At 36.7% G+C, this 144,179-nt stretch overlaps 1 protein-coding gene across 2 annotated transcripts; it reads left to right on the plus strand.

Annotated features, from left to right (window-relative positions):
- Positions 1–1,491: 1,491 nt before the first annotated feature.
- Positions 1,492–83,371, plus strand: C3H8orf34 (chromosome 3 C8orf34 homolog). Of its 2 annotated transcripts, none has more exons than XM_034429933.3 (14): positions 1,492–2,202; positions 20,240–20,387; positions 21,235–21,366; positions 23,973–24,101; positions 28,402–28,430; positions 29,922–30,091; positions 32,779–32,945; positions 48,388–48,523; positions 55,207–55,292; positions 56,021–56,094; positions 65,958–66,078; positions 70,792–71,285; positions 75,844–75,937; positions 82,282–83,371. In XM_034429933.3, the coding sequence occupies exons 1-14, from the start codon at positions 2,134–2,136 to the stop codon at positions 82,287–82,289; spliced, it is 1,857 nt and encodes a 618-aa protein (XP_034285824.1). In that variant the 5' UTR covers positions 1,492–2,133; the 3' UTR covers positions 82,290–83,371. The 2 variants fall into 2 exon arrangements, with proteins under 2 accessions (XP_034285824.1, XP_034285825.1); XM_034429934.3 differs by having other exon boundaries at positions 48,391–48,523.
- The last annotated feature ends 60,808 nt before the right edge of the window (positions 83,372–144,179 follow it).

Consider the following 144,179-nt stretch of genomic DNA (forward strand, 5'->3'; position numbering starts at 1 on the left):
TTTACTGGCATTCTCGCAGGAAGCTGTTTGTGGCTGCACATAAAAATCAATCTGGAAAACCAATCAAAGTAGCTTTGCTAAGCCTTCCAAAGGTTGAGTCTGTGTCAGTGCTCTGAGGAATCAATGCTGTGCATAACTCTAGTATTTTCTAACTAGCTATATATCCCTCAGGGCAGCTGTACTATAAATAAAGGAACGTTTATCCAAAGAGCCCATGATACACTCTCAACATTTCATATATATCTATCAATCCCAAAGTGTTTGGGATTGCTTTCACCTAATTGACAAAAACAACTTATATGACTGTTAAATGATAACACTTTTGGATATTGTCACACCAGAATATGAAACATTTTGAAAAAAAGAAAATGGTAAAAAGATAATTGTATCACAATACCCATTTCCCCCACAGAGTTGGAATTCATGAAGAACAAAATATAGGAATCTCACAGCTTGTATGTCCCAATAAATGGATGTATAAATAACAGCTTCCAAACACCTACAGCAGAACAGATCCATTATTTTCCCTACAGACTAAAAGTAAACATTTTCACCACCACAGGACAAAGTACAAGTAATTGATCTCACATTGTGCTAAGTTTGTGGTTTCTTTAACTATATTTTGTTAAAGAAACACTAAGCCATAAAATGTGCTTGATATACTTTAATGGCTAGATTCCCACAACATTCTAAACTAAAACCGAATGAACCATGTTATGGCTTACCTCGATATATAAACCTAGCCAGTGATACTGACCACACTGAACCAAAATGTAGTTTTATTGTTTTAGCTTTGGAAAATCCATCAATATTACTTAAGTATCATATTCAAACCAGGCCATTAAAGCTTGTCCAACAATTAAAAAAAAAACTGGTTCACACATTATATTAATGGTTGTACAATCTTGGCTTTACAGTATTTATTTTGCGTCAGTATTGATATACTGATATAAGGATTCTTTTGATGCGATTTTTGAATTCTGCTGATAAATTACTTGTTTTCTCCTTATTCAACCTCTGTGTTACTTGTGTATTAATTTCCTTGGAAGCCTGGGCTGGGCAGTCGTATAAATTTTCAAATAAATGAAGTTATCCTTGTATAGGGGAAAAAAAAAAGGCATACAATTCTTATTCCTAAACAAAGCTAGAGACGTCAGTGGGGTTTAATCTCAAAATAATCGAAGGTTTCACTACAGTAACAGTTACGGGACAGTTCTGAGGTGCCACTTGGACGGGAGGTGCGTATTTACCACCGATACTAGCACCCGAGGAAAAAAGAAACGTTAACTCCAAATGGGGTTAACGGATCCCATCCTTCCCTTAATAAAACCCTCTTTGCTATTCGAAAGGGTGATTCTCCCCCTCCTCCGTCACGGTTGCCTCTCAAGTATAGAGCAGCAGCTGGGCGAGAGCTGAAAGAAATAAGGGAAAGAATTACAAACCACGTGAGAGAGGCCGTGTATTCGCCGAAGCTGGGCGGGAACGGGCGCTGTTTCCAGCCTCTGCCAAGTCCTTAGCGCACCCGCCGCTTCAGCGCGCATTTCAAGCTCAGCCGGCAACGACTTCGGCCACTGCGGTGCGCTCCCGAGGCTTCCTCCAGCCCGCTCCCTTGACCCGAGAGAGGACCGCGGGGCGTCGTCGCAGTCCGAGAGCGAAGCAGCTCCCCCTCCTGGCTCCGCTCGGGAAGAGCAGCGCCGTTGCTATTGGCTTTGCGAGAGGCGCTGTCGCTAGGGCGGCAGCTTGGCGAGGTGGCTTCAAGCGGAGCCGGGGCTGCGCGCCCTGTAACCAAGGAACCGGCCGCCTGCATAGGCGACGCACGGCTCTTCCCGCCGCGTCCTCCTCCCTGCGCACCAGCCCGCGCCTTTCCCAGCTCCAACCTTCACCGAGGAGGGAGAGAGATGGCAGGGTTTCCTTGCCTCCTGGCTCGAGCTCGGCTCTAACAGGGGACCGGGCGTCCAGGTAGTTCAGGACCGGTGCCGCTGGTCGGACCTCGGGCTTTTTCTTACCACAGTCCCCGCCCTGCCCTGCTGCTCCTAGCCTGCTCGTTCTGTGGAGCGAGCTGGGAAAAGGATAGTAGCAGGAGTCGCCGGAGAAGCAGCACGCGAACACCAGCCTCCGTTCCTCGGCGAGCTGATGGCGTCTCGTCAGCAAAACAGAATTCAAGCCTACCTGGAAAGGAACAAGATCGGGCCCCTGTTCGAGGTAAGAGCCCCTCCGAGCCACCGGCTTGCTGGGTTTTGGTACCGAGGTGGCAGCGCTCGGATCTTCCTGGCGCGAGCGGCTGGCCGGCCAAGTGCGCGCCGGGTCATACCAAGTTACTTCGAGTTTGCTTTAATTGAAATTGCAATTGCTGCTGGAAGCAAGCGGTGCGGGAGTGTTTACCTACTGTTGAGTGATTCAAGTCCTTGGTCGGCTATTAACGATCAGGTAGATAATTTTTTCTCCCTGACGGTCGGACCCTCACCTGGTCTTCCAAAGGTGCCCCCATTGCCAGCGCAACTGAATCCCTCCTCCACATTGCTGCTGCTCGTTCTTCTGTGCCGATTGCGGGCCAGCGTGCTTTACCTAAAGAATTGGCGAGGCATATGCGCGCACACGCCTCCTTTTTTTCCTCTCTCTCTCTCTCCCTCTGACACACATTCTTTTTCTGTGTGCTGCTTCTTTCCCTTTCCACTCGAATCGGTTCTGTGACATGGTCTCGCAGTTAAAAACAGTACAGAAGGGAGGTAGTAATATTTCTACCACCTACCGATAATTCGGTTTTCCCTGTCATACGGAGTTCCTAGGGAAGGCGGTACAGCTTCTGATCTTTTCACTTTTATGACTCTTTTGGTGAGAGAATCTTGGTATCTCCAGACAAAGAAGCTTCTCCCACAAGGAATCCAGCAATAGTATTGCAAGCTTCCTCTGGCGGAGAGACACATAAGTCTAACTTAACTTTTAGTGTTATTCTTTATTTAAATGTCTTTTGTATATCCTACCCCCTTTTCTTTGATGCATGTGCTTTGTGATTCCAGTTTCTGGAGTGGCAGATGCCTTTTTCCCAGTGCACAGACATTATTAAATAGCTCAGATTGGTCAAATTATTTGGGCAGTTTAGGCAGAAAATCTCCAAAGTGCAGTTCTGTACAATTGATAATAATGAATAACATTACTAACAATCTGCCCAGGCATTTTAGGAATGCCTGAAGCAGCAGTGGTAAGGCTGATTTTCTAGTTTTGTATTTATTTTTTATGGTTTATTGATTTTTATAGTAATATTTTTTATTCTTGTGAGCTGTCCACAGTCACCGAGAGGCAGAATACAAATTTAATAAAGTATTAGTATGATAGTTTATTCCACAGTCAGCCAGATAGTTAGAATGGACTTGGCATTTTTATCCACCTATCAAGCCCTTCCCAGGTATAGGGATAGCCAGATGTTTTTTGGGGGCGTTAAAGGTATCTTCACAGGATATGTCTGATGGTGATTTTTGCCAATACCAGGGGTGTTCAGGTATGCACCAGATGTTTCGGGATTATGCCCAAGGTACTTAACACAGTTGGTACTCTCTGGCTTCTTTCCCTGCAGTTTTTCTACTTCTATTTGAAGGTCTATGTATTTTGTGATTTTTCTCCAGTACTTTCTCTTCTGCTGTCTCCAGGTACTGTCATGTCCCACTATTCAGACTTTTTTTGGCTTTCTTGTTGACAGTTGTTAAGTCTGGAGTGTTACGTAGTAGGTGCTTGCCTGCTTTGAATAGTAAAGTCCCAGAACACTTTAGCTCCTTCTTTTTATATTACTTTGTCTATTTCTATTACTTTGTCTTGGTCTCACCAGTTCTTCCTTGCAGGTAAGAGTATTTCTTGAACTTCTTCCAATGCCCCATTGTTGCTACTTTGTCATGCCGTTGCTTGTAGTCAATCTGTGAACCTTTTGCAGCAGCTAAATAGATGCTGTTTCTTTAGCTACTTTGCAGAGACAGCATTTGTTGTTACTATCATCTCAATTCTGGCTTTGTATGCAGTTGTTCTTAAAGCTTGGTCTTGTGCAGTCAGAATTGGCCCCTCTGTCTCTTTCTTCAACTTTCCTGCTCTTAGCCATTGCCAGGTCTTCTGGTCTTTTGCTTTGCCTGCTTTTTTGTGTGTGTGGACGTATCAGCCATGTAATACTTTGCCTTGCTATGTCTCATTTCTGTTCTTCATTTGGTCTTTCTTATAGGTCAGTTTGGTCTCATCCATATTCAGCAAACGTTCATGGTGTACTAATTTCATTGCATCTTTTTCACTGTCCTTCAGATATTCTTCCAATGCCCTTGTTTCTTCTTCAGCTATCTGGTGTATTTGTAACATTTCATGACCACCTATGTTCCCTGGTAAGTATCATTACATAGAAAACAATATGAAGTCATAGCTGCCAGTTCTTCAGCTGGTGTTTGCATTGAATTCTTCCCAAGAACCCAGGATATTGCAATGTATCGGTGTACTATATGTGCAAATCCAAGGCCTTCTGTAAATGACAGATGGAAATTTTGTCAATGTTGCAGATGTTATAAGTATTGCCAAAGGCTTTTTGGTATGGCACCCAGTGTGCCAATAAGTACTGGGATCAGCCGGCTGGTTTATGTCATAATCTTTCACTTTTGAGTTTCAGATCTTGATACTTTGTGATTTGTTTGTTTGTTTGTTTCCCATCTCACCACAGGATAACTCTGTGGCCCTCTCCAATTCTTTGACTTCTATTCTGCTTTCCACTAGTATTGCCACATCAAATATCCACATTTTCTTCTTTTCATCAGTTTAATCTGATGTTTATGGGCCAAGACATTTATCAATTTGTATCAAGAAATCCAACAATATTTGAATATGTTCATTTTCAACTACTTTTCAACTATATATTCCCACCAGTTTCTCATTACTGGCACATTATAATTTTTACAAATGTTCCAGTGAATCATTTTGATGACTTTTATGTTACTGTTGATAGCTGTTGGTTCAGTCTACTTGCATGAGTTGAGTGTGTGATCTACCATTTCTTCTGCCTCTTCTTACAGTTTGCATTTTTAATCAGTTGATTATTTTTTTTAGTTCTGACTTTGGTTGTATTTGTTTGAATAGCTTCCTCTTAAGCGGCCAAATTCTTTGGTTTCTTTAGTTAATGTTCCAGTTGTAAGCCATTGTCAGGTTTTTTTTAAATCCACTTTTACTTTGATCTTTTGTAGAAATTGACCATGCAATCCTTGCCAGCGTTCTGTTCCTGTTTTTACTACATTATTTCAATATTTATGTTTTGTTCCCTGTACATTAAGTTCCAATTTTTAATTTGCATCAATCTTTGGCTGTCTTTTACATAATTAGCTAATGCTTGCTTTTCTTCTTTGACAGTTTATTTGACTTGAAGTAAACCTTTGCTTCTATTGCTGTTGAGCAGGTATAATCTATAATATCAGTACAAGAATGTAATGGCTGTCACCTATTAACCTGTACATTCCTTCTTTACTGTATGCTCTGTAATTTTTCTTTTTTCCAACTCTTACTCTCTCATTCACAGTATACACAATATATGCTTTGAAGTTCTTTTTATCCACCTCCTTTGCCTAAAGATACCATCCTGGACATACTTGTCTATTGCTTCATCTATCTGACATTCGAAAAAATATAGTTGAGCTGTCACTTGTGAAAATATTTACACATATCTGGTTCTGCTGCCATCAAAATTCTCTTTTGATTAACTTCTGTTTTCTGTTGGCCTGCCTGCAAAGAATCAGAAAAAACTGTGTGGAGTGTATGTCAACTTCAGGCTCCAAATAACTTAAACCCATTGTATGGGCCCATTGTCTATGTCAGTGGTCCTCAACCTGTGGTCCGCGGACCCCTGGGGGATCATAACATTGAAGAAATGTTATGATTGAGTTAAGACATGGGGTCTGAGGCCATGGTCCACAAAAAGTATTTAAAGAGGGTGAAGAAAAGGTTGAGAACCACTGGTCTATGTGGTTCTATGAGAAAATACTGAAAATAAAGTATCCTATTAGTTGCCAGTTTGGGCAAGCAGGGGAATATAAAGGAAAAAGTAACATCATGTGTGTCATTACATCATTCCACAAATGAAATGAGTACCAGGGCAACCTAAAGCCTTCTGCTTCTTTCTGAATTGATAACCAAAAACTAGTACAGTAGAGTGCAAAAGCCCTGCCCATTGGCACTAACAACCCATGAGCACCACATTTTGCGTGTGTTGCCCACCCCCGCACTACTAGGGCCAGCGTTTTGGGGAACACTGCTCTAAAACATGTTCCAGCTTGATTGATCTATTCCAAAAAGGATTTAAGTAGCTGTTTTTCACCCCCACTGCTTATTTCTGCTACAGATGCTTAATTGCAAAAAACCTTTCATCAAACACTTTGATGAGAAAAGAATAATGAATGCATTCTTTTTAATTCTCTTTTTATTTATTGCATTGAAGAAAACGTATAGTTGAAATCTAATTTTTGTATAGTTGAAATCCGACTCGTCTAGCTAGCACAATAATGTGATAAAAGTTCTTCATAGTTTCTGATTGTGGTTCATGGATTAAACAGAAAATTGACAATTCCACTCACGAAATAATCAACCAAAAAAGTATCCTCAACTATTCTATGAAAGAGCAAAACAGCTACTAGCATTATATACTGCTCAAAAAAATAAAGGGAACACAAAAATAAGACATCCTAGATCTGAATGAATGAAATATTCTTAGTAAATACACTTTGTTCATTACATAACTGAATGTGCTGACAACAAAATCACACAAAAATTATCAATGGAAATCAAATTTATCAACCCATGGAGGTCTGGATGTGGAGTTACACTCAAAATTAAAGTGGAAAAAAACACTACAGGCTGATTCAACTTTGATGTAATGTCCTTAAAACAAGTCAAAATGAGGCTAAGTAGTGGTGTGGCCTCCACATGCCTGTATGACCTCCCTACAACGCCTGGGCATGCTCCTGATGAGGTGGCAGATGGTCTCCTGAGGGATCTCCTCCCACACCTGGACTAAAGCATCCCCCAACTCCTGGACAGTCTGTAGTGCAATGTGGCATTGGTGGATGGAGTGAGACATGGATTCAGGTCTGGGGAACGGGCAGGCCAGTCCATAGCATTAATGCCTTCGTCTTGCAGGAACTGCTGACACACTCCAGCCACATGAGGTCTAGCATTGTCATGCATTAGGAGGAACCCAGGGCCAACCGCACCAGCATATGGTTTCACAAGGGGTCTGAGGATCTCATCTTGGTACCTAATGGCAGTCAGGCTACCTCTGGCGACCACATGGAGGGCTGTGCGGCCCCCCAAAGAAATGCCACCCCACACCATTACTGACCCACTGCCAAACCGGTCATGCTGGAGGATGTTGCAGGCACGTCTGTCACATGTGCTCAGTGTGTCACGTCTGTCACATGTGCTCAGTGTGAACCTGCTTTCCTCTGTGAAGAGCACAGGGCACCAGTGGTGAAATTGCCAATCTTGGTCTTCTCTGGCAAATGCCAAATGAGGGCTGTAAGCACAACCTTCACCTGTGGATGTCGGGCCCTCATACCACCCTCATGGAGTCTGTTTCTGACCGTTTGAGCAGCCACATGCACATTTGTGGCCCGCTGGAGGTCATTTTGCAGGGCTCTGGTAGTGCTCCTCCAGTCCCTCCTTGCACAAGGTGGAGTTAGCGGTCCTGATGCTGGGTTGTTGCCCTCCTACAGCCTCCTCCACGTCTCCTGATGTACTGGCCTGTCTCCTGGTAGCGCCTCCATGCTCTGGACACTACTCTGATAGACGCCGCAAACCTTCTTGCCACAGCTCGCATTGATGTGCCATCCTGGATGAGTTGTACTACCTGAGCCACTTGTGTGGGTTTTAGACTCCGTCTCATGCTACCAGTAGAGTGACAGCACTGCCAGCATTCAAAAGTGACCAAACCATCAGCCAGAAAGCATAGGAACTGAGAAGTGGTCTGTGGTCACCACCTGCAGAACCACTCCTTTATTGGGAATGTCTTGCTAACTGTCTATGCTTTCCACCTGTTGTCTATTCCATTTGCACAACAGCATGTGAAATTGATTGTCAATCAGTGTTGCTACCTAAGTGGACAGTTTGATTTCACAGAAGTTTGATTGACTTGGAGTTATATTGTATTGTTTAAGCGTTCCCTTTATTTTTTTGAACAGTGTATATTGCTTCACAGTGCTTTACAGCCCTCTCTAAGCGGTTTACAGAGTCAGCATATTGCCCCCAACAATCTGGGTTTTACTGACCTCAGAAGGATAGAAGGCTGAGTCAACTTTGATCTGGTGAGACCCGAACTGACAAATTGCTGGCAGCCAGTGATCAGCAGAAGTAGCCTGCAGTACTGCATTCTAACCACTGCACCACCGCGGCTCTTACTAAGACTACAGTAACATTGAAGGAAAGATGACAATTTCATATAGATCTATGTTTTAAGGCTGTGATGGCGAACCTATGGCACGCGTGCCGCAGGTGGCATGCAGAGCCATATCGGTGGGCACACGAGCTCAGCCAGCTGATTTTCAGATCTACTGGGCCCACTGGAAGCAGGGAAACAGACAGTTTCCAGCCTCCGGAGGGCCTCGGGCAGTGGGAAAGTCTGTTTTTCACCTTCCCCAGGCTCCTAGAAAGCCTCTGGAGCCTGAGGAGGGCGAAAAATGGGCCTACCGGGCCCACTGGAAGTCGGCAAACGGGTTGTTTCTGGCCTCTAGAGGGCCTCCGGGGGGGAATGACATTTTCACCCTCCCAGGCTCCTAGAAAGCCTCTGGAGCCTGGGGAGGGCAAAAAACAGGCTTACCGGGTCCACCTTGCCATCATGTGCCAAAAGCGGGGGAGCGCGGGGGAGTCGTGCACATGCACGGGGGGCAGGGCACATGGAATTATGGGTGTGGGTATGCTCACGTGGGACACCCCTGCACTTCTCCCGCTTTCGGCACGCGATGGCAAAAAGGTTACCATCACTGTTTTAAGGGCTTGGAATAATGAGCAGAAGCAGCAGTGAAATCCAGCCAGATCTATCTGGCTTGCACGAACCGGTAGTGCCGGCAGCGGGAGGCTCCGCCCACCCCCTCACCCACTGGGACATCATTATGTTCCGTTTTTGGCCCTCTGTGCATGCGCAAAAGAGGCATGCACGTTCACACTCCCTAACCGGTAGCGAAGGTAAATGCATTTCACCGCTGAGCAGAAGTCTCTCTGAAAAATAAATAATGATGCTAAATAGATGCTAAGAAAGTAATTTGAGGCTTTGAGGAATTGTCAGTGACTAATATAAATACTGGTTGTTAGGGGAGGAAAATTTGGGCTGAAGAATTATAGTAACTACGGCTATATAGTGTTTCAGAAAATTGAAAGCATCTATTCTAAAAATGTGCTTTCATGTTGTGTGTGAGTGGGATGGAAACTGGTTGCACTCTTTAAAGCAGCTGCATCTTTTCTGACCATTGGCATCAGCTGCTGGAGCACCTGAGAAAGTACCTTTTAGAATCCAACCTGAAGTATCCTAATGGAGCCTGGATGATATACATGACTGTACAGGCAAAATACATGTGTCTTGATTGCTTTAGATGACATACTATGAATCTAGTTCCCTCATCCAAGACTTGATTAATGATTAAACTTAGGCAGGCTGCTTGTTCATCAGTTTTAATGTTTATGTAGGTTTAATTAAGTTATATAACTGTTCGATGCTTTTTCTCAGAGCCATAATTCTTTCCTTGAGTGGTTCTTTTGCTGCAGGTGCATTTGGGATTACTACTGAAGGAATAAATACTAAAAATGACCAGAAGAGTTTATTGTCCCTTACTTTAAAAGTCTTTTGCATTTATAGGCTTGAAGAAATGGTTTGAAAATTATTCTTTCTACTCTCTTTTGTTTGTTTGTTTAAATCAGTTGGGGTTCTTTCATCTACGTTCAAGTCAACCTGAGCCTAGAAACTCACTGGACTTTGGGCCAATGATTTCTTTCAGCTCACCTCATGAATGATGATTGTGCGAAAAATTAGAGGAGTGTTATCCTTGCTTCTTGAGCTCCTAGATGACTCTAGGACAGTGGTTCTCAACCTTCCTAATGCCACGACCCTTTAATACAGTTCCTCATGTTGTGGTGACCCCCAACCATAAAATTATTCCTAAAACCATTGAAAATATATGTTTTCCGATGGTCTTAGGCGACCCCTGTGAAAGGGTCGTTTGACTCCCAAAGGGGTCATGACCCACAGGTTGAGAACCACTGCTCTAGGACCATGATGGCAAACCTATGGCACATGTACCACAGGTGGTACGCAGAGCCCTTTCTGCGGGCACTCCAGCCGTTGCCCAGCCCAGCTCCACCGCACATGCATGTATGCCTCTTGCCAGCCAGCTGGTCTTTCGGTCTCTGCCACGCATGCATGGGGGGGTCGGGCCTTCCCCAATCTCTGCAACTTCTCCCCAGTGCACCCTACCTTTCTCCTCTATTTCTGCCTCCCGTACCTTCCCTGATCTCTGCAGGTTCCCCTCCAGTGCACCTTACCTTTCTACTCCATTTCTGCCACCTGCACCAACCTGGAAGCCGAAATGGGGTGTGGGGGTATCGCGCGAGCCCTCCCTGTGCTCCAATTTGGGCCTGGAAAACCTCCTGTTCCAACCTGGAAACAAAATCAGGGTGTGGGGGGTCTGGGGCACATGCGCTGGGGTCTGTGGCACATGTGCGGGAGGCGCATGTGCAGGGGGCACTCGCAATGCATTTCGGGGGTTCGGGCATGCGCGTGTGCTTTGGGCACTCAGCACCAAAAAGGTTAATCATCACGGTTCTAGGATATAGCTCTACAAAGAAATATATTCTTATACCTGTGTTTACCAAGCTTGATCTATTTCAAACAAACTATTTAGGTTTAAGTAATGTATTTTGCAACAATAGGTTAAGAACAGCAATTATAGTATTAAGAAACAAAGAACATACAGAAGAGTTGAAAAATTGAATGTTTTAGGAATGAAACACAGACAGAAATAAGAATTCTTAGATAAGGAATATATTAAAGGAAAATAATATCCAGGAAGAGTAACCTCAGGTCCCTTCTTCTGACTGGAAACCACTTATCTTACTTCGAAAAAAGCAGGTACCCTCCTTAAAGCTGGCTGGTATGCAGCACTTAACCAGGCTTTGACTTGCATTGAGGTTCTGACTGAGAATGTTCTCACACTCTATTCATAATTCTAATTAGATATGTTTCCTTCTTATACTTGCTCATTGGCTGCTATAGATACTTTTAGAACAACCCAGTTCATCAATTCCATCCCTTTCTCCTTTGTTCAGGTGGCTGGTCTTGAAGTCTGACTCTAGATCTTAGACCTGAACATGGGCTGGGAAATATGAAGTAACTTGATGGCCAGCTTACATGAAAAATGGAAAACATGGAGTTAGAAAATCAGAGACCTAAAGAAATAAAGAAAAACGATGCATATCTATAAACTTCTTCAGTCTGAGAAACATCTTTTGTAATGATGCTTTAGAATATTATCCATATCGCACTGTAGATGTTCAATGTGACTCTGTGAAGGGACAGAGATATGAATGCTAGAAGGTAATTGGCACATTGTAATGAAGCCTGGCATGAATATGCATATAAGGTTTTTTTTCTGTTGAAATGCAAAAATATTCTATATTAATGATGAACAATGGTCATAATTTAGACTTGGTGAATTATTAAAGGAGCATAGCTTGTGTGTATGTCATCCTTAAGGTGGTAAGTCTAGCCTTATACAAAATGTAGTAAACTCTGTGATTCTGAAAAAAAAAGATTTTGCTGTTTTGAAGGAGTCAACTATACTACTTCATCACGGCAAGTGTGTGTGTGTGTGTGTGTATTTGTGTGTGTATGTTGTACATTCCTGGAAAGGATGAGTGATGAATGCTAGGCAATGGTGATACAGAAAGGCATTGGAGGAATATGATCATGTAGGCAAAGGTATCATTTTATTCTATGCAGGAAAAGGCAATGGTAAACCACTCCTATATTTTAGGAAGAAAACCACACAGGTGGACAATATAAAATGATTGATGATATAGTGCTGGATGATAGGTCAATCAGGTCAGATGGCACTCAACATGCTAATGAGGAATAGCTGAAGATCTTTCAGAATAATAATGGAATTTATGATGTGTTTTGATTAAAGCCTTCAGGATTTCGAGTTGCTGATGTTGCCATGCTAAAAAAAAAAAATGAAGCTAAAAATAGAATTAATGGGGGAACATGGAACGTAAGATTGAAAAAAGGGAAAACTCAGCATAGTAAAATATGAAATAAATAGATAACAGGTTAAATCTTAGACATTACTGAATTAAAGTAATTGGACATTGGACATTTTCAATCAAAACATTTTGTCTACTACCCAGAGCACAAAAAACAAGAAGGAACAGCATTGCTTTCATGGTCAAGAAGAATGCAACAAGGATAACGCACGGGTACGATGCAATGAATAATATCAATTAGACTTCATGAAAAACCCTTTAATATCATGATTATCCTGGTTTATACTTCAACCACTAGGACAGAAGAGGAGGTTGATGGCTTTTTATAGTCAAATTCAGTCTGAAATTGAAAGAACAACATTATATTGCTTGCAGTTGGAGACTGGAATGCCAAAGTTGGAAATAATGAGAAGAATGAGAAGAATAGAGGATTATATGGTCTAGGAAAAAAGAAATAAAGCAGGGCAGTGGTTTATCTATTTCTGCAATCCAATCCCTGATTTATTACTAATACAGTCCTGCAACAATCAGAACAATGTTTATTTGGCAACATCACCAGATGGAGTACACAGATATTAAATTAATTTAGTAATGGTACAAGAGGGTGGAAGAATTCAGTGATACTTGCAAAAACATTGCCAGCTAAGTTACAAAACTCTTTTTACGTCATTATTCTCTGTACATTTAAAAAAATTTACTCATCATTTCATAATCTCATCTTGGGTCTCTACCAGTTGATAGGACCTACATCAGCATTCCCAATATATCTGTAAATTGCATGCCCTCACAATGAACTCGCCATAAGACAACAACATTATTTTGGATTATAAGAATATATGGTGGAATTATGTCAATTAATACTAACTGAATAGTGGAATTCTGGATTCCAGATCTATATTCTAACAAGGTTATATTAACATGAAATTACAGATAGGCAAAAGCTATATAGTATATGTAGCTACCAAATATGTATAGTCAGTATATGATTCCAGATAGGAAAGACTTTTTTCAAAAAAAATTTAATTTAATTTAATTTAATTTAATTTAATTTAATTTAATTTAATTTAATTTAATTTAATTTAATTTAATTTAATTTAATTTAATTTAATTTAATTTAATTTAATTTAATTTAATTTAATTTAATTTAATTTAATTTAATTTAATTGTTTATATGCCGCCCCTCTCCGAAGACTCAGAGCTGCTCACAATACATTTTAAAAAATCATTACAAAAAACATTTAAAAATTAAAAACATTAAAAACTCATTCACATCATTCATGGCCGGATCTCGCCAGATCACAAGAGCAAGATCAACAGCCCCAGGCCTGCCGGAAAAGCTAGGTCTTCACCGCTTTTCGGAAGGCCAATAGGGTGAGTATAGTCCCGACCTCAGGAAGTAATTGGTTCCAGAGAGCTGGGGCAGCCAAAGAGAAGCCCCTCCCCCATGGGGCCACCAGCCGGCATTGTTTAGGTTTAGGTCTCCTGGAGGAGACCAACTCTGTGGGATCTTACCAGTCACTGGGAGCTATGCGGCAGAAGGCGGTCTCGAAGATAACCTGGCCCTAAGCCATGTAGGGCTTTAAAGGTAATAACCAACATCTTGAATTGTAACCGGAGACCAATAGGGAGCCAGTGCAGCTCGCGGAGAATTGGTGTAATGTACCTAGGTGCACCCACGACAGCTCGCGTGGCTGCATTCGGGACCAACTGTAGTCTTCGAACACTTTTCAAGGGTAGCCCCATGTAGAGCGTGTTGCAATAATCTAACTGTGAGGTGACAAGGGCATGAGTGACTGTGAGGAGAGCCTCCTGATCCAAGTAGGGTCGCAATTGGTGCACCAGGCGAACCTGTGCAAAGGTCCCCTAGCCACAGCTGTCAGATGTTGCTCTAATCTTAGCTGTGAGCCTAGGAGGACACCCAAATTGCGAATCCGTTCTGAGGGGAACAATTTCTCCACCCCCCCCCAGAACCAAAGATGGACAATCAACATAGTCTTTAGGAGGCAATACTCACAGCCACTCGGTCTTGTCTGGGTTAAGTCTGAGCCTGTTGACTCCCATCCAGACCCTCACAGCCTCCAGGCACCGGCACATCACATCCACTGCCTCACTGAATTGACGCAGGGTAGAGATATACAGCTGGGTATCATCCGCATATTGCTGATATCTCACCCCATGTCATCGGATGATCTCACCCAGTGGCTTCATGTAGATGTTAAATAGGAGGGAGAGAAGACCGAGCCATGAGGCACCCCACAAACAAGGGGCCTAGGGCTTGACCTCTGTCCTCCTACCAACACCGACTGTGACTGACCAGAGAGATAGGAGGAGAACCACCATAACATGGTGCCTCCCACTCCCAGCTCCCTTAGTCGTCCCAGAAGGATGCCATGGTCAATGGTATCGAAAGCCGCTGAGAGGTCAAGTAGCACCAAGATGGAGGAATGACCCCCATCTTGGGCTCGCCAGAGATCATCCATCAGTGTGACCAAAGCAATTTCTGTGCTGTAGCCAGGCCTGAAGCCAGACTGAAAGGGTCTAGATAATCCGTTTCCTCCAATGACCGCAGGAGCTGAAGTGCCACCACTTTCTTTACAACATTTCCCACAAAGGGTAGGTTGGAGATTGGATGAAAGTTCTTTAATTCTGCTGGATCCAGGGAAGGCTTCTTGAGGAGGGGCCTTACAACCGCTTCCTTTAATGGCTGCGGGAAGGTCCCTTCCTTCAAGGACGTGTTAACTAAAGCCTGGAGCCAACCTCGTGTCACCTCCCTGCTGGCCAAAACCAGCCAGGAGGGGCACGGGTCCAACAAACAAGTGGAGGAACTCATTGTTCCTACAGCCTTGTCCACTTCCTCAGGAGTCACCGGCTCAAACTCATCCCACACAATAGGACTAAGACCTGCCCCCATCATCTTGGTTGGAATTGCACAATCAGAGTCCAAGTCCATCCGAATCTGAGCGACTTTATCCGACAGAAACTGCACAAACTCCTCAGCTCTACCCTGCAAGGGCTCCTCAACTCCCCCTACATTAAGGTGGGAGCGAGTCACCCTAAATAGGGTGGCTGGGCGCGAATCAGCGGATGCAATAAGTGTAGAAAAATGCGAAAATTTTGCCACCCGTATCGCCACTAAATAAGTCCTAATAAAGGCTCTTAAGAGTGTTCGGTCAGATTTGGAGTTACTGGTCCTCCAGCGTTGCTCTAGACGTCTCTTCTGGCGCTTCATCTCCCGGAGTTCCTTGGTAAACCAGGGAGCTTTCCTGGATCCACTGCCATGGAGAGGTCGCAAAGGTGCAATCCGGTCCAGTGCCCCAGATGCTGCCCTATTCCAGGCAGCCACCAGGGACTCAGCCGGACTGTGGACAAGGGAGTCAGGTATCTCCCCAAGCTCCTTCTGGAACCCTTCAGGGTCCATTAGGAGCCTGGGGCAGAACCACTTAATCGGTTCCGCCTCCCTGCGATGGAGGAGTAGCGTCCTCAAGTCTAACCTCAGCAGGAAATGATCTGACCACGACAAGGGAGAAGCATCTATACCCCTTAATTCCAGATCATATCTCCACTGCCCCGAGAGAAACACCAGGTCAAGTGTGTGTCCCCCCCTATGAGTCAGACCCTGAACTACTTGGGTTAGGTCCACAGTTGTCATGGAAGCCATGAACTCCTGAGCCACATCTGAGGATTCGCCAAGTGAGGGCAAATTGAAGTCCCCCAATACCATAAGCCTGGGGAACTCTACCACCAGCCTGGCTACCGCCTCTAGCAGCACAGGCAGGGCTGTTGTAATGCAGCTGGGAGACAGGTACGTCAGCAACAAGCCCAGCTGAACCCCTGAGTCCAACCTCAAGAGGAGAAACTCACACCCAACAATCTCAGGGGCAGGGATCCTGCGAGAGCAAAGACTCTTCTGGACAATAGCTGCCACTCCTTCACCCCTTCCCTGGAGTTGTGGCTGATGCAATATCTGGAACCCGTCTGGGCACATCTCTGAGAGGGGCACACCCCCCTCCTGGTCCAGCCAGGTCTCAGTTATGCATGCCAGGTCAGTCCCCTCCTCCAGGATTAAGTCCCGAATGAGGGGGGCCTTGTTAACAACAGATCTGGCATTAAACAGCAGCAGCCTGAGGCCAGGGCCCTGACATCCCAAGTCACCAGGTATACGAGACGAGCCCGGTGAACCAGAACCATAGGGGCCGGAACAAGTAATCGCTTTGAGACAGTGAGTCATAGTTCCCCGAGAGCAGCCTACCCCTCGGCTCCTGCCATTTCTACCTCTCCCAGTCACAACCACAATACTCCGGCTCTCCAACACCCCAGAGATCCCCTCTGCTATGCAAAAAGCTATGCAAGTAAATGTAGACCAGAAGTTAGGAACTTGGTTACCCCAAATGTTTTAGATTTTAATTCTCATTGGTCTTCTTTAACATAATTTAGTACAAAGAATTGTGAAATTTGTAATTTAGCCGTGGTGGCAGAGTGGTTAGAAGGCACATATTGCAGGCTACTTCTGTCCACAGACCATTCCTGACTGGCTCAAGCTTTCCATCCTTCTGAGGTTGGTAAAATGAGGACCCAGGTTGTTGGGAGCCATATCCTGACTTTGTAAACCGCTGAGACATTGCTGTAAAACACCATGAAGTGATATATAAGTGCTATTGCTAGTGCAAGTGCTATCAAAGAAAACTAGATGCTACCAAGTTACTTATCCCAGTATTGGTAATCTGATAAAGAGTGATCGGTATTCTAATTCATTGTGAAATAGCTCCCTATATTTTTATCTCATCACTGAAATTACCAGTTGATATAGAAATAATGAAATGTTATGATATATAAACTATACATATATCGTATATAAAATTTTAGGCATCACTGTTGACATTAAATGTTTCAGTGATACATTAGAACATTCAATTTGACCAGGAATGTTTAAACATTTTTATCCAAGTTTAGTTTGACAAACATTTAGGAGTAGAAGGTATGAAATTAACAGATAAAATGTATAACATTTTATGTAGTCTTATAGTGTCTCTTTTTGTCCCTATCTATTACTTACTGAATTGTTAAGGGGTCTGTTTCATTTTTTTAACCTTAGGAAAATGGAACTGAAGGATATGCTTAATGGGAAGACTGCAGTTTTTTCCTGAATTGATAATGGTTTTCTTATTGTAGAATTAATGAGGTTTTATTTCTATGTGAAATTCAATTCTGAACCATTTGCATTTTAATTTTTCTTTCATTTAGCACTTTGAAAACATCTGAAATATATTTTAGAGCAAAACTCTGTGCCTGCAGGATGCTGAAGTAATGGCTTTTAGAAATACATTGAAGCCAGAATCTTCACATTTCTCCTTTAGTCTAAAAATACCATTTTAGATGATCAGAAAAAAATTGCAACCAATGTACCTGAGGCTGATAGTGGCGATATTACTGGGATGTTTTAGGTCAGGGGTGTCAAACTCATGGCCCACGGACCAGATGTGTTACATGCTGGTCCCACCCGATTTAGCGAAGGGAGAAAAAGTCCCAATACATCACATGACACCATCATGATGCTGCGAGTTTGACACTCCTGTTTTAGGGGCTAAGAGAGAAAGCAACTTCTTAACATGTTTTAGATTGATTTTATTAGAGATATGCAACTTTCTGAAATGCTTTGAATATCTGGTTGCTCTCCTAAGCAATCACAAAATACAAAGACTTCCAAATAGAGATAGAATGATCGTGACAAAAGAAAGCAAAGGTGGTAACAACAGTAATAGGCGCCTTAGATGAACTCCCCAAAGAGTTAGATCACCACTTGAAAACTATCAGCATTGACAAAATCACCATCCGTCAGCTGCAAAAGCAGCTTTTCTTGATGCAACAGCTTATATCCTGCGACAATACCTTTAACACCATTGAAGATAGCATCTGCCTATCCCAGGTCTTTGGGAAGGACTCAATAGGTATTCAAAAATGCCAAATCTTGTCCAAACATTTGGCTGACTGTGTGACAAACCAGTAATAATATATTTATATAAAATGCTTGGCCACCCAACGTGACATGGACAGCCTGTCTGGCATATTGGTTTACAAGGTCAGATAAGAAATACTTAAGGCTAGCAAAACTTTCTGTACAGACATTTGTTTTCTCTGTACAATTTGAGAAGTTGGATGTTTAGAAATCTGTTTCAAGATCCTGTTAAAAGGAAGTTACCGGTCAATCTAATTATGGGGGAAATGTGATATTAGGAGAAAGGCAAATTGAAGAAAAGCTGCATGTCTGAAACAGTTGAATCACTTTTCTTTTCAATCAATTGGATGAATAGTGTAGATGAAATACCATGTTTCTAGGCTGGGTGTTTACTTCTAGGAATCACTGCAAGCGTTACAATGGTATGCATATTATAACTGCCCTGGATGTTGCTCATATATTCATCTCAGTTCATCCAGCACTATTGTCCTACTCTTTTCACTATCTTATCCATCCATTCCTTTGTCTATTCTTGCTGTTCAAAGCTGATGGTTAGTCCCAAGGCTAGTTTCTGTATATGTTGCAGGGTTCTCTTGGGGCTTTCAGGAAGGCAGAACTACTCCACGCTTTAAAAATATACTATAGTTGTCTTAAGCCAAGAGAAGAAATATGGATGCTGTTCCTCCTGTTTTCATAAAGGACAGAAAGACAGGTAGAAGAGAGTAATAATCAAAATACAACATTATGCTTTATAGACAAAATATCTGCAGTGTTGGCCCAGTATAGAGAAGGAAAATTGGTGGGTGGGTGTTTGCACAAACATCTACACCTACATGCTTACTCCCATAGATATGTGAACGTTTGAACAAATGAGCAAGCTACTGCAACATTCTTCTTCCAAGAATGAAAAGAATTCATTGGGGTACCATGTGTTCACTAAGAATAATTGTGTAGGCACGGAATGTATTTCATTACTTATGAAATAATAAAAACCATAAATAAATCAGAGTAAACTATTCTATCATTTTTAAAAAGAGAAAAGGTAATATTTTAAATTAAATGTGCTTGACACAGGATTCTATATGTAGAAAATATCATAACTAGTTGAACTAAGTCAGTTTGAGGGATTTGATAGTCCTGTGAGCTGGATTTTCTTGATGATTTACAGGTTGTTGGTGTTGAAAGATAATGAAATGCAAAAAGGAAAAGATTACTAAAAGAGAGCAGTAAAGCACTTTAACTGAGAAACACATTTGCAAAAATCCTTTCAAAGCATTAGGTTTTTTTTAAAGCATGTAGATAGTGGTTTCAACAAGGTGAAATCCAGGGAACAAAATGTTGCAATAAAAGAGAAGGTTACATAATTATCTGGAATAATGAATTTGCATGCAAAGAATTAAGTCCTTTCTATGCTGGGAGCTGGAAGTTGTCAGGTACTTATTAAAGAATAAATTATTTCCTTGAACATTTTATAGACTGATTTTGAAAAATATACAAATGAAGAAAAGCATATGATCATTTTAATAAAAATAATTTTTACATAAACCAAACGAGTTGAATTATTAACTGGATTTACAGCAAGCAATGCTTGATTCTAATCAAAGTGGGCTTTAAACCATGGTTTATGATTTTCTGCTCTTTGAAACTTACTCCACAAACCATATTCAAACAAAGAATGTACTGAATCCAGCTAGCCCTTTCTGCCAATTAAATAACTTCTGGACTTTTCATATGGTTAAAGGAGAAGAATTCATAGGTTTTTTGCTTTTATTTAAAGTAAAAAATAAATTATGTGGCTCAGAATTCTGCACTTCTGATTCAGTTTTTCTTTGGCAGCTTTGCTCTCTTTGAGGCTGGTTTCAATAATACATAGTTTTGTCATAATCTTTCAGGCATTCAAATATTTTACCTTTTTTGTAAAAAAAAAAAGGCTAAAGGAGGGTTTGATTAATGAGAAAATTAATTATCGAACTTCCACTGAAACAAGATGAACTTCTTATATGATTTGACACATCTTCACTTGATGTTTTTAAGGAACTGATGACCAAGCTAATAACAGAGACTCCTGATCATCCAATTCCATTTCTCATTGACTATCTTCAGTCCAAACAAGGGAATCACGGCCACATTCAGAGAACTTTGTCTGGATCTGCTGCTCTTTGGGCAGAGAGTGAAGCTTCAGGTATGTAGAACAAAAATTATTCATTGGGGAATCTAAGTGAACACTTTTTGTAATCACTGTTTATCAAAATTGTTATGTTTTTATTAAATCTTACCTGCCTAGAGATCATATGTTTTGTATATCCAAAATACTTACGTCTGTCCACATTTAATTTATTAAATTACTTATCCCTAAGTTTACCTGGGATTATAAATCAAGTACTCTTTATTTCAGCCTAATATCTTCACATTAATTCATCAGTTATTAAGTGACAATGAAACCATACAATCTGGATGTCCCTCAGTTGGAAATCCAAGTCAGAAGAAGTCATCACATATTAATAGGTATACTTAAAGAAATTCCTCTTTGAATATCCCTCCTAACGTCCAGATGTAAATTTACAGTCCGTCCTGGCCATCTGATAATGGTGATAAACTAAAGACATAGATCAGTATTTCATTCTACCTGTGGATCTTTTTAACAGAGTTATACCGGTAAATGCCAAGAGTTTTTTAAAAAAAACAAAAACATTAAAGAAGTAGCGACCTACATGGTTATTTGGTTACATGGTTATGTTCAAAAAGAGTCCTTCATGTCTCTTTACTATACTTGAATATATTTTGTATTATGAAAAAGCTATTATGCAAATGCAGTTTTGAACTACGTGGTTTATTTTTTTTCATGAACATCTATGAAAGGCATACATAAATGAAAATCAAAAGAGTGTCATAATTTTGTAGAATGAAAATATTTGTTCATAGCAATGTTATGACATTAAAACAGTGCTATATAATTATTATTATTTTATTTGTGGAGTTATGATTTCTTTATGTTTGGAAAAATTTAAGCAAATATATTTTTCCATCAGAACATAAGGGAGCCAGAAGGGATTTCAGAAGTTATGATAAACCCTGGAAGACAAATGCAAAGAAGCCTAAAAAATCAAAAAGTGACCTTGCAGTATCCAGCATTTCTCCTCCATCACCAGATTCTAAATCATGTAAGGAAGTATTAAATATAGTTTGTGATTTTTTTCCCCCAGCTTCTATACTGATATTTTGATTTTCATGTTTCTGTGGGGGTGTCTATAAACTTAATTTTTAAATTTATTTAATAAATGTATGCCTGCTCTATCTTGTGATTTTCAGCGGCCTGAATCATGTAGAATAATAATACAATGGTATTGCTTATGACGAAGTGCGGTTCAAATATTATTGCCTGCCTAATCAATATTCAGACTGCAGGATTCATGTTATACATATTCATTTGGATATGTATGAGATAATGCATTTGTGTAGACGTACTGTACTCTTTCAAGTATCAAATGCTCCAACTGAGGTCAGCCTCTACTTTCCCTTTATAGAACATGGATACATTTGTTTGGCCTATGGTTAAATTGGAATTAGAATGTCAGTGTAGATTCTTGAAAACATGGTTTTTGTTTAACTCCATTATGTACCTAAATTTTAATCTGATGTTTTTACATATCGAAAACCACATAGCAGAATTTTTTTTAGAAATAAAGAAACCTAACCTAAGTACATGCATAGAAAAAATGTAAAAAGAATAAAGTAGTTCATTACAATAAGAAACAAGAAAAGCCCTAAAATTCCTTCTTGATATTAATATATTATGTTTCTTATATTACTTGGGAGGCATTGCATCTGATGTAAAAGATAATAATTCAAGAATTATAGCAGGAGAATTAGCCAACTTCAGGGCTGGCTATAATAAATGCTGAATAATAGGATTCAGGAAAAGTTTTGAAAATATTAGTAATGAGTAATGAGTAAACCTAGAACAGGGGTGTCAAACTGGCGGCTCGTGGGCCAGATGCGTCACACGCAGGCTAAGCCCACTACAGCTCCGCGAGGAGGAAAAACATCATGAGACGGCAACATGATACCACGAGTTTGACACCTGTGCCCTAAACATTCAGTAAAAAATACTATAGTAATCATTGCAATTCTTAATGAGCTGGTGCTACTTTTGTTGAAGGCATTTTACTTTATGCAGTTGAAACTGGAATTGGAATTAATTTAAAATTGTGAATTGAAGAAAAAAAAATCTCCTGTTACCTTGTCAGTAAAAGATTTGCAGATTCATGGTTATTTTTACTTGTGGGAGTAATTTAAAAAGCCTCAAGTCATGTGAAAGGAGCTTTTTATTCCTTCTACTTAAATTTGTGGGTACTGTAATGCTCACAATATGAAAATACCTGTACATATTACTGTAATACATTTTACTGAGTCTTCGGAGAGGGTGGCATACAAATTGAATCAATCAATCAATCAATCAATCAATAAATAAATAAATAATACCTATGATATGAAAAATGTGGATAGAGTCCCGTCCCCCACCATTTACAAATGTATGAAAGATTTAGGAGAAATATTTCTTGAACTGTTGAATATTCTGCCATCAGAGAAGGGGATGTAAATGAAAAAATTCACGGCAGATCAAGCTGTCAATGGCTATTTTACTGTCTCTATAATCTCAGGCATCATAATTTGAATACTAGCAGACAGAAAGCAACAGTAGATATGATCTATTGTCATCTTGTCCATATTTATGAGCTTGTCTAGAAATGCTTGGCTATTATAAATCAGAAGAATACTAGACTTGATGGGCTCTTGTCTCATCATTCAGGATCTTCTAAAGTTTATATTATTGTCATCCCAGTTCTTTGAAGTTAAGCATTAAAGGGAGAAGATCTATTCCATGGGTTTATATCACATGGTTATAGGACTTTTATTTTGCTGAGTTAATGGAAAGGAAGAAGAAAGCCAAAGTAATTTCCAATCAGAAAAGTGGGTTATTATTCTGGAAATAAAAAAAGACTCTACTATTGTCCCTGTAATCCCACATCATTTATTTCATCACATTTTAATGATGAAAACTCCTATGAACTGTTACATACAAAACCAAGGTGATGAAATAAGCAAATAATCCTAATTTTATTTATTTGCATGCTTACTTTAATACAAACAAACAAACAAACATACATACATACATACATACATACATACATACATACATACACTTAACAATTCCCAAACAAACCAATGAGGATTGAGCATACTCAGTAACTACAGAATGCTATTGGTCTGGGGGGAAAAACCCAATAGTGAATTGGGGAAGGAAAGAATGTATTGGAGAATCTTGAAATGACATCTAACTAGCAAGAGCATTTCAATATTTCACTTCAGATCTTAGTAGTAAAAATAAATATTATGGTTAAAATTTTGCTTCTTAATATATGTAAACTTCTTGTTTCTTAAAAAAATGAATCCTCTTGTAGTGTTTTTTCTGCCAGAATACTTTGCAGAAGACTTTCTGAAAAGAAGACTTACTTCAATTTTCACTGTAACATAATTAGAAAGATTGAGTTTTAATTATTTAAATTCAGCATGTTTAGAAATGATTGCATGCTCATAAAGATGTGAAAACCAGTTTCTATAGAAACAAAGCTACAAAGCTAGTTTCAGTTTTAAGATATTGACTAAGCAACATGTAAGTGAGCATTGGTAAGATAGTTTAGCACATGTGGAAGCCAGATTTTTTCCCAGGTATTTATAACCTGAAATTGTGCTTTATTTTATTTAGTGCCACGATCAGTAGGACACCTGAAATGGGACTTTAAGTCAAAGTCAGAGCATCATGATTTTGATGAATTAAATCATATCCTTCAAGAAAGTAAGAAACTTGGCAAAGCTCTCGAAAATCTTTCTCAAAGTAAGTTGATCAACACGTCAGGCATGTACTGAAGAAGCATAATCCTATGACACAAAGATTAGAAATAATTTTAGTGAAGGCAATACACATTTTACAAGTGTTTCATTAAAATAAACTTAAAGATAGTACCAACAGTTTGTGATAAACATAGTAACAGAATTAAGTCTGAATATTTCTCTGCACAGTTTAAAGGACATTAGATGACACTCAAAAGATGGTTTGCACTTCATTTTTTAAAAAAAATCAACATTTTTAAGATTTATGAAAAACTTCCAGCTGTTTAAGAGTTTTGAAAAACTAGTCCAAAAAATAGAGAAATGGATCAAATTTAATTGTAAAGTTAAAAAGCATCCATCTGAGCCAGTGGTGAAATTCAGTTTTTTTTACTACTGGGTCTGTGGGCGTGGCTTGGTGGCTTGGTGGGCGTCACAGGGGAAGGATACTGCTAAACTCCCATTCCCTCCCCACTCCTGGGGGAAGGATATTGTGAAATCTCCATTCCCACCCAACTCTGGGGCCAGCCAGAGGTGGTATTTGCCGGTTCTCTGAACTACTCAAAATTTCTGCTACCGGTTCTCCAGAACCTGTCAGAACCTGCTGAATTTTACCCCTGTTCTGAGCCTTTCAGTCCCTTCCTCCTCTATTCACTTTTAAAAGAATTTTATGTCTTTATGTAATTTCTCGAAAAGCAGTAGCTGATTAAGATGACATTGAATGATACTTTGCAATGACAGATTGGTGTATTGTACTTGAGTTCTAGTATGCCAGCAAAATCTCTAGATATATTCTTTTTTATATTTGTCGTCCTATCAGTTTTGTGCTATTATAAATGTTTTTATGGCTGAAATTTGCTACAATGCATTTTATAGTAAACTAAATTTAATTTTATGTTGCAGTTACTGAAGTGTAGTATCTTTTTTTACTGCAATACTTCATTCCATTTTTATTTCTAATATGCATTGGATATGTTTCGTGTTTATAAAATCCCTATGGTTTATTCAGGCTGATTGACCAGTTTTAGGACAGAGATCAAGTTACATGTGCCAAAGAATATTGTAGGTAATAAACTTGTTGTCTCATTAGAGAAGTGATGGCAGAATAATATTCTGATTTAATACTGCCCATGTTGGAACTCAGTATTGAAAAGGCAACTAAATCCTAATATTTCTTTGAACTTCTCCAGAGCACTATGCCAGCTTAATGTTACAAGAATTTTTGCAATAAGGAATCAAAATAATACCATTTTTCAAATATCTTCAACTTTTCATATTAAGTTATTACTTTACAGTAGCAATTATATCTTCCACATGTTTTGATTGCCACAAGTGTACAGTGTAAAAGTGTAAAAGTGTACTTTTTCATATGAATGTGTACCGAGAGAGCCATATTCCATAATGATATATAGAGCCATAGGTTTGTATTAATTAGTGTCACCAGTGCAGTCCTTTTCCATATCTATATATTGCACCAAAATAGGGGGCAAATTCTATATAGCTTATTTTGGCTTTGCTAGAATCCCATTTGAGCCTTTACTGATACAGGATTCCTTTTTCATTCACTATAGGCATACAAATTATAAATAAATCAATAGCTCTGCTATTTTTCATTCAGAGGTACTTTGAGTATAGACACAAAGCAAGGGAAGAAGCACACTGGAAACACATAGAAATTGGTACATTGTTGCAATTGAGCTAACATGATTATTCACACTCTTGTCCTTGTGCAAAATGCTGGCATATTTTTTAAATGCTTGAAGAAGACTTAAATCTTTATTTATCATGAGACATGAAAGACACATGAAGTTTCAATTAAATTGATTCATTGCTACTCATGCCTATGCATAGGAATCTACTGAACTAACAGCACTATTTTGACTCTAGATAAGGGTCTGTGGGATTCAAGAAGTGTGAACCATTGTGGACCATTTATGGCTAGGTAAAGACTCGGCGCTGATTCTTCTTTTGACTCCTCCCAGGGTCTGCCACTCCTCCTGCATTTCTGTTATAGATATCCTATACAGTTGTACTCAAATAAATTCTCTAAGAATATAATGCTGTTGATTTTTTTTTTTTTGCTGAATTACAGGTTTTTGGATGTAGACTAAAGCATTCTTAAAATGAATGCATCAGAAGTACAGTCAAATTCTGATGATCCATTTTACTTTCATCAACTGTAATCAGTTTGAAAGAGAAAAGAGAAAAATGATCCTAACTGTACCGTTAAACCAGAATGTTTAATTCAACAGATTTAAGAACACCCAGTCTTTAATAAGGCCATCTGCTGGCATTTCAGAAAAGTACATTATTATCAGCCTTTTGTTCTCAGTAAAACAGATACCATCTGAGGAACATACATTTTGAAATATCATGGCAGAAGGGAATCTAGTAAGCCCCTTATGTCTTTTCTGCTTTTGTGATAAAAATCACCTGAGTTACATTAAACTCACCAGCATTTAGTTGAAAGTAAGTCCCTTGGGAATGAATCTCAAATGGCTTCTAGAAGTAAAGCTTCTTTCATTTTAAGAGACACATTATGTGAATCTTGCAAATAAAGTTGAAGAAGCATAAAAATGGAAATTAACTGTTAGTAGGAAAATGTTCCAGTAAATACAGTTATCAAAGCAGGGAGTGTACATTAATAGGAGAATGTTTTAAAGATAGGCACAATTGTTAAGTGTTCTGTATAGAACTCTGTAGCACTTATGGTCTCCTCTTCCTTTTTCCCTCTAGAAAAATATGCTGTAATGTATTTCAGAGAAGTGCCATCTGAATAGGCTTTCTATTGTACATCAGGGAATAATACCGTACCGACACAAAGAGTTTAATTGACTGCGCACGTTATTTCCTTACTGTATTAAAGCTATCATATCAGTTATTTGAACTGTGGATCAATGGAAATACCACTCTGAACTCATATGTTTCGAAATAAATATTTAATTTAAATAATTAAATGAACATTTATTTTAAATAAAAACAAACTAAACACAATTATAAGGGTCTATGTTTCATGGTTGCTAATACATACATTCAGTGTATTTGTTCAATGAATTAGAATAAGGATATGGTATGTTATTAACAAGCAGGCTGATTTGGTGGATATGCCTGAGAGAGGAACCAGCAGAAGCAAACCAGCATGTCTTTGGTAGTCAGAACCTAAAACTGGTCTATGAAACCAAAGTGCTTGATCCTAGAAATCAGAGTCAGAACAAACACTGCAAACAAATAAACGCAGAGTGACTTGATAATTGAGAAATAAGGAATAATAGATATCTTTTAAAGGACAAATAACAGAGATTTAAAACTTGGGGGGGAGGGGAATCATATGTGGGAATGACCAAAAATGGGTTACTGTGGTGTGTTTACAAGCTTTATTTGGTTTTCTGAACCAAATAAAGCCTGTAAAAGTTGATTATACTTTCTACCTCTTGCAAGCCCCCACATTGTGAGAGATTGAAGAATTGAAGTGTATTCTCATTGCTAAATTAACCCTTCCAGGATTAAAAATTGATTAACAACTGGAAGCAAAGTGTTTTTATTCAATATATGTCCTTTGTAAATGTATGTACTTTTTCATATTGAATTGGCATAAAACACTAACCCCCAGTAACAGAAGGCATTCTTAGATAATAACAATGGTAAATGGTTTTAGGGGTGGGTGGGGGCATGTGTCTATTAAGTCACATTGCAGATGAAGAATCTCTCTGAATAATTAAAGTACCCTTCTCTTATTTGAGCCTTGCATGAAGCCTTGCATAAAATGTTCCTGGCAGTATTTCTTTGCAGATACAGGCAGTTTGCTGAACCTTTTTCCAAGGATTGCAAATCATCTCCTTTGAACAATCTGCAATCCTACTGTCTACCCACTCATAAAAAAAAAAGAAAGAAAGAAACAGGATGGTAGAAAACCCTCTAGAATGATAGAAGGGACACATGAAGCAACATAATTGAATTGCTTTCTAATAAATCAGTATGCTATAACTAGTTATGCTTATGATGGCAGCTATCTCATAAATAGATAAGCCACCCATTGGCAGCCACTTTGTGAGAGCATCAATTATATGCTTTAAAAATTCCAAATATTGCAATCAACTCAGAACATTAGGTATTCCCACAAGGAGATAGAGGCTGTGGGAGTAATGTGAGAGTAATCAGGCATTATATGCCAGCATATTTTCTCAGACATAATTTGAAAGAATTTCATTATTACATTTCAACCAGGCCTTGACTAGACATTAGATTACAAGCAATTATGCTTTATTTATTTATCTTTATAATTAAGTATAATATTGTTCTATTTATAGGCATTGCAATTTCTGATGGGCTCAATAAGGTAAGAATTATGTTTAGCAAATTACATCAAACTTGTATTTCACAAAATAAGCATGCAAAAATAATTTGGGAAGTTTGCTACATTGGCAATATCCTTACCAGAATTTAATTTAGGTAGATTAAATTCTTAATTGAAAATATATTTCATTCATTTCATGATTACAAATTTTGGAATCACCAGGTCTGAGAAGAATCATCTATGTAATTTTTTGAAAGTTGAAGGGCCTATCACATCTAGGAGATATTGGAGAAATCGGTTGAAATTCAAAGTGCTATTCTAAAATTTGCTGTCAGCAACATATAACCATGATCACTCAGATAATGGTTGTGAAAAGCAATATGACAGGTTCATTGCAGATTGCACAAGATAGCATTCTTTATGTATTTTATATATACTATGTGATGGATCATCTTTAGTAAAATAATTGTGTCAGGTTATCTACCTACTCAAGGTCCTACCTCCTTGGTAAGTGGGACCTGGACCAGTAGACAGGCCCCACGCTTGGGAGCAGCACACTGGCCCAAAATGTTATTACTGACATTTTGCAAGGCCATAAAAACAATTTTATTCAGTCTGACTTTCCAAGCTTAATAGTAATTGGATTTCAGCCGTTTCTTATTTGATATCCGTTTATGATTTGGAGAAATTATTGTACTTTATGTTCAATATGGTTTTATGATACTTTATTGTAGGCAATGTTTTTATGTTTTTCTATAGCAACCAGAGTCTAGTGATATATGCATTAGTGGTGAGTATAGTATTTGGGTCCACAGCAGAGAAGAATGTGTCAGATCCAGTATGGGTATTCTTACTCTACTTTGCTCATTAAAGAAATGGCACACAATAGTGGTGTTCAGACTGAGGAAAATAAGTACAAATACAGGCACATCTTTAATAAGGAGCAGCTAGTATCTAAAAGGAAAAGGAAGGAAGGAAGGAAGGAAGGAAGGAAGGAAGGAAGGATAGAAGGATAGAGAATTGAACAATCTCTGCTTGATTTTCTAAGGGAAATGTACAAGTCCCAATGCAAAGCACAATCTTGGAGCTTTAGGGATAGATGTTTCTTTGAACTGGTCTAGAAATGCAGTTTTAATGTGTTGTAAGACTATAACGCTGGTAAAGGTGCCAAGAAAGAGAAGAAGATGATTAGCAACAAAGTGGATGAGCTCAATTACAATGGGCAACCTGTTAAAAAACCTAAAGGATCAGGTCGAGCTAGATCTACTTAGACTAAATTTATTTTATGTGATTGCTAAGAGTTAACACCAACTTAATGGCACATAATGACAGAATAATTTTAACTATCTAGAAATGCTGTTAACTTTTTCTTGGAGTGTTAAACTGCAGTCTTACCTGCTCCAGTGTTTTCCAGATGCCTTTATGTATGTTGTACCTTTCTATGAAATACAATTGTGTTTGAATTGCTTGAACTTATTATGTTTATCCATATTGTTGCCAATAAGTAATGATAAATCGTTTTCTCTCTAATAGGAAACAGCAGCTTTTAATACTTCACTTCTTCGGCCTCGGGTAGTTGGAGAATGGATAGGACGTGAAGAAAATGATGCAGATCCACTGGCTGATGAAATGTTGCAGCCTCCAGTACCAAGAAGCAAAATGGAACAGTGGGACAGTGAAGATAGTAGCAGTCCTGGAGGAAGGTACATTTTCCAATTGTGGTGAATAATTGGGAGATAGCTGTCTCCCATGTCATATCCATTTACAACAGGTTAATTTTATTTGATTTTGCTGTAAAAGAAGCTTTCCTACTTTGTCTAAGACAGATACAGAATGAGAACATAGCAGACATTTGCATGGACCTTCTATTCATTTCTTGAGTATATTCTCAGATACCTTTATAAGAACATATGCAGATAATAGAAAAATAAGACCTTATTAAAATAAGAAAACTAGTGTGTTATCTATGCCATATCTGGAGCATCCACACACATCATAGGCCACTTGTGGCTTTCAAGTCTCCACTGTTCAGCTTTAGGTACCTTAACTACTTCTTTGCCAATAGCATTAACACTGATAAGCTAAATGGTGGGGAAGAAGTTGCCTTTTCTTATGATGATAATTTATCAGTCTTGATAAGAATGATGGCAGGAATACATGTAAAAATAAACATTTGTCAAGTGTTCCTCATCAGAATTACTATTATTTGATCCTATCTTAATCATTAGGAGAAAAAGAAATAAAAGAAGTTTGGTCCTCTTCACACTAGCGAAAAGGGCAGTGCTGGTGAACCTTTTTGGCACTGTGCCAAAACGGGAGTTCGCACGTGGGTGGGTGCAGGAGCCCCAGAAACCGGAAGAACAGTTCCCCAGCACACATGTGTGCGCCGGGAAGCTGGTCTTCCAGTTTCCAGTGTGCGCATGTGCACTGGTCACCTGGTCTTCCGGTTTCCGACATGCGCATAAATGTGCGAAGACCACCATGCACGAAGGAAACTGGAAGCTCACTTTCCTGGCATGTACATGCGCATCAGGCAGTTGCTCTTCCAGTTTCTGGCACTCTCACACGTGGAAAGACCAGCTGGCCGGTATGCCGGAACCCGGAAGAGCAATGGGCAATAACTGGCGTGCCTGGAGAGATGGCTCTGCATGCCACTTCCGGCATGCATACAATAAGTTTGCCATCATGGGACTAGGGTCTTGAAAGCCAGGATCATGTGTCTGATCTTGACAAGTTCCATTTGCAAAGATTCCTCTCTCTCTGCTAGGATGAAAAGCATCCTCCCATTTATAGCTGAATATCCATTTGTACATTCATATGCATTTGTATGTACTATAAAATACTACTGCACTATTTGTTGCATTTGAAGGTTCAAATCCAGTAAGCCAAACCTAGGGAAATGAGCTGTGTTTCAAAGTAGGCATGAAACAAAAATTAAAGGCCCAGGGAATCAGAAAGGAGGTGCATAGTTATGGCATGGGCTGACCAAGAATGAGAATGAAAAGAGATATCATGATTTAGACTTTGTCCATCAATGATAGGGAAACATTGGTTTTTGCTGTAATTCTAGTTCAAAATTTAAAATACTTTAAAATAAAAAATAAAGTTTAAAAATTTCTAGAATGTACTCATAGATTTTATTTTTGACTTAGGATGTCTATTCAGATATTTACTGTATCAGTTCCAAAGATATCAGTCTTACAAAATCAACTAGTTACGGAAGAATATTATTGATTAAACATTTCCAATCTAATTCCTTGAAGTGTTACTATATTAAATGATCTAAAGATACATGCGGTTATATGAAGAGACCTAATAACAATTGTTATTACTTGAAAATAATTGAGAATATATCAAACCATAGGATTTTTAAAGTAATGTGGTTATATATTTTAATTCAAGGCATTTAAATACTGTATATACAGGGTATACCAAAACATTGTTGCAGTAGACAATTTATTATATAAGTTACATTAAATATTCATATTGCTTGCCATTTTCTTCTAAACACCTTCTTAGACATTTGAACATTCCTAAGTACAGTAATATTGTCTCAGAAAAAGTATTAATTAATAAAACATATTGTGATTGGCTTAAGGGGCCTGAATGTTAATATACCCTGTATACTTGCAGGTCTTTTCTCGCTCTTTTTCCCTTTGTCTGTCTTTTTCTTTTTCTTGGGAAATTTCTTTGTTAGACTTAGGGCTGCCAGTTATGTCAACTGCGGTGATCAAACTTCATAATATAGGGTTTCAGAACTGATAAGTGGTAAAGGCAATTTTAGTCTTCCTACTTCAAATTCCTCTGTTTATCCAGAAGTTCTTTAAATCTTTACTCAGCTGAATTCTACACAGTTGGGGAACTTGGCTTAGCATGCTTCTGATTAATGTGAATATATTTTACTATATTCACCTGAACACAATTACTATTTTACTATCCACCTTGTAAATAAATAATGGTAGGCCAAAAGATGGGACTAACATTTGTCTGCCATGATGATTGGATTGGCATCTCTGATGAAGACATCTTCCTATCCCCTAAAATTTTTCTTCTGAATTGACTTGTGTTTTCCACTGATAGTCTTCTTCTGTATGATGGCAACTGTATAGATAACCAAGTTACAGATATAATGTATATACCGTATGTGTGTTATCTTACACAGTCCAGGATGACTTGTTTTACTCTAATTTATATTATTATTATATTAATATATTATTATTATATAATTTATATTATCTTTCTCCTGTTTACAGAAATTGCTTTAACAAAATCAAAAGGACTTAATTATGTGATGATTGACTTATTTAATCTCCCTCTCTATCAAATATATAGGTCCTCTTGGTCAAACAGTCGCTATTAATGAGACTAATAGATTAACTATTATTTCTAGTTTAAAGATGAAACCGAAGACTAAAGGACTGAAACATCAGCAGCAGCAACATAAAAAATTGCTGGCTGCGATGCTTTCACAAGATTCGTTTGATTCTCTACCCAGCACAACTCCTTCAGTAACAGAAGAAGATATTGACAATGAAGATGATGCCATGGAACTGCTGGGTAAATACAAAACTTAATTCATTTAATGTGTCCTCAGTTGATTATAGCATTAGTACTTAGGCTTATATACTGCTCTATAGTGCTTTGTAAACCACTCTCTGCATATTGCCCCAACAATCTGGCTCCTCATTTTACCAACTTTGGAAGGATGGAAGGCTGAGTCAACTTTGACCTGGTTGAGATCGAACTCCTGGTAACCCACAATACTGCATTCTAACCACTGTGCCACTTATCCTTATGAGACTCAATTTGGAATCTGAAGTCAGGTTCCCAAATGTCTGCTTAGGTATTATATGCTTAGTTTAAAAGTCTAGAGCTGGGATGTCAAATCTAAGGTCTGAGTGCCAGATCCAGCCCCGGGGTGCTTAGATCTGGCCCGTGGGGCCACCTGGGAAACAGTGAAGGACTGGGCCACAGTGCCTCTGCCAGCAGAAACAGAGCTCAGGAGGGTTGCAGGAGGAGAGCCCGTTTTCTCTGACAAAGTGCTTGGGCCACCACAGGCACCCCCTGACGTTGAGCTGGCCATGTCCACTCTGGCCCCCTGAGGTCAAACACAACCGTGATGCAGCCCTCAATGAAATTGAGTTTGACACCCTGGTCTAGAGAGATATAAATTGCTACAGTCAAGTTTTTTTTTAAAAAAAAAAAGTATGTAAATTTTATATAAATTAACCTTTATGTGTGTGTGTGTGTGTGTGTGTGTGTGTGTGTGTGTGTGTGTGTGTAGGAGAAAGAGAGAGAACGTTGTTTTTATATATAGTTAGTATCTAGAAGTATTGTTTATTGGAACTGAGTTGCAATAATAATAATAATAATAATAATAATAATAATAATAATAATAATAATAATTTTATTTCTATACCGCCCTTCTCCCGAAGCCTCAGGGCGGTGTACAGCCTATTTAAAAACACAAGACAAAACAGCAATTAAAATTTAAAATGATTAAATAAATTTGGCTCAATTAAAACCCCAGAAATTTAAAATACCCCAATTTAAAACTATTATGTTGATAGCCCGGCCTGGCGGAACAACAGGGTCTTCAGTGCGCAGCGAAACACCCGGAGGTCGGAGATCTTATGTATTTCCGGGGGCAGTTCATTCCACAGGGCTGGGGCTCCCACAGAGAAGGCCCTCCCCCTGGGTGTCGCCAGCCGACATAACTTGGCCGATGGCACCCTGAGGAGACCCTCTCTGTGGAGCGGACTGGTCGGTGGGAGGCTATTGGTGGCAGAAGATGCAATGACCATTAATCTATCACTGGGCATCATTTCTTTGTCATTTGAAATTACAAGCAAGTTTGGTTGTGTTCTGGAATTATTCTTAAATTAGGCACAACATGAATTTAAAAATATACCCTGAAACACTAGAATTAGATAAGACTAATTATCTAAGATAATATCAAATGTTATTTTTTCATCTGTGTCTCTTGATTCTTCAATAGTGATAAATGTCTAGTACATTGCATTGATTCACTGTTTCTTTCTTAGAACAATTTGGTATGTAAGAATAATGCTTTAGGAGTGTTTTGGATCTCAGAATGAAAAAGGAATGGAGTTCTAATTTTCTAAAATATGGAAGACTATTTCAGATTAATGTGTAAGTTTGAATGGTTAACCTTAATGGACAAACACTTAAAATGTCAGTATGTCAATGTGGAATTTTTCTTTCTTTCTTTCACGATAAATGGTTAGGATATTATCCATTTTTGCACAGTTTCATCATTTTTGTAGTTTCATGTACTTAACATGCATATTTATTCAAATTATTTTTTTCCACACTGTTGGCCATTCTCCTACCCTTGGCTGCTATTCAAAGACCACAGTCCTCTGGCAGCTTTTTAAAAGTCATACTCTATTAACACGTGTATCTTTTCTCCTTTTCTTATGATTATGTGCACTTTTTTATGAATTTAACTAACATGTCTTACCCAGTTATTAAAGACATTAAATATCTTAATACAAATTGAATATAATTCTCATATCAAAAGTTGAGAAAGCCTTAGCTGTCTTATTCCAAATCAGATTTGCCCTCCTAATTGTTGTCTTAACTTTGGTACATTTACATTATCTTAAGTAATTTGTGAGCCAATAGCAACTACTAGATGATTCAGGAAATCATGGTTCTTTGTTCTCTTTTCTTTATAATATTGTCTATCATGCTGTCATTATTTCAGAAACCCTTTACTGTAGCCTTTGGAACAAACTGCTGTTGTTCTATGACATGGTTTTGTTTTGTTTTTTGCCAAGTTTTAGTCTAAACCCGAAACGCTAAACTAGACTTAGAGTTTGATTATATAGATAAAGCAAGGAGATGACAGAAAATTCTAGCCTCACCTGTGTTTAAATATTTATTTATTTCCTGAGGTATAGATGTTGAAATCAACAGATTTATGAGCAGCTTGTTAACTATGCTCTCCCAGCCACACAATTTCTTACTCAATGATGTGCAAAAGGAATATTTAAAAGAATTTTAAAAAATATAGAACTGCTGACTCAATTAATTGCATACTAATGAGTAGATATTATTATGTAAAATGCTACTAGCAAAGTAGTATTGAGCTGAAATATTGGTGAAAACAATTCCATTTTTTTTCCATTCTTTATTGGTGGACCAAGATTTGATTGCATCCAATAAATTGAAAATAGAGTTATGAGTCTGGATTTTCAGAATACAGGGAGTAACAGGATTCAGTCTGCTACAAATTTCTGTTTTAATTTTATGATATCTAGGCTGCTGCTAAGATTTCACGTAAAATGTAGAACTTTCGTTAAGTTGTCTAAATATTGTCTTCATGATATTCTAGCTTCAGTGCATCTTCTTCACTGTCCTTCAGATATTCTTCCAATGTCCTTTTTTCTTCTTCTGGTGTACTCACAACATTCCACCTATGTTCCTTGGTGAGTAGAGTATGTCAACATTGCTGCATGGATGAAGGAGATGATTCTCTGTCATTATTTTTCCATCCAGGGTTTTTAATTCTGCTTGACTCCAATCCACTTGCTGTGTATCTAATGATTGGAATTGTCCAGGTGTGGTAGACTTGATAATGTGTCTATCATTAAGATTGGCTTTAAGATCTTTATTATTATGGTATGTTCAATTCTAAACTTCATCTTGACTTTAGCCTGAAGGATGCCAAGATATTTGTATTGATCTTCTTCATCCAGACTCTTGATGTTATTTCCAAAGGGCAGCTTGATTCCTTCAGTTTTCACTATATTTCCTCTAATATAATGAGGATGGCACCTTTGCACCACGTTGGTGTATACAGTACTGCAGGCTACTTCTGCTGACTGCCGGCTGCCAGCACTTTGGCAGTTCGAGTCCCACAGGTTCAAGGTTGACTCAACCTTCCATCCTTCCAAGGTCGGTAAACTGAGGACACAGATGATTTGGGGCAATTGCGTATTCTGTAAACTGCTAAGAGAGAGCTGCAAAGTACTATGAAGTGGTATACAACTCTAAGTGCTATTGCTATTGCTATTTGTCTAGTCCAAACCCCATTGCAATATCTTGGCTGTATATACAGACAGTATTGAGCAATGATTCTATTTCAGATGGTGCTTTTCCATATAGCTTCAGATTGTTAACCAATTTTCAATTTCACTTCCTTGCAGTATGTTATTAAACTGCTGGCAATGAGACCAGTCATATGTTTTATTACTATTTATATATTTCTCCTCAATTTATTTTTGTCATTATTTTAAGTGTTTTGGTATACTCTGCTTTCTCTAGTATATGAACTTGCTTGTACACTTGAAAACATCCCTCAGAAAGGGATGCTTTGGTGTGTGCTTAAAAGATTAGCAGCAGAGTTGATACAACATATATTTTCATGAAGGTGCCAATATTCGTAATTTCGGGACTTGTTCGTAAACGCTAAGGGCCACTTATCACATAACTCAATCACTAGCTAAGGGAACACTCGTAACCCGGGGATGACCTGTACTCTGCTTTCTCTAGTATGTGAAGTTGCTTGTACACTTGTCATCATATGTACTTTTAAAAAAAAATGTTACAAAAAATACAGGTAAGTAGTCCTCAGTTTAAAATCACAGTGAAACCCAAAATTTTCATTACTAAGCAAGACAGTTGTTAGGTGACTTATCCCTCATTTTATGACCTTTTTGCCATAGTTTTTATGTGAATCACTGGAGTTGTTAAGTAAGTCATGCAGTTGTTAAGTGACTCTTGCTTTCTCCGTTGATTTTGCTTGTCAGAAGCCAGCTGGAAAAATTAAAACTAGTGATCACATGCCTCCGGCCTTCACAAGTAAATACATCTAGAATCTGCTTATAGTTGTCATATATTATGACATTAATTAGTGTTTTATAATTAGTTTAGCAATTGGAGAATTTCTGGCATATTCCAATGTTAGATTTACCATGACATATTTATTCTGCTTTTCTTTGCACAATGTAGAAACACTTACTGAAGGAAAGAAACTATAATCCATGTAAAAAAATAAAACTTTCTTCATGTATCTTTAATAGAGTAACAGGGGCATAATAGTTAAAATATTGAACTAAAATTGGAGAGATCAAGCTTAGTTTCAAATCCTCAGTAACCTGTCAGGTACAGGTAGTCCTTGCTTAATGACTTATTGTTTTACAACTGTTTGAAGTTATGACGGATACCCTGCCACTACCAACCCCTTCCATCATAATCACATAACCACGTCAGACAGGTCAACTTTATGACTGGTTATGGTGCTTTATATACCTGTGACTGAAATTCGGGATGTTTTTGGCCTGCTTCCAGGATTTTTTGCTGGTTTCTGGCAAGAAATACCCATTCAAATCAGTGGGTTTGCTTAACAACTGAGGCGTTCACTTAATGACTGCCATGAAAAAGGCCAGAATGTCATTTCTAGTCATATGGGTGCCTTGAATTACAATGACTTATGACTATAGTTCTAGATTCAATTATAGTCATAATTCAAGAAGTACTTGGATTCGTAATTGTTTTTGAAATAACTGTATTTTAGAAAATTAATGTGAAAATAAAGATTAGTGAGGAGAAAAAAGTAGTGGTGATAGAGGATTTGAATCAGTAGAACTGATAGTGATGTAAGATTTTAATTATCCCAACATCTGTTGCAAGACAAACTCTGTCTAGCATAATTTTTCCAAAAATTCATAATGTATTTGTTAACATATTTCTCCTTGGAGACTAAGACATAACATGACCAGTCATTCTTCATGCAAACTGATAAGGAATATTTAGTTGAGGGAAAGGGGAAAATTAGTGGAAAATGAATATAAAAACCTAATATTATTAGTTAAGGCAAACTCCTATTTTAGCTCAGTCTTCTATGAAAAGCTGGATATTTATTCTACCAAGAAATTATTAAGGAGCAAGAATAAATCTGGAGATTGATGGTTACATACTATAATCAGGGAATATCCATTTACTTTGAATAAGTTTACATCTCCAGAGTCAGATGAATTACATTTAAGATAATGAAGAAATCTGGAAATGGTCTAATTGAATCTTTATATGTTATATATTTAAAGGTCTAGATAAAGGGTGAAGTGTCAGATAATAGGAGGAGGACAATAATGTTCTTTTCATCAAAAAAGGAACAAAGGAGGATCTAAGGAACTGCAAACTGGTCAGTCTATTATTAATATTTGTGAAGATTATAAACTTTAAGACAATTTATTTTTAAGGATTATTAAAACAATATGATGATAACTATAAGTCAGCAAGAATTTGTTAAGAAAATAAAATGGACTTGGAAAAAAAAGAACAATATGGCAGAAGCTGGAATAACAAGATATGTTGAAAGTGATTAATTTGTGATAAAGAATTATATAAAAGAGATGAATATGGAAAAAATGGGAAGATTGGAATAGATGATAAAGATTAATATATAAAAGATGTATAAGATGTATAAGTTTCCGGAGAAGGGGCGACATATAAATCGAACCAATAAGTAAGTAAGTAAGTAAGTAAGATGTGACCCGGTCAACACTCTGTTCATAAAATATGTATGATGAAAGAAAAATTCTAATAAAACTTAACAAAAAAAAAAAAAAAAGGAGAAGAAGAATTTGTTAAGAAACATTTTAATGAGATTAATCTTATTTTTTGATTAGGCAATTTCCTTATTTTAGATTATAGAAGTACATTAGATGCAATATATTTTTACTTAAATTATTTGATTAAGCAGTATATGGCTGATTAGAAAATTAATTAACTCTGGGTAGAAGGACATAAATCACTTGCTTGAAAGTTGTGCTCAATGATGTTATTGGTAGTTTCTCATCAGTAGAGTAGAATATTAAGTGAAGTACCTCAGAGGTTCCTCTACTCATCAACATTTTCTAGTATAACTTGGTTGAAGAGATGGAGGGAATGCTTCTCAAACTTGCAGATGATATAAGATTAGATGGGATAAATAATATCTTACATGATAGAAGTACATTTCAAAACAATCTTGATAATACAAGCAGTTAAATATGGAAATGTGACTCAAGTGTAATGTAAATATAAAAAAGCAAACACAGTTATAGGCAACATTATTCAAACTATTATTTCCAAGTCATGAGAAGTAATTTTTCCACTTTATTCTGGGTTTGGCCTTACACTTTAAGAAGTATTCAGACAACATGGAAAATGTTCAAACAATAGCAGTGGTCAGAGAACTAAATACTGTGATAAGAAGTTGAAGGAGTTAGAAAGAGAAGAAAAGGTTGAAAGGCAGATAGTCTTCAGGATATGGACTAATGTTACTTAGAAGGTCAACACTTGTTCTCAGTTATTCCAGTATGCAAGACAGAGAATAATGGAGTCACAATACAGGAAGACAAATTCTGATAGATTTATGGGGGGAAAAACTTCCCACAGATAGTTGAACTAACCACCCAACTGTTCTCTTTCATCTTCTGATTGCCAGCATTTGTGCAAGCCCAACTTTAGTTGGAGAAAGAGTCATTACAAAATAGCTATTTTATGTGGTTTATCAAAGTGCATATTTTAAAATACAGGAAAAAGTAATTTATATAGGAAATACTCCTACAGTTAGCACTTCCTACATTAAGTGATTTATTAAAGTGCATATTTTAATGTTATTCTTGGGGAAAAAAAGTCCCAATGAAATAACAGTACATTACAAGATCATATCACAAAAGCAGCAGTTTAAATAATTTAACAACTCTAACTCTACAAATGATAGGTAGCTTGTCCTTTTAGGATCAACCATCAACAATAAAGAAACAAGGAGATAAGAAATACTTGCAGATTAGCATTTGATAGATTAGCGATGAAGCAGGCGCTGGAAAACATGTGATGTGATGTGTCTAAATCAACAAAGATCACAATCGTGCAAGCAATAGTGTTCCCTGTGATAATTTGTGGAGGTGAAAATTGGATTTTGAAGAGGCAGGATAGAAAAAATTGATGCTTCAGTTGCAGCCTAGAACAGGGAGCACTGAAGAAGTCACTTATGCCCTTGCTTCTCCTGTGGGAATTATTGTGATTTGCTTTATATGACTCTGTCTTGAAGGCCACCCAGAAACTAATATACCACCTGTGAAGAGCTACTATAAGAAAACAGTCCAAAGGAGGTCTCCACCTCAGGAACAACTTGCTTCTTGAGATGATAGCTTCTACTCTCATGGCCTTCCTGGAGCATTGCATTGCATTGAGAGCAGCTATTGCTTTTGTACACACTTAGAGTCACCTTGATTCAAGTAATTTATTTTTTTCTTCTGTTTAATTGTGTCTGATTCTATATAAAGTAATTTATACATTCATACCGAATATAAATAGCATGGCATAGTTATAATAAACCCCCAGAATTCTGAGTTAGGATAGCCAATATGCATAAGCGCTATAGTCCAAATATAATTGAAGGTCATAGGTTAGGAACTGCTGCCTAAATATTCCTTTTCAATATCTTTGTTATCTACAAGTCCTTTGCTAGAATATTTTCACTGCTCTCATTCTGAGATTTTCGCTCTTTTTAGCTCCCATCATCTTAAACTATCTTTTGCCATTCTTCCATCAAACACACTGCAGACTTTTGCTCAATATGCAGACAGTTTCTATATAATGAATATTATAAGGAGGAGGATTTACATTGAATGAAATGTGATTTCATTCAACAGGTTGAACAGAATGCAGAATCCAGAGATAACATAACCTTTTATTATATGGATTCCAATCAGGTTGTCCTCTCCAATGAAGAATGACAACAAAGGGTAAATTTTCCCCAAGCAGACAGAGAGAGAGAGAGAAAATATGCTTATTCCTCCCTCAAGCCCAGCACTTCTCAGATGTTTCTCTAATTCCACAGTGAATATATAAGATCTGGCACTTATTAATCATCAGGCAATCTGCTGCTACTTCTGAAAAATCCTTCTGAAGCAGAACTTTTTCAAAATGAATGGGGCTTGTGCCAATGCAGCACTTTGAAGATCAGGGCTTTAATAAGACAGATTCTGTAATAGCACTGGAAAGATAGTTTCCCATTACCTTAATGGGGCTTTTGGCTGTAGTTGGTTCAGATATGTTTACATTTCCAAACAAGCCCTATTTTAAAAAGCTTATGTTGGCTCTGTTTGGGACCGCTCCTTCCAAATAAATGGAGTCCATTTTCTATAATACCACAGTGATTTATCTTGGATAAAAATGTCTAAATAATGTTCTTGACTTAAACTGAATTTCCAGTAGTCCAGCTCTATAAATGAGGTTTTATTGAGATAATTCTCATTATTCCTACTGTTGTGGCATAATGCTGAGATTGTTAAACAACAGTAAGATTCACTAGGATGCACTTAAGTATTTTTTCTGAGATAAGCATTTTCTGTCTTTAAACTATAAGCATTAGCTACTTGGGGAGGTTTCCTCTCATCCCTTAATATTTTCAGAAAAATGGTGTTTGTTTTGTGGCATATGTCCATTCTTTATAGGGACATCTATATAATAGGATGAAAAGGCTGTAATTGCTTTGGAGATTTAATTTCATTTTCCTCTCTAAACATGGCAAGATCTAATTGGCTTCAGTTCAGAACATACATCATTCATAAATGCACAAGCCACTTTGGAGAAAGGAAGAGTCTAGACGAGTTGCGGGGCAATTAATACAGGAATTCTGCTTCCATGCTTATTTCAGATAGAAGAAAAATAGCAAATTTCTTCCTAATTGGTGCTAGAAGTTTACATTCAGCAGCCCTTGTTACAGAAGATGCTTCTGGACATATTCAGAGAACTAAAATGAAGTAAAAGAAACTGTCTTTAAAGAGAAAAGAAAATATTCATAATATTACTTTCATGCAGATTATAGGTTTAATCCAACAAACAGATATTCATTATATTTGAGGAAAACATTGAATTTATTAAGATAGAAAGCCTCACTTTTAGCTAAACTACATATTTAGAGCAGGGGTGGGTTCTATTTACCTTTACTACCGGTTCGCAACGGGACCACACGCACTCGATTCGCTCATGCAGGCATGCATGCTTCTGCATATGTGCAGAAACTTCTGCGCATGCGCAGAAACTTCCTGATGATATCTTGGTTAGTGGGCAGAGCCTCCCACCAGATTTACTACCGGTTCTTACGAACCGGTCCGAACCAGGGGCAACCCACCACTGATTTAGAGAGAGAAAAACAAGAACTCCTATTTATATCCTAAAAGTAGACTCTTTCAACTAAGAATAGGCCAGAAGAGAAACAGGCCCGGGAGATTACGTAAAAGCCTTCACATCTACTTTTTGACATTTTTACCAGTAATCAAAAACCAGTAGATGCAAGGAGAGGCTGCAATCTCCAACAGATGGCTTCGGCATTCTTATTTCTGCCAGGGAAAATGATTGGTTTCTGGTGAAAATTGGGCCTTGGAGCTGTGATTTATGAAGAAATGTACACAGTATAGAACAAGCACTAGAGAAAAGTTAAGTCCATCATCTGTGGAACTGAAGATCCTTAGACTATTCATTTTGTTTTATTGACTGTACATAAATGTGGTTATATTGAATTAAATTTATTAACCTTACCGAGATACTCCACACCAAGTACATATAACAGGTTGATGCAGATCTACATCAATTACTCCTTAATAGAGGAAATTAGCTGAGCGTCATATCTCCTTACATCGTCCAGCTTCAATCCAAAATTTATCACGTAATCCACCCTTAAGCCTACAATATAACAATATCTATTCAGATCTGAGACACACACATGAAAATTTAAATCAGGCATTTATCTAACTTTAATATCTACCCAATAAACTAAATGAATAACTAAAATATAAAGTAAAATAAAGTAAAGCTACGTAAATCCACATAAATATTGTACAAGACAGACTGAGAAAAAAACAGAAGTCTGCTTGTTCTTACTATAGCTGTTTATTCCCAGCTAATATCACTCAAATGCTCCTCTTTCATTTTCTGGCATGCTGAGCCACCTAACTAAAAACTGTATTGATAACAGATTGTGCAGGCATGACACAAATACAGAAAGCAGTTCTGCCCCCATATTCTCAACAATATTAGGGGACTACAATTTTGTTTCTCCTCCAATATAAAGTATGCCATCTTCAATCAGCATTGTTGCATTATACTTTACATTAGATATATTGGCAAAAATACAAAATAACACAATATGACATTGGAAATGGCTGTATCCATTATTTGTTAATATGACTTATAGGCTTAGGGATTTTCTTTTCTTCACTGTGAGTTGTATTGTGTTGGGGGGGTACACTGAGGGAGCTCCACCAATCTCATTGTACATATGTTGTGCAGTGACAATAAAGGTTATTATTATTTTCCTGAAAGCAGTAGATGATTTTTTAAAGACAGTCACTAAAAGAACAAATACTTGAGAAGAGGAATTAAAATAATTGACTGAATATTGAAATGGAAGAAAAGAAATTAATCAGAAGGTTCAGTACATTTTTCATGATTCAGATGTAGACTAAGATACTCTGAAATATTACAGTCTTTAGTTATTTAAGGCTGAGAGCTTCTTGTCAAGTATTACAATTGTTTCGTGTTTGATCATCTCTAAAGTAACCATTTTTCCTCATTCCCATTTCCTTTGCTTTCAGACCATGAGATAAATTTAAGCTATCTAAGTACTATAAATCTTGTGAGATAAGAAAGTTGCTAAGCATTGTGGACTACAGAATTCTTTATTGATTTTGCTGCATCAGACTGATAAGAACACATACCATTACTTTATTTACGATCACTTTGTAAGCTATTTTGCTTCTCTTTGACCTGACCTCACAACAATTCTATTTTCACCACTTTCCTCAACAGCATGTACTTATAAAATCTCTGTCTTCAGAATTTTTTTCCGTGACACATGGATAAGAAGTTTTTGATATAGTAAAACTGATTGACATTAAATTTACTACCAGTTTTCCTCTCTCACACATTGCCTGCCTTCCTTCCTTCCTTCCTTCCTTCCTTCCTTCCTTCCTTCCTTCCTTCCTTCCTTCCTCCCTCCCTTCCTCCCTCCCAATGTTAGCATAACAATGTCTTTGATACAGAAATACTATTTCTGTCTAGTTGTTGCCACTTGAGGGCACTAATGTGTTTTCTTATGTATTCAGATAGTATCAAAAAGAAAATGTAAAAAGCTTTCATATAAAATGTTTGTATGCAGGAGATAAAAACTGACTTATAGTCTGTGGATACAAAGATGAATTCAATTTTATTAAAAAAATACTTTCCAATTCAGAAAATAACCAGAGTGGATTATTTCATATTTTACCAGAGATTAATATAACTAATTATGTATAATTGATTGCAATTGACATATTAAAAAGTGTTTTTTTCTTAAAAGAAAAGTTGACTGCACTAAAAAACCCTATAGGAATTCAAAATGATTTAATAATTGAAATGAAATGTGTTGAAAGATACCAAGACAAGAATTTTCATTCCATTAAAACCAAATAACAGTGAAAAAACTCACAAATGATAAATGTTTTTAGTTGCAGATTTTATTAAGATAATTGGTGAAAGCATAAAAAAAGATTATGTAGACACTGCTTGATATTAAGAAATAGCTCTTTGTTGTAGGTCCAAATTAGTAGTGGAATTCAATTTTTTTTTACTACCAGTTCTGTGGGTGTGGCTTGGTGGGCATGGCAGGGGAAGGATACTGCAAAATCTCCATTTACACCCCACTCTAGGGCCAGCCAGAGGTGGTATTTGCCAGTTCTCTGAACTACTCAAAAATTCCGCTACCGGTTCTCCAGAACCTGTCAGAACCTGCTGAATAGCACCCCTGGACTCCAAATAGATTCCCGTAACATTTTAATCTTGATTCTTCTATTGTATTTGAATTCTGTATCTGATAATATAGCAAAACTCATCCTGGTTTCTAAATTATGTTTTATTAATTACTTGGAAACATCCACAACTATGTTGACATATTTGTTTGTATTTTTGTCTTTTATATTTATTACATTATATACTGGCCAACTCCCATCAACTCTGGTATTCATTTGCATATTTCCAGTTAATTTATCTTTTGCACTAGGTAAATTTCTTCAGTATCACTTACGTATTTTTTCTATCTTTGATGAGGGGAAAAAGTATAAAATATTGACATTAAATTAAAATTTAGGTTCCAGATTTGTGAAATAGTCAAAGTGAGAGTTGCCACTCTTTATGCTTCCATGGGACTTTGCAATACTTAGAATGTTCAGTATGTTAATTTATAGTTTAATAGTCAGAATTTTAAAGTAGATTCTGAATTATTCTTGCACATCCACCAATAGGTTTAGAACTATTTTTTCTTGATAATAAGCTCTGGGTTCATTATAAAATTGTTTTGAATCTGGACCCTTAAAGGCTGTTCAAGATTCAGGTAGTCCTTGATTTATAACCATTCACTAGCAATCATTCAAAGTTACAACAACACTGAAGAAAGTGACCTATTATTGGTCCTCACACTTACAACTGTTACAATATCCCCTCAGTCATGGGGCCTAACTCACTTAACAACCAGCTTGCTTAGCAATGAAAATTCTCTCTTAAAACATGTCCATATAAATTTGATGTTATACATGTTGACGGGAGCAAGACTACTCTATGCACAGAAATGGAAGGTCAGCTCAAACCCCACAACGGACAAATGGCTGCAAAGCTTGATGAAGTTAGCAGAAATGGCTAAATTGACTGCTTTGATCAAAGAAAAAAATACAAATATTTTTATTTCTACTTGTAAACTGCTTCCAGACTTTGTGCTTGAGGTGGGAAAAAAATGAAACTTTGATTTTGGATTTTACCAATTAGATAGATTTGTTGTTATAGAAATGGCTAGTTTAAACTATTATGTAAAAGTAAAAGGTTTGATGTTAATATCTTTTTCTACAGCACCAAAGGAGTCAGAAGTCAATGTCTTTTCTTTCTTTTACCCCTTTTCTTTCCTCCACTTTTCTCTTCCCTTTTTCCTTCCCTATTTTTCCTATTATTTACTTTTGCATTTTCTTTGTATGTATTTTCCTTGTGTTATAAATGAATAAAATTATTATAAAAAAAACATGTCCATATAATCTAGCATTTGGTTTTCATACAAAAATATTGTCGCGTTCCTTTTAGTCAGTCTCCAGTCATTTTATTTTATTTTATGTATTTTACTGTATTTATTTCCTGCCTTTATTATTTTTATAAATAACTCAAGGTAGCGAACATATCCAACATACCTTCCTCTCCTATTTTCCCCACAACAACAATTCTGTGTGGTGAGTTGGACTGTGATATGAATTATTAATCTTTCAGTTGAAAATATTAAAGCCTTTTAGAATTGATCTAAATGGGGCGCCATTATATTTACAAATCATAATTGATTTGCCATATTTTAACATTTTAAGTAGAAAATTATATATATTTCCAGCAGATTACGTGGCAAATTGGCAAAGCCTGACTCTACATGAACCACTTTATTTAAATTATGAGGACATAAAAAAATTTATGATGGCAAATTTGATTTACACTGTAAATATTTCCAGTTTACTTAGAGATATTTTAAAAAAATACAATGAAAGAAATGAATTCAGTAATTTAGAGTTTGAGTGCATCGGCAACAATTTCTTAAAGTATATTACATATGGATATATGTTATGAAGGAAATGTTTTGAAGAAAAATATTTTGAGCAATACGCTGCAGACTTAAGCCTATCAACTGTATATTGGTTTTCAAAAGCAGAATAATTCAGAGAAAAGATTTTATAACCTGACATGATAGTAGTCTTTGTGTTTCTAAAAATATACTGTATTTTTAAGTGTTTTTTGCCTCCTATAATCTTTTGTTGAAAGATGTGATGCAGTTTAGACTTTTCTCATGAAAATTAAATCTTACTGGAATATGTTTGAGATTGCTATCCCAAGATTTGCTGAGTGAAGATAATATATTCTCCAAATAACGCTTCTATATCAGAAATAGTCTCTTATTCTATGTTTTGAAGAATTGGCAAAGGAAAGGAAAGAGTGTAGAATTTTATGTTTTAAATCTGAGCCTACATTGTAAGAATATAAAAATGTATAGAGCATTTTAAATTGAAACTCATAAAAAATTCATAAAGACATATTACCAAAGCCTATTTTAAGAGAGCTGATCAAACTGCTAATTTCTTAATCAAGCATCAGCCTCCAAATACTTAAATGGAATTTCTTATTAGCCTATGCATCTCTGATTATTTGCTGTAATTGTGAATTTCATTTGAGTATATGCAGAGTTCTTTTTATCCAATTAAAGAGAATCACAGCAGGAATTACTATTTTGATATTATTCACATTCTATTTATCATTCTATAAGCAGAAAAAAACCTGGGTTTTTTTACTTTTTGAAAAGTTTCTAGTAGTTTTTTGTCCCAAGACTCAAAAATCAATCTCTTGTTGCTTGTTGTTTAATCTCAAGTGGTTAAAATATAGATTGGAACTTTGGAAGTTTATTATCTCAATTGATCTTGATGTTTATTTTGTCTACACACACACACACACACACACACACACACACACACACACACACACACACACACACCAATCTGGGCTAGTTGAAGGATGGGAATTCCTTGGTTGTCTTTAGTCCTGATCCCACATTACCTTTGCAATCCTAAAAAGAATGGGAAGGTAACCTAAGTGAAGGATCTTCAAATGCTCCTCCCTGCCAAACTACACTGTTTGCTTGCTCAAAGGAATCTGGCTTTCTTACATTCTTCCTTGTTCACCAAGGTCAATGGAAGCAACTGTCTGATCACACTCAGTGGGCAACCAGTGTCACTTGGCTGCATAGTGTGTGATCTGCGGCGCTCAGAAAACAGACAGCAGCACCCAACAGCAATTGTTTCCCTTCTCTCTTTTGTCCAGATTCCACATTTGTTTTACCATGAAAATTTCTATAAGGATTTTTATAATGAATATATTACATTATATTATTTAACTGTACTTTTATTTAAAAAGATCATTTCCTTTACAGAAGATCTTGATGATTTAAGAATGGAAGGGGTAACCAGTGTGGTTTCTACTGGAAGCAAATTTAACCAAACTCGAAATTCACATACAGCTGAACCACAAGCCAAAGTCACCCTGAACATCTGTGCAAGATGTGCCAGGTAAATATTAGATAGGCCTTTAGTGGAATTTACAGCACCACCTGTTGGGTCTGGAAAAGAGAAAGATTCACTTTTATCTGAACTATTTTTCTTATTTATTAAATTTATATGCCGCTCACCTCACACAGGTACAGAAACTATCCATTTTAACTTTTATTTCAGATTTGCATTGTTTTTCATCTAAAATGTGGCAGTGTGTTTCTTATTTGAGACTTTCTTTGGATCTGAGGATACAAAAGGTTAGAAGGAAGAGCTTTAATCTGAATGGGATGAAGTCATTTGGAACGATGTATTTTACTTTCCCTACTATTGCTACTGTTTTCCTACTATTGCTGTTGAATGCATTGGTAGTCCTCACTTAGTGACTGTCTTGACAGCAACCGTTTGCAGTCACTATGGTAGTTTTGCAAAAGTAGTTTTGCAACCCGCATTTACAACCTTTACAGCATCTCTCTCTCTCAGTTAGTTGTTTGTCATTGCGGTCACACGGTATGCTTTGTCCTGCGTAAAATCGTGAGCAACGTCACTTAGCAACCACTTTGCTTAACCTCTGAATTGTTAGTTGTGGTTGCTAAATGAGGACTACCTCATTTAAGATGGAGATAGAATTGGTGGCCTTGTTTTTACACTTTACAACATTCACAGTAAAAGCATGCCAAATTATTACAAGGCAATCTTACATCATAAACTGGGATTATTTTAATTTTTCTGCCTTTAACTTTGATTAACTTGCATTCCATGGCTCTTTGAGGATGATTTAAAGTATATGCAGGCTCAGAAATACACCTGTGTAAATGAAGATTTGGTTGCTTAAATATCTTCTGGGAGTTCATGAAGTTGCCTTATAAATACTGCATAATCCTAAATCTTTGGAAAGATCAAATCAGAATGAAGCTTTTCTGGCTTGGGCAGCTGGAACTTATTTTTTCCATATGTAGTGTGACAGCCAAAATTTGAAGCAGCGAAATCAACTGAAAAGGTAACATTACACATCCTTTGATTTCTTTGTCAAAACTTCATTTTCGAGCAGGGCTTTTCAGCTGCAGTATTAGCCAACTCTGTTGGTAAATGGTGGAAATGAGTAAAAACATTAATGGTAAGTAGTCTTTACCATCTTCTTGTTATTTCCTGCCAATTTGCATTTTATGTGATACAAATATTACACAGTAATCGTTAAAGAGATTAGTGTACACTTCTTTGACAACTTGGTTCTCTCCTATATCATTTGCATTTCACAAACAATGCTAAATCATCACTTCCAATTAGTGACAACAGAAAGACTATTCTAGTTGTGTTTGAAAAAATATAATCAACAATACCAGTGAACTTAGAGGTACTGTAAGATATATTACCATTTGGCTAACGTATGGCATGCGTGCTGGAAGTGGCATGCAGAGCCATCTCTCTGGGCACGTGAGCTGTCGCCTGTTGTTCTTCCAGGTTCCGGCCTGGCGGCCAGCTGGTCTTCACATAGTTGGGAGCGCCAGAAACTGGAAGAGCAGCCATCTGATATGCATGTGCATGCCGGGAAGATGATCTTCTAGTTTCCGGAACACATATGTGCAGCAGCCACCTAGTCTTCCGGTTTCTGGCATGCATGTGCCCACGAAGACCACCTGACTGGTGCGCATGCACGCACCAGAAACCAGAAGATCATCTTCCTGGTGTGTGCATGCGCACCGGGCAGCTGCTCTTCTGGTTTCTGGCACCCATGTATGCGCGTGCATGTGCACCCTCCCGTTTTGGCACTTGGTGCCGAAAAGTTTCGCCAACACTAATATATGACCTCAGATTTATAATCAGTGTTAAATTTGTGCATATTTACTTCTTTGGGAAAAAGTACTTCTATCTATTAACATATTAGGCAAGTAGCAAAGTTTAACATACATTTAGATATGAATTACATGAAGTGATGTGCAAGATACTTACAAATTTTCTCTGTAAATCTTTTTTCATGTTCCTCTGTTGCCTAATTTCTAAGACAAATAGTTTGAAGGTAGGAAGAAGTGGATGCTGTTTCTGGAAATGGTTGTCAAAGCAGACTCACGCTAGCACTAGTTCTTACTGGTCATGATAACTCTGGACTGTAAGAGAGCAATGGTTCAATACAGTTTTCTCAGCTCTCTAATGATCCAACCCCTGCAGTTGGGTCTCTGGGCAATATTGGGTTTCAAAGAAATGATTTCTATTGCCAGAAGATGTTTCTGTTTCATATTTTCAATAGATTAAATATATAAAAGAGAATGGTTGACAGACAGTTTATAAGCATTGCATGCTGATTAGCTCTAGAAATATTTGGTCTATAGAGAAATACAGAACATTATTACTAAAACATATTATAGAAATATGATATACCCAATTCCATAATTTTTGTGATAACAGTATTTTTTCCTTTGAAATGTTTGTAATATAGCTTTAATTGCCTCTTCCCTTGATGTCATTTATATTTGCCTTCATAATATTAAATATCACATCAACCATTATTGGATTTGGGGAAAAAAATCTCATAAAAAGTGGAAGCATTTTTGAGTGTGAATTATGAAGCACAAAGTAGAAATCACTTCTCTTATAGGTCCCAATAAATTCAGAAGGGCATTTGTCTGTATAAATAAGCACAGGACTAGCTTTCTTGGTCTGTTTGGTATCTTTGAATTTAGTGAACATTTTTCTCAAACATTTGGTTAGGGCAAGTAAAAGATAAAGTAATTGTGTAGTATAAACTATTTGTTTACATGCATTTAAGTCTTTTTAATCTCAGTACTTTTGCTTAAATTGTGGCTAAATAGCAAATGTGTATAGTGAACTAAAAACATTAATTTTGAATCCAATGCTGCTCAACCAGTTTCATGGTGAACACCCTGTGAATTTCTCTTGTGAAAGAAATGTCTAAAAATCTGAGCTTTATCTTGGAGAAATAGGAGAGAAGATTTATGTTGCAGCTTAATCAAAATCTCATGGGAGATGGAATTTCCCTAGTTGACCACATTTTCCCACTGAATAAATCCAAAAATAACACATTAAAATGTTAATGTGATAATCAAAACATTCCCAGTTTTAAAACGTTCTAGAGATTGTCATAAAGAATTGCTTTCAGTGTAAGGGAAAAGAAAAATAACTGTCCATCACTTTTATAATGTATATTATATATCTATCTCCTTGCGGGTTTTGTTTTAAACTTTTAGAAGACAAATTTACAAGAATGTTTTCTATCTGTTTTGACAAATTATATTTCAGAGGTAAATCTAAAAATCCAGTTTGTCTTTTTTTTCTGTAAAAAAAAAAAATTACTGAGATTTTAAATAGTAACCTTTCAATAGATAGATCTGCCAGATCGGTTTCTTCACCATTACACCAAACTGGCACTCTTATCACATTTGACCTTGATGTACTCTTTGCAATTTCACAATAATACAAACATTACATCACCCAGGATGCAATACAGTAAAACACACAAACCCCAAATCCGAAAAACAACCCAGCCAAGCCAAGCAAAAAACAAGCATAAAGCTCCAAACACCCACCCGTTGGAAGAGCTCTGACTTCAATTGCTACTGGAAGACGATTCAAGTAAGGGCTTGTCTAACTTCCAATGCAAAGTCATATGAAAGGGCCAGCATGGCTACCAAAAAAGCAGTGCCTCCATCCCTTGACCCTACATACCTTCCAAGAGATGTAAACCAAGTTCAAATAGGCCAGGCTGATTCAAGCAGCTTAATGATAAGGAATTTATTTATCACGTTACTACCATGACACGAAATTTCCTTGGCTGACACGGCAAGAAGAGCCACTGGTTTTTCTTTCTGTGGCACATCCTGGGACATGCATAAGCATGTCCCACAACAGAACTGGTAAAACTGGCAGCCAAACTACTACTCTGCAGTAGCATTGTGGTCTCCTGGCTAATATAACAATGACATACCCTAACAACAACAACAACAACTATTGTGTATTTACATAAGTTGTTATCCAAACCCTATAACTTGGGTATATATTTTCTTATGATAAACAATATTGTGAAAAGAGTTATAATTATTTAATGCTTCTACAAAACCTGAGCGTATAATTTGACAGCAATATTTTATATGTTGTTGTTTTTTTCTATCAAAAAAATAGCTTCAAAAATAGCTTCTTGTTTAATGGCATCAATTTCACCATTGGGGGAAAAAAACCTCAAGAATACAAGAGAAATCTTGATTATCTTGTGAAGGGCATAAGTAAACTCAGTAGTCTATAGTAGTCTATAACACATATATCAAGTTTTCAGTTTTCAGGTAGTCCTCAACTTACAACAGTTTATTGAGTGACAGTTTGAAGTTACAACGGCATTGAAAAAAGTGACTTATGACCATTTTTCACACTTACAACCATTGTGGCATCCTCATGGTTTATGTGATCAAAATTCATATGCTGGGCAACTGACTCATATTTATAACAGCTGCAGTGTCCTGGGATCATGTACCTTTTGCGACCTTCTCCCCAGCAAAGTCAAGGGGGAAGCCAGATTCACTTAGCAACCATGTTACTAACAACAACCGCAGTGTTATGAATACATATTATAAATCTCATGATATACATTCATAATTTTAATGTTTCTTATTTTTCTACAGATAAATGGTACTTTTAATTATCAGAGAAATTGTACCTTAAATTGCACATCAGTGGTGGCTGGGCTCAAGATATAGGGTGTCCCAGGCCCTATTGATTGATGACACTTTCTGCTGATTTGAAGTTTTGTATTATTAGGATTACTGATTTAACATTTTATGAATAAAAAAATGTTTATATTTTATGTGTTAGTGCTGTAAATTTGAAAATGAACCACTTTTATTATGGCCTTTGTTGTCAGAAGGAGAGTCATCAAGCTTTGGCACCATAGGCTGTAGCCTAAAGCTGATTCTGCACATTAGAGATTGGCATATATAAAATTTTAAAATGCATATAATAACCTATGTAAGGGAGAATTTTATTGAACATGTAACTCTGACTTTTCAAGATTAAGAGACCCAAAAGTTGTCAATTCTAAAATGTTACAAGGTTTGATGTATGATTGAAATCAGATTTGAAAAAAGAGAAAATTACTAGAATCAAATTTTAATGAAATTAGACCTAATGATGAATCAGAATGGCAAAAAGCTGGATTTTTCAAAAGTAAAACATTCACTTTTCTTTCTGAATATTTTGTTTTGTAGTGCAAGTAGTGCACTACGAGTCTGCATGATTTCTGAGATACAACTAACCTTCAGTTTTATGAAATGTTTTAAAATTGTTCAAGGAAGTTTATGATTTATGTTAAGATCAGTGTAAAATTTTTTTGATCTTAAGCTTAATTATTATGTTTATTGGCTATAAAAATTAGAGGGGTCAACTTTTGTGTAGAGTTGGATAGTCATGTGTCCAATGACACTGTTGGCTCTTCTGATCTGCGGCTGAGCGGCTCTTCAGATGAATCACCAAATGGAAAAACAGAGTTTAGCCAAACAATCTTTAATCCGCAACGGTCGGGTATCAAGGAAAAGCTACGTACGGATGTAACAAAGTCAGCGCTGAATGTTAGGTTTCGTCAGCGCTTTTTAAAGCAGCGCACTGACCACGCCCATGCCCACGCCCCACCCACATACATTTACCTTTCACAGCTGCTCCTCATTTCCTCCTTTCCGAGCCGATAGTACTTCCGCATTTTGAGAGTTGCAGACGGCGTTGCAGATGACGGTTTTGTACAGGCAACCCTGACACACAGCCTATGCACAAGTATTAGCAATCACCACCACCAGAACCCATCGAACCTGTCACTACTCCTAACCCGAATGTCTAACAACAATCCCCACTGCCTTTCTGTGGATTCGCCAGCCGGCCTTAGATGCCTCTTCCGCTGACAAACGTGTCGAGCTGATGTTGGGCTTGACAGACACATTGATAGAAATGTTTGACTTTTGTTCTTTTGAGGAAAAAGGAAGGGGCAGAGGAAAAAAAAACTGTAAAACAGATGTTATGCTTTATATAGTCCCAAAGAGTCAGACAGCCCAAAAGGGGATGGGGATTCTAGGCAGGCATTGGATCTTCTCCCTTAGAATTTCTGATATGAAGTGTTGATGTGAGAAAGCCTAAAGTTCAAGCAGGAATAATGGAGACAGTGGGTTTGGGTGCTAGAGTGAAGGAAAAGTTTAAAAGGAGTATAATTCCTTGGAGCATTAAAGTAGTCATGAACTCTGTGGAATATGTCCATCTGCTTTAATGACACATTTCATGAATATGTACACAATTTCAGATGCATTTGTTTGACCTGGCCAATGAGGCATGCTAAAAATAGCAGCTAGCTCTTATCCCTTTTCTCCTTATTCTTCCCTTCCTGAGTTTAATTTTTATAAAGAGCAAGAATATTTTTTCCCCCTAAAAGGTCACTTCGCAGGCAGGTTTATCCTAAGAGAAATTCAAAGGTACACAAGGGAATAATAACGAAGTGTAGGGCACTTTGATTTCATGAGTTTGCTAGTGATGTACTGTATGCTCCACAATTACATAGCATTTTCTCTGGAACCTGAAAAAGCCAATTAAATGGCTCAATGTACAAAAGACCTGTAGAATCGGGAATAGATAAAGGCATCATTAAACCCAAACTTGCATGATATTTGCATATAGAAAGTCTTTCTAATAGCAGCATCATGTTTCTGTTTTTAATCATCTAGATTGCAAGGAGATACTTTGACAGAAAGTGCAGAGGATCCGTCTGTTGTCTGTCATACATTTGAGCAAGAAGGACCAGAATCTGTTGGTAATTTTTGGATTGCTTCATTTATTTAGTTGTTACCTTTGTATCCCTCTTTTACCTCAGGAGTTCAAGAAAAATGTTATGAATCAATGCTTGGAAATAATTAAATTCTAAGCACTGAGAATAAACGGAAAATGCAAATCATGTAGAGTGGATAAAACTGGCAAGGATGACAATATGAGTTTTAATTTCAAATAAATGGATTTTATTTAAAAAAGGTTATGACTTCCCTAGTTCTTTTTTACACAATGAAGTCATCTTCCATTTTCAATTTGAAAGCTGAAGTTGAGTTGGATTTGTCTCAGTTGGAATCTTGTTTTTCTTTGGTTAAAGCAAAAACAGCACTCCACATAATAGCTATAACAATAGTACTTAGACTTATTTATTGGCCCATAGTGTTTTACAGCACTCTCGGATGGTTTACAGTGGAATCATATTTCTCCCAACAATCTGGGTCCTCATTTTACCAACCTCAGAAGATGAAAAGAGAGTCAACCTTGAGCCCCCACAGGATTGAACTTCAGGCTGTGGGCAGAGTTTGCCTGCAATACTACATTATAACCACTGCACCACCAGGACTCTAATAATCTCTCCCCCCCCCCCCCAAAGTCCTACTTCTATGAATTAACAGCTGACATTATCCATAGTAACTTTTTAAAAAACTAACAGATTACTGGATTGATGTTACTTGTTCTCCTAGTCTGATATTCTTGTTTCTCTGTTTTAAACAGTATCAGAGCCTGGAACAGAAATATCAATGGAGAGTATTGATGAATTGGAGAATGTATCCCAAGCAACTGAGCTGGTAAGAAGAACACTTTATAGGTACTGTCTTGAATATTACATAATACATTCTAGTTTGTTTCAGTTCAACTAGATGTAAGAGTAAATAGAAAAATTGGAAGACCTCAATTAATATTTAATAATATTTAAATAATTAATATTTTATTCTAAAGCTCATAGTACAAGCCCATTATGGATTAAATTCAAACTTTTAACTAATCAGTATACATACTGATTACGGAACCAGTCCGTTCCCACAGAGAGGGTCTCCTCAGGGTGCCATCAGCCAAGTTATGTCGTCTGGCGACACCCAGGGGGAGGGCCTTCTCTGTGGGAGCCCCAGCCCTGTGGAATGAACTGCCCCCGGAAATATGTAAGATCTCCGACCTCCGGGTGTTTCGCTGCGCACTGAAGACCCTGTTGTTCCGCCAGGCAGGGCTATCAACATAATAATTTTAAATTGGGGTATTTTAAATTTTTGGGGTTTTAAATTGGCCAAATCTATTTAATTATTTTAATTTTTAATTATTGTTGTGTCCTGTGTTTTTAAATTGGCTGTACACCGCCCTGAGTCCTTCGGGAGAAGGGCAGTATAGAAATATTATTATTATTATTATTATTATTATTATTATTATTGTTATTGTTATTGTTATTGTTATTGTTATTGTTATTGTTATTGTTATTATTATAAAAAAACAAATATTTTACCTGTGCAGCTATCTGGATTCCAAAAGGGAAAAAGTAATTCAGTGCTCACAAGAATATGCACATTATATCTGCCAGCATTTTCTTAAATGAAATATTTTTCTGGGATTGTATGTAAATAATTTAAGGAGCTGCCACCAGTTTGGATATGTGAACTCTGAACTATTTTTTCTTTGAATCCAAATATTTGTGTGTATGTATATATGCATATATATACACATACACATAGACATAGACATGTATACAAAATACAAAAAAACAGCTATATTACCTGGAAAGTGTCAGACACCAACTTACCAGAAATTATAGTGACATTCATTTCTCAAATGCATTAACTATGCTTTTTAACAATGGAGATAAGCTTAAACAGAGTGACTTGTTTGTGAGCTGAATCAGTGCAATCACATTTTAATTTTGGATAATGTTTTGCAATGTGATGCAAAATTTCATATAAGTTTACGGTTTGAACAGGATAGGAACAAAATGAAAAATCAGACACTTGGAAAATAGGCCAAATTCACATTATTGTTAGTAAGGCACATTAATATCTTCATTTCTGTCTTTTCATATTTTATTTTTATTCAATAAACCTTATAATTTTTAACATTATATATGGGATACAGTCTAATACAGGTAAAACAAACCCAATTGAAGAATAAAGAACTGCTGTTCATTAAATCTAGGAGTGATAATATTTACCTTTAAAACTAAATTTAAATGGTGTCTTAAATTTTAGCCTACAGCTTTTCCTTCCTTCCTTCCTTCCTTCCTTCCTTCCTTCCTTCCTGCCTGCCTGCCTGCCTGCCTGCCTGCCTGCCTGCCAAGTTAAAGATGGGCTGTGAATCAAAAGAAACATTTTTTTTCTTTTTAAATAATGTATAACATTTAAATAATGTATAATATATAACAGTTTTATATTTTGACAATGAAAAAATCATATCTGGAGATAAAGGATATAGCTTCAACCAAGTAAGGATTCCAGCTGTGAAATTATCTTTTAAACTCTGGAGATCAGAATTGATAAGGTCATTCTGGTTTCTCCAATATTATAGTGCAGTCAAAAAGACAACATACACTGTGTTTTCTGGCAACTGCAAAATTATTTATGTAACTACAACTAGTCTGCTTTTCCCTCTTCTTCCTAAAGTTTCATTTTTTTAATAAGAAAATAAAAGTTATGTTGGTCTCTTTGGAAGTTGTGATGTCACTGTGGCCTTGGGAAGAGCAGGACAATGGGATAAAACCATTTGGTCTAATGGTGAAGACACCAGGCTAGAAAGTGAGAGAATATGAGTTCAAGTCCTGCCTTAGCCATGAAAGCCAACTGGGTGATTTTTGGCCACTCAGTTTCTCTCAGCCCAGTCCACCTCACAAGGTTGTTATTGTGAAGAAAATTGGAAGAGGAAAATGGGTTGGACATGTCCGCTGCCTTGAGTTATTTGTAAAAATAATAAAGATGGGATACAAATAAATAAATAAAATTAAGTGTGGTAAAAATTTCATGATATACAGCATATAAAGGTAAGAATAGAAGCATACAGAATCCATAAACTGAAGCACCCCAATTCCTTGTCTTAATGCTCCCCAAGTCTGCCAAATCAAAAGAAAAATTGCCCAAAAATATTTGGTCCTGCTCTGTTTGGTAATGTCTTTTCATTGGAAAGCCTTCTGGGTCATATCAGCACTACTGAAGGTGAAGAGTCTTTCCAATTGATCTAATCTGCCAACATTTTTTTCTGTCTTGTCCCTATAATGTTGCTGTCATCTTGTCCCCAGTCCATGAGTGACAACATTTAAATCAGATCCATTAATCTTTGCATTAATTAATTGGAATTCTACTTTATTGCTATAGGGCTGTGATGGCGAACCTATGGCACGGGTGCCACAGGTAGCACATGGAGCCATATCAATGGGCACACGAGCGTTGCCATAGCTCAGCTCCAGCGTGCATGCATGCGCAGGCCAGCTGATATTTGGGCCTTCCGATCCCACCAGAAGTTGGGAAATGGGCTGTTTCCGACCTCCCGAAGGCCTCCGGGGGGTGGAGAAGGCCGTTTTCACTCTCCCCAGGCTCCTAGAAAGCCTCTGGGGTCAGTGAAAAATGGGCCTACCAGGCCCACCGTGCCATCACGTGCTAAAAGCAGGGGGGCGCATGCATAGGGGCGGGGCGCAATGAGTTATGGGTGTGGGCACACATGTGGGTGACCTCTCCATGCTCCCTCGGCTTTTGTACACGACGGCAAAAAGGTTAGGGTATAATAACAGAGTCTTGAAAGCCTGCTTATGTTTTCTTTTTCCTCAGTCTTACACACCAATGAACTACTTCAGATTATTAAATTACCTGGCTCCTTTATATGTCACTTTCTTGTATTTGATTAGCTTGAGAAGAACCATCTCAATATGTTACTGATATTAACAATGTGCTGACAGGTTGCTTTTGACATGCAGGATAGAACTTATAATTTCAGTTAGATATCATTTGTTGTAAAACAAATTCTAATTTTAGATTTAAGGATTACAAATAATTGCAACACTAAACAAAGCTCTGGGGAGGATCCTTATTTTTAGATAACCATGACCTGGATGACTGAGAATCTCCATAGACTTCTTTGCAAGAAGCAACAGGATCTGGACTGTTTCAATAAAAGTGACAAGTCTATTGTTTCAACCAGAGGATTAATGAAGTTCTCCAGATAGAAAATTCCTTTTCATGAGTAGGAAACTGAATGGGCAAAAATTCTAAAATATTCAATCAAGCTTAGAAGTAATATAGAAGGGCCCAGTTTCTTACATTCTGAACAATTATTTGACTTTCAAATTAAGCAGTAATGATTTAATTTGGTTTCCCAAGACAGGGAGCAAAACTAAGAGCATCTTATATGTTGATCTTGTACAGCTGTTGTAGCTTATCCTGTTTCCATATTCATATTGGCTCATTCTATCTGAGTATAACATTTTGTCCCCAATCATGTACTTTCTCTCTATATATATATCATTCTCACTTTGGCACCTTTCAAGTGTGTTGGGAATACATTTTCTAGAAATCTATAAAATGTATTTCTAGCTTAATTAGAAGCTACCAGAGATGCTATTAGAACAGGCATTTCATCTGCCATAACTGCCCTTAAAATAAATTAAAATGTATTAATTAAAGGTTGGGCTTCTTGATTGAATTGAAGTGTATTAAACAATTTGCTTTTAGCCTACCATTTCTATTTAAAGTTCAATTTTTTACACGTTCAAGTACAATTTTGTGTTCCTATGATCCTCCATATTTTAACCTCAAAATTATTGCTTTTGTTTCTTTTAATAAATTTATTTGTTGCAGAAAAAGAGCTCAATAAGTAAGCTAATCATCACCCATGGAAAATTTTTAGATTTCATCAATAGCTTCCAGTCCAGCAGCCTCACAGAATTCTTGTTCTAGGGAAAAAAAGAAGAGCGTGCAGTAGGCACTGTCCAGACTATTTGAAAGGAGGATAATATACATCTAAAATGAGAGAGAGAGAGAGAGAGAGAAAGAGAGAGAATGAGAGAGAGAGAGAGAGAGAGAGAGAGAGGGGGGGGGGGAGAAGGAGAGAATATTAGATATTAGTGATAGTTGATTTTGTCCTTCTATAGGTTGTTATTAAGAATATTTCTATAAGCCCTTTTCCAATTGTCCAAAATATAAGGAACTACCAGAAAGAATTTGCTTGTAGTAACCTGAGTAAAAAAAAAAAAAAGTGTTATGTAAGTGAAGAAAATATTGAAGAATCTGGAAAAGGCTTTTTAAACATTGACATATGGCTGACTTTAGTTGCTGGCAAATACATCTTAAATCTATTAGAGTAACAGCTTTCTACTGTTGTAATAGCTGGGGTCTTGCCTTAGTTCAAAGTCAGCTAGGAGAGTGGTCAAAAGCCATTTCCAAAAGTAACATTGACAAGGACATTTTGGTCATTTCCTTTGCTGGAAAAATTGAAAACGCCCATTAAGAAATATTTTTCATATATTTTAAACAGTCACAATAAATGTCACAATAACATCAAAGAGAATATTAGCATTATTTGGAACCAGTGTCTCTCTTCCTCTATCACCAGAAAGAGAACGAGAAAGAGAAAGGTGTGGGAAAGTGGAATACAATAGCCTTTTCAATAACATTTGCATATTCTAGCTTTTCCTTTGGATTTTCTCTAATTATCTTAAAAGGTATAGCCTTTGGTTGATTTCCATTTATTTTAATTGTATCAAAAAGACTTGAGCATTGCCGGTTGCCTTTTATCTTTCATTGCTTTTCATGAACTTTGGCAATTTCAAGTAACAAAGCAAGAATTAGAAAATTGAAAAATAACTTTCTTTTCCCCAGCAAAAAATAGACTTATTTTGTCTTAAATTTTATCACTTCTGCCAAAGCCTTTCATCAGTTATAGCATTACATACTAGTACACCTTAAATCTTAGCTAAGAACTTGCATTTGTGATAAGGCTGTGTTTTCATGTCAATATAAATGTTTTCAGGCATCAACCTACCGAGCTTTTAAATACATGCAATTAAATATATGAGATTTTCTATTGCAGTCTTTCATCAGCTGTCTCCCAGCCAAGTATTTCATTTGTCTGGCCACTTCCCAAGAAATGTAAATAGTTGACATATTGATATGTTTATCTTTGGCCAAAATGGACATCTGTTATGTGAAAGGGACTTAACTGACCTCCATAAATAAAATTTGATTTGTTTTTATTATATTACTGATTTTTGATATTAACAGCAGCATCTAATGAAAGTCTCCTTTGGGCCACTAGATATCACTGTGGAGTCAAATTTTAAATGACTTGTTATCTATTAGTTTTCTTTGCTTTTCTCTTTCTATATGCTGCAGATTCAGCTTTGGGGAAAACAGTTATAGTAACAAAGAATGAAAGTTAAATGTAGGTCTTAGGTATGCAATTAATGTTTCTGTATTGATACTAGAAAAGGACTGTTAAATCTGCAGTTGTGTATAGTTAGGTTTAAAAGTTACAAAATAGTTCTTGTAAATTTTCAGGCGTCTATATTTCTTTGTATAGCAAGTCTCTAGAAAATGATGTTAGTAGTTTTGATGATATTGCAGATCAAGGGAGATAGCAATTGAACTGTGCATTGGTATAATACGAACACACAGACACACACACACATACATAGGCACATACACACACACAAAAAATATGTATATCAGAGCAAGTATGGTTATAAATCTAGTTGCCTCAGTCCTGGGATAGTGTGCAAATTCTATCTCCAATATCATAACAGGGAGAAATAGAACCAATTTATGTAGCAGGACCAATGTTGCTGAACATACAATCTTTAACAAGGAAGGAAGGAAGGAAGGAAGGAAGGAAGGAAGGAAGGAAGGAAGGAAGGAAGGAAGGATGGATATTCATAAATCTTGTTGATTTGAACATGTAGGTTCAATCTAAGAATAGCAATTTCTCCTCATACATAATGTTAATTGTATAGCTATAAAAAATACCTATTTTTCATAAATTTGGCAAGTCTCTCTCTCTCTCTCATTCTCTTGCTCACATTCATGCATATTTTAAAGCAATATATGTTTAAAGATTTCATCCATTAATGGATGTGGAGTTCATTTATTCCATACGATAATTTGGTAAGTTGGGGATAGAAGGTTAGATGTGGAAACAAACTCTATGCATTGGATCATTTTTGTAAGAAAATCTTGCAAAGTCAGTTTCTTCCTGAGTAAGAAAATATGTCAGAATCTTTTAACAGGTTTTACAGAATTGATTGGTGTGATACTTAAATGCAGGCAGTGTTTCTTTTCTGTACTAATGTAGAACTTCAAGGTTTAGATATCAGTAGATTATATAGTTATGGCTAACATTCCTTATCCTACATTTTAAAAATATAATAGCTGTGGTTTAGGAAAATATGATTACATGTCTTTTATCAGTAAATGTTTAAATGAAAAACAGAATATCTTTTAACAATTTTGTTTCATATCTGTCAAGATATTTGTGAAGCTCAGACTGATAAATATTTATTTAGGAGCATTTCCAAGACAAACTTATATAGCTTTCTCCCATGGTCTTGCATAGTAACATAGTATTTAATTTGAATGTTTTGGTATTTATCATCAAATGTTGTTTAGAAATTTGGAAGAGTAGTTATATTTTAAAGTATAGATAATTAATATTTAAAAAACTCTTTGTTTTCATGAATTACATGCTTATAATTTTGTTGTCTGCAAAAAAAAAAAAAAACCCACCAAATTTACTTGAAGTTTCTTATTTTAAAGATAACTTCTAAAGTCAGTAGATGATTTCTAGTAAACTGTACTTTTAGATATCACATTTGTGATCTTATTACATTACACTATATTAATTTGATTCTTTTTATTAGTTTTATTGTTTTAAATGTGGTTTTATATTCTGTAAGCTGCTTTGAGTTGCCATGGGCGAATAGGTGGAAATAAAAATTCAATAAATAAATAAATAAAAATAAAATAAAATATATAAGTCTAACTATTACTGCTATTGCTATTGTCATGAGTTGTTGCAATTATATAGTGGTATTGGAAATGCTCTTTGTCTCTAAAGGAGTAGATTATATTCATATTGAGAATATATACGTCAATATGATATTGACCTAAACTGAATGTCTTTCAGTAAAATAAATGGGTTCACACAAACTAAATCATATCTGGATTTGACCTTAACACATTGACCTTAACTTGTGGAAATGTTAAAGATGGTTACCTGATACTACTGATACTAGCTTAATTATGTGGTTAAAAGAATCGGCCATTTGAGTTGATATATGTTAGATCAGCGGTTCTCAACCTGGGGGTCGCGATCCCTTTGGGGGGTCGAACGGCCATTTCACAGGGGTCACCAAAGCCCTCTCTCGCCCCCCCACGCCTTCACTCACCCTCACCCTCTGCCTCTGTTGGATCGCCCAGTCGCCGTTCGCTTACCCCGCCCACTCCCAATCTATTGCTGCCTCCAGAGTCCCAGCTGATGGCTAAAGGGGAAAAAAAACTGTTTAAATTCTTGCCGCCAGGCTTCAAAGGGCCGCCCTACAACAGATCAGTGTTAAAAGAAAACAAATGAGAAGATGGTGCCTGCAAAAATAGAAAAAACAGCCTCTTTCAGCTTCAGCAGAGGTTAATTAGCATAAATTGATTAGCTTGCCCCCCCCACTCTCAGCTGATTTGCTCTCAGCTGTTTTGTGCAGGCTCCTTTGCAAGCTCTTGTTTTCCAAGCTGCAAAAGAGTGCTGGAGCAATTTTTTTCCCCCTAGCTAAAATGAAACTGAAAGGGTCTTTGCTGCAGCGTGACAAAATGAGGCAGGGACAGAGATTTCTTTTTCTTTTTGCTCACTAAAAAAGGTAGGTGCAAACAATGGGAAATTGAGAGAGGAGAGTTCAAGATTTTAAAACACAAAAGAAAAAAAGCTCTATTTAACTAGGAAATTGTAATAATTGAGATACTATTAATTGTATATTGTGTTGAAAGCAGAAATGGTTAAATTGTGGTTTGGAGGAATATATGGGGGAAATTATTTGGTTTATTATTATTGGTAAATATAATTAATGGATTTGTAAGAAATTGGATTGCATGGAAATAATTGGAATATTCATGTTCATATTGATTAATATACAAAAAAGATAGTTATATAACTAATTGATTTATATTAAAATGTTGAATTTGTATTAAACAACTGTATTACATAATTAACCAATGTGAGGATGGATATAAAAATAGATGACAATGCGAAGGGGTATAATATAGAATAGAAGGGAAAAATTGAATTTGATTAAGATTAGAGATAAGAATGAAGGGTAATATTGGTTTTTTTAAAAATTAGGTGAGGAATAAATATGGTAAAAAGGAAATATAGAAATTGTAAATTTAATTGAAATGACTAAATACTGTGTTGGAAGAAATATCCTTCTGGGTTCTGCTCCAAGTGGGGAAAAAGACACTGGAAACATGGAGACTGCTTGGAAAGATGGTTTAATGGTGGACAGGATCACATGGCTTGATGGGGCCCATTGTGTTAGTTTCTGTTGCTATTGTGTTGCAAATGTCCTTTGACAAAGGATTGACTTTCTGCCTCTGACCCATTAACAAAGGGTGGGGGGCAGGAAGGTGCGAGCTGCTTTGTCTGTAAAATATGCTTCTCCATTTCTCATCCAGGGAAATATAATATTCTGCCTTTTTAATATTTCCCAAAATATTTCATTCTTCTAGGAAAGAGGTGGGTGCTAACCTCCTACAACTGTTTAAATTTGTGAACGGGCCAAATACTCTGTTCAAAGAAAATACGTTGTATGTTTGTATGTGTGTTTCTAATTATTGCTATTTATTCCTATTTGTTCTCTTTTATTCTTTAAAGTTTAACAATTCATTCTTTATCTTAATATCTTAATATTTGTTTGGGGTTGACTTTCTTCCCTTTCATCTTTTTTATTGTACAGCAATCTTTCTCCTCAAACCTACCACCTCTGTCTTTTCTTTCTTTCTTACTTTCTCTTCCCCCCTCTTCTTCTTCTCCCTACTTTCTCTTTCTTTTTCCTTCTCCTCCTCTCTTCCTCCCTGTCTTACCTTCACTCCTACTCTAATTTCCATTCCCTTCCTTCATCCCTCTCTATTGCTGTATCCTTTTATGCATATGGACTACTCAGAGGGCTGAAAAAGTTATTTTTGACTGGTCCTCGCACTTTTGACCAGTCCTCGAACTTACAACTGTCCTCACAATTTACATTTTTGCCCTATCTTGTCACCATGGTGAAGAGAAGCGAGTGAAATGAGTGACATGGTTGTTAAGAATGCTGCACAGGCATAAATGTGAGGATGGTCATAAGTGTGAGGACCAGAAAAGTGCGAGGACCTGTCAGAAATGACTTTTTTCAGCCCTCTGAGTAGTCCCTATACACATAGCCATGGCCACCCGGTCACATGACCAGCTAGCCATGCCCACCCAGTCACATGACCTCCAAGCCACACCCACAAAATAAGCCACGCCCACAGAACCGGTAGTAAAAAAAATTAGAACCCACCCCTGGTTGGGGGTCACCACAACATGAGGAACTGTATTAAAGGGTCGCGGCATTAGGAAGGTTGAGAACCACTGTGTTAGATGAATCCACAGTTCACAAAATTGTCATTGTGTTCTTCCTTGTTTTTAATTATTCTAGAATCAGCCAGCCTGGACTCTAGACATTATGGATTCAAGAAGTAGAGACTCTTCAAGTCAGAAAGTATTAGAAGGTTCACTGGCTGCAAAAGAACTACAAACTATGGAAAAACACCTTTCTGGTAAATGTTATGCGCAAGACTTTAAGGCTTTTCATTTAGAAACCATGTCATACATGTTTTGGGTGAATATTATAACAAAAGATTACCTGAAGGACTGTGCTACTCTGTTGTTTTAAACACAGGCAGTGACAGAAGGTTGTATCAATCAAAGGAGATAACTGCCTCACACAATAATATGCCAGTGAAGTCTTATTATTGCTGTTAGGCAATACTGTATACATTTTCTCAAATAACTTTAGAAAATCCAGTTTTTGAAGGAGAGAATTTTTCCTCAACTCATTTGATTTTTGTCCAGGGTATGAAAAATAATTTATAAGTTCTTAATTTTGCTATATTTACGAGACTGAAATTGTCATGAGAAAAGATGACAGATGTAGTAAGAACATAAAGGAATGGAGCACTAATTGTCATGGAAGTAGGACATTCTCCTATTTTAAGCTTCACAGAATGTTTTTTTATTAAGCTCTTGTTGTTCCCATTTGTAGAAAACAAATTATTCCAATTGCTTATCCTTTGTTTTCCTAATTTAAAAGGCATAAAAATGAAACTACTGGATGAATGCTTCTTGAAAAAAAGAGAAAAACTAGGAAACACACTAATAGTTAATATCTAATACTAACATCTATAACCAAAAATCATTATACCTGATTTTTACCAGGTACTTAAGGCTGATTATTATCATCATCAGACCGTAAACTTTTTAGCATCATTATTGGAGGCAGAAGGCAGATATAAATTCTGCTAGCAAATTTATATATTTGATTATTATGAGGGTACCTTCTTTGAAGCTGTTATTAGTTAAAATAAACAGAAAAACCTGTTAATCTGATTCTCTTCTTACGGTATCTTCAATACATTTGCATCAATTTAGGAAAAACATTCTCTGATTAAAATCTATATATTTTATTAGGCTCTTCTTGGGAGGCAGACAATAAAAATTATTTTTAAAACATGAGAAGTTTTAAGGTACTTCCATTAATTATTGAATTTCTCACCTTGCCTATTTGACTTCTTATTTCTAGTTATTCTTTCTACAGCCCATAGAGACGTTCAGGCTCTGATATTTAAATATAACCTTGGCATTCACATTGAACATTGGAAAACATGAGAAACAGCATTTTTTGTTATTTCCAATATTCGAAGAATGCAAAAATGTGTTTGGTTTTCAGCAAATAATGAAACACATAAGTTTCCTTTTCAAGTATCCAGCAATTAGTTGGGTTCTCTTGTTATCCACACAGCCTGTTTATAGTTAAAAAGGTTGCTATATAATATTCTCTTATATGTACAGTACTTCCTCCCATTCAGTGTCATTGACATGAGCTTTTTAAAAACAATGAATGGGCCAAATACATGCTTTGATAAATTATTTACTGGCACTGTTCTTTTGGAAATACTTCCTTTTTCATTTGTGAAAGTTGATGTTCAAAATCACAATACATTCAGTGCTAAATAAATGCAAACAGTTTTGTACTAAAATTGTTAAATTAACTGTGGAGAAATGATTTAAATACTTTACTTATCAGCAGAACCAATCAGTTTTTGCAAATAACTGAAGCTGAGCCAAAATTATAATGGTTATTGAAATGAACTGAAACATAAATACTGCATTTTTCCAACATACCATCTCTCCTTCACTGCAGATAAGTCATGAACCAAGCCATTTGCAAAAACACAGGTTAATTTAATTGAAAGAGGATACATTGCACATTTGGTTTAACTTATAACATCCATGTTATTATCTCTTAAACCAAAATTTTAATAGGTATTTTATAAATTTCAAGCAATGTATGTTTAAAAGGGGTTTGCACATATATTTTAAAACTTAATTCAAGGGAAATTATTAAAACTGTTAACATAAAAAGAACTCATTTGAAAATAACTTGAATGAAGTCTTCAGATTATATCATTTCAAGATTAAAGACATACTATAATACGAATTCCATCTTCTTATTGAAAAAGGGCATTCTAATGGCGTCTTCCTATATAAGAGAATATAATGAGATCATATATATATTCATCACAATGGAATCATTCAAGAATGATTCAGACTAATTGTTTTGGACTTCACATGAGCACAGAATCTTTCTGTTCAACAAAGCAGTTCTATTTTTCATGTTTCAATATGGAAGAAAAAAGGCACAACTGCTTTAAGAATCACTTTACCCTTGAGATGCTAAACACTTCTAAATCATTTTGAAATCATTATCGCCCTAATGTACAGTAATTTTGTTAACGAGACCTTATTATTATTTATATAACCAAACATTGACTTGATCAGAGACCCTTTGGGATCTTATTAATAATGCTGTTCAACTGTAATTTCCAAAATCTTGTTTTAATATAATAGGCTTTAACCAGAGAGAACCAGTGGTTAAGATACTAGACTAGAAAGCAGGAGATCGTGAATTCTAGTCCCACTTTAGCCTGAAAGTCATCTGGTGACAGCCAAGCCACTCTTTCTCAGCCCAGCTGACCTTACAGGGTTGTTGTGAGGAAAATAGGAAGAGGAAGGTGTGTTGGATATGTTTGCTGCCTTGAGTTATTTTTTAAAATAATAAAGGTAGGATGTAAATAAGTAAATAAAAATAAATAACAGACAATGCAGTATTGTTTATTGCAAAAACCATACTTAAGGTTGCCTCTAATTTCTGACTATTTCTATAATTATGGAATTGGAAAAAGCTTGAAAATCATTGAGCTCAACTTTCTGGCCAGAGTATGACCTATTCACCAACCTGCCCTGCAAAACAGGCTTTGATTTTTCCAGTACTACCTCTAAAATCAGAATTCTCTCTGTAATGATGCATGGTCACTTCAAGCTGAGAGGTTACATTGGAAGAGAGAATTGTGAAAAATTACATTGCCAAACTGGAAGGGTATTTCTGCTTGTATAAACCACATTTGAGAACAAGACATTAAATGGATAAATGGAGGACAGGGTGAATCAAGCTGAGCTATTGTCACCTCTGTATGTTGAACCAAGATGTCCATATGTAACCAGTTCTATGGAATGTTATTTGCCCTGGTCATGATAATTGTTTGTATGAAAATATAAAGAAAGGCTATTTGGTCAAGTAGTGGAAATTAGAGTCTGGCTAGCTGGCAATAACTTTCATTATATCTACATTAAGTGTGAAATTAAATCTGAGGATTCAGTACTCCTAGAATTACTTTGGATGCCATAAAGATAAAAAGAAGTAATACAAAGTGAAACATTAAATAAAATATAAGGGAGAGGATTGTAGCTGAAATATCAAATAGCATATCAATGATATGGCAACAACTGTTTCATAAATCTGCTTGTGATTAAAGGACAGAAAGGAGCATAAATGGATTTGACATAGCAAGTAAAGAAAGTCTGAATGTTGACCAGGTAATAATATCCCAACCTGTGATACTAAGAACCAGCTGTTCTGCCAAGATCCTTTATCTGTAGCTTGTGGTTTGGTAGGATGCATTCAAAGCAGGCAAGTCCTGAATAATCAACTACCTGGGGCAAATATTTGAAAATATACAGTAATTGAAAATGAAAGACCCATTTAATAACATTATTCTAGTTTAAGAGCAGAATAAGAGTTAATTTCTATACAAATAATTTATATTTTATTCTTTGTGTGCATGTTTATTCCAGAAGTTTCCTTAGTAGTCTAAAGATGCAAACTGATTATCAGGATACAGCAATTCATATTGTTTGAGGCAGTGTCTATGACATTATGATCTTATTACTTACCAGATTATCAGATAGCCATTAAAATATGAAAAGTCCAATTTTCTGTTTTACAAATGATTTTGGGTAGAAGTATGAACCAGTGCAAGTTTTTGTTAAGAACCAGACAGGGCAAAACGTACAGAAGGGAATGGAATCATAAAGAGAAATAAATGCAGAGCTTTTGGTGCTGTAACTAATTTTGATTCTTAAAAAGAGGAGCAATAATATGTTTATGTATGGCTATATACATGCACATATATCTTTATTTAGATGATGATGACAGATATATTTGCCCTATATATTTGAACAGTTTATGAGTTTGTCATTAGGGCTATTTTCACTTCTGGAAAGAAAGTCTGAAAAAATGCTATGAATAATAATAGATGTACTTTGGGGAAATAATAAAGAGGTCAGGCATTCCAAAAGTGGCTGATTTTGTATATGTATGAAGTTCATGGACTCACTTTGAATCTGTAATATACCTCTTCCTGGCACCTCTTCAAAAAGCACAATAATTTATTGGAATGGGCTGATTGATTAGAGAGAATGATAAATCAAAAGATATGTAAATCTCTTTTCTCACATTGAGTATATCAAAGACCTCCAAATGTTCATTCTTAGGAGAGTGCAATAAACATGTGAGATCCAACAGTACTAAGAATGGGAAACTTTCTGTCTCATACTCTAATGTATTTCATGTATTGAAAACCAAGCAGATACTTTTTGCCCTTTGACTTTCTGAGGATTTCCAAAACACCAAATAGTTCAGTTCACTTTAGTGGGAATCTTATTATAGATTCTGCCAGAAGAAGTCCAATGTGACTGGTTTTATTAGAGTGATGCTTCAAAAGGCAGTCAAGTCTCCTCAGTTGAAAACAGTAGTAGTAGAGCCTAATAACAGTTTGCTTGGGTTAGAATGAAGCTGATTATATTATATTAATTATATGGTTTTCTCTTATTTTCCTTCTTCCATTATAATGCATAATTTTTGCAATATGCAGACATTGCAAAGGACCTAGCGTTGTGGGAAGAAGGAAGATTATCAAGAAATACCACTGGACAATCAACTCATATAATTCCGCTAGATCACCAAGGAAATTTTAAAATTACCCTTAGCCAGGATTCAGGACCAGTTCAGAGTGGGAAAGATATTCAGCTCCAGCTTCAAAGAAACAAATCACCACCATTATCCAGCAACAATAGCTTGCTAGTCTCCAGTGTTACAAACAGTGGACCTCAGTCTTCCAATACTCAGACCAACAGATCTTCTGGGCTGCCAACTCCCCTAAACAGATCTGCAACCCCAAATACTTTGTTACAAAGACTTGTTTCCCCTAACAACCAAGAAAACAAAGAAGGAACCATTAGTATGCAAAGAAGCCAGTCTTTAATATCAAAGAATCAACTGGGAAGGACCATCACCAATCCTGCAGGACATCTTGAAACAACTGGAGTTGCTCTAGGAAATATCACTCAAAGAAGCAGTATGTCCGAAGTAAGTTTTTTTAAAAAAGGAATTACAATACTATAACACAGTGTCACTTTATTTCTGTATTAGCCTTATAATTATTCTCTAATGCACTTATTAAGCTTTAAGATTAATTAAAAGCAAAAAATATCAGATTAGAAGGAATTCATTATTTATATTTATTATTTAATGCTACTTGCTGATAAACACTTAATTGTTTAATCCCAAAATTCTATATGCAGATGTATGTACACAAACACACATGCATACATGCTATTCATTCATGCGTATCCATGTATACATTTATGGAATTACTCTATTTTCCTTTTCAGTGTTTGGCTTGAAAATCAAACATATTGGCTAAATGCTTTGTTTTTTTAAAAAAATATTGGCCTTTGGTCATCTAAAGAAATTCATATGGCTGCATACAAGCAGGTTAGATCTCATGAAGGGAAAATATCCTAAGCAGGCTTTAATTCTTTCATGCTTTAATTAGCAATTTAGTCTCCAATTCTGTATTTTACCACTCATGCTAAGCTGTGATATAAAAAGTATACAGAACAATACAGTTCAGAACAGTTATATCACTTAGTTCCCTTGTTTTCCAGATTAGAGGCCTCTAGTGCAGTTTTCCATGCCCCATTTCCAATAGATGAAATGCTTTAAAACTCTTCTTTTCTTTATGGAAGAAACCACATTATAAACATTTTTAAGGCAGGGATACATGAAGAATTTGGCAAAGACTTGCATGTCAGCTCTGAAGTTCTTTTTGTAAAAAGTCCAAGGTTTTAGTTTTGCTATCCTGTCTGAAAGAATTATAAGTTGCCTGATGATCTGAACACTTGTACACATACCCTCAGCTCTGTTGGCATGGAAAATGCTATAGCAAACTTGCAGGTGTGTTACATTACTAGCTTAGTTCAAATTCAAACCAAGCAGTATAATATAGATAAATGTTTTTGTTATTGCTCCATTCTGTGTAAACTAATGCTTTGAATTCCTTTGTACATACATTTTTCTACATTTAGTTTTTAGCGTTCAAATATTTCTGTAATTGCAAGTGAGACAGATACATCTATACATCATATCATTACTGTTTCCTTCATTCTTTTATGAAGTATAGATTCTTTGGACCATTATTCTTTAGCGTCTGTGATAGGTCTTAGCACCTGTATATAGGTAGTCCTCAATTTACAACCATTCATTTAGCAACTATTTGAAGTTACTATGGCACTGGAAAAAGTGACAGTCATAAGTCATTTTTTCCAGTGCCATTGTAACTTCAAATAGTTGCTTGTGACTGGTACAGATACAATTATTGCACTATCCCCATGTTCACATGATCAAAATTAGAGTGTTTGGCAACTGTCATTACGTAGAACAGTTGCAGTATCCCAGCATCAAATGATTGCTATTTGCAACCTTCCCAGTCAGCTTCCAATGACAAAATCAACGGGGTGAATTAGGATTTGCTTAATGACCATGTGATTCACTTAAAATCAAGGTCGCCTTGGAGAGGCTGTGACTGGCATCTTCCGTCATATTTGCAAGCTGATGAAGATCTGCATGAACAAAGACCCTGCCAAGTGTCCCAAATTTGACATGATTGTCCCTATTCTTGAAAAGATGCAGGAGCAGTGAGGGGCCAATCCCACTGGCTGGCTCTAAGTGCCTTCAGGAAGAGCCAAGTGCTGGAGCTAGGGCTCCCTGCGCACGGTACGGATAGGGGGCCAAAGGCAGGCTTTGGAAGGGGGCTGCTCGGCCTTGCACTCTCCCTGCTGCCTTCACATCCAGTATCTCCGGTCATCTCTTGTGCCAAGACCACCCTGCACTCCACCTGGCTGTGCTACAATTTTTATCTTTTCTACACAGGCCCAGGACAAAGCCCCCTGTGCCCCAAATAAACAGCTCTCACTGGGGGGGAAATTAAAATTTGCAGTGGTTCACTTAAAAACTGGCAAACAAGTTCATGAAATCAAGTGTGAGTCTCTTAACAATCACCTTGCTTAATAATGGAAACTTAGCCCCAATTGTGGTTGTAAGTTGAGGACTTATACAGTATGTATTGCGATGACAAGAAAAGAAAACATCTGGATAACATGCTTTCATTTTCTAGTTTGCTAGTAGTAGTTCTACTATTAACATTGAAAGAGATTCTATATTTTTTTGTTTGAATATTGGTTTATTTATTTTATCCCTCTTTCTTCCTCATGGGCATAGGGAAAATTAAAGCAAACTTGTAAGAAAAAAAACATCATGATTATGTCTCAGGACATTGCAAATACTTTTCAGTCAAGAGGTTGCATAAAATTGTATACTGGCTTGGAAGTTACTCTCTAACCATTCTGAGCGTAACTGCCTTTTTCAGTGAGTTTGATTGGTATAATTTGTTTGTTTGTCACTTTTGCTGTCAAAAGAATATGCAGGCCTGCCTTCTCCTGTACCATTCAAACAAGTTTTTTTCTGTCTAGTTTTTTCATAGTCCAGGTTTAAGTATAGCACAATTCATAAATTCAAAAGAATCAATAGAAATCTAAAAGTATGATTGATTTGATTTTTTAAAGATGAAAAATGGAGGGTACTCGTGGAGGACAGATAGATAATGAGAGTTTCTGAATGAAAGACATTTCTCAGTAATGTCAAAAGTGATTTTTGAGGAAAAATAAACAGGGAGAAAAGGAAAGAAATGTAAGAAACTACCATGAAAAGGAATGACAGCAAAATGACAACTACAACACTTGTATGCAGAAGTATTAAGAGAACAGGTTTACTTCCAACAAGGTGAATGGTGAGTAGATATAAAGAAAAAGAATATAGAAGCTACTTGGAACTGAGTGAAAAGAATTATGTGTAGAATATCACAATGTATATTTATACTGATAATAAGTATGAAATAGTATGTTTGATGGAATGATCAAATGAAAAAAGACTAGGGATGAGAACACACATGTACAAATGCTGTGAAAATGAAAATGAGAAACATATATTGTGTGTTTCTCACACAATGAACTTAATCTAGATTTGTTTTATTTCTCTGAAATTGCTGCTCCTTCTCTGAAACGTCAAGTCTTTGCTTTGTTGGTTACCCAAAAAGTGCTTTATAATCTAAGATAATCATTTTTTATTGTCATAGACAAAAGTCTGTTTAATAAAAAGAAACATATTTGCTTGTTTGTCACTTGTTTCTCTTACAGCACTACAAACAATATAGAACTAGTGGCTAGGAGGTCATCCTCTTATGAATTCTGAATTGCCTTTGCAGCAGGGCCCCATAGTGTGAAATCATGTCCTTCCTGGTAGTTTTAAAATGTGAGCTATTGGCCTGAAAGAAATCTGGATTCTATTATAACTTACAGCTGTTCAGTGTATATCAACATTCATTTGTTTGCTACTTTTCTACACAGAGTTGACCTGTCAATGTGTCAGCTTTGTTAGGGATGTCATAAAGATTAAAGAAAGAGTAGAAGGTTAACCATATGAGTTTTACTTGATTAATTAAATTTGCATAAATTTACATATCCTGCATTGCTTCCAGTATATAGAATGCATGCCCTTGGGAGTGTGTTTGGCTCCATTCAATGTTTAGGAAATTTGTAGTGATCCAACTCCTTTGCCAAGGTTTTAATTGTTAGGTGATCTTGATATTGTATAGCATTTTTAAATTTCTGTATTCTGTTTTTGGTTTGAAATTTTATTAGCTGCCCTCAAGTTTCTGCCTGAATTGAAAGGTAGAATAACTTAAAGAAATAATAATATGATTAAACCCAAAAAGTCCTAGATATTCAAAAATTAGTTCAAGAATTTCCATGAGGTCTTTTGCTAAGTCTTCTTACAGAATCGCAGTTCTCTACTTTCTCTGAGGTGATGATAGAAGATCTTGCTTTTGAACTCCTATTTTGTTCTGAAGGGGAGTCTTTCAAGACCTGAGGTTTGGATCAGCACTCAGCTTCCACACAAGTACATATCTAGTCTGATTTTGAGCAGATTCATTCAGCAAGAATAAAAAGCAGCATTTTACCCATTCACTCAGTTAAAAATTGCTGTCACTCTTGGTGTAATTTGGGATAAATATATTAAGTTAAGGCACCCCAGGACCAGGAAGGAGAGGCACAATTACTGATTTTACTGTCATGTTTCATAATTTGCTCCTTGCTGCATGCTGTTTTGAGAGCTTATATAACCAGAAAGATTTATAAGTTGAAAAATAAAGTAATAAATATTTTTTTAAAAATAGCATAATTACTTGCATTAGTTATACAGCCCAGGGTCTTTCTGTAGCATTTCAATTTGATTTCCATTGCTGTGTTTCATATATAATCTTGTAGATTAGGTAGCTTTTATATGCAGTCAGTTCAACATCTGTTTTGTGAGACTAGAAATAGTTCTTAGACAATTTTACTGATTAATATACATTTTAAACATCCACAGAATTTCCCTTGCCTCCTCCTGAAAAATCCTTGAAATAGAGGAAGAAAATTGCCTGATTAATCAGGAGTACTTGTAATTGTTTTTAATTAAAGAATCAATTCGATTAATTGCAGACCTAATTTTTTGTCTTGACTGAATTGATTATTTTTTGTGGCAGGATGACTTCCTACAACAACTTCAGCTTGCTCACCAGCCATGGATTTTGCCAACTGATACTGAAAGTGAAGAAGCAGAAGCAAATCGAGATAAATGTGAGTGATTAATACCAGATTCATTGCTGGAGATAGAGACCTTGTTTTAATGAAATAATTTTAGTTGTGTACATTTTCTGGCTTCTAACTTGTAATAGAATTTTTGTCTTTGTTTTTTATTTATGGAAATAAATGTCTAGTTTTCTGGTAAGCCTGTAAGGTTGAGAATAATCCAAAAATAATAATAACTGCATCATTTGTTCTCTGTGCCACAAAATCAGACTTACCTCTTTTTAATGAAAGTGTCACATATTCACAGAACAAGGATTAAAAACTACATTGTGATAAAAACTTTTGATGAACACATTTGATAAAACATACTAGATGATTTAAACAATATTTGAAAAATATGAGTTCAGTTTAGAATTAGCAGATTTAGTTCTAACTGATAAATATTTCACTACCTCCTGTAACAAAACAGTAATACCTTTTTATTTGTCTGAACAGTTTTTGTTAGTGCAGAGATATAATTTATAAACTTGGGTGTATGGTTCTGCTGCTGATAAACACAATATAGAAAACATATTACATAACGTAGAGAATATATTACATACATTTATGTACTACAGTTTAGACAAGCAGCACGTGCTAGTTATCTTACTGTAGAAGGCTCAATAAGGTATACATGATGATATAGTAAACCTAAATAAGGTAGGTGGAAATAGGAATTATTCTGACAATAGCATTTGTTTAAAAGTCATAATAGCTTGTGATCGAAGAGGAGAAAACTGTGATTTTCTTAGCTATTTTTGATGTTATGGCTATGAAAGAACATGTTGCTTAACAGGTACTCATTAGCACCTTGTCAATAGAATTGGAACCATCTAAACATGGCATGTTGAATACAAAAACCCTGTCAGTTCTGTGGAAAAATATTAATGCTGGATAGAATTTAACATAATAGTCAGGTGGTAGGAGAAACTGGAAAAACTAAGCAAAGATTGAATCTGACCAGTTTCAGATTCCTCCAGAGAATAGCAGAACTGTAAGCAAAACTGGAAAGTGCCTCCCCCCCCCCTTTTATTTTTAATTCTACAATGGCAAATTCCTTTTTTACTGTGCTAAGACATTGTAATTGCATGAAGTTGTGGGTTATTTTGGAAATACATATGGAATGGAAAAATATTTTAACCACATTGGGAAATTATACAGATATCATATAAATAGCCATTTAAATATTTTAAAGTATCCTGTCTATTTGAAACATTACAATGTAAATAGCTGATTGCTCCTCCCTTTGGGGTAAGCAGATAAAACTAAATGTTAGTAAGAGTGTCCACAAGGTATGGTTAAAAAGTCAAGATGGTGGCCATGTCAGTAAGATCAAAGCTACAATTGTTTGTTAGGGGTGTCATATTTTCCTTAGCTTATTGTGGCATCAGAAACTAGTTCTTAGTTTATTATTTCCAACTCTGGGTACTGCTCAAAGTAAATGTATCCTTGCTGATTTTAACAACTTTCAAATTAGGAAGAACATAAGAAAAAATAAGCTGTATTTGTCAGCATTGTTCACATTCACTAGGAACAGTCAACAATTTGTCTTAGTTAGTAATAACCAAAATGGCCATTAGTTTGATTTTAAATCATTTTGTTCTCGAGTATTATGATTTTATTTAATTATTTCTTTTCCCCTGCTTTTGTAATGAGATACTGGTTTTATTTTATTTTATTATTTTATTTTATTAGGTGTTGAGGGAGTTGATATAAATAAATATATTTACAGAATATGCTTTGCAGAAATAGCAATAGCAATAGCACTTAAACTTATGTACCGCTTTGCAGTGCTTTATAGCCCTCTCTAAGTGGTTTACAGAGTCAACCTATTGCCCCCAACAATCTGGGGCCTCCTTTTACTGACCTTAGAAGGATGGAAGGCTGAGTCAACCTTGAGCCACTCAGTATTAAACTCCTGGAATGACCAATGACTTAGCCTGCTGTACTGCATTCTAACTACTGTGACACCACAGCTCAGGAAAGACATTACTACTTCCTTCCTCAATATATACAATCTACTATCATAGAATTCCTTTTAGGTTCAAGAGAACATATCAAATAGATTTTTATGTTTTTATTACAATTACAAATTTATGCTGATATATGTGTTTAGCATTTATTTAAAAAATGTATTGCTTTATCAGAAATGCTTGAATAAAATGTAGGCAATAAAAATAAGAATATACAGTAAGGAAAGTAGAGTTTTACAGTAAATATTTGCATTTTAGAAATGCTTAATTTTGTTCCCATTGCTATTTCAGACCAACCCACTGAATTATAAATAAAAAATCTGTTTCTTGCTGTCATGAACAAAAAAATCTGTTTATTCTAGCTTGAACAAAAGGCAGAGAGTGGTAAAACCTCCTTAACTGAAATAACAGCTACGTTCTTACAAAACTTTTAAGGCTGCAGTAGTTTGAAATCTTGATTTTAGCCAATATATCAATTTTCATAGTAGACTTTTATTTATTTAATTGGAGGTCACTCAAAATAGGTGGTTCATTGAAAGAGAACAAACATTGTTTGATCTGAGCAATATTGTACTGTGTGTGACATCTGAGCATGGCAAATTGGGTAAAAGAATAAGCCTTTTAAAAATAATTATATGGCTAATAGCAGCCATCTGCTTTTGGAATGCAGTCATTGTGGCCAAACTTACAAGTGAAGGGCAAGTCATGGAAAATGCAAGCTGCCAACATCCAGGTGTTGAAATGTTTGCAATGCAGAGAGCCAGGGAAACTCCTGGCAAAGTTTCTAATGCAAATTCCCTGTAAACACTGCAAGTGAAGGTCTTATCCATATAGCAAAAAAATGTTAGAAAAGTTAATAAAAGTTAATAACAAATCTGCATGGGCACTATATATGTGATTTAGTGTTGAGAGGGTTTTAAATTTCATAATTTATGATTGAGAACAGAAGAGCAGTAGACTTAATCTTCTCAATAACAGGTGTTTTTTTTTTTACTCAGTTTTTAATCAATTGAAATCAGCATTCTTCAATTTCAGGATATTACAACAGAAGTATAAAGCTATTTTGGACATGGAAAAGATGATAGCAAATAAAACAGGTTTTTTTCCAATAAAAAGGATGCTATAGTAGTCTCAAAACTCTAGATTCTATTTAAATTATTTGTCTGCCCACATTAAATATTTAATTTTGTTAGAAAACTTTAATTGATTAACATTTTAAATTGTTTTTAAGTTTTGCATTTAAAATTTTGTGAAAAAGTTATCAATAGAATAATTTCTAAATGAAGGATGATGAAAACAATGTTGCTTCCTAAGCTCTACCCCTTTTGGCTGTATGTGCAATGTTGCTACGCCTGAAGAAATGACGTGGTGCCAGCATTCCAATGTTGCAGCACAAATTTTTATCACACAGACTATCCTTACCATCCCCATAGAGGATGCTGAAGAATTTTTCATTTCTGAATGGACACTGAATGGCACTGATTGTTGTAGATTCTGCTTTTCCCTTAAGGCGGAATGTCCTCCCCCTAAGAAATTACATCAGTTTGTTTATGCTGTTAATTACACTGTAAATCAGCAGAATTGAGCTGATTGCAGTAGGTATGAATTTAATAATAATAAATTGAAGCAGAATCAAAAGCACAAAATATACATAGTGTTTTATTAGGACCAAAACCAATCACAAGTTTCCCAACTCATGTGTAAGCTACTCAGTTTGATTTTGGACTGATTTCTAAATCAGTATTCAACTAGAGGGACAACATATGTATTATGTATATAAATGTGTGTTTTTGTCTTTTGGAATGCACATTTTTAAATATTTTGTCTAATTTTGTTTTCTTGTAATTTTTTTTCTTTTTTGGAAGCTTGTATTTTAACTTTCTGAATAAAACAAAAAAATTATTGTGACAAAAATTACATTGGTTTGTTTATGCTGTTAATTACACAGTTAATCAGCAAAATCCAGCTGACTGCTGTAGGTATGAATTTAATAAATGAATAAATATGCTAGAACAAAAGAAGTAGAATCAAAAGCACAAAATATACAAAATAGTGTTGTATTAGGACCAAGGCCAACCATAAAGTATTTAATTCATCTGAATCCAATTTGATTCAGGACTAAATCAAAATCAGGAACTGTATGTCTTCTATTGCAATGAAAATCTTCCAATGACTATATGCATTTCCCAACTGAATTGGGTAAAATGTGCAGACATCATAATCATTTTTAGGGACATGTATCAAGCAATGGGCTTCTTTTCTAAAAAGCCTGCATTTGTGATTGAGATTCACATTGATTCCTAATGCTGTAGTTTCTCCATCCTGAGACTGTTGCTGGAAGGCAATCCACAAACAATCTTATGCAGCTTATGCCAGGCTAGCAAAATCTGAATTGTCATTTTACTTTTTTTTTTTTTGAATGAAATTCTAAAATAAAATTGTCATTGTGATGCCCTGAAAATTGTTTTAAGTTTCAATTAACAGGATTGAACTGGGTAAATGGGACTTCTTCCTATAACTTTCTATGCCTAAATGAGTTGGATGGCTTCAGATGGTTACACTGACTTCAGTGCAAGAAGAAGGAGGGGCAAATGAAGATGTGATATTATCAGAAAAGCATCAAGCAGTTGTTTCAAAGATATTTTCACTGATTGATTGACTAAGTGCCATCAAGTCATTTTCAACCATCAACTAGTGTCCACATCCTCTATTTTGATTTACCTTTGAAAAACGTGACCAATCCTAGCTCAATTTTAACTGAAATATCAACTGTTAATGGGACAGGTCACAACAGCAGACTTCCCGATATAACATATTTCTTATAAGAAATATTTCTGATAAGATTATTTTTACTAGCATGAGAACACTGACCACAATCCAAGTCTCCAGTGCTGGTAATTATAAAGTATCAGTTATGAGATAGTGTTTCTCCATTATGCTTCAATTCTGTGCTTCAGTAATTAAATGGTCTAGACATTGGTATTTGAACATAGATCTTTTTAACATTTATATTGTGTTTTCTAATCTAGATGAAATGTTAATATATATTGCTAGTCCATATATGTTATGCAATACACTAGATAAATAAATAATAAATCTCCATTCTGAAATGAAACTATAAGCATTTTAAGCTATTTTATCTGAATGTGTAGTGAAACTCTGAATGCAAGGAAGATTTTCCATTTTAAAGTTCTGTTAGAAGGATTCCTAATTCATCTTGATTTCAGCACTGATATCCTTCATAGGAAATGCCAAGATAAACCATACTAGAAATATAAATGTTTAACTTGTCATTTGGTTTAAAAGAGCTTACTTACATTCAAATAAACATTCCCAATGCATTGTAAGCTTTCAGGAAAGATTTCCATTTCCTATACTCTATGAAATTTTTACTTCATTTGTGACCTTCCTTTTTAAACTCAGCAAAGCTGGAATGTGTAAAGAAAGATAAGTCTAAAACCTAATTTATTCTATCATTTATTTTGTATTTCTTTCCTTAGACATAATAAAAATGATACAGTGGGAAATGAATGCAAAGCCATAAACTTTCACTAAAGCTGGCTCATTCATTCTCTTTTGCTTTAGTTTTTTTTCCTACAGATTTAATGAACTGTATTAGGCAAATACTGGTGTTAAGCTGGCAATCATCATGTGAATGTCACACCCTGAGTCTTTTCTTTTTCCTTCCTTTCATTACCTCCCAAAGATGCTGTGACTACTCATATGCACATATATGTATCTTGAATTTGGATCTCTATATTTTAAAGCTCCATTATTCAACATACATAAGATTCTTGCTGCACCACATACCAAAGATTACTGCTTTGATAATTTGACTCAATTGTATTCTGTCAGCCCAAACCATCTCACAGGATGGTTGTTGTAGAGAAAATAGGTGGAACATTATGTATAACACCTTGAGTTATTAAAAATAAAGGTGCAATCAAAATCAAGTAAATAAATAAAATTGCCAAGCAGAAGAAGATGGGAAAAGGCACAGTTACTGGTATCTTCTAAATGTTTTTATGTAACATCATATTAACTTAATACTGTTGTGTGTAATGTTATTTAAATTTCATACAACACCTTGAGTTATTAAAAATAGAGGTGCAGCAAAAATCAAGTAAATAAATAAAATTGCAAAGCAGAAGATGGGAAAAGGCACAGTTACTTATATCTTCTAAATGTTTTTCTGTAACATCATATTAACTTCATACTGATGTGTGTAATGTTAAATTTCATGCTCTTGTTGTTTTCACTGTTCATATCATTATGCATATATTATGAAACAAAATTAAATATTCATATGAAGAATATGTATTCTAATTCTTTTATGGTTCTTTAATATTTAATAGTGCTTCATCCTTTTTTATTTTTCAGGCTTGTGAAAGAAATTGTGGATGCAATGAAGAACAATTTATCCCAAGTATAAAACATGCAGATAACTAGCTATTTTCATTTATTGTGCAATAAAGCTTAGTTTTATAAATGCAACATGTAATAGAATTATTGTAAAGTGTGGATGCTACAATGTACCAAACTCCAGATATTATCACAGTAATAGCGGCCATAGGTAAAGATTATTAAGAGTCATTTTTTAATGCATAGGTCTAATCAAATTCATTTTGTTTAATTTATATCTCTTGTTTTAGATTGACATTTGATATATTCAGCTTTGCCTGATGAAAATCACACCTCCTTAAAGATTTTCTGCATTTCAGATTTTTTATTCCTCATATTTTTATAACCTTGTCTTGTTTTTAATTCAATGAAATGTTATTTCATTTGACCACATTGTATGTGTGTAAGTGAGTGAGTGAATGTGTGTAGCCCAGCCAATAGGATTACTGTTGTTGGAAGGAATGGAAAATGAGTTATATATACTACTAAGAACCTCTATAGATAGAGCTCAGGGTAAATGGGCAGCTGTTCAGTGTAATACATTTAGAAATGAATGAACAATTAATGCGTGGAGGGTGTTTATATGCATGTGTGTATTTATTCAAGCATAATTTACTGAAATTAGTTTCACATTGTTACATGAAAGCTTTTACTTAGTGAATTATGTGGAATAATTTATGCATGCATAAATAAAATATTTTAATTTCAAATATGATATTATTTACTCAAATCTTTACTGCTTTAAGTATTTGATAACATAGGTTTGTGTTTTATATGTTTGAAACAAACATTTGAAGCAGATTGCTTTGGGCTGACTATGAAATTTGTCCCAGGAGTTATGAATGTTGACGTCTGCAGTATTCATTTACTTATTTCAACTGCGAGTGGAGATATGTTGCACTTAATTCAATGGCTTTTAGTAGGTATGCATAAGATTGTGTTGTTCAGTTAGACATGAGTTTGCCTTCTTTTCTTTTTGATTTCAGTTTCTGAATCACAGACTTACTACCGTTATAATAGTTATAAGTATCAAAATAATAATAAATAAAACCAAATTTCCTATCACAAATATTAAGATTGTGGCCTTTATTTTTTGTTATTCCAATGTTATCAATGATGAATAAGCATGTGAAGAAAATATATTTACTAGCTGGGTACCCCTTCTCTCCCTCAGGGGAAAGGCTGATGGAGAGAAGGGGATAGGATAGGGAGGCTTCTGTGGGGCAAGGCTAAGGGAGAGAAGAGGAGAGGAGAGGCCGATCGTAACTACTTATTAATTTTCAAGCTGTGTTGATTTATCAAGCCCCATCACATAGTTTCGTAGCAAAGCATGGGTACCCAGCTAGTATTTTATAATAGCACAATATAAACTCACTACACAATACAGTCCAAAATAACTTTAATGTACTAATAGCAGATAACTGAATTTTAAATGTTGGAAGTTAAAATACGGAAACTGATGACTCAATGGACCAACAGAGCATTTAATGACAGGCAGCATTTCCTGCCTTACTGCAAAAAATTAAGAAGATATAAATTTATTTTAGCAACATGATTTTAATATACTGAGTTCATCCATATGCCTACACTATAAATATTATTTGCCACTTTGAAGGATTCCCCCCCCAACACTACTTGGATGTATCTTCGGGGAGTGGGGTGGCTATTTCAATGATAAAGATTCATAATCTTACATAAGGACAGTAGGGGCCCAAAAGCTGCCCATCAGTAGTTTTCTCCTAGATTGCAGATAAAGTACCATAGCAACATTGGCCACTTAGTCATGTTATTCCCCAATATGGAAAAATATGCTCACATTTAAATTATAGTAATCTATTTGCTATTCCTAAAACTCTTGTGTCTATAACCTTTAACTGGGCAAAACATTTTTTTGAACCAAGGTACCTCAATGGGCTAAATTTGCAGAATGCATCCAAAATCCAGGACACATGACTCTCATGGGATTGAAATTTGGCAAACTTGTGGGCAGTTCAGTGCTGCCATGCTACTGCCCAGAGGTTCATAAAGTAGTCCCGCCCTAGCCTTTGGAGGCCAGGTAGATCAGTTCCATTATTGGTTGCTTGAGGGTAGTCAGCAATGGACAAACTCACGGTTGATAATTGTTTTATTTGTTCATGATCCAAAGCTCTTCCAAATAATTTTCAGCTCTAGCTAACATTGTACAGATCTGGTATCCACTCTCCTCTGAACAGCAATAAATAATAATTTTCAGCAATTTTCAGCAATTTATGAAAAGGAAAAATAAGTGGAAGAAGCAATGAAGAGCTGCAAAGCTGTCTGGATTTCCTTTAATAAAATATGGTGAGCGGAACAGTTGATGGTACATCAAAGTCTTGCCTTGCAATTTACTTTGTCTGAAAAGACCTTCATGCTTCTATTTACCTGGGAGTATTTCAAGGATTTAAAAACCAAATTCAAATTCTGTAGATATTTTATTTATTTATTTATTTTATTATTCATATTTCTATGCCGCCCACTCTCCGAGGACTCTGGGCGGCTTACACCAAAGACAGTATACTAAATAGCATATTGGCCCCCAACAATCTGGGTCCTCATTTTACCCACCTTGGAAGGATGGAAGGCTGAGTTAATCTTGAGCCGGTGAGATTTGATCTGCTGATCTGCTGAACTAGCAATCAGCTGAAGTAGCTGCAGTACTGCACCCTAACCACTGTACCACCTCGGCTTTTAAAAAGATATAACAATTTATGTCGTTAGTAAGCATAGCAGAATATTGTTCTTCTTTATTGTTGTACATTTCTTATTGGTGCCTCAGCAAGTCACAATTTCTTTTATCTTTCACTGGAAAAGTAGTTTTTTTTTATTTAACAGAAACCCTCATTTTTACACCTCCTGCTATGTACCAAACCGCTGCCTAATCTGTCCAAATAAAAATCAGAATGAATGAAGTAGATAAAAAGATTTAAGGTTTACAGGGATCAGGAGAAAAGCCTAAATCTGAGCACCCTACTATATACACATCAAGAGTTTTAAGCATATTAAGAACTAAAGGTACATTTATTTGCTTCTTGGGTGGCTAAAGTTTGTCTTTTCTCCTTTGGTGCCAGAAGGAATGGCAGAACCATAGCAGATTTGAACAGAAACAGCTTTACTGTTGAAAACAATAATTGAAAACAATTAGGAGTTCTCAATCTAAAATTTGTTTTTGATCATATTTAAATTCAGAAAAGGAGATGATTGCACTTGGGTTATATAGATATATGTCTATCTGTCTGGCTGGCTAGCTAGCTAAATAAATAAACTATGTGTGTGCCTTTCTTGTGAGACCACCCCAGCAAAATGAAAAGGCATTAACACATGCTATGTCACAACCAGACATTTCTTCTTAATTCTTTGCAGTTGATGATTTTGTTTATGGTAATTAAAATGATACCAACATTATACTTAGTCACTTCAGCAAACAGATTATAAAGTCTGGCTCCTTGGGTTTAAGGACTGGAAATAGAACAAGTAAAGTCAGGCAGCGTTAATTATTTCAAATTATTTCTGTGCAACCCTGCAAACCTTCAACACTGATCTGACTTTTCTCAAAACGAGTACAGTCAAATGATACCATTTGAGTACCATTCCTTAATCTTGCACAATTTTTTGCATAAATAAAAAGGAATAAATTCAATAGCTTTGTGTTAGTTCTTCCATTTTTTTAAGTGAACACACTTTAAATACATTCTGGAGAACATAATGGATTAGAATTTCTGTTACAAAAGTTTGGGTGAAAAAACAAGACTCATATTTGTGTTAGCATTTCAAAGTGCTTGCAAAGGCCCAAGCCTTGAGAGATTCTTTGTTAAGAAAGGTTTGTTTCTCCTCATCTCCTTTACCATCATTTCCACAATCTGCAAGGTTGCAAAACTTTGTCATTTTCAAAATAATGAATCAGAATATCTTCATTTGACATTTATGTTTTAGCATTCACTTCGACTGAGAAACTATCTTCCAGAAAAAAGAATGGTACATGTGAAAAAATAAACAGATGCATGCATACACAAATAGCTTCATCACTTGAGACTTTCAAGAAAAGATTGGACTGCCATTTGTCAGAAATGATGTAGGGTCTCGTGCTTGAGCGGGGGGTTGGACTAGATGACCTATAAAGTCCCTTCCAACTCTGTTAATCTGTTATATCTGTTATATCTGTTACATGTATACATAGATACATATTATTTCTGATATTAATGGGCTATATGTGACATACATTAAAACTTCAGGATACATATCTACAACCTTTTATAGACATCAAAGTAAGTTTAGACCAACAGAAGATGCAAGAACAATTCATTTTCAAGGAATTCCTGTTCTAAAGAATAATCACAATTTTATGTGATTATCTGCAGTAAATGATAAAACCAAGTTGCGTATGCTGCTCCAAAAAACAGTTTTATCTTATTTGTTGGTAAAATGATTAAACTCCACTGAACGAATGCTATAGCAAATTCTGTAACTAATACTCAGAAATCTGTCCATTAAATTTTGTGGTGTTACATATTTCCAAATGCAAAGTTAGATTCTAGTCACTGAGTTGGAGGATAGTTGCACTGAAAAGGGATGGCTAATTAGTCACAATGTGGAAAGCATTCAGAAGTACTAATTCCTAAATGGAAATGAAGGTGGAGACTGGGAAGAAGATTTTTATATGCATATATTTTTGTCCAATATAATTAGTATCTCTCTCAATAGAATTTTATGAGGTAATCAAACCATTCATGCAGTGTAATTCTGGAAAAGCAAGGGAAGGCGACAGACCTGGGAAAAAAACAGGTCAATTCCAATGTACTATATATAGAGCGGTATACTCTATACTATACTACTATTTATATACTGAGCAGTGGCTCAGTGGCTAAGAGCTTGTCGATTGAAAGGTAGGCAGTTCAGTGGTTCGAATAACGGTAACGGGGTGAGCTCCCATTACTTGTCCCAGCTTCTGCCAACCTACAGTTCGAAAGCACGTAAAAAATGCAAATAGAAAAATAGGGACCATCTTTGGTGGGAAGGTAACAGTGTTCCGTGCGCCTTTGGCATTTAGTCATGCCGGCCACATGACCACAGAGACGTCTTTGGACAGCGCTGGCTCTTCGGCTTTGAAATGGAGATAAGCTCCATCCCCTAGAGTCAGAAACAACTAGCACATATGTGCAAGGGGAACCTTTACCTTTACCTTTATATATAGAGCCTGCATATTTATTGTATATGAAATCTTATGTTCAGGCTTGTTAGAGAGTTCTAAAGAATTTGGTTCATGAACCTATTTACCAACGGCAATGAAACTGTTCAACAGACAGTGCAACCTTAGTGATTCAATTCTGTTGTATTTACATTTAAACTTTTATTTGTAAAAGATAACTTGTATCCTAAGTTTCTAATAATCCATGTGTAGCTTTAAAAAGAATAACACTGCTATAACTGAATAGACGAATAGAAAAAATGAAACATTTCTTATTACCTGTATTTTTACAGTAACTTTATCTTTTATTTTCATAAAATCTGTTTGGGTTATTGATCTATAAAGGCTAGGACCTCTTGGAATATGAAGTTCACAAATTGGGGATAACATAGCATTATCAGCTTCCTTTCTTAGGTACATAATATATCTAGACCTGAGTTCCCAGAGTTGCCGTACTGCATGAAGTTCTGGTTTTCATACATGGAGTCCACAATCCTCCGTGTGATTTTAGACTAACAATTGTTGGTCTACTATGTCCTGTTTTAATCCACATGCACAATGGTTTTAAAAGCTTTATTGAAAGTTCAAGCCCCAAATGGGAATCCCCAAGACCCCACTTGCACCCGCTTGCAAAGTCCTAGGAAGTCCAACACTGGTCCACCAGGGTACAAGGCTACCAAGTCCATGGGCAAAGGCAAATGCAAAGTCCAAAGAGTCCACCGTCCAGGTCAAGTCCAAAGTCCAAGGCAAAAGTCCAAAATCCATGAACAATCAATTGTACCACAATCCGAGGTCAAGAAAAGCAAGAGCATGAGGAAGAAATATGCATATGGCAAGGAAATGGGCAGTTGTTTCCAACAACCCCCAAACTCCACTCATTCAATTAAGTAGGCACTTGCTGGTGCAGCTCATCAGAAAGGGCAAGGCTGCCACCTCACGAGTAGCCTCGCTAACCTTTATTGTGTCTGTCTACTCTCAACCCTGCACGTCCATATATCAGGTGGGGAAGGCAATTCCTCCTGATTCCCATTGCCAGCTACAGCTGTGCATCTTATTCACCCTGTATGTGCTCCAGCAGGGCCTCTGAGATTTCCAGCTGCAGTTGCAGCTGTTCTTCTCCTTTTCCTTCTTCTCCCCTCCAACAACCTCTCCGCTGTGCCTGGCCTCTCCACTCCTGGCTCAGAAACCTCAGCAACTGTCCAATGCTCCTCTGCACCTCCCTCCAAAGTCCCCAAAGCTAGCTCTTCCTTGTCATCCAAGCTGGTGTCTGGGTAAGCCATCACACTCTTGTCATATGTGTTCTGAACAATTTTCTGAAAAGGGCATTCTTCGTATGGAAAAAATGTACTTTCCTTTTATTTATGCTGCCCATCACACTATCTAAAGTGGCTCTTACTAGTTTTATGGTGTACATATTCACATGGGGAGATTGAACCCATAACCTATTCACCCTTTGAGTTCAACGAAAGGGAAATGTTTTAACTGAATCTGAAGATAATATAAAGTTGTGGCTTGAGATGGGCCTGACTTTTAATTAAACAGGTGTAGAATGTGGCCAGGAGTATCCATAGGCAGAGAAAAAGTAAAAATTGCAGCTAAGGCCACGTGATTGATTTCCACATGCTATTTTTACATGTGTCACATGCACAAAGATATTAAAGGAGCTGTTCTGTCCCTGTCTCACACACGCACCCCCACAGACAGGCAACAGTTAAAGTACTCAGCCGACAACAGTTTATCCGGTATCAGAATTGGCAGCAACCCAAAGGCTGGCTGCCAGGTATTCTTTACTCACGAGGAGGGAGTTTCTCCCTTCGTCCAGGAACAAAGCCAATACACAATAATCAACAAAGTCCAGTAAATACAAAGAAGGTTGTCCGATATCTGTTTTTTGCTTGTCACAGAGCTGAACCGGCCACCACACCCTCTTTTATACCCTGTGGGGTGTGGTCCAGTGACTCAGCCTAATCCCTGGCACACCTCTTCCTCTGCTGCGCACGCTTATCTCTGCGATGCTGCCGAGGGTCCAGCCAAGACTCATCTTCCTCCTTACTGTCCACCTGTGGCTGCGTGGACGCGCTTGGCCCCGGGCCTATCTCTTGACGTTCGGAGGACACCGAAGACATTGCCAGAGAGGAGGGTCCTGGAGAGGGAGGCCTTGCCAACTCCTCTCCTTCACTCTCGGAGTCCTCTCCTGCCGATAACACAGGCTCAGGTAACGGAGCCACAACAGGAGCAAAGCTTCAATTTACATGAATGACGCCCCCATCTTGACTTTTTTGAACCAGCTTCCTCCTATGAATAGCCCTGATGTCGGTAAAGCATGTTTTCTCTCTTAATTTTCCACCAATACATCCTGTTTTAGTCATTTTGCCGGCATAATTCTTTGCTACCTAACTATGCTGCAGGATTTCCGTGGTGTTTGTATGGCGGCAGAGGATCCAGGAATCTGCGACTACAACAAAGTTTCCATAAAGTCTTCTAGTTCACTAACCACTAATCTCCACTACAGGATTGAGCTCATCCCTTTATATATATATGCCTTTATCTGCTAGAAGAAAGCATTACTGAAATTAATGGAACATATTTTCAAGGAAGCAAGATGGAAAATGTGTTTTTATTTTCCATCTTTTGCTGCTGTGTTCGCATTTTGTCTTTACCCGCCAATAAGCTCCTATGTTACTTTCAAAGCAGAGGCAGACACATTGAAGTTATACTTTAAAACCACAATAGTTGAAATATTTTATATTATACTGTACTTGAAAGCATTTAAAAGGCTGATCTCATCAGCTTTAGTTTTATCCCTTTTTCCCTCCTTTACAATGGTGGATTGAAACCAGGCTTTGGGGCTGTAACCCTTTGGTGATCTGAATTTCATCAGTGGTGTAGAACTGGAATGCTTGATTTGAACGATTGAAGATTGATGGCCTTCGGTGTTCACACATGCAAAGTCATGCCATTCTAACTATGAAACCGTCTGCATCTTCAAATCCGCCAACAGCCTGCCTTACTTGCTTATTTCCCTAAAGAAATAATTATGGTACATTCAAAGATGTAATAATTATGATCAAAGCATATTTTATAAATTAGTATTAATCACATTTTTAGTGCTGGCCCATGAACAATAAACTTGTACTTGTAGAGAGCAACATTACAGATTAGTGAAAGTTCAGAACTTAATTTTTCTCCAGAACATATTTTAGCAGGAGTAATAAATGATTTCATACAGACTTTCTGGCTCTGTATGAATTTCTTTTTGGCACAAGTTTACTAAATATATATATATATAGAACAGACAGTAGCTGCATTTCACAAACCATCCTCTCTCTGTCTCTCTCTCTTTTTTCTATTTGTGTGTGTGTGTGTGTGTGTATCTCCTCATTTTATTGTGTGTAAACTACAGAAGTGGGTGTTGGGGGAAGAAACTTGGCAGGAGTGCTAAGTAACTAAGCTCTGATATTAAGTAAGGAAACTTGTTACCACTCGGCATCTTTAAGCAACATGTTAGTCCTTTTGGATTTGGGAATGCAATTTTTATGGGGTGCCCAAGAACTGGATGAAAAAAAAAAGAACATTAAAAATTCAACTGTTTAGAATTCTAAATATCTACCATTGTTATTTCTTAAATAACCCTTGAAAACCATAAGTAATAAGACTCTTTAATTCTGCTATACAGTAATTGGTTAAGAAAAAACAAATTTTCTCAAGGACAATTATGGAAATATTTATTTCAATTACCGGTAGTTCCAATAAAACAATACAATTCTAAAATGCTTTTAAAAAAGTGATCAGTGCCTATTGAATAGGCCTATATATGGCTATTCACAGGTAACTTCTATTGATACCAGTGTGATTTAACCTAAGTAAATACAACCAACAAACATCTCCCCAAAGAGAGTGCTATCAGTGCTAGTTAGGAGTGGGGTTTATTTTCAGTTTATAGTGCAGTGATGGCTAACCATTTTGCCGTTGCATGCCAAAAGTGGGGGTTGTTGGGGGGGGGTCGCGTGCATGCATGCCCACACCTAAAATTCAATGTGCCCTGCCCCCCGTACAAGGACCCCCCATGCTCCCCCACTTTTGGCATGTGATGGCACGGTGGGCCTGGTAGGCTTGTTTTTCAAAATTCAATACGCCCTCCCAAGGCTTCAGAGGCTTTTTTGGAGCCTGGGGAGGCACAAACGGCCTTCCCACCCCCCGACAGCCCATTTCCTGACTTCCGGCAGGCCTGGAAGGCCTAAAAATCAGGTGGCCGATGAATGCATGCCCGCTGGAGCTGAGCTAGGGCAATGCTTGTGTGCCCACAGATATGGCTCCACGTGCCACCTGTTGGACGCATGCCATAGGTTCACCATCACGGGTCTAGTGGCTTGCCCTGTCAGTGTTGAATGGGTGGTCTTAGAATAATTTTACTAAGGTAATGAAACATCTGAAAAAAAACAACCAAGTTCAGAGAAGAGTACTCCACTCCTCTGCTCACAATAGAATCCCTTATGCCACCAGGCTTGAAATTTTGGGCCTGGACAACCTGGAACTATACCGCCTATGGTCTGACCAAAGCATAGTACAGAAAATTGTCTGCTACAACATCCTACCTGGCAACGACTACTTCAGCTTCAACCTTAATAATACTCAGGCAAACAATAAATACAAACTCAAGGTAAACTGCTCCAAACTCGATTACAGAAAATACGACTTCAGCAACAAAGTGGTCTAGGCCTGGAATGCTCTACCTGACTCCATTGTTACATCCTGAAACCCCAAAGCTTCAACCTTAAACTGTCTACCGTGGACTCACTCCATTTCCTAAGAGATCCGTAAAGGGGGCGTGCATAAGCACACCAGCATGTCTACTGTCCCTGACCTACTGTCCCCATTTATTTGTACTCACTTCTTATGTTAATGTCCATGTTGATACTTATACCTGTTATCTTGCACATGTTTGACTAACTAACTAACTAACTAACTAACCAACTAACGAACTAACCAACTAAATAAATAAATAAAAGACTAAGAACCCTTCATAGTCTTTACTTCATGTCTTGCACTCTGGAATGACAGAATGACAGAAAATAGGTCTTGTCATATTTCTGCACGATACCCTTTCAGATACTATAAAAATGTTATTAATTACTTTCTTTGTGATTTAATCCCAGGGTTACAGTAATTCTGTCTATTTCAATATAATTATTTTGATCTAAATAAGCTTGAATTACCTTTATGTCTCTGTTATTTCTGTACCTTTCCACCTTCTTTGAATTTTTCCCAGAATTTGCAAACTTGATGCAATATTTGTGCAGACTCTTACTGGTACATAATAAAGTGGAAATATTACTTTGAATTAAAGAATTACAGGGGTTGTAAAAAGGGAGTTGTTATTACTCCTTGTGGTTTGACAACAGTTGTTCTATGATATAAAAAAAATTTGCATTTGCCTGTTAGTAGGGAAAACATATTCATATTCAGTTTGTTCTCAAGGATATATTCTAAGAATATATGTATGATTTTTATTAAAGAATTTCTAACAAATAAGATAAAAATAGATAAAAAATAATACAAATTAATATAAAGTAAGAAAGAGAAAAGAAAAAGAAAGAAATCAAAGAGAAAGCAAAAATTAAAAGAAAAGAAAAAAGAAAAGAAAGAAAAGAAAGAAAAAAGATACAAAGTAGCTTCCAATCTTCATTACAGCAGTTATATGTATACTTACAAATTTATCTCTTGCCCTATGGTTATAACATAATTCTTCTCTCTTTATAATGTATCCTGCCGAATCATCAAAATCATAAATCACAAGTACATTTTTTTCTATTGCATGCAAAAAGTCAATAAGGGGTTTTCAGTCAGCAATAAACTTAGACATTGTCTTTTCTCTGATCAAAGCAGTCGATTTAACCATCTCAGCAAGTTCCATCTCCACCAATCATTCCTCTATCGTGGATAGTGCTGAATATTTATATATTGAGCCGAGGTGGCGCAGTGGTTAGCGTGCAGTACTGCAGCTACTTCAGCTGACTGCTAGTTCAGCAGATCAGCGGATCAAATCTCACCGGCTCAAGGTTGACTCAGCCTTCCATCCTTCCGAGGTGGGTAAAATGAGGACCCAGATTGCTGGGGGCAATATGCTATTTAGTATACTGTCTTTGGTGTAAGCCGCCCAGAGTCCTTGGAGAGTGGGCAACATAGAAATATGAATAATAAAAATAAAATAAATAAAATATTTCCATCTTTCTGCATACAATAACCTCACTGCAGTTATCAGGTAAAAAAAATTCCCATGATTTCCCCTCCCCTCCCCCACTGTTTGTTCATCAATCCCAAAAGAAAAACCTCTGGTCTAAATTGTTTATTAACCTTAAACATTCCTTGAATCCAAAATTGTCTAGCTTTTTAACATGTATACCAAACAGGGTAAAATTTGCCTTCTGGCTGTTAAAATTGCCAGTGTAAATTTGAAAGGCCTTTATACAGTATAGACAATTTCTTTGGTGACATAAACTAATGGTGTTTTATTTTATAAACATTCTCTCAGTGGTGGGTTTCAAATTTTTTTACTACCGGTTCTGTGGGTGTGGCTTGGTGGGCGTGGCGTGGCTTGGTGGGCGTGGCAGGGGAAGGATACTGTAAAATCTCCATTCCCACCCCACTCCAGGGGAAGGATACTATAAAATCTCCATTCCCACCCACTCCAGGGGAAAGATACTATAAAATCTCCATTACCACCCCACTCCAGGGAAGGATACTGTAAAATCTCCATTCCCACCCCAATCCAGGGGAAGGTTACTGCAAAATCCCCATTTTCTCCCAATCAGCTGGGACTTGGGAGACAGAGAATAAATGGGGGCAGGGCCAGTCAGAATTTTTACTATCGGTTCTCTGAACTACTCAAAATTTCTGCTACCGGTTCTTCAGAACTGGTCAGAACCTACTGAAACCCACCTCTGCATTCTCTTTAAGATTGTAACATAGTGTAAATTTCATATTTTTCCATTATTCCATACGGTATAGTATGCATTCAGGACTGTTCAATTTATGGCCATTCATTCAGTGACCACTGAATGGTCACTTAACTTCAGGAACAATCCTGTGAATTAGACTGTGTTGGTAAAGAATGACTTGGTCAAAATTATCCAGTAAATTCCATAATCAAATGGGAATTTCAACCCAAGTCTTCCTATTTAAAGTTCAACAACCACTAAATTATGCCCTTGAAACAAGGTTAATCTAACAATAATTGTTTTTGATAAGTGCATTCTTATCTTGGAAATTAATATATTGTTTTCACAATGAGGAGGGTTAATTAATTTCTTTAAAATCTTCCCAAGATAACGATGACAAACTGACCATTAGTTAGAATTACATTGCAGAGATTTATAAATTGCACTGTCTTCAGGAGCACAGTGTAATGAAGCAATATATCAGAAAAAATGGAGTTTGGGGGATAATCGTTTGAGTTGTTAAACTGATAGTGAAGAAGCCTTTCTTGTCATGATATCTTTCTAGTAAGCCAGCAAACAAATCAAGAAATCTTTTTTACCAGGAGAAACAGTGATTAGCTGCTGTGGAACAAGTCAATATTGACCTGTTTCACATGCATTGCTAAAAGGAGATGGAGGGGTAGGGGATGAAATATATGTTTTCCTCTAATTCTGGAATCGTATACCATATTTTCTAGAGGTGGATCACAATTAATGGAGCACTTCTGGTCTTTATAGCAGTTTACGCATTAACTGATATCTGAATTGTACCTTTTATCTCTCTTATTTTACAAATAAAGCCAGTGGTTTATTAATTGCTGATTTGGAAGCTTAACATCAATGTAAACGAATAGTTATCCGACAAAAATGTCTATGGAGATTCTCAATAAGCCAGGTCATAGTTGTCCCAAAGATGCTTTTCAAAAGGCAACTGGATTTTCTTGACTTTTTCCTTGAAAATGTTTCACTTCTCATCCGCGAAGCTTCCTCAGTTCTTAGATGAGAAGTGAAACATTTTCAAGGAAAAAGCCAAGAAAGTCCAGTTGCCTTTTGAAAAGCACTTCTGGGATATCTTAGAAAAAATTATCAGATGCTGCTTTAAAATAGGTTTTTTAACAAACCCTATTAATAACTTATTTTTATTTCTGAATAAAATATTTTGTGTTCAATAAATGTTTTAAATTTCTTTCAAAAAAAGCACAATCATACAAAGTATGGAAATGATATTATTACTCTTCACCTGGTAAAATATTTTTCCATAACTCAACCTCAAATTTAGTACTTCATTAGATTTTTTCTTGGAAATGTTAATTTAATTTGAGTAAAATAACTGAACTTATTGCCAAGAAATATGGCTAGACATGTAATGTTTAATATTCGTAAATAAAAATGAACTGTACATGAATCTAGAAGCTACAAAAACAGAAGCTCTGTCTTCCATTCCTTTTGATTTGGTGCTATTAATTTATTATCATGATGTCATATTTGCCTACTTGTCTGTATATACTTTATAGCTGGCAATTTGTGGCTTGCATAACATCACTGACTAATATGATTAAAGATGTCAAGTATAACTACATTGCCCCTGGAAAAATGGGATATGGAGCCTTCTTTAAAACAATATAGATTTGAGAGTATAAATTGTTCTGTAGAATTCCTTGGACACAAATGGTCCATCCTCAATTATATTTTAAAGTAGTTTTCTTGGTCCTGATGTACTGTAAATGTGTTGAGAATTCCCATATAGCACAACAAATTTATGACCAAGTTAAAGAAGACTATGTAATAATAAGGGTCAACATAATATATTCAATTATGGACAATGTTTTTCTGAAACATAATTATCATGGATGCTCAAACTCTTCATATCTGCTAGTCACTGAATAATCTTCATAAGTAAGAAATTATCATATCTGCTAAATCCAACTTTTATAAAGTAATACATGAATCTGTACTTCATTAACATTATATCAGAATGAAGTAGTTGCCATTTGCCTCAATGTGATGCTTCAGGGTGCTGCACTGTCATGATTCAATTCAGTAATATACTATGAATTCCTCTAATAGTTTTCTCTGTGATAGCAGCAGTTGGAAGATGCTCTTAAAGTGTTTCTCCAGCTTCTAAACAGGAGAATTATTAAACAAAGTAATAAAGAAGTTTTGCTTCATTCTTTCAAATGCAGTAGTTATATTGCTTTATGAAGCACCTTTGAACAGATGCTTTACTTGGTGCATAATTAAAGCTGTTATTGTCTTAGCATGGCTTCATATAGTCTTTTTTAAAAACAAATGTGACATACTTGATTTATCATACTCAGAATGACTGACACTCCTTGTTTGCTGAAGAAGATAAGACAATTTGGGTCAGTTTTGATTTGAGAATTTCACAAACTCAGCCAGCATTCATCATCACTGGCTTACTCAGAAACATAACTGTAACTCTCCTTCCTCAAGAGCTTGGTATGATGTTAAACAGAAAGGACTATGCTTAGAAACTTCAATGTCTGTTAAACATCTGTGAATTCTTTGATGCTTCACTTTCAATAGAGAAAGTGTGTGAAAGGGTTTGAAGTATAGTAAAACAGTAGATTCTCTCAAAGAAAGTTTGTACTTTAATAATAATCAAGATGAATGCCATTTATGCCATTGCATGATTGAATTTTCAGTGAATCCAAAGTTTGTTACAGAAGAATAATGAATGGTTCAATTTATTGGAAATCAGTTTTAAGATTTAATTTTATTTAAACTGATTTATTATTTATAATAATATATTATTTATAGTATTAGAGATACAACAAGAATTTGTTGGACAAGAACAAGAAGGTTCTGTTTTTTATTAAAATCAATGGGTTCATGCGTTAAAAATAGTGAATAGGTATTTTTAAAAATTTGAACATGTGATAAAGAGGATGTTTCAAAGGGGCTGGATTTCATCCTGAATATAACTATATAATGGTGAAAAGGACACCAAAATTTATATATTTTGACCTGCTTTAGCTTGTTCTCTTTTAATTCAATACTAAGAAATATCAGTAGGAAGTTGGCAAGAAAATAAGGTTCAAAGAGGTAATGAAATACTGAACAATATAACAAAACATATGAAGAACTGGATTTAGTCACAATGAACTGCAACAAAAAAAGTTTGCTTCAAATGAAATATTTTTTATACCTTTTATACATTTTAAAACTTGGATTTATGTAGCAATAGCACTTAGACTTAACCTTGAGCTGATGAAACTTGAACTGCCAAACTGATGGCAGTCGCAGTCAGCAGAATGAGCCTGCAATACTGCATTCTAACCACTGCACCACCACGGCTCTTGTAACATGTTCAATTTCCATCTATAAACTTGCTTTGTACCAAATTAGAGAATGATCTAACCAATACTTTATGGAATATTTAATTTGTAATTTAAAAGCAAAGTTATTTTTCTAATTCATATATTTTATCGTGACTGCTCTTCATTTTATTGTTCTTTCCCCACCTTTTTATTTTACATTGGTGGTAGCTTCTTTGTTTTTTTAAATTATAATACTAACAATTAATCTAAAAATTAAGACTGGTCAAATTTCAATGGTTGAGCTAAATAGCAGTTCTAGACCAAGTTTTTTTGTAAATTCAGGAACTCTGTTTCTTGAAAAGCTTGATAGTATATGTTCAATCTATTTGGTCTGGAAGTGTTGTCTGTTTTAAGAAGGCCATACTCTGTTCAAGTCTTATCTTCTATTTTGATTATAAAGTGATCACAAGCAAAGGTTTTGGTTGCAGCACCACGGATAGCTCCACATGAATAATTGGTTTATATCAAGGGTGTCAAATTCGATTTCATTGAGGGCCGCATCAGGGTTGTGTTTGAGCTCGGGGGGCAGGGATCGGCGTGGTCAGGATGGATGTGGTCAGCTTGACGTCACTAGTATCAGGGGCTCCTGTGGTGGCCCAAGTGCTCTGCCAGTGAAAACAGGCTCCAAAGCTCTGTTTTCGGCTACGACAGCTTCCTGCAACCCTCTGCCAGTGAAAACAGACCACATGCGACTCTCCTAAACTCTGTTTTTGCTGGCAGAGGCACTGCAGGTTGGTCCTTTGCTGTTTCCAGGGCAGCCCCACGGGCCAGATCCGGGCCTTGAGTAGGACACCCCTGGTCTATATCCATAGACCAATTTTCATAATGGCTGGGAATTCTCAGGGTTAAAGCCCACCTATCTTAAATTTGTCAAATTTGAGAAACTGATCTGCATGATTTTTTAAAAAATGGACTGATGAGGTTTAAACTTTGGGGTTAGACCCACCTATTAGACCCCACTCTTGCAAAACTGAAAATTTTAAAGGCTCATGGGCGATTATCTACCATGTTTTCAATTTATTAGTACATCACATCTGGTTTTCTGCCTCCATTTCTGAATGATTGTATCAATATAGAGTTCTGGGTTGGGTATGCTGATCATTGAGCTTGGGGCCTGTAGGTGGAATCCTTAGAGAGAGTAATATATGAGCCTGCATAGGTTTGAATCAGGAATTGCAATAAAATGCATACATAGAATTAATTTAATGCTCTGTATATTCCTTTAAGGGATACAAAATTTATTTTATATTATTGGATTCTACACCTGTCACACTGGAAAATTTGAGAAATTGTTAATAGAGGAACAATAGGAAAAAGTGTTTTCTTTTATGTTGTTTAAATGGCATGATTACATGACATATGTGATACGATTAGTTTTCAGGATGATCTGGGGGAGGTTTTATTCTTTTTTAAACTCTGATACTTTTATTGTAGGGATTAAATTATGGTTTTCATGTCTTTCATTTCTTTTCTAAATGGTGAAAAATTAAATCCATAAGCATTCAATAATTATGCTCAATGGATTTCAGGAACAAAAAGGAAGACTTGGAGGTCACTTACGGCCTGAGGCCTTCAGGTCATCTATTGCTGCTATTACCCATAGAGGGAAAAAGATATTTAAATTAAAGCTTGATAAAATAAAACATGAATTTAACAAGGCAGTTTTTGTCTTAAAGTGAATATTTCCAACAACCACTGATTTAGATGATACTGAATTTAAGAGCTGGACCCTGAATTTAAGAGCTAGACCCACATTTTAATAGATTTTTGAACTAAACTGCTATTGCATTTTAAAATTCTCCCATTCCTGCATTCTCTAGTACCAGCTTGGAATAGGACCAATATTCATGGATTTGTACCCATGATCTAATTCCCATTTGAATCTGATGGTATATTTTTCTCTACTGAAATCCAAATACACTTGCCATGTATTTAGAATTCTGGTGATATTAGAATTTAATTGGCCTTTCTTCTCTACTTGAAGATCTGGTTACAATAAAATAATAGACCTTCAGAGCATTATTGTCTGTCTTAGCCAAATGTTTTGTTAAGCCAAAAGCCAAATGCTATTAATTTATATTTCCTGTGTCTTTAATAGCTTCAGAAAACATCTGGTAGTGTTCCTTTCTCATTTATTCTTCAATCTATCTTTATGTACCTTAAATAAACAACCATAGTATCTACTATGTAGCTCTCTAATGGAAATACCAAGCCAATCAATATTTTTTTTAAAAGCAAAAAATGTCTCTTAAGGCATAGGTTGGAGAAAAACTACTTTACAGCACACTTGCTAAAGTTTACTTACTGCTGCCACTATTATATTTATTTAAAAATAGTTTGGGATACTTTCAAAGTTACTTAGGATAACTAAAAAGCTGGAGCTGGCCTTTTTCAAAATTGAGAGGGCATAAAGTGCAGATTCTTCTTTATTCTATGGCCCTTGGAAAGAGTCCCACTTTAGCGTTCTGGTCTAAAGTGAATTTTTCCAGTTTAAAATACATTTTTCCATATTTGAGGGTTTGTTTTTTTTTAGTGAAATGTTTTGTCCTGGGCCCAGATGATGCCAAGGCAAGTGCTGAGGAAGTTTTTTTTTATAGCTTTCTAGTCCTTTCATAGTAGTTGCTTGCTCATCTTTATTTTATGGGGTTTGTGGAAATAAAAGCCTGAATATAATAATGAAACTGCAGTAGAGACTCCAATAGTCTCTTATATGGAGAAGTTATATGTCGCGGTAAACGTCCTCCTTATTTCCCATATTAAGCAATTAGGAGCAATTATAATCCACCCTGGGCAATATTTGGAACAGTTGGCTTTTTTAAAATGGAGTTTTTGTACCTTTATACAAGGGATGTATAGGCCTATTATTATGTAGTCTGAAATCTCAGACTTTTCTCCATAAATTCCTGAAAAATGATATTTGTTTCTAGTTCAGAAAACTAAAATATATCAGTGCAGAGCTGATAAAATGATATGTAATGTCTGCCTATTAGTGGGGGGAAATCCCACACAAGTGCAAAGCAGTTAAGATACCCATTTTGACTGTTAAATATTGGTTAACCTTTTTAACTTATTAACCCTTTACACAAAAACAGATGGACATTATCTCAATGAATTATGCCATTAAGGCTAACAATACATATTCCTGGCAAATATCCCTTTTCATTACTTGACCCTTATAGGGCACCCTGATTCGAACCAGGTACTATTCTTGAGGAAATGTCAACTGATATGAAACTCTCATGGCTTATATCTTATCTTATCCACATGGACAAAATCCCATTTCTCCTACTTGCCAAATGATAACAGTGCATATGTCAGCTTACTCATATTATCTTGTTATTGGAGTGCCAGCTGAATATAATGATCTCTGTTAGGTGCGGTAAGTTTTTTCCTCCACTCTGCATGTTTCTCTTTCTCCCCATCCAAATACCTGACACGTTTATTATTTGTATTTATTTATTAATTTTTTTGGCTACCCATCTCCCCTACAAGTTGACTCTGGGTGACTTTTTCTCTCCAAACACTCCACTGTATTCCAGAACCTACTGACAAATTCCCAGGCACCTCTGAAGCATTGTAGGTATGCATGGGAACATTTCTGGGAGTAGTAATCTAATCTAACCAATTTATTTATTTATTTATATATTGGTTCGATTTATATGCCGCCCTTTTCCAGAGACTCAGGGTGGCTTACAATGCGTTAAGCAATAGCCTTCATACTTTTGTATATACCTGCTTAGTAGGGCTTTTGCCCATCCCCCGAAGCGGTGTTCTTTTTTATACAAAGTCAGCTTATTGCCCCCACAATCCGGGTCCTCATTTTACCTACCTCAAAAGGATGGAAGGCTGAGTCAACCTTGAACCTGGTGAGATTTGAACTTGCAGTAATTGCAGGCAGCTGATGTTACTTAACAGTGCTTTAGTCTGCTGCACCACCACATGATTACTAAAACAAGATTTTTTTTAGTTGTAAAAGAAGTTTTAAAGGGATAGGCAAAGTCTAGCTCCGTGATGGTGAACCTATGGCACGCGTGCCACAGGTGGAATGCAGAGCCCTCTCTGTGGGCATGCCAGCCATCATCCCAGCCCACTGTGCATGTGTGCGTGCCTCCCGCCAGCCAGCTGGTCTTTTGGTCTCTGTTGCGCATGCACAGGGGAGGGGCACATGCAGGGATGTGCGTGCGGATGCCTCCTGCACCAACCTGGAAGCCAAAACAGGTTGGGGGGCCCAGGGCACATATGTGGGAGATGCAGGTGCATGAGCGGGGGATGCTCGCATTGCACTTTCAGGATTCGGGCACGTGTGTGTGTGTGTATTTGTGTGCATGCGCACACTTTGGGCACTCAGCACCAAAAAGTCTAGCTACATCAGCACCTCACTAGTCTAGCTACATCTATCAGAAAGAGAATCTTTCTGAAAGGAAGATCTCTCCAAAAATGCATGTGATCTGTCTCTGTCTCTGTCTCTGTCTCTGTCTCTGTCTCTGTCTCTGTCTGTCTGTCTGTCTGTCTGTCTCCCTCTCCCTCCCTCCATCTCTCTCTCTCTGTGTGTGTGTGTGTGTGTGTGTGTGTGTATGTGTGTGGTATGTGTGTATATATATATATACACATATATGTGGTATGTGTATATATATATACACATATGTGTATATGTGTGTGTGTGTGTGTGTGTGTGTTTTTATCGAAAAACCCACATGTTGGTCTACCCCAACATGTGGGAGGGGGCATTCTGCTCCCTTTCGCCTTTCAGCTCCAATCCAGGAGCTCTCAAGCAGTCGCATTCACAACAAACCATTTTATACAAATTTATATTTTGCTGATAAAGAAATAAAGGGAAGCCCAAGTTCGAGTCTGAGTAAGGGTATGGCTAGCTGATGAAAGCTAAAAAGCTTGAAATAGATCTATACTAGTCTCCCTTTATTTCTTTATCAGCAAAATATAAATTTTATATATACATATATGTATATATATATATGTGTGTGTGTGTGTGTGTGTGTTTGTGTGTGTGTGTGTGTGTGCAGCTGGGAATAAAGACAAAAGGAAATAACCTCAGATTACCAATTTCAGAGGCTAGGAGCAGGAAAAGTGATAAAGGGGCAAAAAAGGGCAAAAAGAAAATCTTAATTCTCTATACACCCTATTTCTTCCTATGGTTAGTAGCTCATGAGATGCTGAAGAGTCAGCCCTGGATTCTGGATTCATAAGCGGAGCTTCTTGGTCTGCGAGACTCCCCCCTCTCGCAGGCTTGGCCCTCCATTCTATCGAGGGCCTACCTCGATGACGGGCTCTGGAGTCCCGAGAGGTGGCATGCCGCAAAGAGGGGGCTGCGGGGTTTTTTAAAATTGTCCTTGTTTAAACTTTTAAGGGGTTCTGGGAGGGGGGAGGGGGGTGGGATTGGAATTAGGATTGTGGGTTTGGGGGATAACCCACTAGGGGGAGAGTCGGGCTTGGCCAGGACGTTCGGCGGGGGTGGTGGGGGATCCGGAGGGGGTCGAGCTGGTCCAGACTATGCTTTCACCATCGGTACTGTGTGTGGGAGGGGTAGATATGGCGGGAGCAGGGGGCCATATCATGTTAAGGGAGCACGCACCCGCTGTCTTCAAGCGGTAGAGTGCTCCGGCCCCCAAGGCTCCACCCGTTCTCCAGGTAGTACAGACCTTCAGGGCCCGGGCCTTCGTCTGATGTTGTGCAACGCCAGGTCTGTAGTAAATAAAGCCCCCCTCATCTGTGATCTTGTTTACGAGGGGGGAGCGGACCTGGCGGGTATTACGGAGACCTGGTTGGGCCCAGAGGGAGGGGTCCCTCTGGTAGAAATGTGCCCACCAGGTTTCCACGCATTCCATCAGCCAAGGTCACAGGGGAGGGGTGGGGGAGTAGCGGTTATTATTAGAGAAGGCCTTAGGCCGAGGGAGACCACTGTACCTCAGACAGCTGGTTGTGAGTCCCTCCTTGTGAAGTGGGGCCACGGGGTTCAGATGGGTTTGCTGATCACGTACCTGGCTCCCTGCCACGTGGCGGCAGCCCTGCCCGAGCTACTCAACGTTATTGCCGCGGTGGCGGTTGATACCCCCAGACTTATGGTCATGGGGGATTTCAACCTGCCATCCGTGGGTGAGGCGTCTGAGGTGGCTCGGGAGTTCATGGCTTTACCAAGCTCGTAACTTGGGCGTCCTCCTGGACTCACGGCTGTCTTTAGAAGAGCACTTGACGGCCGTGACCGGGAGGATTTTTCATCAGGTTCGCCTGATTCGCCAGTTGCGTCCCTTTCTAGATCGGCACTCGTTACGCACAGTCACTCATGCCCTCGTCACCTCTCGTCTGGACTATTGTAATGCTCTCTACATGGGGCTCCCCTTGAGGTGCACCCGGAGGCTCCAACTGGCGCAGAGTGCGGCCGCGCGGGTGGTTATGGGAGCAACATGGAGGTCCCATGTAACACCTCTCCTGCGCGAGCTGCACTGGCTCCCAGTGGTCTTCCGGGTGCGCTTCAAGGTTCTGGTTACCACCTTTAAAGCACTCCATGGCTTGGGACCTGGTTACTTACGGGACCGCCTACTACCATCAACAGCCTCCCACCGACCAGTACGCTCCCACAGAGAGGGGTTCCTCCAGGTGCTGTCGGCCAAACAATGTCGGCTGTCGGCCCCTAGGGGGAGAGCCTTCTCTGTGGGGGCACCGACGATCTGGAATGAGCTCCCCCCAGAGATACGGAGGATTCCGGATCTGCGCACCTTCCGCCGCGAGTTGAAGACGCTTTTATTTCATCAAGCTGGCCTCGCCTAAATCTTCTCCCTTTTAAGTGTAAATTCTAAATTTTTAATGGATTTTAAAATATGGGTATTTTAAATTGGGTATTAATTCAGCCAAATTTATTTAATTCATTTTATTCGATTTTAAATTTTGTATATCTATGTGTTTTATTTCATGGCTGTGCACCGCCCTGAGTCCTTCGGGAGTAGGGCGGTATAGAAATTCAATAAATAATAATAATAATAATAATCCCAATAGTTTCATATGAGAAAGTTGTCTTGATTAAATATGCAAAAGACATTATATCATTATATTATGGAGACTATATAAAGACTCCATCAATTAAAATGGAAAATAACCTTGAATAATTGATTATGAAAAATAAGCTTAAAAAGCAGGAAACACAGAGCACAAAGTCTGAATTAAATTACTTGTGTGGTTTTTCTTTTAATTCACCAATTACTTTTGGGATACATTTTGCTAACTTGTGGCTCCCCAAAGATTTTTGCCTTTAAAGCTACAATACTTTTGCTGAAGTACTTAACTAGTTGTTATTTTGATTGTTTCATTTGATCTATTTTCTTTGGCAAAACAGTTTTCTCTTAAGAAAACCACAATATTTCAGCAAGTCCTTGGTTGAATCTTTATTATTTTATTTATACATCACTTTTTCAAGTAAAGGCTAACTATGAAAACATAGAACTAAGGCAACTAATATTATAGGAAAAAGCTCAGAATTGACAAATTAAAGCTCTTCAAATTAAATAACAATATGTTAAGGAGAAAAAATAAGTCTTCCCATCAAACTCTTTTTCCGCAGCGAATAAATGTATATGCTAACAAATCTATCTGAATATAAACAAACAAACAAGCATATTTTCTCCTTCCAGTAGGAAAACTTCACTCCGTTTCAATGCTCAGCAAATTTTGCGTTAGTAAGAGAACATTTAATCCCTGTATGAGGTCAAAACTGAATTATAACTGCATTACTGAAGTTTGCCTAACAATAGAAATAAATGCTGAAATCATCTCCAAGTGAACATAAGTACAGATATCCTTTCCAGTATTATAGACAGGTAGTCCTCAACTTATGACCATTCATTTAATGACAATTTAAAGTTACAACAGTGCTGAAAAAGGGACTTATGGCCAATTCTTATGACTGTCACAAAGTCCCTTCAGTCAAGTGACCAAACTTTTATTTCTTGGCAACCAGCATATCTTTACAAGAGTTGAGCATCCCAGGGTCACATGATTGACATTTACAATCTTCCCAGATGGCTTCCAAGAAGCAAAGTATATGGGACAATCATGCTTATTTGCTTAACAAGCATGGCAAAACCGTTGCCTCATTTAACAACTGCATTCCTACTGATAAAAGTTTGAAAAGTTCAATTATGATCATAAGTCAAGGACTACCTGTATGAAGATTTTCTATTTCTCATTTTTCTTATAAATCTGCCAGAGACAAGCCAGTTAAGCCAGTTAATACAATTGCTTAACACATTGTAAACTGCCCTGAATCTTCGGAGAAGGGCGGCATATAAATCAAATAAAAAAAAAATCCAATGAAATAAAATGCTGTGTTTTTTTCTCATAACACAGTCAGGGATCACATGCTTCATATTCTAAATCCTTGTGCCTTATCCAGTGGTGGGTTGTTGCCGGTTCACTCCGGATCGAACAAACTGGTGGCGGCAGCAGAGGGGGAGGGCTCTACCTACCCGCCTGGATGGTTCTGCGCATGTGCAGAAGTGTCACGTGTGTGCAAGTGGTAGCAAATTAAATTGAAACCCACTACTACCCTTCCTTGTCCCTCTCTCTCTCTCTCTCTCTCTCTCTCTCTCTCTCTCTCTCTCTCTCTCTCTCTCTCTCTCTCTTTAAATGAAATATCTCCTAATGTTCTGCTGGATCTCCTCAGTTACTGCTGACTTTTCTAAAGAGATTACAACTTGATGTACACTAATAGCATATGCACCAAGACAAATTCCTTGTGTGTCCAATCACACTTGGCCGATAAAGAATTCTATTCTATTCTATTCTATTCTATTCTATTCTATTCTATTCTATTCTATTCTATTCTATTCTAAACTAGTCACCTAGAAGCAACCATATTATTTTATTATTTGTTTTATCAATCTTTTTAGGACAAGCACCTTTACGAAAAAGTAGTCAATTGCTGAGAGGGTAGGTGGGAAAAAAAACCACTCCTCAAACACAATCTCCAAATTCTGATAAAAAGTAGTAACATTTAAAAAAACAAAACCCAACCTTAAAAAGCATTAAATATCTAGAATGTATCTTGAAAGTCTTCTGGAACATACTTTTGACTGCAGTCTTGGTCATATTTAAGGGACACATCCAAGGGGGAAAAATATGTAGCATTAAATTGCTCATATTTCACAGAAGAAGCCCACTCTTAAAGATTTGCATTTATTACCTTCGTTGTTAGTGGCATATTTTAGTTCAGAGAATCAAACATTCTCCTGTTCCTTTCAGTACCCTCACATTATCCTTTTCTAAAAATACACCCAGTAGGTGTTTGCATTAGCTGATATTTCCTTTCAGTGTTTCTAGTAAGTTATCCTTTCTTTGTGGGTGAGTAGGAGTTTGCAAAACTTTCACCTTTATTCTTAAATTAAACACTGACAAGGAGTGGAAGTGTTAAGCATGCTAATCAGTAGGACCTCCCTGTGGGAACCTATGATAGAAGACTGTTTCACATTGAGAGGCAGACAGCACTGTTGACACTGGCTGTCAAAAAGTTTCATGTCTTTGAAAGGAAATCTTAATCTTCTTTATTCATGTGTGAACAGGTCCAGGCCTTCATCCCTGCAGCTTATACACATAGACAGTTCAAGCCATAGGTTGCTAGGCTGTGGGGATGGTTTGTTTGACTGTGTCTACATTGTGCAAATGGATGAGGACTGAAAATTAAAATCTGTCGGCCACAGAGCACTGCTTTTCTGTCTGTGTTTGAAGAGACATGGCAACCCGGGGTGAAATGAAAAGGAATTTTATTGGGCGCAAACTGCTCAGCCTTTTAGATGTTGGGTGCAGGATCTGAATGGTCAATCTGGGAGGTTTGTGGATTGTTTACAGACAGTGGGGACAGCTGTCAATCACAGCACAATAGCAAAATTTATGTCAGGAAGGAAAAAAAAAGTTGCCTTTTAATGCCTGAGTCCCTGTTTCCTGTTAAAATGTTCAGATCAATAAACAAAAAGAGTTTTTGTCTGAACTTTACAAGCAGAAAAATTTCCAAATAACAGCTGTTATTGCTATTGAGCCCTCTTTTCTTGATCCTTGCAATGGTGTTTAGCTACCAATTTAAGAGTAGTTTTATCATACTGTGAACATGTGTTTGTTTTTCTTGACTGTTTAAAAGACAATGAAAATACTGAGGAAGAAAAAAAAATCTAACATATGTTAATGAAATACAGGTTTTTTTAAAAAAAGAAAACATATCTTGCCAATTATGAGTCAACAAAATCCTATCGTTGGAAGGGATTAATCCCACCTTCCTCAATTTAGTACCATTCAAATATATCAGAGTACAGTTTTCATTATTCCAATATAGCAACACTGTATTTTATCTGAAATACCATAAAATATGATTTTCTGATTTTTTTTTAAAGTAAAAAAGCTGGTCAAACAGAGACAATTAAAAATATCAATTTAATCATTATTGGTGCTTAACAGATAACAGTTTTTTTTAATGAAATCACAGCATAAGATATACTAATGTCCTAAATAATTATTCTAAACTTTCATTTGTTTAAATAATACAAAATATTCTATTTTTACCCTTAGTTTTATTTAGATTTATAGCACTGAATGTTTAGTTACACAACATAAATGACTAAGAATTCAACAAATAATTTTATAATAAAAACATGTAGCATTTGTGAATGATTCAGTGAACATTTTTAAGGAAAAAAACATTTACACTATTTAGAGAGTGTATGGACTGATATGGGAAACAACATTCTATATTAATCTCTTTTCCTTTCAATAGAAGAAGCTTCTATTTAGTTTAGCAGCACCATAATTATTATGGTCAGTTTTTTTTCTTTTTTCTTTTTTGCTTAATAAACATAGACAATTGCTGTGGCATAGCAAGTAAGAATGAGAACAAATCAGGCAACTGGCATTGTACAAATAAGATCTCTCTTCAAGTTCTATATATACAGGATGCTATCAGACTATAACATGCATATGCAGTATGTATAGGCTTCTGAATTTATTTACAGAATCTTTCTCTTTTATGAATCCATAATAAAACAAACTGGTAGTGTGAATACAACTTATACACACTGTGAATTATGTATACTGTGATCTATTTGTTGTTTGGAGTAGAAAATGACTCAGAATCCATTTACATGTTTCTCTGTTCTATCAGGAGAAAATATTAGTGTCTGTCTGTCTGTGTGCCTGTTTATATCTATCTATCTATCTATCTATCTATCTTTCTATCTATCTATCTATCTATCTTTCTATCCTTCTACAGTATCATCTATCTATCTATCTATCCCAGTGTTTCTCAATCTTGGCAACTTCAGCATGTGTAGATTTCAATTCCCAGAGATCTCAGCCAGCCACAAGAATTGCTCAATGACCCCATAAAGACTAAGTTGTCCTCATTTAAATATTCTTAATGTAAATCCTTTTACTGTATTGTCACTCTAAAGAGTATGTCTTTGTAGCATTTTAATTTACAAAAGTTTTTCTATTACTATTTTTAATAGCAAGAAACATTGGGCCAATCACATTATCTCAGTCAATTTACCTCAGTGGTGGTATCTCGAACCTCTCAATGAAATGCAGGATGTCAATCAATTCCCAGAGTATCTTAAGGTATTTCAAGTATTGGTATTAATCATTTAAATGAATTTAGAGAGAGATTATTTTATTGTATTATTATATATAGTCTGGAAAAAGTTGGAGATCATTTTTGTTATATATTTGTTTGATGTGTTTTTTTTCTTGTCACTTCTAAACTTCTCTTTCTCGTTTTCCTTTTATGTAAGACTCTATTTTAATGTTTGTTTTTAAAATTTAATAAAGGCATTTTTTTAAAAAACCCAAACCAAACATGTATGCTGTTTAAATTGATGATGTATATGTGTTTTGTCTGTATTTTGAATTAACAGTGGTGTCCTTTAATTTGATGTATTGAGACAGTCAGAGACTACATGTTGTGGTAAGCTAAAGAAGCACTCAAACACTACCATCAATGACAAAATCACCATCAGTCAATTGCAAAAGGCAGCTTTAATTGAAAAAGCTTATATCCTGCCACAATACTTTTTTTACACCATCAAACAACAATATCTGCCTAGCCTAAATTCTTGAGAAAGCCTCAATGATGGATAAAGCTATTTAATCCAGTCTAAATATCTGGTGGACTGCAACCAACCACAATGAAAAAAGGGGACCTAACCTGGATTGGAACTGTTATGGCAGATTAATGTTTTAATGCTTTATTCCCTGCTCTGGACTAGGCTTCTAATTCCTACAATCTGCATAATTTTCAATGTGTGGAAGGTCTTTAGAATGGGGCCTTAAAGGCTAACCTTTGGCCCCATGTATTTCTGGTTCCTGATTCTCTCCACATTTTGCTGAAATAATCATGAATTGCTACTTCATGCCAGAGGTGGTATTCAGCAGGTTCTGACCAGTTCTGGAGAACTGGTAGTGGAAATTTTGAGTAGAACCGGTAAATACCACCTATGACTGGCCCCGCCCTCATCTATTCTCTGTCTCCCGAGTCCCAGCTGATTGGGAGGAAATGGGGATTTTGCAGGAACCTTCCCCTGGAATGGGCAGGGAATGGAGATTTTACAGTATCCTTCCCTGGAGTGGGGTGGGAATGGAGATTTTACAGTATCCCTCTCCTGTTACGCCCACCAAGCCACACCCACCAAGCCATGCCATGCCCACCAAGCCACGCCCACAGAATTGGTAGTAAAAAAATTTGAATCCCACCACTGCTTCACACTATTCAGGGGATGAATGGTCCAATGAAATATGTTGCCCAATCTGAGTTGCTGAATAAAGCGGTTACAAATCAAATAAAAATATCAATAAATACATAAATGTTAGCAAAGTTATAAAGAAGTTGTAGTTTTATACAAAGCAAATGTCTTGCCTTAGGCTCAAAATTTTCTTCTTTCCATTTTATCTTATTTTCAGATTTAATAGACTTTATTATCTGTCAAAAATAAAATTTGGAAAACTGGAAGAGTCAATTTGTTTTATTCCAAAATAAAAATAAAAATAAAAAATGAAAGTGTGGTCACTGGTGGGACCAGTTAGGATAGGCTATATTCAGGGAAGAAGAATAAAAATCACTGCTGCTTCTTGGAAGATTAAATTAGCCCTGGAAAAAAAAGTTTAAAGAAAACCAGGAGCTTGGATAGCAGAACATCCTTTAAAAAATGCAAATATGATTCTGAAAACATTGCACAAACTTTTCCCATATCATGTTTTTCCTCTCAAATTTCCTCTCCTTGCTCTAAAAAAGAGGTATTTCTTCATAGATGGCAGTTTTTATGTCCTTTGGAAAGAGTCATGGCTAATGTAGAACGCAAAGGATTATATATATGGGCTTCCTGCCATGTCCTTTTTGTTAAGTAACCGTCTTCCAACTATCTGGTTGAACATGAAGCTATGATAAATGTAGGCAAAGCTTTTATGTGGAGGCAATAATTTATTATGAATTTCTTTAAACTTTTTGTAATTGATGCAAGGGACATTACTTTAGATTATATTTTCCAAAAGAGAAAACAAATTAAATTATCATGATGGCGGAAAAAGTTCTTTGCACTTATTTTAGTGACAAAGTGGATGAAGGATGTGTGTGAATGTCCTGGGTCATTGCACAACCCTTCTCCAGAAGTTGGTAACCTCCCTGAATTTTTATATTTAACTAAAATTCCAATAGAAGGCCTAATGGGAAAAGAGCTCCTTCTGAGCTTTTTAAGTTGTGTGGGAAGTCCAAAATGATGGGAAAATGGGTAACAAAAAAGAGACACTTTCTCATCTTATAAAAATAAAGCAAGCTTTTAGAGAAAAAAAATTCTAGTAAAGCATCAAAAAAGAAAAAAGGGAAGAAAACTTTCAGGGACTTAGATTTTCTCTACAACATACTGATATTATCTACTGTATAGCAATTTACAGAAATAATGAGCCCAACTGGTTGAGATAGCAACCTTTCCTAGTGGAAGGTAAACAATTTTGCAAGGTGCTCATTAACTATTTTAATCCACAAAATGTAAGAGCCAGAATCAAGTGACTTTCCAAAGGAAATTTTTTTAAAAAGTCAGTTTTAAAATTTTTGTTTATACATACGAAAAAGGGAAAATAAACAATGAGCCAAAAAAAGAATAAAAATATATGTCTTATTATTGATTTTATTGTAATTTCTTTGTTGCGAGACAGAGTTGTTGAGTCAGGTGAATACAAGTTTAATAAAACATTATTATAGTTGGTTACATAGTCAGCCAGATGTCAGCCAAATTTAGACTAAATTTGACATTTTATTCACTTATTGAATCCATCATCATCATCATCATCATCATCATCACTAACATAGATCAATTGCAGCACCAAATTAACAAATCCATGGTTTTTCAGATCAAAGTAAAGCAATAATAGGGTGAGTGTCTATCAGCAGACTATTTGCAGCCTTATATTATCCTATAGGATAGGCCAGTGATGGCTAACCTTTTTGCTGTCGCGTGCCAAAAGTGGGGGTTGCATGGGGGGGGTTGCATGCATGCATTCCCACACCCATACTTCAATGCACCAATGCCACCCAATTTTGGCACATGACAGCAAAAAGATTACTGGTGGGCCTGGTAGGCCTGTTTTTTGCCCTCCCCAGGCTCCAGAGGCTTTCTTGGAGCCCTGGGAGGGCAAAAATGGCTCCCCCCCAGAAGCCCTCTGGAGGCCAGAAACAGCCTGTTTCCTGACTTCCGGTGGGCCCGGAAGGCCTGAAAATCAGTTGGCCGGCGCATGCATGCACGCTGGAGCTGAGCCAGGGCAACACTTGCGTGCCCACCGATATAGCTCCATGTGCCACCTGTGGCACGTGTGCCATAGGTTCGCCATCACGGGGATAGGCCTTGTGATCCATCAACATTATATTTCAAACTCAACATCTTCCAAGTGCTCTTCTCTGCAGTCTTTAATGTAGGGAATTTATGGCTAAAAACAATGCAAAATATTATTACTACAGCTACAGTGTCAAAGGTTTATATATAATTTCTAACTGAATGTGTCATTCTCCTAAAGTGAAAGAAAAATATTTTCAGACATTGCATAGAGAATGGAAGTTTTTGATTCTTCACAATGAGTCTTTCTACCAGTGGTGGGTGGTCCCCGGTTCACACCGGTTCTATAGAACCGGTAGTAAAACCGGCGGGAGTCCCTGCCCACCGACCCTGATGTCATTAAAATGCTTCTGTGCATGCGCAGAAGAGCACATGCACACATGAGCGAAGTGAGAGTGCGCACGCGGTCCCACTGTGAACCGGTAGTAAAGGTAAGTAGAACCCACCCTTGCTCTCTACCACATTAATGCACAGAGACAATACCACCCGAGCTACTGGTAAGATTAGACACAAACCTTCCACATTCCTACTCTGATAGTGTTCAGGGTATACAAATTATACTATGGTATTGCATATTACACTGTGAAACAGTCCTAGGGTTCCTAATGTTTTTTCCTTGTTTTTATTCCCTTATTTTATTAGGGATATTTCCCCCTTTCTGTTCTCACAATATTAAGATATGAATTATCTATTCACTTTTTAAAAGTTTCTTGTGCTATTCAGAACAAATTGGAGCAGATAGCAGAATAAATTTGATTATTTAAAATCTATGAAAGAGATCATATTTATACGGATTGGGAGAGAACGCTTTAGATTCTATTTTTAGAATAATTCATGAGCTAAAACACAGCTTCTACCTGCATTGCAAAAGAAAGCACACATCACAGATCCATGGAGGCTGTGTTAGGTTGCTTCTATATTAGTTGAAGTATTGTTCTTCAGCATCTTCTGTTATAAGCTGTTTCTGATTCTACATTTAGATAGTTTCTAGTCTCATCTTTTCTTGTCCAACTCTTATGAAGACCAATATTATTTTCATGGGGTCTTCTTGCAACATTTTTATTTACAGTTTTTAGATTATTTATTATTTATTTATAATAATAATTTATTTGCCCTGATTTAATAACATTCTTAGTTTACTATTAGTTTAGTTTAACTTATGGTAGTAATAATCAAAGTACCATTTTTCAGAACTTTTTTTAATGGTCTTATATTGTTCAACATGATGAGATCCTGCAACTGGGTTTCCAATTTACATATATGCAATGTACTTACATGTAAGAAATTGAGCACACATGGTATCATTTTGTGCCATCAACATTAAATGTACTAAAGGTAAAGGTAAAGGTTCCCTTCGCACATATGTGCTAGTCGTTCCTGACTCTAGGGGGCGTTTCATCTCCGTTTCAAAGCCAAACAACCAGCGGTGTCTGAAGATGTCTCCGTGGTCATGTGGCTGGCATGACTAAACACCAAAGGCGCATAGAACGCTGTTACCTTCAAATAGGGACCAAAGGTGGTCCCTATTTTTTCTACTTGCATTACACGACACTAGGGATTCGAACCGCTGAACTGCCGACCTTTTGATCAACAAGCTCAGTGTCTTAGCCACTGAGCCACCGCATCCTATAAATGGGGTAGCACTTCTTAAATGTACAGTACACACTACTTATTTTACAAATGGCTCTCTCAAATTTTTGTAGGAGTGCCGTATAGGTGGCTTTTTCTTAGTTCTTCATTTCATTATCTTTCTATTAATTAACTGTAATGTAATAATTTTATGGAATACATTGGTTGCACTTATTTTTATCTCTTGAGTGACTAAACCCTTCCTAAACTCCTTACCAGCTTTAAATGGCAGTTCAAAAGAAAATCACCTTCGGTCCTGTTTTGAGAGAAACTTTTCATTGCATAAACCAAGGATAGGAAAGTCATTCCCCTCAGCCTAATTTCACATGCTGTCTGCAAAGGATCAATTTAGAGCTCTGGCAAGAATGATTTGTCTCTGTTCATCATTCCAGTGGATGGTTGGAGAAAGGAGACCCATGTCAAAACGTTGAGCATAAAGAAGGGAAAAAGAACTAGCCTTTGATTTGGAATTATCTACCCCTTGGTGGGCAATCCCAGAAAGATTATCATTCAGGGAATGCTACTCTCAACATAATTACAAAAAAAAACCCCCAAAATAAATTAATTAAATTAAACAAAATAAAAAAATTGCTAACCAGTTTGGCATAAACAGAAAAAACAGCCCCATTCCCTTCATAAATCTTTCAGGACAGGCAGATAATAAGAAAGGGTCGCTTTTAAACTAAGATTTATGGTTTGCTGAGTGGGAGAAGATGCAGTCTCAGTATATATCATTGTGACCTTCTCACTCTAGTATTCTGAATGATGCCAGTTTTGTCAGAGATACATTGACCAACTGGTGAATCATAGTTGTGAACTTTTCCCATTGCAGCAAGAGTGCAGTACTGAAGAAAGAGAGGGAGAGATCAAGGAAGAGAATAATCAGAGAGGATTTCTTTGAGCCAAACATGTTGCTCAAGAGATATTCCTTTGACAGCTCCTTTTCACACCAAACATTTTTCAGTGAGAAGCAAACTATTTGTTTCTAGTGTCAGAACAGAAATTCAGAACAAAGTAAGACAGTATTATACCACTGAATAAGTGTAGGCACATGTTTTTAATATTTAATTTATTAATAAATACAACACAAAAGTACTGTACTAGTCTTAGTTGCCACTTACTTGCCATTTAATGTCCTGTTAATGTCTTATGGGTTTTTGATAATCTTTGGGAGATTTTTATTTTTATAAGCAGTCTTTATATGTCCTAAAATAAAATGGAGCAGGATGCATTTTTCTTATTAGTAAAAGATGTGTAGCATAACAACGCATGAAAAATTCAGCTGACTTTAGTTGAGTTACTTTACTGCTAGATGGTTTGTTTGGTTGGTTGAATTTTTTTTTCTGTAAACTCTGGCATTACCGATGATACACAATAAGAGTATGACAAATAGGGTATAAAGATCACTTAAAAGAATAGAGAAAAATATTCCAAAGAATTAACTATTGCTCCCTTACCACACCAAAGTGTGAGCATTGTATGTAGTTTATTTTTTCTAGAATTGTGAATTTTTAAGACTGAAAAATTTATAGATATACTCTTGTATGTTAGTAAGGACAGCTTTGCCTGTAGAAACAACAGTATTCATCTCTTAACATCAGAAATATAGGGAATAAACAAGTAATACTATGATTTCACAACAAAATTTTATTTTTGAAAAAAGGGTTCTTATATAGATCTGAAAGCTAGAAATAGAATTGATTTAGTGGTATCATCTATGAGAATATTACACAATTATTTAAAATGTTGGTCCTTGTAATGTACTTTCTAAGCTAATGATGTCTGAAAACTTTCAGGTCCTGATGTCTTAAATTTTGTCATAATAATCAGAAGATTTTTATAGAGTATTTTGGATTTATTATAAATTAAATATATGGAACAACAGATAAAGGTTATTAGCCCATAAACTAGATATGTAATTGAAAATTTAGAATAATGGGATATTACTACATTTCATGAATAAAAAAATTATGGGAAGTTGTAAGGATGACTTCATTACTGATATAAATCTGCCAGTGCAGTGATGTTAGAAAAGACCTTGAACCTTAAAATACTAATAAATATTCTCAATGTTCTTAAATAGTGGGCTAGAGACATTTCAACTAGAAAGTAAATTAATATGGGTCCAAAAAAGGCTTAGATGGACAGTAAAGAAAAGTTAAAACATAACAGGAAACTGTCTTCTATACATTGTAACTAGTTGTACATTGATGCTAACAAAGATTTCTACAAATATTTGGTTAATGAATAATTAACTATCAGTGTATTCATTTTAATAATTTTTAAAAGTTGTACTGAAATTTAAATACTAATGAAAAATTTAAAGTAGAATTTTTTTGTAGCATTCGAAATGATAACTCAGGCTTTGCTTCAAAAACAACTCTGTTTCTGTTGCAATTAAGAGAGAACCATGAAAGAGAAGACTGCCATTGTATTTAATAATGTAATTTTGGGTAACTTGTTTAATGGTACGGTCAAAGTCCATGCATAAGCGCACCAGCGTGCCTAGTGTCCCTGTCCTACTGTCACCATTTATTTGTTCTCATTACCTATGTTCATGTCCATGTTTATACTTATACTTGTTATCTTGTACGTTTTTGACAAATAAAAAAAGAAATAAAAAAGAAATGAATGAAGTCCTGGTTGGAAGCCTTGTAAATTTCCCTTACAAATCCTCTGACGGCAAGTTAGTGTGGATGATTTGAAATAAATCTTTTACTCATAAACAAAAGATTAACCTGACCCCTTCCCATTTATCATTTATATGGTACACCACAGTGGTGGGTTTCAAAAAATTTTACTACCGTGGGCGTGGCTTGGTGGGCGTGGCATGGCTTGGTGGGCGTGGCATGGCTTGGTGGGCATGGCTTGGTGGGCATGGCAGGGGAAGGATACTGCAAAATCTCCATTTCTTCCTGATCAGCTGGGACTCAGGAGGCAGACAATAGATGGGGCAGGGCCAGTCAGAATTTTTACTACCAGTTCTCTGAACTACTCAAAATTTCCGATACCCGTTCTCCAGAACTGGTCAGAACCTGCTGAAACCCACCTCTGGTACACCACCATATATACAATTCTTCACTTTGAATGAAGCTTTGGAGAGAGCTTGGGATTTACTGAGGCGCCATGATTGGAACAGGGTTAGCCATATCTGATACATCTCCTCAATTCATTCAGTATCTGTGCATATTCTAAGATAATATTGTAGTGCTATATATGCTGGACACAATTTTTTGAAACAACAGCCTAAGTAGGTGACTTATATAACTAATCCCTTTTTGTATGATCCCCACCTCCATGAAACTATATAGGAACAACTTGTGGATGTAATGGAAACTAATACACATGCAATTGGAGAACACAATGGAGATGCACAGTAAGTGCCATGAATGAAAACCACATAACATAAGAAAGATCTCTCACAGTCCAGACGTAGCCTGAAGACACAAATTCTTGGAAATGTTAGAAAGATCAGTTTCCTGAAGCTTTTTCAAACCTATTATTCCTCAGGCATTGTACAGTTTTTGACTCGCAAGTAGGAAAACCTTACAATGGTATCAAGTGAAAATGTCAATACTTTCCAATAATGAAAGTAATTTGAGTTTTCCTTTTTCAACTTCCAGGCCAACTGCACTTTAAAATCAGTGTCTAATCACTTCGTATAACGATGGCTGTTAAACATTTTGCCTCCAGGCTTATGTGTCTTACTCTAACAAATGTATATTTAATCACGGCTTGTAAAACAGTAAATTCTACTTTACAGCATGCAGTGTTCACTAATTGTATTTTGGAAGTCCATACCACTCAGATGGATCTTATTAATGGCCACATGGACTTTGATCTATGGAAAGGTTAAACTTAGCTTTAATTTTTCCAAATAATGTTTAACACTGAATAGTAGGGATGATCACTCATATCATAATGGTATCTGCAGGTAAATAGCATTTCATTGCCAATGTTAAGATATTACGTTATGGCAGGAAGATGAACATTAGCTTCTCTTTAGAACAGGGGTGTCAAACGTGCGGTCCACAGGCTGGATGCATCATGCGCTGGCCATGCCCACTCCCGGTTTGCCGAAGGGGGAAAAAGTTGCAATACATCATGTGAGAACAACGTGACACCATGAGTTTGACACCCCTACTTTAGAAGATTCTTTGACACTGTTGTCATTTAATTATTAACTTGCTGTATATATTGTTACATATTACATTTTTATCTTATATATGCTTGAAAAATAAATAAATAAATTAAACAATTAAGTAGAACTGCCTTATCAGTTCATGCTTTCTGTCTGGTCTACCTGGGCATCAGTGATCTGAGTAGAACCAGAATTGAATACTTTCAGTCAGAATAGTACACTGTTTATTATTCAGAACATGAAAAACAAAGAAGCAAAGCCATTGCTTTTATACTTAAAATGGTGTAGCAAGTTTATTTATTTTATTTATTTATAAAAATTTATCTGCCACCCATCTTACCACAATATAGCTAGTTGGCTATAACACAAAAAACAAAATGATTGAATAAGATCAGTTAAACTTCGTCCATATGTGTGTTTCAACCACTGATGTAAAAGAAGACATCGATGACTTTTGTGATCACATTCCATTTGAAAATGACAGGTTGTATTTGGGAAACTGGAATGCCAAAGTTGAAAATATTAATGAGGAAAATGCAAATGGATTGTATGGAGAACAACTAATCAATTTATGCCACTCCAATTATTTGTCATAGCTAACAATGTTTTCACATAACCCAAAGGATACCCTTATACCAGATTGAAAACTAGAAATCAAATTGATATATTATTGCTAAAGGATGTGGAGAAACTCAGTTATAGCATCAAAGACATAGCCAAATGCTGTGAAACAGATCAGAAACTGCTTGTTTGCAAGTTCCAAGTAAAGCTGAAACACAAGAAAGCTAACCAGTTTCTACAATCTTGAACATAAAAAAAATTGAGGGAGAATATATACAAAGCAAGGAATTGCTTTGAAGTCCTGAACTTCCTTTAGAGGAACTATGAAATAAATTTTAAAAGGCCATTAATGAGGAATGTGAAAAAGACATTTGCAAAGAAGAGGAAATAGAAGAAAGCAACTGGATACTGTAGAAATTGTCAAAAAGGGAAAAAAAGCCAAAGCCAAGAAAGGCAAAAATGTCAGAAAGAAATTTAACAAAAGTTTCAAAGAGCTGCTAGAAGAGGCAACAAGCAATATTACAACATCTGTAAAGTCACTGAAGACATGGAAAAATAAGAAAGTCTTTAATAAAGAAATCTCTGTAGTCCAAACTCCAAAGAAGGTTCCAACTTCAAAACAGTATTCTAGAATATACTAATGGACATATAGTAGCTGATTTAAGGAAGATCAAAGAAAAATGGAAAAAAATATACTGAATTTCTGTACAGTAGAGATGACAACAGCTAAGATATCTCAAAGGATACTCCCTATTTTCTAGAACCTCTAGTACTAGACAATGGTCAGCATTCTGGACCTTCCAAGTCAGAAAGCTATAGGAACTGATAGAATATCCACAGGAGTGTGGTAAGTACCAGAGGAATCAGTAAAGACTCTAATCAAGCTACTGCAGCAAATCTGAAAAATAATACAGTGGCCAACAATACAGATTGAAAGAAGTTAATGACACTCTAACACTATATGGAAGCAAAAGCTGGACTTTGAAGAAGCAGGTACTGACTTGAAAGTTGCTGAGAATTTCATACCTGCAGCAAGGTGGATGAACTCAGTTACAGTGGTGGTAGAGGATACGCTATTAGAAGATTAGCGTAGGGACATATTGGCATGGAGAAAAATCTATCTATGTGGTCACTATGAGTCAACTGCTTGGTGGTGGCACAATCATTCAAATTGCAGAAGAAGAAAAAAAGGAGAAACAATATATACCATATCATTAATACTCCTTAATTATGGTTTCCTTTCTACTGTTTATTGCATAACCTGATTTTTAAAATTAATATGATTGTGCAGTGTTTTGGATCTGAAGAGTAAAATGCTTTGGAAAGTGCACTCTTAGAACATAGCAATTCTTCATTAGTTTGAAGATGTGGTTTATTAGAACAAGACAAGATCAAAACCTTGTTTAAATAGATCCTAATTTAAAAGAAACAAAAAAAATGCAGGGAATTTTAATGTAGGAATGGGTCCTCTGATCTTTTCTGTGAAGACATGTTAACTTGTAATAAGATTTATTTATTTATTTTCTAATTTTTTTCTAGTCAATCTTAATCAGTACAGGAAACTTGAAAGAAGGATGGCATTTTTCTACATTCTTCAGACAAACATTTTGGCTCAGACAAAGTTATACAGGGAAACATGTATACAGAAATATGTGTATTCCAAACATCTGAAATAATAAATCTGAAAATATTTTTTTTCTGTAGCTTTTTAACACAGTAGTAGAAATTGGACAACGTATTTCTATTACTATCTATGGGCCAGGAGGCCAATAGTTCAGATGTTGACTTAATTCTGAACTCCTTAATGTAGTTATTAGGAAATTTTGCTCTTTCAGCTCTGTGTTGCTTTGCTATTTTGGCAGTGTAGTAATATTGAGAAATATAATAGGCTTTCCCCAAAGATTGTCAAGGTAGTGTATTCAAGGCACCCTTCAATCTATTAATTGTAAAATTACAAAACCCAAATTATATACCATGGGATAATATCATGGTTTGATTTAAACAGAGATACAAGAACTAAACTCCATCCAAAAAGATTGAAAAAAGGAATAGGATAATTATATATATACATTGCTGGTTTTTAATCATTCAGATGAGGGCATGAAAAAAAATCTTATGAATGCAGCCAAAATTTGTGAAGTGCTTTGAGCCCTGAGAAGAGCTATATAAATACCATTATTATTATTATTATTACTTTATTCCCTGCCCTATAAACCATTTGCTTTTAAGTGGCAATTGTGTATTGCACTGTAGCGCTATAAAGCTATTATGTTGCTTAGAGACAGAATGTGTGATTTATATATCATTTGAAGTCTTCAAGGCATGTCTTTCTTTGGCAAGGAAAGATTAAAATAATAGAACTGAAATCCTGCATAATACTTTAATATCACACAACCATATATTAATGCAATAAGAAATTGCTGACAGAAACCTGTTTTTTTTTTAAAAAAAATGGCATTTATATGCCACATTATTCCACCACCATTTCCTATATTCTGAATACCAAAACAATGAAGTCAGTAGCATTGACTTCAGTATGAACTAGGGAGCAAATTACCACACAACTATTTGTCATAAGCAAAAATTTTAAAAAATGAAAAAATATAGAAAAGAGTATATTTAAATATATTATAATAGAAAGAATAAGCTTTTCTTTCCTCTAGATAAATCCACATCGATAGCAGAGAGCCTGCTACATGGGAAAGCCTGGAAGCCAGAGTTATTTCAGAACAGTAATTATTTCTTTCTCACGATCCAACTGTACTGTTCTTACCAAGGTTTAAAGAATCTATAAAGAACCCTAAGCTTTAATATTCCAAATTTCAAAGATGTTGCAGATTCAACTGGTATTTTTGTTTTAATCTATTCTGGTGCTTCTCATGCTATGAGAAAGTTATTTGATTGTTTTTTTTTTCTTACAGATGTTCTTGTACTAAGAAAAACCATGTTAGAAGAAACTTTAGGGAAATATGTGAGCTTACAAATACATTTTAGAGGTATTTTAGCGGCTGAAAAGTAAATTTTCAGAGAAATGCAAAATTGAACAAGCACAACTACACTGTCATCTCATCTGTGCATTATTATAGATCAGGTCTGTTTGCAGGGGTGATTATGTTTCTCAGTCACCCCTAGAATTATCCCTCCCTTTGATTAACCATTGTTCTTTGTTCACAAGACCATAGCTCTAACTGAAGGTTAGCACATGCTTACCTTCAGTTTTTTTTACTGACATATATCTATTTTCATCTGTGAAATGTTGGGAGGTATTCTTTGTTATCTAATTCCTTTATATGCAGAAAAAATACCCATGAAGATTATTTAAATATTTTTGTAGAATTGATTTCTCTTTAATGAATTGGTTTCTCTTTACTCAGAAAGTTTAGGCAAAATTAAATATATACATGCATTCTTCTTGTATGGGTTGCAAGAGGAGCTAAAATGTTTCCTGTGGGAGTTGCGGTTTATTGTATTCTTAACTGGGATTAATAATCTCTTTTCAACAAAAGAATTGCTTCCAGTACACCTGCATGAATAGAATTAAGTTTTTATTTTACTAAAATATCCGTTTCCATAGACTTGTGCAAATATTTTTACAATTAGAATGATAAAGATGTTTTATGTATAAAGCTTTATGACAAATGTCTATGGAGATTTTCAGTCATCCAGATCATGGTTGTCCCAAAGGTGCTTTTTCCATATATAAATCCTTCCATTCTTCACCATTCAGTCAGAACTGAAGAAGCTTCTTGGATGAGAAGCAAACTTCTTCAAGGAAAAATCAAATAAAGTCCAGTTGCCTTTTGAAAAAAAGTGCCTTTGGGACTTATGGCAAATGATACTGCTGTGTCTTTCTAAATAATTGTTTATAGTTTTATTAGATTTGACTATCCCATAAACCAGTTATAAGTCTGTAGAGATTCTCAGTCATCCAGGTCATGGTTAGAATAGAATAGAATAACAGAGTTGGAAGGGACCTTGGAGGTCTTCTAGTTCAAACTCCTGCCCAGGTAGGAAAGCCTACACCAGACAAATGGTTATCCAACATCTTCTTAAAAATTTTCAGTGTTGGAGCATTTGCAACTTCTGCAGGCAAGTTGTTCCACTGATTAATTGTTCTAACTGTCAGGAAATTTCTCCTTAGTTTTAAGTTGCTTTTCTCCCTGATTAGTTTCCACCCATTGCTTCTTGTTCTACCCTCAGGTGCTTTGGAAAATAGTTTGACTCCCTCTTCTTTGGGCAACCCCTGAGATATTGGAATACTGCTATCATGTCTCTTTTCATTAAACTAGACATACCCAGTTCCTGCAACTGTTCTTCATATGTTTTAGCCTCCAGTCCCTTAATCATCTTTGTTGCTCTTCTCTGCACTCTTTCTAGAGTCTCAACATCTTTTTTACATTGTGGCGACCAAAACTGAATGGAGAATTCCAAGTGTGGCCTTTCCAAGGCATTATAAAGTGGTATTAACACTTCACGAAAGCTTGATTCTATCCCTCTGTTTATGCAGCCCAGAACTGTGTTGGCTTTTTTGGCAGCTGCTGCACACTGCTGGCTCATATCTAAATGGTTGTCCACTAGGACTCCAAGATCCCTCTCACAGTTACTGCTATTAAGCAAGGTACCACATATACTGTACCTGTGCATTTTGTTTTTCTTGCCTAAATGTAGAACCTTGCTTTTTTCATTGTTGAATGGTTGTCCCAAAGGTGCTTTTTCAGGAGCCTGAAGAAGCTTCTTGGATGAGAAGTGAAACGTCTTCAAAAGGAAAAAAACAAGGAAGTCTTGTTGCCTCCTGAAACATCACCTTTGGGATAAATCAGTTTTGTTCATTTAATTTGATAGAGTTTTATTAATGGGGTGAATTTCTATTGTTTTAATGAAACTGCAGGGATCGTTAACTGCATTTTATATAGAATAAGGAACTAATATTGATAAGAATCCTTATAAATGCAGTGTTTAAATTGTAACAAGTCAATTTCCCCTATACATTGATCACATGATCTTCCTTACTACAATTTCATTTTCTCATAGCTAGTAAAATATAACTTATCAGCAGACCCTGTGATTTAATTTATTTACAGTATTTATCAAATATGTGTGACACTTGAATCCCAACAATTCTAGGCAGCTCACCATAACTAAAACAAGGAAAATACATTAAAAGTAATTCTAATTAAAAGTAATTCTAAGAGCCGCAGTGGTTAGAATGCAGTACTGCAGGTACTTCTGCTGATCATCGGCTGCCAGCAGTTTAGCCAGTGGTGGGATTCAGCCAGTTCGCACCACTTCGGGAGGACCGGTTGTTAGTTTTCTGGGCAGTTTGGTGAATTGGTTGTTGGAAGAAATCATTAGGGCAGAGAACTGGTTGTTAAATTATTGGAATCCCACCACTGAGTTTGGCAGATCAAATCTCACCAGGCTCAAGGTTGACTCAGTCTTCCATCCTTCCAAGGTCGGTAAAACGAGGACCCAGATTGTTGGGGGCAATAGCTGACTCTGAAAACCACAGAGTCAGCCTATTAGAGAGGGCTGTAAAGCAATATGAAGTGGTATATAAGTCTAAGTGCTATTGCTATTGCTAATTAACAAAAAATATCTCCATAATGTATAAGTGTTAAATCTTTAATAAAATCAATTCTATGAGGAATAGATCAATATCAGTATCCTAACTATGATAATCTCTCGGTGCAAGTGCCCATGCATTACACAGAGACACATTGATGCCAAATATTCTCCCAGCAATAGGCAACCAGATCAGTCAACAATAGTATTAAATTAAAAACTGCAATAGCTACAAGGAGGAAAATGTTGGTTTACTTTTAAGTTCCATCTTTTTCCAGCTTGAATTACATGGTAAAAACCCCCACTCATACATCTTTCAAACAGTGTAGCTACAGCTGATACAGTCTGTTCATGGCTCTCTTATGTGGCTTCTGAGTAAGTATATCCTTGGTAAGATTTTTGTTCCAGTGGTGAGTAAAATCTCAATTCAGCAACTAAGTAGTTTTAACCAAGAGAATATGTTTGGGCAGCTAACTTTAAGGAAAAGCATTCTTGGTGTTAAAACATAGCCACATTACAAACCTCTGAAAGATGAAAACCCCAGTGATTTTCCAAAAAATTCCATTCAATAAAAAAACTCATGGAATATAACATGAATTCAGTTCTGAGATATATGAAGCAAAGCACAGGTTGTGAAATTATTTTGCAACTTAGTTTACAGAATATAGTTGTTCAACAGTTGGCCAGCGCGCGCATGCACGCTGGAGCTGAGCCAGGGCAACGCTTGCGTGACCACCGATATGGCTCCGTGTGCCACCTGTGGCACACGTGCCATAGGTTCGCCATCATCACAGGTATAGTCTATCCTGTTAAAGTTCATGTGTCTTCATGCAAAACTCCATCTAAGGTATTATCATATAGCAAGGGGTATCTTGACAGAAATGCTGGAAGATATGCAAAAAAGGATCCAAATAAGCACAATTTCAGAGAACAAGCCATAAATTCAGGTGGAATGAAAGAGAATTGAAGCACAACAAAACAAGGAGACATAGAATAGCAACAACTATCAATAATCGATTCCTGCTGAAAATAATCCTGAACAAATGATTCCTGCAATTCTAGTATGATGGGCTGGTGAAAGGGAATCTATTATTTTAAGTAAAGGAAAATAACATAGTTTTCCACAGCTTTGATATTTTAGTTACTAATGGACTGCAGAAAGATATAATCATGGTTCAGGAAATATCAGCTGGACATTAAGCCAATCATGACCAATTTTAATGAATCTAAGTTTCATCAAATCTCAATACAACTAGTAAGTCCATGCTCTGCAGTTGAATCATGCTTGGAACTTACAGATGTCTTCAGGATCACAGGCTTTGGTCACAGCAATGAAACAGTATTGCACTATCATAATGCGCATTCCATTCATTTTCTATCTGCATGTAATATCACAACACAGGTACCAAACTGGCAGATTTTACATCACAATAGTGTGGTGCTGTTCTTATCATCTGCTCTCCTGTTATCATCTCTGCTTGTAGTCTATCTGTCTTTTGCAAAGTTACTTCACTGTTTTACAATGTCGTTAGAAAAAATGTGAAGCTAACAAAAATATATTAATTTACCAGAGGTCTTTACCAAGAACCAATTATTGGCATATTTAAAGTAGATTGATGAAACCTGAAAAAGAAATGATGCAATTTATCATTCTGAATCTCCCTTCTGTTCTCCAAGTGTTTTTGTTCTGGACAGTTAGCTCTCCATAGCTTGATTGTGTAAGAGGTGCGTAATATGTTTATAGAGCATGGCAGCTGATCTAATGTAGTTCTTGGCAAGCTATTGCATTCTCTTCCCACAAGTAAAATTTTAAAATGATAGCCCAACTTTCATGAGTAACTCCCCAACAAGAAAAAAAAATTGAACATGTATTTTCAATTCATGTTTTAAATCAGCCTTGTTAAAATGTTTCATAAGATACAGCTATAGGTAAAGTAGCATTTGTTTCAATTCAAGGTTGGAGCAGACTTTGGAACCCATAAAAAAAATACTCTGAAATGTTTACTACTCAATTAACAGAATTTAATCCTTCCAAAGTAATTAAAGCAAACAGCATATTAAATTTTATTAAGATCTGGGAGGGACTAAGAATGAACTATTTCTAGTATTGCCTAATTAGAAGTGGCCTGTTCCACCTTGTGCAAAATGGCATTGGATCAAAGCTCTGCATTTTCATACATGAATGAACATACTTGAAGCCTCTGTTCCAAGAGACCTATATGAATAAAGCAGTTTATTTTAACTTCTGGAGTCAGTAACAGTCACCATGTCTAATCTAGTCAAGTAGACTTTCTCATTTCAGAAGTGTGGGAGTGGTCTGTATGTAAATTGAAGGATTTAGAAATGGATGCTGGGCTTTGGATGATCAGATATTTGGTATGCATTTAAATATCAAAGAAAGACATAAAATGGGTGATTTTCTTCCATCTTCTTCCTTTCTTCCTTGATTCCAAGGGCACAACGGACCTGACACAGAGGCAGAGATGAAATCATTATTCTGCTTTAGTTACCCAAAGTAAGGACCATTCCTTAACTAAACCATTCTTTGTTTAACAATTTGAATAAATTACAACTAACTGGATTCATACCAGTGGTGGGTTGTCCCCGGTTTGGACCGGTTCTATAGAACCGGTAGTAAAACCAGAGGGAGGCTCCGCCCACCCACCCCGACGTCATCAAAATGCTTCTGCGTATGCGTGGCCCCGTTGCGAACCGGTAGTAAAGGTAAGTAGAACCCACCCCTGATTCATACTATCATTGTGCTAAACAGTAGCAGGTCCTATATTATTCTGAGTTGGCATTTTGTGAAAATTAAATTATAGGTTATGGGTAGGTTATGGGTTATGGTTTAGTGTATTCCATAAACCTAGACAATTGTGGTTTATTCAGTGGATTATAGGTTAAGAAACTCTGACTTTGGGTGATACATGAATCCAGGTATCAATTGGATAGCAGGAAGACAAAGCAAGGCTGTATTCTGCAGCAGACTAGGATCTTTTTCACTTAACTGAAGGAGAATGAGCATATTTTTACAATTTGCTTCAACCAATCAATACTCACAGATAGGTGGATTCCCATCAGTATAGGGAATCCTAGGGTAGATTCCCTATACTGACGTTTCTACAGTCTGTTGGTCATGATCTCTGATTTACAGTGGATCACATTATTCTGCAGGTTAACAAGCTTGCCCATGAAGTTATCATTCACAAATCTGACACTTTAATAGGACTTAATAGAACAGGTTGAAAAATTAGCACAGATTTTATGTGCAATTCTTTTCATGGAACTATCACCTTTGGCTGCAGAGTATGTTAAATATACTTTTGGCTGTGAAGTTTATTAAATATATTTTATGATTCTAGAGTGTGTAGCTGCTTCTGGGATTATGGCTGACTAGGAAGTGGTAGCAGCCGAGGCAGTGGTAGCAGTGGCAGCTTTCTGTTTTGCTCCCTCCTTTCTTCTGTTGCCTTTCTGCTGTGGGCTGCATGTTTGGGCTGCAAAATCCAAATTATAATTAGATACGAATACAGAAAACTCCCTGACACTTTGTTGCTATTTAGTGGTTATTCAGATTTTTGGGGTGCAGGTATGCTTAATCTTTTCCGGCACATTCAGATTTGTTAAAGATGTGGGATAAGAAGTAAACAGCAAGCTGTGGCCTAGTAGGGACACTTGTGTTTGCCTGCCCCAAAGTAGCTGTCTTCTCTGCTTTTACCAAACAGAATCAATATATGCTGTATTTCTTTTACCAAGATCACATGGGTTTAATTTTCTTATTTATTTATAAATAAGAGAGCCAAGAGCCAAGAGCCCAGGGCAGGGGCGGGGGTGTGGCGGTTATTATAAAGGAAGGTCTTGATCCGAGGGAGACCACTGTTCCACAGATAGCCGGATGTGAGTCCCTTTTTGTGAAGTGGGGCCATGGAGTACAGATGGGCTTGTTGATCACGTACCTGGCTCCCTGCGTGGCAACGGCCCTGCCCGAGCTGCTCAACGTCATAGCTGAGGTGGCGGTTGGTACCCCCAGACTTTTAGTCATGGGGGATTTCAACCTGCCATCTATCGGTGAAACGTCTGAGGTGGCTTGAGAGTTCATGGCTTCCATGATGGCCATGGACCTTACTCAGTTAATTCATGACCCTACTCACATAGGTGGACACACTCTGGACTTGATTTTTGTCTCTGGTCAGTGGTTGAGTGGCCTTGATATAGGGGATATAGTCATCGAACCCTTGTCATGGTCTGACCACTCGCTCCTTCGACTGGACTTTCTAACCGCTGCACCTCGCTGCAGGGAGGCGGGACCGACCAGGTGGTTCCGCCCCAGGCACCTGATGGATCCTGATAGGTTCCAGACGGAGCTTGGGCCATTTCCTGAGACTCTGGCTCATGACTCGGCTGAAGACCTGGTGGCCACCTGGGATAGTGCGGCCACCGGGGCTTTGGACCATGTCGTGCCTTTGCGGCCTCTGACCCGGCACCGAACTCATCTAGCTCCTTGGTTCTCTGAGGAGCTGAGGGAGATGAAGTGCCGGAAAAGACGCCTAGAGAGTAGTTGGAGGACCAGCCGCTCCGAATCTGACCGAACACTGGTGAGGTCTCATATTAAGACCTACCTAGTGGTGATAAAAGCGGCGAAATCTAGCTATTTTGCCGCTCTTATCGCATCATCAGATAATCGCCCAGCCACCCTGTTTAGGGTGACCCGCTCCCTCCTCCATCTGGAAGCGCGGGATGATCCCTTGCAGGGTCGAGGTGAGGACTTTGTGCAGTATCTGTATGACAAGATCGCTCAGATTTGGGAAGGCCTGGCCTCTGATTGGGTAAGTCCGGACGGGATGACTGAGGCAGGTCTTGAGAGTGTTATCTGGGAGGAGTTTGATCCTGTTGCTCCCGAGGACATGGACAGGATCCTGGGACGGCTGAACGCGACCACATGTTTATTGGACCCGTGTACCTCCTGGTTGGTACTGGCCTCCCGGGAGGTTACACGAGGCTGGCTCCAAGGGATTGTTAACGCTTCTCTGAGTGAGGGGGTCCTGCCAACCGCTTTGAAAGAAGCGGTGGTGAGGCCCCTCCTCAAGAAGCCCTCCCTGGATCCAACTATTTTGGCTAACTATCATCCAGTCTCCAACCTTCGCTTCGTTGCGAAGGTTGTTGAGAGTGTGGTAGCGCGGCAGCTTCCCCGGTACCTGGATGAAGCTGTCTATCTGGGCCCGCTCCAGTCCGGTTTCCGGCCTGGGCACAGCACGGAAATGGCATTGGTCGCGTTGGTGGATGATCTCTGGAGGGCTCAGGATAGGGGTTGTTCCTCTATCCTGGTCCTGTTAGACCTCTCAGCGGCTTTTGATACCATCGACCATGGTATCATGTTGCACCGGTTGAAGGGGCTGGTGGTGGGGGGCACCGTCCTGCGGTGGTTCTCCTCCTACCTCTCGGACCGGTCGCAATCCGTGTTGACAGCGGTCGACCCCGAGGCACCTTGTTTGTGGGGTGCCACAAGGGTCGGTCCTCTCACCCCTCCTGTTCAACATTTATGTGAAGCCGCTGGGTGAGATCATCTGTGGTTTTGGGGTGGAGTTCCATCAGTACGCTGATGATACTCAGCTGTACATCTCCACCCCAGACCATCCCAACGATGCCTTGGAAGTGATGTCCCAGTGGCTGGAGGCCGTGCGGGTCTGGATGGGGAGAAACAGGCTTCGACTCAACCCTTCCAAGACCGAGTGGCTGTGGCTGCCGGCGTCCCAGTATAGCCAGCTGACGCCATCGCTGGTTATTGGGGGCGAATCATTGGCCCCCACGGAAAGGGCCCACAACTTGGGCGTCCTCCTGGACGCATGGCTGTCTTTAGAAGGGCATATGATGGCCGTGGCCAGGGGGGCTTTTTATCAGGTTCGCCTGATACGCCAGTTGCGCCCCTTTCTGGATCGGGACTCCCTACGCACAGTCACTCAAGCACTCGTCACCTCTCGTCTGGACTATTGTAACGCTCTCTACATGGGGCTCTCCTTGGGGTACACCCGGAGGCTCCAACTGGTGCAGAATGCGGCCGCGCAGGGGATTATGGGAGCGACGGGGCGCTCCCATGTGACTCCTCTCCTGCGTGAGCTGCATTGGCTTCCGGTGGACTTCTGGGTGCGCTTCAAGGTGTTGGTGATCACCTTTAAAGCACTCCATGGCTTAGGACCAGGGTACTTACAGGACCGCCTTCTGCCACCAATAGCCTCCCACCGGCCAGTTCGATCCCACAGAGAGGGCCTCCTCAGGGTGCCGTCGGCTAGACAATGCCGGCTGGCGACCCCCAGGAGGAGAGCCTTCTCTGTGGTGGCACCTACCCTTTGGAACAATCTACCCCCAGAGATACGAGTGATCTCCGACCTCCGGACTTTTCGTCGGGCCCTAAAAACTCATCTCTTTCAGTTAGCCGGTCTCTCTTGATTTTATGATTTTATGGTTGGTTTTAAATTTTGATATGGATTTTAAATTGATAAATTTTAAACTATGGGCCAAATTTAATTATTTTAAATCTATTTTTAATCGTACTTTATGTATAAATGTTTTTATTTTGGCTGTTCACCGCCCTGAATCCGAAAGGAGAAGGGCGGTATAGAAATTCGAATAATAAATAATAAATAAATAATAATAAATAAACGCTATCTAGTTCTAATTCAAAGATGTACAGAAGGTACTGGAATTTATTTATGGACTCTTTCAACATTAAAATAGAAATTCTTACATGAATGACTACATGTACTTACTATTTAAAAAGATACCAGGCAGGGGTGTGTTCTACGTACCTCCGCTACCGGTTCGCAACGTGAGCGCGTGCATGCTTCTGCATATGTGCAGAAGTTTCTGTGCATTTACAGATCATTCATGATAATGTTCAGATGGGTGGGCGGGAGCCTCCCACCGCTGTTACTACCGGTTTGCAAGAACCGGACCGAACCGGGATCAATCCACCATTGATACCAGGAGTTTAAAAACATTTAAATTACTCTTGCAAATATCATGTTCTGCTTCTTGTTTTTTTCTTAAATTCATCTTGTCTTACCCTTAGTCACTTCCTTCTGAATAGTGTTTTCCTTGGAATGGAACCTATTTCTCTGATTATCTTAGAAAGTTTCCTCCAGATCTTAACTTCCTCACTACCAATTCTTCACTTCCATTTTCTAAGTTTTCTAAACTGATGCCATCTAAAGTATTAACCCTTTCAACCGATAAAAACCTCTTACATTTTTGTAATTATTTACAAAGTTGCATATTTTATTTACAAAATTGCATATATTATTTACAAAGTTGCATATATGACTACAACTAATATGTCAAATCACCTGAAATATAATACACTTTTTTTTGCATTGATACTTTTCCAGTGTGATGTATAAAACAGGAAAAGAGGGTTTAAAGATTTTCCCCATATTATGTTAGAACTCTTAAATTCTCTTGCAGTTTCGATTAGATTAAAATAGGAGAAAGGATATATTTCAAACATATTTCTTAATAAAACCATCATAATCTAACGTAGTACAGTAAATATGTCCATACATATGGTTTGAGTCAAGCTCTCGTCAGATTGAAATACACATTAGTGGTAAATAATTGTCAATTTCTCTGGAAAAAAATGTTTGTAGTATTTGAAACATAAAATAACTTCCTTCTCATTTTTTAGTGTCAGACCCAATAACCACACGAATATCTCCAAAGCAAACTGTGCTTCCTTGACAGCCTGCTTGTATATACCTTAAAATTACATTTTAGGAGGTAAGGAAACTATCTCCAAATAATATCAAAATAAAACTTGAAATCAGAAAAATAACACTGGAAAATAATCAGAGTTATCTCAGCTTTTAGTTTAACAACTCACAAAGTAATCTCTAAACTCCTAAATGGCATGTTAAATATTTTCTAGCATTTGGTTCTAACAAGCTGTGGGGTGTAATTCATGAAATGTTGTCTTTCTTTCCTGGTTTAATATATTAAAGGAACAGCAGATTCGATCACATGACTGGTACGTCTTCAAAACTTCTCAGCTGTCTTCAAACTGACTTGGTCAGCAGTACAATGCAAAAAGGCCTTCAGAAGCAGTTAGACTTGCCAGACTCCACTACTCCACTTCTATTGTCTGTATTGAGGATGCAGAAATCCTCAATTTCATTATTATTTTCTTTACATGCCAGGGAAACTTTCAATTGCAATATTGATGCAGTGCCGGCTTTTCTGTGATAAACATAAAGAGAAGCATATAAAAATTGGCTATAGAGGACAGCTGAACCACGTTAGTGAGTTTTGAGAGTTTTCAAATCCCTTATCTGATAACAACAAGAAAGAATTCTTGGCAGGACAGTAAATTTATTCTCTAAACCCAGTTTAGTATACTACCTATGGAGTTTGAATGTACACTTAAACTATTAAACACACACACACACACACACTCAACACACTTAGTCCTTGACTTATGACCACAACTGAGTATAACACCCTTTTGGCCTTCCGGAAAACGGTGAAGACCTGGCTCTTCCGGCAGGCCTGGGGTCATTGATCTCGTTATAGTGATCTTGTGAGACCCGGACACAAATTGGAGTGTATGTGTTTTAACGTTTTAATGTTTTAATGTCTTCTTTTAACTTTTGTATGGGATATTGTTGCATTGTTTTATTCTCTGTTGTAAGCCGCCCAGAGTCCCTTGGGCGGCATAGAAATGTGACAAAATAAAATAAAATAAATAAATAAATAACATTTCTGTTGTTAAGCAAGACAATTGTTAAATGAGTTTTGCCCCATTTTATGACTTTTCTTGCTATGGTTATTAAGTGAATCTGGCTTCACTAGTGACTTTGTTAGAAGATAACAAAAGGTGATCACATGACCTTGGGATAGTGCAACCATAAAAAATACGAGCCAATTGTCAAGCATCCGAATTTTGATCACATTATCATGGGAACGCTGCAATGGTTGTGTGAAAAATGATTATGAATCATTTGTTCAGTGCCATTGTAACTTCAAATGGTCACTAAATGAATGGTTGTAAATGAAGGACTACCCATACTCTTGCAATGATATATTATTCCAGTTTTCTTCTTCACGGACACGTTCACTTACACATGAACGCATACATAATCAAAACAATTTCTTAAAAACACAGGAAATACAATAACATAATTAAATAATAATTGTATGTGCCCTAGGTTGGGTAGATTTTTAGGTTTTAACCTCACAAACAAATATTCAATCATAAAAAATAAAAAAGATTTACAACATTACTTATGAATTTATAATAATTATTGTCAACATTAATTTTGAAATATCTAAAGATAAAAAAATGAAAATATTAATTACAATAGTTAAATGTCTACATTTAGTCACTAAAATATAAAGAGGACCAAATTTTCAGAATAAGTTTATCTGGATAGATACACCTTAGAAATGTGATCTTCTGTTGTGTGGAAGAGAAAAAAGACATTTTCTTTAATCATTTCAATGTTTCCAAGTTTTTTGTAAATCTGCTTTAAAATCCTGTAGCCTGGAGGCAACATTTTTTCATCTGGTACAGTCCAGGGGTGGGTTCTAAATTTTTTTACTACCGGTTCTGTGGGCATGATTTATTTTGTGAGTGTGGTTTGATGGTCATGTGACAATTCTTTAGGATTTAGCAGAGGTACTGGTCTACCAGGCTTTTAACTGCTTGCAGAGCCGTACCGGTCTACCCATTTGTTTTTGGAGCGCACTGGTCTACCACCACACTGCCTTTTACCGCTGATCAGCTGTAAGGCGGCCCTTTGAAGCGGCACAGCAAGAGTTTAAACAGTTTTTTTCCTTCTAGCTGATCAGCTGGGACTCGGGAGGCAGGGAATAGATTGGGGGCGGGGCCAGGCAGAGGTGGTATTTACCAGTTCTCCAAACTACTCAAAATTTCCACTACCAGTTCGCAAGAACCAGGGAGAACCAGTAGCAACCCATCACTGGTACAGTCACTGAGTGATATTTTATGAGGGTGATCTAAGAATACCAATTTGCTTCCTGAATAAACACTGCCTATTAGAGGTTGCAGATAGATAGACTTGCACATATAAACACACTTGCACACAAACAAAGGGTGTGCATTGATTTAAAGATACTGCTTTTCTGAAGTCATCTAGACCTAGGGGTATAAAACTCAAGGCCTGTGGCAGAATCCGGCCCACAGAGTGCTTAGCTTTTGCCTGTGGGGCTGCCCTGGAAATAGTGAAGGACCCGTCCATGGTGCCTCTGCCAGGAAAAACAGAACTTTTTTGCTGGCAGAGGGCTGCAGGAGGATCCCCCCAGGCCAGTGGTGGGTTGCCCCCAGTTCAGACTGGTTCTATAGAACCGGGAGTAAAACTGGAGGGAGGCTCTGCCCACCAACCCCGACGTCATCAGAACGCTTCTGCGCATGTGCAGAAGCTTCTGTGCGAGTAAAGCAAGCGCGCATGGGAGGGCCCGTTACGAACCGGTAGTAAGGGTGAGTAGAATCCACCCCTGCCCCAGGCCCACCTGGGCCACCACAGGTGCCCCCTGACATGAGTGATGTCAAGCTGGCCACACCCACCCTGGCCATGCCCATCCGGGCCCCAAAGTCAAACACAACCCTGATGCGGTCCTCAATGAAATTGAGTTTGACATCCCTGATCTAGACCAAATATCATAATTAATGCTGAGTTATTTTTCTCTCTCCCAATTTATTTGTATTAACAATCCTAATAGATACCTTAGGTGTCTACTGTTATTAAACTATTCCTTTGACCAGACCATTAACATTGAGTGTTAGTAACTGTCTACATTCCTGATTAATTCCTGAAATAGGATTATCAATATTTTAGTGTGAGCTTTCAATACCTGTTATTTCATTCTGAGTATATCACTGATCAGCTCAGCCTGATAGCCTACATTATCTGCCATAAGCAGACCTATTAATACATTAGTTGCTTGCAGAGATATATTATTGAGGGTAATATTAAACATTCAGATGGTAATATGATATAGAAAAATGGGCTATCTTTAAACAATGGAAAATTTAAACTGGCTTGACCCACTTGTAAGTCAAAACTGAAAGCAATTAAGCTAGTAAAGCCAGTGGCTAATAAAAAGACAAAATGCTTTATGTCTGATACCAGGTCAAGTCTGTTAATAATAGAAGGTTAAAGAATAATACTATTTATTTGACATAAATTCAAATAAGTCCAGTTTTAGAACGCTCATCATAACATTATCTTAAAAACCAGTGAGACTTTAAGCAGAAATAGAAAAAGTACTAGAAATAAAAACAAGAAATTGATTTGCTGTAGAAAGTGTGCTTTTAGGTATCTATAACACAGGAATTGGATGTTTTCACTATGTTTTTTTTTAAAAAAACCCAGATCAACTACAATGTGTAATGGAATGTAAGCAGTTGACATTCAATTTGAAATGTTTAAATGACATTCTGATATCTTTGCATAATCAGCAGAGCTGTTGAAAAGTATTGGGAGGAAATTGGAAAAATAAATAAAATTTTTCAACACAAATGTTGATCATATTTCAAGTCAGAGGGTGGCAAAAACCTGTTGAAGAGCAATAAGCAGTGATGGGATTCAGCCAGTTTGCACCATTTCAGGAGAACCAGTTGTTAACTTTCTGAGCAGTTTGGTGAACTGGTTGTTGGAAGAAATGATTAGGGCAGAGAACCGGTTGTTAAATTATTTGAATCCCACTACTGGCAATAAGTATTATAATTCATCAGTTTAAATCTCTAAATATATAAATTCTCAGTCATTCAGGACATAATTGTTTCAAATGTGCTTTTTCAAAAGGCAACTACATTGTTTTTCCTTGAAGAAGAAGAAGAAGACATTTCGTTTCTCATCCAAGAAACTTCATCAATTCTGGCAGGATTGTAGGGGCTATGAAGGGGTTAGTTATGACAGGATACTGGAGGTGGGAGGTATGGTTTAAATAATCTCTAAATAGTTTTAAACATGGAAAACTTAAGGACCTTTTCCTTTTTACAGCTTTTCCTGAACATTTTAGTTATTGATGAGGTTCTCACTCTTCTGATTAGACCTTCTGATATGATCTTTAGAAAATGGAATTCTGGGTCCTATTAAATCCACTCACTGCATTGTTAAATGACAGCTGTTCTACTGAAGTGAAATTTTGAAGATGGGAAGGAGAGAGGTCCTTTCATTGTACTCCATCTTTTCAAATTATTTTATGAAATGTTTTTCTGGATTCCTCAGTCTAGACAAAAAGAGCAGCTCATTGGTTTTGCACTCAACAGTTTAATTTCAATAAATCTGTGTGAAGACCTTGAATAACTAGTATGGTATAACATGCTGAGATATAATTTTCAAGTGACAGCCAGTGCGAGTATAATCAAGTCTAGTCTGATGAATGATTAATGAGGATTAGTAAATGATATTAGTCTAATAGAAAAAAAAATACTTGTCTTCCTCCTGGTAGCAATATATTGTAGCTGTATCATCCATGCCCATATAACAATTTTTATCATGTTTCTTCTAGCATTTCCCCAGACATATATATAGCTCCTACTCTCTTTGCATTCTGGAATTCTTTGAAAACCTGGCTGTCTTCCCAGGCCTGGGGTTAGGGTGGCCTGTTGAGTTTTTGCATGTTAGGGAATGTTGTTTTGGTCTGGGTAATTATGTGGTTTTTAATCAGTTTTTAATCTTGGTATTGGGCTCATTGTATGCTGCCCAAAGTCTTCTTGGAGTTGGGTGGCCTTAACAGATCAATCAATCACTCAGTCAATCAATGGGAAACATTAATTTCCTAAGATTAGATTTAAAATATTTCATGTTAGAATTATTGGAATTTATACGTTGGTCCATTTGCTAAGAATGTGTATAGTAATCAAGTCAATTTTCTTTTTTAACATGTATGAGAGAGATAGAAATGAATCATTCTATAAATTATGAAACTGTGTGGTTATTTTTGCTAATTATTCTGCATTTTACAAAAATAAAGATTGGTAGAAAAATCATTGCTTGGTTATTTTTGAGCTGATACTGTGAAGTTTTGTATAAAATGATGGTGGTGCATAAACTAGTTCTTTTTCAACTGCCATTAATGTGATCACAAAATACGCTGAAGTAAAAACATTACTTATAGCAAAATTTATATGCAAGTTTTTGCCAAAATAAATACAGCATGATATAAACTGTGTGGCTTATTGATACCAAAAGAAACAAATATTTATTACTCCAGCACTATAAGTTTCTATGACTCTCTCATGACATAATTCTTATACATTTTATTTATTTAATCTGTAATCCGTAATTACATAATCCTTTATTATGTAATAATAATAATGTGAATATGAAGGCAAACCTGTGAATTGTTTTAAAGCATAATTTATATTCTGATTATCTCATTGCTCTCCATATGTTTGTTTTAAGAGTTTTTTTAAAGACTCAAAAGCCTTGTAAAATCAATTGTATGATTTGAAAACCAATTTTGGATTCACTGTGTAATTTACAGTATTTTTTTTAAAAAAAAATCTATATTAAATGGATGGGAATAAAGGATCAAATGTGCCCACAAAATTATGAAATTTTATGCATTGTATGATTTAAGAGATGTTCAAACTTAAAATAATTTTCTATTTCTTTATTTTTTTTAAAAGGTTTGACTAGAAATCAATATATTTTTAAAGAAGACTTCTATCCTCCCTTATTTTTTTATGATCTACTTTAAGAACAAACAATGTCTCTGGATGGACACAGAATATGTACAAATGGTATTGTCATTGTAGGTATACTATCAATCTATATGATACTTTCAAAGAATATTTACTTGACCTAAAATTTAATTCAGAATACACAAGAGGGAAATTGAAATAACCAGAAACAACAGTAGAAAATTAAAAAATAAGCGCTGGTTTCTTTGTACACATTTAATTCAGTTATACTTTTAGGAGGTTGATCCAAAAAATAAATTAAATGTGCCTTACATAAGCGTGAAGTAATGCGTGTTTGGTCTTTTTCACACTTACTAACTAGATGAATCATTATGACATTATGGTGAACCATGAACTATGGGCTATAAGCCACCATGTCTAGATTCTCATACATAATGAATTGAAACCAAACACACCACATTAGAGCTTGGTGAGATATATGAATCAGTAATTATGTTAAGCAAACCAATATTAGCCCCCATGTATTTTTCTGATACAAGTAAATCACACAATAGAATGATTCATCAAGTCTTTGATGATATACTCTAGATAGCGATGTTCATGAAGACAGTTCCCTGATGTTGCATATTCCTGTATACGTAGCAGATATTAAAATCATATTCTATAAGATATTGCCTTAAAATTATACTACAAATTGAAATTGAATTATTTATTGATGACACATGAAAACTGACACCTCCCCATTACGTTGTGTATGAAATGTATTCATTCATTCATTATACTTGTAAGGAACAAACTCATTAATATTAATTTTAATTGTTTAAATCTATTGGAGAGAGTTCTGGATGTGGCACAAAAACAAGAGAGGAGAACTAGATGCTTCTTAGATGATGTCTGGAATAGATATTTTATCAAGAGAATGAAAAAATAATGGAGGAATTGATAAGTTTAGGAAAGGATTGAATAGTTCTTTTTCAGTGTTTTTTTCTGAAAGCTTAACAATGCTGAGAATGTTCTTATATCTGGAACCTTGGAACAGACATCATTCACTTTATAAGAGGTACAAAACTGGCTTGCTATAGCTATATTTTCCTGTTATTAGCCATGCTGAGCCACTTGTCATATTAAAAAAAACCGGAATTACATATAATTACATACATATACATATATAGTAGTGGGTTTCAAAATTTTTTACAATCGATTCTGTGGGTGAGGCTTGATGGGCATGGCGTGGCTTGGTGGGCATGGGACTCGGGAGGCAGAGAATAGATGGGGCAGGGCCAGTGTCAGAATTTTTATTACCGGTTCTCCGAACTACTCAAAATTTCCGCTACTGGTTCTCCAGAACTGGTCAGAACCTGCTGAAACCCACCTCTGATTGATAGATAAATAGATAGATAGATAGATAGATAGATAGATAGATAGATAGATATGTAATTGTATATCCTACTAATCAATTGATATTTACTAAAAAACTATATGTTAACCATTAATGTTAATTAATTATAATTAATTATTATTTGGGTGATTTTCCTGTCTTTCCTTGATATTTAGTTATCCAGTATTGCTTCCAATACACTTACCACCTATCTATACTTTGATTTTGCTTTTTAAATTTACATTTTATTTGATGCCGGAAACTCTAGGTGCTCTCCATCCAATCATGTCGCCCATATATTAATTTTTGTAGGACAGGCACAAGAGCAGTCATGTTGATGTTGGAATCAAAAACACATAAAATTTGGCTGATGTCTCGATATGATTTATCTATTCATTTTGTGGCAATAGCAGAGAGCTAAATATAAATGTGTCATTTAAAAAGAGCAGTGAATGGTAAATGGTTATTTACAAGGTGAAAAAGTACACATATTTCAGCTTCCCAATGCTTTCAATCTTAAAAGTTTAAACAAATGTCGCTATTCACATCTGGTCCTAAAGGCTCAAGGGCTGGTTGTGGCAGGGAAAAATGGACTATATCAGTCTTTGAAATATTTATATCAGACTTGACATAACATTAAAGTGTTCTTTACAATCCACAATCATTTTATTGGTATATTGGTTTTACCAAGCAATTAGGCTGTGTTTTAATTCAATAAATGTGCTATTATTGTCCATTTCTTACAGCAAATAAAGATCCTCCTCTCCAGTTTGCATTTTAAAGGAGAAAATATGTTTTTTCAACATTGAGTGAACCAGCACTGTTCCAGTTCCAGTTTCAGCTCTAGATGGACTAGGTCCCCAAACATCTATTGTTACTTGGTCCTTCCAGTAGAATTAATTCTGTGAATTTAATCTGCCACCTTATTTTTGCAGTTAGCTTGTAGAGATAATACAAAAGCCAACATTCTGAACAGTCATGATTCCTGGCCTGTTACATCAATTAATAAACTCAGGTGGGAGTTTAAAGGGATGGCTGCAACAGTATTGCCATGAAAGACAGATAGAGAAATGTTCTAAGATATGAGATACTGATACTTGCCATAGAATGAACAAGTTTTATACTATACAGAAAAATTACTAGTGTAGCTGTTTTTTGGTAATTGGTATTTGAATCCAATGTAGGCACTTTTTGTTCAGTAATGGTGGTGCCATTTTGTATACTTTTATTTTATTCTCTATGATACTGGGAGATGGATGGAGCCACCAATTAAAATTTGTTATGGAGCTAATCCAACTGTTTATGTTTTGATTTTAAGATGGATCCTCTAATATATTTTTTTTACCAAGTTGGCAAAGTAAGAATGGATTTCAAATGGCAGAAAACAGTGTTATATCTTTCATCTCTCTAGATAAAATTCTGTAACTGAGACCTGGCATTTAGGCACTAAGCATATCATTTGAAGCAATATGATGACATGTATCACTTTGATGGAATATCTCATAAAATAGTCTCTTATATGTGAAATTAGCTTAGGGGTCACAGGTAATAAGGGCTGGAAGGATTCCATGACAACACAGACTAGTTAAAATAAATAAATGCCCGCTTCTAAAATTCAGCAGAATCCTGCAGGTGTATGTCACATTATCAATGATAAAAGGAACCCCGTATAAAAGTGTAAAAATATCTCAGAGTTCACACATATGGACTGAACAGAAATAGAGAATGCGATGGAATTTATTCCTAGCTCTTTTACAATCTGTTAGAGTGCTAGTCTGTTTGCTGAAGGAGAGATGAAAACATATGTTCTGCATGTGCATGTGAATATTGTTTCTATGCAAGAAAAATAGTAGCATCATGGCATAATAGCTGCAGTCTTTTAGAGAAAGGGATGAGTCACTAAATAACTTATATCTATAAATCAGTATGACAATTGATATTTAGAATCATTCAGTTTATACAAGTGCAATCTTGCACTTGTGAAGTCTGATAATAGCTTGTCATAAGTAACTCTCAGGCCATTTCCATATTTGTGATTTATAGTTTCTTAAATGCTATCCAGACATTGCTGTGATAAATTATCATTGAAGACCAGTTTCGTATTGCTGTAGTAATATTCGAACTATGCAATAAAATGCGATAAAACACTCATGTGAAAATGGATATAGTAATTGCAGAGATATCATAGATATGAGCAGATTAGGTTTTCATGAATTTTTTGTTGTTGTTAGTCGCAAAGTTGTGTCCGACCCATGGTCAACCTTCCTCCAGGCCTTCCTGTCCTCTACCATCCTATTCTCCAGCATCATAGGCCTCAATTCTTTGGCGCTCAGCCTTCCTTATGGTCCAACTTTCACAACCATACGTTGCAACTGGGAAAATCATAGCCTTGACTATACACACTTTTGTTGGCAGGGTGATGTCTCTGCTTTTTAGTATGCTGTCTAGATTTGCCATAGCTTTCCTTCCCAGGAGCAAGCGTCTTTTAATTTCTTGGCTGCAATCCCCATCTGCGGTGATCTGGGAGCCCAGGAAAATAAAATCTGTCACTACCTCCATTTCTTCCCCATCTATTTGCCAGGAATTGAGAGGGCCGGATCCATAATAGTTTTCTTAATGTTGAGTTTCAAGCTAACTTTTGCACTCTCCTCCTTCACCTGCATCAAGAGGCTCTTTAGTATATCTTCACTTTCTGCCATTAGAGTGGTACAATCTGCATAGCTTAGGTTGTTGATATTTCTTCCGGCAATCTTAATTCCAACTTTTGATTCATCTAGCCCCGCCTTTCTCATGATGTGCTCCAGTGGTGGGTTTCAATTTTTTTTTACTATTGGTTCTGTGGGAGTGGCTTGGTGGGTGTGGCAGGGGAAGGATACTGTAAAATCTCCATTCCTACCCCAATCCAGGGGAAGGTTATTGCCAAATCTCCATTTCCTCCCGATTATCTGGGACTTGGGAGGCAGAAAATAGATGTGGGCGAGGCCAGTCAGAATTTTTACTACTGGTTCTCTGAACTACTCAAAATTTCTGCTATCAGTTCTCCAGAACTGGTCAGAACCTGCTGAAACCCACCTCTGATGAGCTCTGCATATAAGTTAAATAGGTAGGGTGACAGTATATAGCCTTTCCGGACTCCTTTCCCAATTTTGAACCAACCAGTGTTTCCATGTCCAGTTTTCACTGTTGCTTCTTGACCCGCATATAGGTTTCTCAAGAGACAAATAAGATGGTCTGGTACTCCCATCTCTTTAAGAACTTGCCACAATTTGTTGTGATCCACACAATCAAAGGCTTTAGCATAGTCAATGAAGCAGAAGTAGATGTTTTTTCTGGAACTTCCTAGCTTTCTCCATGATCCAGCGTATGTTGGCAATTTTGATCTCTTTTTATGAATACTATAATTAAATAATATGCTAAGTGCCTGTTATTATATGAGGTGCTTAAAAAGAAACAGCATAATCTTTTCCTCTCTTATTTTAATCAAAACTTTTGTTGATACCTAGATTTGGGGAAAATACAGTAATAACTCTTCTTTTTGAGGGCATGTGCAAGTGAGTTTATTCTGCATAAAAATTTAATGGATTTTTTTTCAATGATCAAATTGGCGTAAGGTTTATTTTGTGGAATAGACTTTGGCTTTGTGTCCTTTCTTAAAATGGGGCTATTTGTTGCAGCATATGGTTCATTACATATCAAATAGCTATACTGTAACTGCATGACCTAAGGGAAAGATTTATTATTGTTATTTTTTGGAAATTGGATTGGATAGAAATTTAGTATGAATCACATCAGACCAATCTGTGAACACAAATTTGTCCCCTGTGCCCAAAGAGGCACATCTGGTAGGAGATCCTAAATAAATACCTAAGTGAAGCATGGAGTTAGTAGATATTAACAAAGAAGTTGCAGTTGGAGGAAGAAAGGAACCCTGAGAAGAAGAAAAAAATGAAAGTTTATTTTAGTATTTTAAACATAATGTAGCATTGGTCTGTTTGAAACATGATGGAAACCAGAGTACACAATGGTCAGAAATAAGTTAGCAATCATTGGCATGGACATACGAGTTATTTAAGGATAAGAAGATGGGAGAACTGAATCATAAATCCAGCCACACTGTATTATGTTGTGCTTCATCAGGAGAAATGGGTCAGTATAATATTTGTGCTTGTCCTTTTGTGGAAAAGCATACATTTCTCATATGACTCTGACTTAACAAAATATAAGCTTCATCACTAAAATTATGATTTAACCATGGTGTATAAAGCTGAACTTTATAAGCTATTCATAAAGGAAATAGGTTAACAATTAAATACTGTCAAGGAATTATGTAGCAGCTGCCCAGATGAATATATGTTTAACATTTAAATTTACAGAATCCTTTGTCATCATTCAGAAAAAAAGAACACAAGATACAGGAATATGGTAGGTAATACAAGGTTAATCACGGTAAACAATATGCAAAACACACAGAAAAAAAGGTGGGGGGAAAAAGGAAACTCCCCCTTTATACTTACAGCAACCAATCATAGCACAGATTGCCTCATGCATGAGCACTCTCTAA

Source organism: Pantherophis guttatus, chromosome 3, assembly GCF_059756535.1.
Source record: "Pantherophis guttatus breed Tessera chromosome 3, ASM5975653v1, whole genome shotgun sequence".
Taxonomy (NCBI): Eukaryota; Metazoa; Chordata; class Lepidosauria; order Squamata; family Colubridae; genus Pantherophis; species Pantherophis guttatus.

Coding starts and splice junctions, on each gene's coding strand:
- C3H8orf34 (XM_034429933.3), top strand. CDS start 2,134: ATGGCGTCTCGTCAGCAAAACAGAATTCAAGCCTACCTGGAAAGGAAC. Junction 24,102..28,401: donor TCTCGAAAATCTTTCTCAAA/GTAAGTTGATCA, acceptor TTCTATTTATAG/GCATTGCAATTTCTGATGGG. Junction 55,293..56,020: donor AGAAGGACCAGAATCTGTTG/GTAATTTTTGGA, acceptor TGTTTTAAACAG/TATCAGAGCCTGGAACAGAA.